The sequence below is a fragment of the Columba livia genome, chromosome 14 (assembly GCF_036013475.1).
Source record: "Columba livia isolate bColLiv1 breed racing homer chromosome 14, bColLiv1.pat.W.v2, whole genome shotgun sequence".
NCBI classification, from domain to species: Eukaryota; Metazoa; Chordata; class Aves; order Columbiformes; family Columbidae; genus Columba; species Columba livia.
Window position 1 is genome coordinate 9,260,279 of NC_088615.1, and position 106,969 is coordinate 9,367,247.

The following is a 106,969-nucleotide window of genomic DNA, read 5'->3' on the forward strand; positions in this document are numbered from 1 at the left end:
TTTTAATTAGTTTGTTATGGTGACACAAGAGTATTGAATGGCAGAAAATAAAACCCTGAAGGAGGAAGTTGGAGGGCTATTTTTTTGCTTAGAAAAAGTTGTCCAAAAGCAAAAGAGAGGTTGCTCTAACCCGCTATCTGTGTTAGCTACCTAAAGCAGAGATTTGTGTGTTTGCAGCAATATATCATTTCAAGTTTATTTTAACACCACGAGTGAGTATACAACTGTCGAGTCTGCACTGACTGATTATTTTGCATGTTGGCTTCATTTCCCCCCCACCTCCACTCCCACCATATACGCTCACCCCTCCACAGCCACCCCCTAAGAGACGGTCTCTCCTTGCGAAGGCAGAGAACGATCTCAACCTGGGCACTGCAGCCGAGGAGAAGCGGCACTAACCACACCCAGTGGAGGGGCGGCACAGACGGATGGGGAAAACGTGCGTCGTGTCAGAGGGAAAGCCCCCGACGGAGCCCCCCGCCCACCAGGGCAGCCTACAGGCAGCCCTGCCCTCCCCAGGAGCGCTCTCTCTCCACGCCTGCTCTGGAGCAGCCCTGGGGAGGGCGCAGGGGCACTCGCCCAGCTCCGGCCGAGAAGGGGGCGCACCGAAAGAAACATCAAATCCACACCTACAGGAGGACGACGGCGTGGAAAGAGGGGGAGGGAAGACGGGGAGGACAACGCAACTCACATGCCAACCTCGCAGCAGGCTCTTCCTCCAGGAAGCGAAGCCCCGGTGCTGCCGGGGAGCTCTGCCCCAGCGGCACCGAGGGGATGAGGATGAGGCGCCGCCTCGACCGAACCGGCGGCGGCTGCAGCATCGCGGACAGCGCCCGCTCCGACCGGCCGCGCTGAACGGCGTTTCAGCACCGCGGACAGCGGCAGCGCCATGGGGGGCCGCGCCCGCCCCGCGTCCCGGCACTGAAGCGGAGCCGGCCCCGCCGCGCACATGTAAGCTGGTGGGCAGCCCTTGGGGCTCTGCCTCTTCCAGAGCCGGCTCTCAGCTCCTCCGAGAAGCGCCCTGGCTCTAATGCTGATCCCCCGTTATGCACTGGGAAGTTTTGTTGTGGTTAAAGGTCTCTCGGTGCGACTCGGTCTCCTAGAAGCCTGAGTATGGGCTGGCGTGAGTGAGGTGGGTGGTCGTGTGTGAAATTGGTTTGGCTTTCTGCGCTTTCAGTTCGTGCAAACGTGCTTGGTCTCGGCGTACCTCAAAGGGCTTGTTGTTTATTACCACCCACATGGTACAAAGTCACGCTGTTGTCTTCTGTTGTAGCGGGGTGAATTTTTTAAGGGTTTGTTTTTCCTGGAAACAGTGCGGCCAAATGCAAAATTAGGAAAAATTAGAGATGTGAATAAGGAAAACTATATAATGCCTGTTGCAGCTTGTTGAGTCTAGTGGCTGTCAGGAGTCTTTCTCTCCACGTTTTTTCTTGTCCTGAAATAAGTATGAAGTAAGCAATGAAAAGGGTGCAGCAATAGGGAAAAATGAAATACAGACAGAACCGAGGTCAGTTCTTTTCAGAGCTTTTTCTTCCTCTTTTTAATAGAACTGTTTGTTGAAAATCGGCATTGCACTGCCCCCTGCTTGCACAATTAGAAAATTTTTTTGCTGCTCTCGTCAGTAGTAAAAATTTATGAATGAACAGTTATTCCTCTCTTGTGTTTTTGGTATGATCTGAGCCTGGGTTTTGAAGTGCTTCAACAGTGAAGGGTGAATTATTCCTAGTTCCCAAAGCCAGAGTGGGGAAAAAAATGATAATAATAATAATAAAAAGTAGGACTGATTATTGTCATGGCAGTTCATTTGATGGCCAAATATGTTAACGAATGATAATGGGAGAGAATGTAAGAATAGTCTTGATCTTAGTATATCTATCTCAAATGTGTTCTATGATGCCTTTGCAATCATCAGTCATCTTCACAACTATATATTAAGGGAAACCAAAGAAGGAAGGAAAAACCCCAACCCAGTACATACATTACAAAACAAAAAGAAATGGAATACTAGAACCAAGGCGATTATCTTACAATCTCTCCTGCTGTAATGTCTTGTATTGATGCATTACATTGCTTTGGAATGGGAAAGAAAATGCTGATGTTTAGGTTGTAAGAAGGGGAAGGGTGAGATGACTGAGAAGCAGTGGATGGGATTTTGTGAAAGATAGCTGGTAGAAAGCTAAATTCTATTCCCTTTTTTCAAACCACAGGGCAGAGCTGCCTCCTTTCTAACAGGGATCAGGGAGGGTGTGAAAATGTAGATGCTGATAAAGATTTGGTGGTCTGCCTTCAATGTTTCTGGGTTATTGACCTCAGATCTCATGCTTCATGACAAGAAGACCATGGGAGTGTCAGTGCGTATTATTCATCAGCATCCTCTAATGACATGAGAACCCTAAGATACATTCCTGAATGTATCTCACCTACCATTACTTAAAGAGATTTGAGAAGGTGTGGCTTTGCTGTCTGCACCTGCACTTTGACAAGGAGAGAGGCGTCTCTTCAAATTCTGACCTTGAAATATCATTTTCTCTTATGAGCAGTGGGAATGATGGGGAGGGGATATTGCTTCCTGCAACTGCTTTGTCAGAATACTCTGTGAATGAAAGAGTATCTGCCTGAATATAACTAAAAATTGTATTAATTATCCATAGATATGTATGCAACTATTCATGTAGGAGAAGGACCATGTTGCTAATGGTACTGAATTAGTGTTTTGGACATCCCAAGATTAAACAAAATGCCACTTAAAAATTTCAAAGCATAGGAAACTTTGGAATAAGCTGCTGTTAGTCAACAGCAATGCTCAAAATGATACTGAGTTTGTATACATAGCAAGTCAATAATATGTGAAAAATTATACTTAAAACTTCTGTCTTAAAGGATACCATCTTAAGGTAAGATTTAGAAGGCTATTTAAGATACTGGAGAAAAAAAGAGTATCAGAGATCTCTGGTGATATGTGCCTATGCAGCATTGGGAACACCAGAGTAGCCTATTGCATATAGCGTAGTAGATGTGTCCAGTTGCATTCAGTGTTCTTGACCTGACATTTTGAGTCTGCTACAAAATACGTTATAAATTTTTAAACTAAAAGATGCAACATCCTATTATTTTTGCTGTGAACAATTTGACATACTCTTTTAAATGGATTCTTTTCTGTCTTAATTGTTTCTGGCTATAGAATTTAATTTTCTTAATTTATATTAATGTTTATAGCATGTCTTGGATCATCAGGTTTCCTCTGTGGAAGCAAGAGTTAACAGAGGAAAATGGCCTATTTGATATATAGGAGCGGTGGCAATTCCAAAGAGGCCTCAGGGAGTCTGCAGCCTTTGTGTGCCTTGATTCTTTTTAGAAATACTGGTGTAAGTAGAAGGAAAAATAAGTGAAGTGTCAATCTGACATTTTCTGAGGCTCTGCAGGAACTGAGAGAAATGCTTTCAAAATGGCTTTCAGAAACTTAAATTTCCTTTTTAACAAGACAGAGCCAATGTCTCTTCAAAGCCTATTCTGATGGTTGCTTTACACAACGTGGGGCATAGTAACGGTTACTTCTCCTAAGTTTCTGCTGTAGTTTCTGGACAAAGGGGACTGTTGAAAGGACACAGGGAGGCTGCTGCCAAACTCTCTCTGCTGTGTGTAAGCAAACCCAAAGAGTAGGCAGAGACTATAAGTTCTTAAAACTTCCTTTGTAAATGTTCTGCTCAATGTTTAGGTTTTAAGACAAGTAACGGTTGACATCACCTGGGAACTCAAGAATTCTCACAGTACCCAATACCTACTGATTTCAATACCTATTCAGACTTCAGATGTTTTAAAAACTGAAGTAGATACTATTCAGCCTGTTCTGCATGCTTTTAAAGTTCTGCTTGAAAGCCATGTGTAAAAACTACAATTTAGCCTCCAAGCCTTAGCTCTGTGTGGTAGCCCTGCCCCCCAATAGGTTCTTGTGTGGAAGTAGAGAGGCAGCAGAAGGTCCTGTGTGGCGTAGTCAGAAGCACTGCAGAAAGGAGGATCAAGAAGAAAGGACATTTTCTGGGATAGGCTCAATCTGAAGCAGGACAGTTTTCTTCCTATGTCTACCTTGTCCTACATATCTGACACTCAGACCAGAAAAGAGAGTATGGCTGCAAAACCAGAGAACTTTGTTTTCAAGTGTTTTCAGTTACACCACATTAAAACCAAATCTTAAGTTACACCATGTTCCCCTTTCAGATGCTGAGTGTTTCAGTGCCTAATACTATCAGTGCAAGTTGCCAGGCCCTACTCTTAGCCACTTTAATTAGAAGCTGAGATGCTCCCAGAGGGTGATTTGTTAAGAGCTAAATCACCTTTTAGAAATTGCTATTCTTCTGCACTCACCACAGGAGTCCAGACATCTTTTGGCTTCCTCAGCTGTGTAAAGCTAGATGCGCTTTGTTGGTTTTCTTTTCACAGAACATTTTCTTGCCAACGACATTTAATACATTGGCGGGCTTTTCTAGAAAAACACAATATTTAATTGCAGTGCCTGATGATCACTAGCTATCTCAATAAAATATGCAAATACAAAGTAATTTCAATGCAAAGCACCTTCAAACTGAAAAGCAGAATAGAAAAAGGTGCCGAGTACAGTCACGATGTTACAGTAGGGTTCAGTTTCCAAGATCTTCAACTATTGTGCATATTACTTGTTGCACTACCACTTCTCTATCACGCATCAGTGCTCAGGTCAAACATACTAAAACTTTCTTTTCAGAACAAGAGTCGATAGCTGAGAATTTCTCATGAAATCATTCAAAGTTGAAAGTATAACTTTTAATTCCTCTCCAGTTCTCTATAAAGATGACAAAGTGCAATAGCTGAGATATTGATCTTCCCCGCTCATGAGCAAGACTGGGGGTCATAATTCGTCAAAGGTGAAGACCTCTGAATTATGGTATTCTTGCCCTTACCTGCAGGCAGTGGAGATCAACTCTTTGCTGCAGGGATATCTCTGGAGAACATTTATTTTAAGGTAAATGTTATGTAGCAATTATCCTTCTGGAGGGCAGATATGACTTCTGTTTCCTCTTTTTCTGATGTAATTTCTGTTGGTAGAAACAGTGTATGAAACCAGTGCTCACTTTGAACTTAAATTAAGGTCCTTTTTTGGCATGCTATTGCATATACAACAAATCAGTGTTAATTATCTCTAGGCCAAACTCTAAACTCCTTTATCAGGCAAAAATCTTAGAACTGGGTAAATGGTAATATTTTATGTAGTTTTATGTTTACTTTGAGTGTGACTACAAGCTTATCTGTTCTACCTATCTGGGTTCTCCTTTAGAGGTAATAAAACTTCCTCAACACATCTCACGAGAGAGAAACTTTCTAAGAAAAAAAGAGCAAAGTGTCAAGAATTATACTTGGACATCAGGCAAAATATCTCATAGAATCCTCATTGCTGGAAGCAATCCATATTTCTGAGTTGCTTCCAGTACTGACCATTAAATATAACAACAAACATAAAGTTGCCAAATATCTTACCATATATGGTTTCTGAACATCAGAAAAGCCCAGTGGAATTCCTTCACCTTGAAGCAGCTATTGCAATTAACTGCCCTAAAATATTTAGGTATTTGCAATCCTGGCACACTCACAGGTCATCACTGAGTAGCTCCAGGAGCTGGACTGGTTTTCATTTGATCCCATCAACACTTGCTTAAGCTATCACCAGCTCATCATTTTGAGTTACTTAACATTTTAAGAGGCTTCATTTAACATTCAGGAAATCCCAAGCCTGCAAATGTGTAAAGTGCTTTCTGTTACTATATTTCCCCGTTTAACAAAGTCACAGTTCAGAAGTATTAATTTGTATATGTAGTCCTTATTTGTACTCAATAAGACTTCAGCACAAGTTTAAAACTTAAATGCTGTCCTAAATAATTAAGGACATGGGCTCCATTTTAGGTAAGCACTTTGGCATATGGTTAAATACTTCATTTTAGGCATGTGTTAGTCTTCTTGGCCTCACTGGGACTGCTTCTGAGATGAAAGTTAATTGCTAGGGACATTGAGCGTGTGTGCGTGTACCTGCATATGTGTGTGCAAAATTTGGACTCCACTGAAATCAATGGAACTTGTACTGTTGAGTTCAAAGGGGCCCTGATTTTCCTCCAGGCATTTTGCTGCTTTAGAGACCTCTGTCTCCATGTCAGTATTAGCTATGCTAGTGGTATATTTTTTTAGCTGTTTTTGTTTTCTCTTGCAGAAAACTTCATGCAGTCTTAGGAATTCATTTACTTAACCGTATCTCCTTCCTTATTCTTACATACCTCATCTGTGTGCTTCTTCAACTTTCAGTCAAGCAGGAAGGAATTAGATTTAAGATTGATATAGCACTTCACCTCAGTGGAGAATGGGATGATATGTTCAGTTTCTTCCAGCTTTTATTACCTTGTTATACTGATGCATCAAAGCTTAGGGGGGCAGATTCTTAATTGTGAACCGCTCTTCCAACTGTATATGATCAGAAAATTGCTTTCTTAGGATTTGTTCAAATTTTAATGTAGCTGCTAAAATTTTGCTGTGAAGTTTTTTGCAGCTCTTCAGTACTAGCTTTCTGTTCTAGACCAGTAAGAAAGTGATGAATTAAAATGATAGGTGCATATATATATATATATATTAGTTCCATAAGTATAGCTACCCTGAAAATTTCTTTGTCCTGGCACTTTAGGTATTTTGGGTGTTTCATATACCCTCTGTTTTCCCGGGTTTTTGCTTTATTGCCTTACTCTTGTATTGTCCTGAAGAACACATTATTGAAGGCAATGTATCTACTCTGCTTTGTGTCCTGGCACCTTTCCCTCTTGTCATTCATGACAGCACTTTCAAACTCCAGTAGTATTTTTTCAGAGCAACACACGAACTTTTCATTGACTGAAGGTCAAAACTGACTTGGAGAACAGATGGAGCATGGAAAGATGAACTTTTGCCACCTGCTGAGCATTAACACCTGCTTATTTGTTACATCTGCCCACTGCAGCTTAGAGGCTCCTGAAAATTTTACCCAAGTGATTTAGGACTTGCTGCTGGACTGAGTGCAAATGCTTTTTGTGAAAGAGGTGTTGTTATTACCTTTTCACTCAGGCTGAACATTCTGTGGGCCTAGGATGACAATTAACTCCATGTGCTCAAACTCTAGATGTGGGGCTATGATTTCATTGGGATGTTACTGCAATAAAATGAAAAAAGAAGATCAACATCAAGATGGTACTTGTGTGAATGTTTCAAAAAGACAGATTTAGGACTTCAGTTCATACACTGGAGTGTTTCTTTCCCCATTGAGCCCAGTTCACATAGCCAAGCTTTCTTTGGGGGTTCCAGAGAAGGTAGAAAAATAATAGTTTTTCCCCATCCCACCAACTTCAAGTGAAGACAACCACATAATCAACTGGGAAACTAATGATCCTTTCTGATCTGCCTTCTGCTTGTGCTCAGATACCTGTGTTCTTGTTGTTCTGCAGTAGCTGTCTGAGAGGTGCTTACTGGGGAGGGATGTGATACTGAATCAGGCATTATTGTTGTGTTTTACAAGACTAGCCTCTGGATTTGGTTACTTGTATTTAGAGTATCTACCAACTGTATTTTCCTAAGAAAACTAGACAGTCATTCATTAAACTGCTCTAGATCAGAAAAATGTCATTATGTAGCATGAAAAAAGCAGTGAATAAATATGTGTCTTGCTTGTAATAGGTGAATCTTAGCAGAATATGCAATGTATTTAACCTTGTTACTGTCTGTTTAAAATTAGAAGCATGCTTTTAACTTTATGGAACATAGTTTATTGGCCTGATCCAAGGCCTATTGGCATGGGGACTCCTGCTGACTTTCTTTGGCTTGCCTTGTACCATCAAGTATAAAACTCAAGAAGAGTAATTACGAGAACCATTATATTGAGGATATCATTCCTAAATACTGTGTAATGAATTTCTAAATTATGAAAATGGAAAACTGTGTGTTCATGATTTTTTTTTCTAAAATTAAGAATGTACTGCATATCCTTGTTGAAATGCAGAAAGACGTACAAGTCAGAGGAGAGCTTGTCTGTTGTTCAGATACATGTTTCACATATATCTTAAATTATTTTAAATGACTGACCCAAATATAAAAAGGTAGCAAGATCTGATCTAATGAGACATTTCTAGCTTTATTTCAGGTTGTGTGAGGTTATGACTCTCTGAGGGTATAACCAAACTTTCTTTCTGGTTTTCTGCAGGTTGAGAAACAGCAATTACAAAACCATGCATCGAAGGCACACAACCCTTCGGGAGAAGGGCCGGAGGCAGGCCATCCGGGGCCCAGCCTACATGTTCAATGAGAAAGGCACCAGCCTGACTGCAGAAGAGGAACGTTTTCTCGATTCTGCAGAATATGGCAACATTCCCGTGGTGCGAAAAATGCTGGAGGAATCCAAAACCTTGAACTTTAATTGTGTCGATTATATGGGACAAAATGCCTTACAGTTAGCTGTAGGTAATGAGCATCTGGAAGTGACGGAGCTCCTTCTCAAAAAGGAGAATCTCGCTCGAGTTGGAGATGCGCTTTTGTTAGCCATCAGCAAGGGATACGTGCGCATTGTAGAAGCAATATTGAACCATCCAGCCTTTGCACAGGGACAGCGTCTCACACTCAGCCCCCTCGAGCAGGAACTGAGAGATGATGATTTTTATGCCTACGATGAAGATGGAACTCGGTTCTCCCATGACATTACCCCTATCATACTTGCTGCCCACTGCCAGGAGTACGAAATTGTTCACATCTTACTTCTAAAAGGCGCACGAATTGAAAGGCCACATGACTATTTTTGCAAATGCAATGAATGCATTGAGAAGCAGAGGAAAGATTCCTTTAGTCACTCTCGATCGAGAATGAATGCCTACAAAGGATTAGCCAGTGCTGCTTATTTGTCTCTTTCCAGTGAAGACCCTGTCCTTACCGCTCTAGAGCTAAGCAATGAACTGGCCAGACTAGCCAACATTGAAACTGAATTTAAGGTAATTCACCACTGTGCCTTTTCCTTGGGCTGAATGTGTTCAGGGTACTGTATTTTTTACATGTTTGATCAAGTCTTGGTTTGCCATTTGAGGGGGTGGGGGAGGAAACAGGGGCTACAGAAACTGTCAGATGTGTTAACTACACATAGACCACTGTGCATTCTCCACTTAATAAATATTTGGAACTAAATGTTGTGTATTATAGCAGACCCATCCTTACTCAGAGTTCTATGTTGCATACTGTGTTTGCTTAGAATTTCTAGTTTGCAGTAGGAATAAAAATCAGATTATTACGAAAATGGGGACTCATTTCTTTTGTAAGGAAGGTAAGTCTTTTTATTTGAGCAATCTATTCCAGAGGCTGAGCTCTAGAGGCTGGTTTAATGACTCAAGAATCCAGTGCTTCTAGGTCTGTTACAGTGATAAAAACTACAAATTGAACAATTTTGGTTCTCTGTTTAATGATTTAAATTGCATTGCATCTTAATGGTTTAGTACTGCATCTGTATATGATGAATTTAATGAAAAAGGAGATAAATGATCAAGCGATTTTTACAAAGTTCATCATCATGCCAAACAAAATATTGGAACTTGCAGAACTCTCTTACAAGTTATTCAAGATTTCTATTATCACAATGAGTTTGTAAGTGTCCGATGTCATTTGCATTATTTTTCTAAGTCATTTGCATGACATAAATAGCATTGTCTCCCTTTCTAAAATAAATTAGTCATGAAAAAACTCATTTGCAGTGGCTCAGTTATCAACATAACACTGTTTTCTGACTTATGACTATTGTGCAGCCGCAACCATGATCAGTGATTCTAGAGTAATAAAATCTATGTAAACTGGGGTAGGATGCCCACCAGGAATCCATTATTTTTAATTTAGAAAACTATTCAAGTGTTGAAGTATCTGTTTCAGGACTTGTAGCTATACTCTCTCCAATTTAAAAGTGACAAGAAAGCACGTTCTCAAGTTATTGCCTTTGAAACTCTGCAATAAGTCTCTTAACAAGGAAAAAAATAGCCAAACCACTGACCACCTTTGGCAATAAATTTAGGGCAAAACCTTGCAAAATCTTTTTGCCCATGTGAATCAGAATTGGAAGGACACAACAATTTAAAAGGGAGTTTTTATGTACATGGCATTCAGTCCTATTGAAGCAACCTCATTGGGTTCAATGAATGTCTTGCTCATTTGAGGGTTATTCTAGTGCAAAAGCACTGTGGGCTCACACCTACAATTAACAATATTAATGTCTCATTAATCTCCCAGCTTCTTTTCAGTAGAAACATATATATTGTGTGCAGCATGAGCTGCCTCAGTATTGCATGCCTGTCAGTTCTGATAAGTGTCTTGCTGCAGAGAAGTGAATCTGTTTCTACTGGAATCCCTTCTTTTGTTCCTAGAGCTGCCAGCATGGTCTAGACTGGCACTGGCACATACATGAATCCTCCAGGATCAAACAAGCAATCAAATGTTAAATAACTTCATGGTGGTTATATCTCCCCAACATTGGCAAATATATGCATGTAAATCAATACTGGAAAAAATGTTAGAAACCCTTTGCCAAACTACTGTATTTCCAGGAAGGCTTTCCAATTTCATTGCCTTATTGGAAGGTTCTGTGCAAACCACATTTACCTGTGTTAGTGAAGTACCTCAAAAGTACACATACCAGTAGTTTACTTCAAATTTGTAACATTTTTTATATTAATGCTTGCAGAAATATGAAACATCTCAAGATTATAATGTATTCTTACTGTAGAAAAAAATGAGATGTATGTATAAATGCAAAAATATTTATTCTTATTAACATAATCAGTGTGATGTAGAACAGGGTATTAGTAAGAATAGGGTTGTTTCACAGAACATGACATTTTGAGAATGTATTTCTAGAAAAGAATGCAGTTGTTGAAAATGCATGTAAGTAATCCACAAATGATGAAAATTTATGAAATCAAACAGGCTTCACAGGACTTTTTTTGCTGCCTTCAAATAATACTTTCCCAGACTTTAAAAATTTTTATTGCAAAAGTTCTGTAATTACAATTACTGCTCAACAGATTTACAAAATTATTATTTGGGGTTATACCAAAATAGTTATTTATATACAGTCTTAGCAGTACAGTTTTCAGAAGGTACAAAAGGTCCTTGAAACGGAAGGACACAAGTAATATTTTTATGATGTAGGTGGATGAAGAGTAATTGAGGGTTAGATAACCTGCTTCTGAAGAAACTCCTAGCAAGAGCTAATTAAAATATAAATGTAGCGCCTCTCACCTGCTGCTTGCTGCCCTAAAACTTACGCAATAGCACTGTTTGACCCCTGTGACTGAGGAGCCAGCACATGCACTATGTTTTTAGAGAACATGAAAGTTTTTTAGGAGAGTTGCCTCTTTGTACAGATATGAAAGGTGAAACAAAACAGCCACATGAACCACTTTATAGAAAAGTTGCATTAGCTGTGGTTGGCCACGGTTTGAGAGAGACTCCAATGATGATTAGTAGGTGAAAATAATTTTAGCAATTTTTTTTACAGCTGCAGAAGCTGAATAGATTGTTCTCACCCTAAATTACTAAGATTCTGTCATACACTGTAGTTCTTATAAAATGCCTTTGCGCAAGCATTGCATGTTGCAATAGTATGCGATTGTTCTTAAGGTGAAGATGGGAGCCTGGACATATGTTTGATCACATTGCTGGCCTTCAGCAGCCTTTTTGTTGACTGATCAATAGGTCTTTAATAGCAAGAGTAGATGTTCTGGCTGCCAGCCTTGAGTGGATATACTGCCTGGTTGAACTCCTTTCTTGATGTGTTGACTTTGGCTCAAAAGCAAGGTCAAGATAGTCAGCTAGTATATGGCTTCCCGCATGCTGAAAAGAATAATAACAGGGAGACTTGGAGCTGGAAGAAAGAGGGAAGCTGTCAGAGCCAATCAATGCCCACAGTTTTACTGGAGCACATACTCCGTCGGGTGCTTTTTCACTAGAGCTTAGATGAGGCCACAGAATATGAGGATCTGTCCCAGTATTCAGAACAGATATATAGTGTGGAACAATGTTACTGTGCTATGATTTCAAGTAAATGTCAGCTTTTGCAATGCTTATTGAAGAAAAAAAAAAAAAGTGGAATAATGTTACATTCACATAGAAATTATTTCATTTTTTTCACTTAAATTCTCTAGTGTCAAGGTCTTGCAAAAAAAAAAAAAAAGTTTTCTTATTAATGGGAGAAAACAAATTGTTTTAAAAGATGTAGTCCATGAGTCTAGAATTAATCAGTCCTCCTTCCCCAAAATAAGATGAAAAATATTGAACTAGTTGTTTCTACTGAAAATACTAGCGATGTGATTGCATTAAATGTTCTGGCAATCAGCCTAGAAATGGAGCGCATAGGAAACCCCTCAGAGGTGGATTTTTGAAATTTCAGAAAAGAAGTAAATGCCAGAGTCACTGTGCATGTTTGCAGGTCTTTATGCAATGATATTGTTCTGTGGTGGGGGCAGCCCAAGTTGAAAAAACAACCATGATTTGGTCCTTTGCTGTTTGAAAAATCAAAATTAAGAACCAGTTTATGACTTTCCTATTCTTTTCAGTTTTCATCTTATGTTTAGAAAAAAGGGCAACACAGATTGGAGAAAGGGAAGTGCAGATTGAGAGCCTAATTTAGTCCACTGGAGTGGGCCATTGGTCTGTATGACCCTTGGAAAGAGAGGGGAACTATCCTCCCTGTGTAGGCTAGAGAGATTCTAGCTCTGCTAGGCTGACATTATATGTTTTATTCCTCCAAACAGCTTCATATTTTAGTCACTGGCCTAATACTGTTTTCCACCCTCCATGAAAAACTACAAGGCACACTTACTTTGTCTTATATTTGTTTAAATTTTACTTTGGATTTTTAATAGAAATAAACTCAGTTTCCGCAGAAGCATGGTCGCTAATGAAATGCCATCTTGCAATTTAAGGAAATTATAGCTTAATACCTCCCAATCAGTTTGTGTATAGAATCATATTCTGTTAAGATATTTTACAGCTTTTAAGAAGAATTGAGTGCTAAACACAGCTGACTATAGAAGGTGATGTTAAGCATATGAAGCTGCTGCCCATGCTGTGCTTTTACTCAAGCTGAAAAAATCTGTGTATGCTTCACTTTATTTCAAGGTTGGCAGACTTTGAGCCTGAGTCATAAGGCAAATAATCCTTCTCTCATTTGCCAGTGTATTGTGTGTGTTTTGCTTATGCAAGTAAGCTTGAATTCACTTCCAGAGCAAATAACATGGGCAGGAATTTTTCACATGAAGAAGTCATCAACCCTGAGCCAGACCAATGAGAGCTGCCCTCCTGCTTTTGAGTGCAGGTGAGCATCATCTCCAGGCTCAGTTTGCTGATGGGCCACAACTGGCTATTTGTGGGAAGTGATGGCTTGTGTGGAGATGCCTACAGAGATATGTCTGCTAGGAACTGCTGCTTGTTTCACTGGGGCTGCAGTAATGTAAAGCAGCTGATGCTCAAATCCCTAAATTCTCATGATGCTGCAAGAGTGGCAAAACAGCCCTGGAGACTCCACGACTCCTGTTAGGGATGATCTGTCATTTCTGCAGTACAGCTCTTACTCCAGTAAGTCAGCTCCATCTTTTTCCTACCTGTATATAAATAGTTAACTTCACAGGACATGCTTGCCCTAAACTTCTTAAGAGAAATGACCTTGTACATTTTCTCAATATTTCTAGCTTTATCTCTGTAAATAAGAAATTGGGACCAGATCCTACACTTTGAGGATGACGTTGTACTGCTCTTGCAAAGTAACAAGCACTAGCAGATCTGGTTATATCTTGCTGAGAAGCTGAAGCTTTTTAGAGTTTGTTGCTCTGCAGCATTGAAGATGATCTCCTAACCTTTTCATTTCTCAGGCCACCTGCAAACCATGGGTATTGCTGAGGATAAACACATCAGAGATTCTGAACTGCTCACTTAACCCGTATTGACGGTTAAACTTGGTAAAATTTGATATAATGAATAAAGTATAACACTTTGAATACAAAATAAATAGGGGGGGGTATTTTAAAATATGTAAGAAAATAACAGGCGATGGTAACAAATATAGATGAAATAAGATATAAAAAATATGTGAAGGTCTAAGAAAACTTGGAAAGATGAGACGATTGCGAAAGTTGAACTATCTGGGAAACACTTTGGCATGAGAAATACATGCTGCATGGAGTTAAACATACAAAACATTATCCTTAATTAGTCTCAAGAACACTCTTGTAAATCAATCCCTTAATTTTTCTTCTCTGACTTAGTCTTCCTTGAGTGATCCTTTTATCCCTTCATAGTCTCTTGCCTCAACATCCTCTCTGGCAGACTTATTACTTCTGGTATGTATGGGAACACCTTTTATGAGCCATATTTATTATTTCAGCAAGATGCTCTTTGAGACTTTAGTGTTTTTATCTGGCCTTGCTTTAGATTTTAATTTAAATTTACAGATTTTCTGCTCTTTTCTATCATTCTCTTCCAGACAGGACTTGTGCTTTTTTTAAAAAGTTGTCTTTTTGCTTGTATAGCCTCCTTTTATTCTGCTGTTTCACTTTGCTGAATTTTAGGAAGAGAAGTCAGAAGAGAACTTCATAAATCTGGCCTGGTAGCAGAATATATTAGCTCCATTTTACTACCGTTTTTATTTTCTTCTGCACATGTACCATCAGTCTTACCTAATTCCACTTCTGAAAACTAAGCCTCAGCATTATAGATATTTTTTAGTATATGGATGGTCATTATTTCCAAGTGATTGTCTCTCGTACCAGGATCTGTCCCATTGTGAAGCAACTGCTTTTCCTTCTCCTGTGAGATTTTTTGACAGTCACTGCAAAAAGGAGCTGCTTGGGAGTGAAAACCACCTCTTCCCACTGCATCCCTTTCCCCTGCTACTTCCTGTGACCCTCACTGCTGAATTCCTAATAACGAGACCAGGCCAGTGGGTTACTCATATTTATTCCAAATCAATGCCTGATGACACTGGGCTTTGATATGGCTGGGCCAGAACATCCCTTTTGGACCTTTCTGTGTTGCAGTCGATGTTCTGATTAGCTTATTCGCTTTTTCTCCTGCTGGCTCTATGCTACTCCGGTACTTTTGGCTTCTCTAAGGGAAATCTTTGCTGCTTTTGAAGCCATGTTGAAACTCAAAGTCAAAAGGATGACTCACTTTACAATATGTAAAATTACAGATTTAATTAAATATGCATGATACCTGAGAAAGAACAAAGATGTATACATTGCTAAATGCATTTACACTGTTAGTCCACAGCCAAAAGAGATGTGCGTTTATTTAGAAGATGATGAAAACTAAAATTCTAATATTTCTAAAAATATGCTGTAATTAATATTTTTTTTTTTCAGGTTTTTTTTGGATATGAGCTTCCCAGGTCAGTCTTTAATGAGAACATTATTTTTTCTAATAGGTGGTGTCAGTTATGTAGTTTAAGATTTTTAGCCATAAAAAAAGAACTCTTTGTTCTTTTTTTTAGCTCCCTCTTGGCTGAAAGTCAGTTTTCTTTACTGCCTTGAAAATGTGTGTTTAAAAAGCTGGGTTTTTTTCCTTTTTCTTTTTTAATTTTCACTTATGTGAAGCAAATGCACAAGAAGGTACAATCAAATCTCCAACTCATAATACAGGAAAGAGTCAAGTGCCAGTAAACTAAGAAAACTAATTTCTTATTATTAAAATTTTTACTTATTTTTGGAAAAAAATGTGTGTTAAAATAGGAGAGGAAATTAAAAATTACCACAGAAATAGCCTGGGAGAAGGAGAATATATTCAAACCTTGTAGTGAAATTTGTGTTTAGCTGAGTGAGATCAGTCTGTACATGAGGAACTCATTCCCCATTGTTTTCTTTTTCAGAGACAAATCCACTAATATTAGATGCTACATTGGGTTTGCCTTATGAGTTAAATGAAATGCAGATATGTTTTGCATGGATATGTTGTAGAGACTGTGAAAAATGGATATAGAGAACCCTTCCAAGCTAAAAATAATCCCAACTTTGTGACTCTTGTATTGTTCTCTCTAATACTTAGAAATTAAGAAATATCCTCTATATTTTGATAGCTATTAATATTATTGCAAGTGCTCTTTCTATGTCTGTTCTGTGATTAAATCATTTTCTGCCTGGCACATTGCCCAAGAAAAAATGGTTTTAAAATGTTGCACAAGAAGAAAATCTCCAAAGCTTTTTAGAGTGGTTTAGAACTGATGCCAAAGCTGTGATCCCTGCAGCTGTATTGAAAATAATATATTTGTATCTGTGAAGGCATGTTAACATCTGTCCATGTTTATTCAGAGTAAAGTAGAGTAGTAGATGCCATGATTCATAGTGAAGGGTATAACTCAGCCATCTACAACCCACATCTGCACCTGGAAAAAATGAGACCATTATTCATGGAAGTTGTAACTCCAGTGACAGTACCAGCTGCCGAAGAGTCACATAAAACTGGATCCTGGGAACTGCCTACAAGGACATTTAACCTACTTTATGGATGATTGAGTGACATTGTTATTAAAATGTCCCAACTAACTTTGGTTAAAAAAGAAAAAGAAAACTTCTTTAAAAGTTGCCTAAATACTTTCTGCAGGAAAATGTTCACTTTGCTTTCCCAGAGGAACAAGCCCAAGTCTCTCTTTTGAAAGACTGGAGGGGAAAAAAGGATTATTTCGACACATCAAAACAGAGACAACATGTCAATATAAGAAAATTTAATATTTTAATTAATGCCTCAATAGTTTTGCTCCCCTCAAAAATTGCTTGGAGAAAACTTTGGCATTTGGCATGGCAAAATAAAAGCAAACCTGGAAATATTTGGATGTCCCAGAGAGTGCAGCTGTGATGCTTTTGCCTCCCTTGGTGCTACTGCAAGTGAGGCTTTTGGCAGTGCCTGTTTGCACACCATCAGTGCAAGGTTTATTAGCCTTTATAGCTCCTTGGGAAGTACTTTCTAGTCCTAATCAGTTAAGGATGAACAGCATTGCCACTGTGGCACTTACAGCTTGCTGCTTCCCGTTTGATTGCACATAAGAGCCCTAATATTAAAGCAGGATTCCAGTTTAGGAGAGCAACAGATATGATCATTAAAAAAATCAAATAACATGGAATCCCCTTAGAATCATTAGTGGGAGACACAAGGTTGACTCACAAGCTGGGAGGGAAAGGGAGAGCGATAGAAATGGTTCACATAACTAAGCAGCACAGCAGCTGCTCACCACTGTCCAGCGTTTCAGAAGCATTTTTGTGTCGTTTTAAGATGACCAATGTGACATTTTAGCCAGGTAGAAAGATAAGTGCAAAATCTGGAACCAGTTGGAATTATGCATATTTCAGTTGTTGTAAGGTCACTTTGCTCCTGGGATTTCAGTGTTTCCTTACAAATGAAGGAAGTGCACTCCATCAAGAGTGCATTTCTGTCAATTTGCAAAATGCTTATTAATGGACAGGTTTTTAAGGCACCTAAAGGGCAGGAGTGGTAAGGGTGGTGAGGAGAGTTAATTCCCTTACACATAAATAATCCTGGGAGGAATCTGTGGCAAAAGAGGGAAAACCCAAGCAATATTAATGTGTTTGTTCCCCCCCTGCCAGAAACGTCTGATATTAAATTTCTGAATCTGAAGCTTCAACACTCCAGCAAATGGGTTGCACTTGGGCTGTCAGTCTGTGTAAATGGCTGGTGATTCTTATTTTAATTCATCTTGCAGCCTGCTGTAGTGAAGTTCAGACTTTTCATGTAGTTCTTAAACCCCAGATATGATGGAGGAATTGAGAAATTATTTTTCGTTGTGTAAGGTGACTTTTAGAAATTATTCTGAACTGCCAAGGCCTATTGGCAACTAATATTACCAAGCCATGATTTTCAGGAAATGTGTGTGTATGTGTGTGTGACAACTTACATAGAGTATCTTGGATAATATTTAGAAAAAAAAAGAGTTTACAGTTGAGGGATCTCCTTTTCATCCTTCTTGAACCTCAACTTTTTATAGTGAATGTAAATGGATTTTTTTTTTTGTCTTATCATTTACCTTTGATGCAAACAGTCTCTGGATATCTTGTAGTCAGGATAAAGCATAATAAAACTTGTAACATGTTAATCAGGAATGTGAGGTATCTTGACTAAGTAGAAGAAAAAACAACTGACATTTTGAGATAATTTGTTGCGTATGGAAGGGATTTGTATGAAAGCAAGGTTAAATACAGGGTTGTATTAAGTTAAAGTTACTGTGATGTAAAAGCAAGTGAAGTAAGATTACATTTTATTAATATTGTGCTCACATGTGTTGTGGAGTCATATACACCTCATATAGCTGAGAAAAGGTCTGTAGTTAGCTGGTGTGAAGATTTAAGTGATATTTAACTGTCATTTAACTGGCTTTTAGGAGCTCTTTCAGTGAAAGTGGTGCTGTGATACCTGTTCCTTACCCTGTTTCTGCTTCTTGGAGACAAGGAGTTAAGAAAATTGTTTGGTTTTAGAGATTACTTTGATTTTAGGAATGAAGATGATTTGCCTGCATTGTGTTAGTCTTTTGTGTGCAAGCACTGCTCCTCTACAACAGCTTTTTGACTACAGATGCTCAGAAGGATGAACCTAACAGAGAGAATGACTGTCACAAACCCAGCAGACAACAAATGGTTTAGAAATAGTTTCAAAATGTAGCTAAACATAAACACTTCAGCTTTCACATTTTGTATTTTCTAGCAGCTTTAACATGGGATAAAAGCCTCAGCAGACAGCAAAATCATGGCTCACTTGACCATCACATCATCTTCTGATTTGTTGAAACCATGATTTCATCCTCACCCCTTGAAAGAAATATGTACAGTGAAGCTGGTGGACTAACTAGTGGATCTGATCCGAGGCTCACCCCTGCTCATGAGTTCCTCTCTTTATACAAATGAAGGACAACTAATCAGATGTTGGATTAAGAGATCCATCGCAGCAAACTAATCCATCAGCAGTTGTGTTGGTAGGTAGGATTTATGCTCTACCACAACCTTTCCCAACAATCTGGTCAATCCCACAGAAATGTACCTTTGTCTCTGCAGCGTCTAAGCAATAAAGAGCAGACAAACTCCTCTGTGCCACCTCTTGCTGTGCTGCCAGTGTCCCAGCCCAGGTGACAGGAGACTTTTGGTGTGTGCGGGCAGGCAGAGGCTGCTGCTGCAGAGCTGAACCGCCCGGGACTGGGCTCAGCCATGGTTCTCGCTGCTGCGCCAGAGAGAAGCAGCTCACGTTTCTCTGCTGGGTTTGCTGCCAGCTGCTGGTAGCACTGTGATAAATAGGGGAAGTGATCTGGCCAGTTGCCTGTGTTTAGCTAGCAATGACAGTTTTCCTTTCTTACCCACTTAGCATACAAGACAAAATGAGTCCAGGTATTCAGAGTGGTGCACCTCCTCGATGGGAAGGCAGGGAGGGCTCCTGCCACCTGCAGCTGGCCGCTTTGGAAGGAAAGACGTGTTGGCCCTTTCCATCCTGATCACTGGATCCTCTGAAAGTACAGAGTTTGTGTGACGTTGAGCTTGCCCTTACTAGCACACTCACCTTTCATCTTAGAGAGTTTTCTCAGAGCACTTAGTGATATAAAATTACACGGTAATATAATTATCAAGAGGGGGTATACGTTAGAGCACCAAAGATGAAGACTTTTCAGAAAGATGAAATAAATTATTGGTGAGGAAAACAGATGGAAAACGATGCTATTGCAATATCAGTCAAATACAATATTGGTAAGCTTTTTGTTTAATTAGTAACACCAAGTGCCCAAGCACTCAGCTAATCCCAGCATTGTTTATTAGGGAATAGTTAGGAGCGAGGCAGTTTATTAGGAGCAAGATGACTGGTTTCCAAAGACTGCTGCTCACTATTCACATTGGGCAAGGATATCTACTGGAACTATAAACGAGCATAATTAGGACTATTGCTCTGAATAGAAAAATAATACTAGATCAGCAGATGGGAGAATGAAATCAGGTACATTTATCCAAGGCACTGTAGGGAATTAATATCATAATAATGAATGTAAATGAAGTAATACATTCTGAGGAGCTCAAGTCCAACATTAAAAAGGATGCAGATGGGAAGTGATTTAGTTTATCCCTCATTGTGTTGTTAATTGTTGTTATTGTAGATAATTATAATGAACCCATCCTCACTGTGTCTAGGCAGACTATACACTGGATTGTGGATAAACAGGAATGATATACAAACAATTTTACATTGCCACAAAATGGTGCTAGGTGCTTTAGTGTTTCTAGTTTTTGGCATTTACATGGTAAAAAATGGCAATTTCCTGGAATATAATATGTTGCAGAGAACTTGATGTCAGTGTAGCATTGAAATTGCTCGTTGCCAAGTGTGTCATTTCATTGTCAGTATCCAAGCCCCAGGATCTGGACTCATTTCAGAACAGAGAAATGTAATGATACGGTTTTAATATGCATATTTCTGCTTAAGAAAGTGCTACAGTATCACTTCTAAGTCTGTTCTTAGAGAGTGGGTGATGTCCATCTGATCAAGAGTGCTCAGTGCCAGGACTCTGCAAGTGGGATCACATTTTTCTGAAGTGCTCAGTTGCTGCTTGGGTGCTGTGGGGACAGGAATTTCATCCCCTCTGGTGCTTGTGACTAGTATTCCAAGGAGCTGTTTTTGCTGGACATTGAGAAGTTGGCTGTGGTAGTTGGCTGTTTGAGACCTGGAAGATATATGGGCTTTTTTAGTTGTCAATGTAGTTGTATCATGGCTCTCAGTTAAACCAGCAGTCATTCGCAGGTTGGATTTAGAAGGAATCTTTCCTGATATACAGGTGCAGTTTGTAGCCAACAGAGATAGGACTCATAGCACCTTTGAACATATAAATGTCTTCCTCAGGCAAGCTGAAAGTGCCCAATTTAGTTCAGCTTTAGGGGGAAAATGTAGCTGTGTTAAGCAAACAATTGCCCTACATTTAAATCCATTATTTTCTCCCTGTTTTTCACATCTGGTTTTCAGGTTTCAAGCAGCTGAGCTGCTGAAAAAAGCCACACAGTTGAAGGACAGTAGTTAGTGCATTTAGCACAAGGAAACTATCTATTCAGCTGCAAATTGTGTAGGAAATGTGGCTCTTTCCCAGTGGAGCTTCTAACAGGTCAGGAGTATAATAAACATGGGAAGATGCCAGAGAAAAAAAAGTATGGGTGACATGTAAAATGAAAAACTTGGCCCAGAGATGACTTCTGTGCTTTGATACATCTAGCACATCAGAGCTGCAGATTTGCTGTCTGTTGTCTTGTAAGTGCTCTATTGTAAACAGAATGGGTGACAAACAAAAAGAATTTGCCCCAACATTGCATTTGCCTTGTGAAATGCATTTGGGGGTAAAAGAGGAATTCTTTCTGCATGACAGTAAAAGTAAGGTTGAAATAAAGGCTCCTCTAATGCAAGGAGCATTTTCATTTTCAACAATAAGAAAAACAGTTTCTCAGTGTCACATTCCCACACAAGGAGCAAGCCAATATTTGAAAATAATCAAGAGAGATTGGGAGCTTTGTACTGCATCCACATGGGCTTGATTTTACTGCTGAAACTAACAGATCTTAAACTCTTCTTCATCAAGAGAACTACCAGAGTATTATTTTGATATGCGTAGTTTGTATTTTATAAAGAGAAGCTGTTGACAAGACAAAGGAATACAGACGTTCTCCTTCACTGAAGGTGTGTTCCCTGCATTTTGCATGCCAAAGCATTTAGTTAATACCTCTGTCCCTGTTAATACCTGTCCTGTTTATGTGACATCCAGGGACTTGACAGTTTATCTTCTGAAAACAGGTGTTTCAGCATAAACATTCAAATGAGCTTGGGAAAATCTGCAAGAAGGCAAAAAAACACCTTTTAATTAGTTGAGGAATGAAAAGCATGTGGCTTATTTGTGACATGAGTTTGAAAACCAGCTGAGATTATATGAAAGAGAAGTACCTCAAGTATCAAATGCCATCTTACGCTGAAAAGCTGCTATGCCAACCTTGATATTTAAATACGCTATTTTAAAAAACTTACTGTCAAACAACATAATTTCTGTTCTATGTATATTTAAATGACTTCAGAGACTTGGAATAGGGTGATAGTTATACATTGAATAGCACTGGTGTTCCTGCACACAAGTGTGCTACGCAGATGCTCAGTAATGGTACTTGTCAGGAAGAAGGTGACATTGTGGGAAAGGAGTAGAAGAGATGGAGATGTTCTTATGGCAACTTCTTAGACCCATATTTAGAAAGAGATTGTACTCTGTTCTGGGTGAGAACTTTAAATAAGTCAAGTGATCCGCTAATTTCAGTGTAGAGAGAATTCGCATCTACAGGAAACTTTTTAAAAGTTTCAAACAAAAAAAATATCAATATATGTAATAAAATAATTGAGAGTGGACTGATTCTGAAGTTTCTTGTGCTAGGGAATCTAAAACTTTGGATAAAGAGTCAGGAATGGTGTTAAATCTCAGTCCCTAGCTTTCTCTTAGGATTATGTGAATGGATTCCTGGCTTAACTTCCCCAAATAATCCATCCATTAATTTTAGATCAAAAAATAAAAAAAACCCCACATTTTAAAGAATTGTTTCAAGAGGATATCAAAGTGAAGTATTTTGCATTTTTCGAAGTTTTTATTGATGGAAAGCATTTGCAAAATTTACTCTTTGGTTTTGGTCCCACAGAAGTTGTGTTTATCACAAAACCAAACAATTTCCCAGAAGCAATTATTGGTAGATACATAACAACTAGAGTGCAAAAGAGTAGAAACAAAACAGGGAGGTGCAAGCCTATCCTTTCTGCTGCTTTTGACTGTTCCCACTTTAAAGCTCTTAGAACTTTAGTACTGAAGGTTACACATATGACTGGGCCTGTGAAGGATGCTATAAAAGTACAGCAACAAATGTTAAGGGCTTTTCTAACTCCACCATAGATCATTAACACCATCTTGGCTAGCTTCTTTAATGATTTGATATATCTCCTAGAGAACAGATATAAGGTGAGATCCAAAGTCAAGGGTTTGATTGATATCTTGCTGTTCTATCCTGTTGTTGAAGGATATGCTGTCTCAGAGATCAGCTTCTGCAGTGCATATGAATTGCAGCTAGAAAGCTCAACCTATTGAACAGAAAAAAGGTACACAGAAAAATTCTTATGGTAAATTAGTCAGTGTAACTGCTATTGAAATCTCTGTAATGAGGCAAGGGATGTTATTTTCAGGGCTCATTGGAAGCCACACAATATTTGGTCCTCAGTCAAAGCATATGGCTGTTTTCTGGACTTCTTTGGCCAAAAGTAATGTAAGCACAGGCAGTACTGTCTGCTTTGTCCTTGGGCTCTTTCATTGGATGCATCTCTTGGTGTCTCTGGACAAAACACCCTTTGCCTGCAGGCATTGCCCCTCTGCACCACCACACTGCAGCCTGGCACTCTTCAGAGAGCAAATGCCATGTTTATCCTGGCTTCATTTAGAAGGGTCCAAATTGCTTGGGAAGCAGGACAGACACACTTCTGAAATGTCAGACTCTTGTATTTTAACCAGTTGCTTATATTATGCTTGCTGGCGGTGAAAAAGTCAAGGTCTGGATCATTGAAAAAATGAACCAGCAGCATCTGTTGTGACCTCCAGACATACTTAGCAACATGCACCTGAGCATGGAAATGTTTTAAATGAGCACTTGGCTTTATTTCAGAGACATGCCCACTGAATATGACACAGTACACCTAGAGTTCCAAAAAAAATCACTGATGTGCTGCCACTTAAGAAGCAAGAGAACATAAACTGACTGGATGATGTGCTTTCTGGAAAATTAACTGTACAGGCTTGACATAGTCTATGCACGCAGGCATTTAGTCTGGAAACAATAAAAATGCACTCAGCTGTGTTCAAACTTGTCAGCAGTTATAGGCAGAGTTGACAGAGCTGTTTGGAAGGGGTGTTCAGTGCACTTCAGATGATAATGTGGTTACAAGACCAGGATCAGTGCAGGGCCCTTTCTCAGCAACTTCTCTCATCGTATTCACTCCCACAGGCCTTGTGCTTTTTGTCATTCCTAAACATATGGCCAGTCACAGACAGTGTAAATACCCAGAAGGAAATCTGTCCTACAACTTCAAAACTGGCTTGTGCATATTTCATGTGAAATCTAATTGGTAAATATTTATAAGCACTTTGAATATTTGTCATGATGGTTTATTTAAAAAATTAATTTCAAATCTAGCATGTAATATCACTGGCTTTCTGCCCCTCTCCTTTCTCTCACCTTTGTTTTCTTCCTACAAACATTTTTATTTGGGGGAGTTTCCATATTTATAGAATTACTTCTCTGTTTTCTTTCTTTTTTGCTGCTTCTCTTCAAATCATAAACTAATCTATGCAATATTTCTCTCCATGATATGGGTATGTGTGATGTAGAGTTGTATACAAAGAGCCAAGAACTTCAAGGAAACATAAAGGGGGGCTCTGTGCAACATGCCTGCAGCTTTCATTTGCACAGCAAATATAATGCTGCCCAGAAAAGCCAGATTTTCTGCTGAATACACAGCTCCTACATTACTCAGAGACAGGAGGTTGGATGCAGCAGATTGTGCCCTGCAGTTTATCTGTGAACACTCTGAGAGCACACAGAGGCTTTCTGGTGCTGTGATAGCCCCACTCACAGATACAGGACATTCAGGTCCATTAGTTCCAGAAGTCTTGGATTGGTGTGAAAGCCCTCAAATTCCAGTGGAGCAGATTTATAAGACAATATACAATGGACAGAACTACTGAAAAATGGTGGCTTTAATACCTAGTTCAAGCATCCCATTTCTGCTTCTCTTTTCCAAAATGCATGTGTAGTGCTTGCATTTCAGAGCTAGGCTCCCATGGCTGACACTCAATTTAAATTCTTGACTCTGATTGTTTTTTGAATAGTTTCTTGCCTGTTTGGTTGGGTTGTTCTGTTTTCTTTCATTATCTAGCCAAGATAGGTTGCTGGTCTTACTTCTTCTCATTTTACTTCTTACTCAGACTGCATCCCTCTGGCCTTAAACAGCTCTTTTCTGAAGAAATCTGGGTGGTTGTGAACAGATGTGGAGACATGACAGAGTTCATTTAGAACATAATCAACAGATAATAATAGGGTACTCAGAGAAATTGCAGTGAATGACAAGTACCATCAGCCTTTTCAAAACAGCAAAATTAGACATTTTTAACTCCATATGTGCAACAGTGTTAGAAGAAGCAGGAAATGACTAATTTGGAATCCTTTTATTATGTTTTAGTTTTTAAAAAATGATATTGTAACATTCTCAAGCATTTTCCTGATCCATCTCTACTTGCTGTCTCTAAAGGAAATAAAATACTGTTCCATGTGTGATTTGAAACAGACTAACTCTCTTGTGTAATTAGTTGTATCCTTCATCTTCCTCCCTGAGGCCTGATGATGCTCAGCTTGTAAGGATGAGGCCCTGGCAACCCTCATGTATGATTTGCAGTTTTCATTACTGTAAAGATCCATCTGTTTTATGAAACTCATACTCCTCAGACTTGTGTAATGCAGTAGCTGATCAGAACATTCAGGAACGTGTGGGTTATTGTTACTGCCTGTGCCTGTTTCTGTGACTCTGCCAAGAGGACTGAGCTGGATTTCATGTCTCCAGACATGAGTTTCTGGTGGGAGGCAGGACCTCCGCCTGGCCCACCTGTAGCCCACTGCCTGGCCAGGCTTGCAACTAGGATGGTTGCCCAGAAACATGTTTAGACAGGGAAGGCCATGGAGTGCCTGGTTTGAGGGTCAAACCCGGCTGGCAAAGGCCATGGGGAATTGGGGCCTAGCCCTTTGCATCCCAAGACACAGCAGCCAACTACGCCTGTCAGAGTTACCAGGAGTCTTCAGGGCTCTGATCTTCAAAAACCTTGACGTACCAAAAAAATAACTGGAAATGTGTTCTGGCTCTTCACCTCTTCCTCCTGACTCTTCCACCTCTCAGTAACACTTGCCCTGGGGCTGCAGCCTTCTGTCCTACGCAAGAACAAGCCCCACCACTGTCACAGCGCTCCTTTCTGCAGGCTCTGCAGGGTCTCAGGTGCTTCCAAATGTGTGAAATCCAGGCAGTTTATACCATATTGGCACGTACACCAATATAGTTTGCATGCCACTTGCAAATCGTGGCTTCCTTGAGTGTTTTACTGTGCGTCATGACTTGCAATTCAGTATTTTATATGCAGGTAGATCATTTCTGCGTGCATCACCAAAGCTACACGGTGCTAAGCCTAGGTCAGGAGAAGCTTGGCTGTCAGTATCCTGATAATCTCAAGTTTTAGTAAAGATGCCTTCAGTTACTTGTGTACGCAAAGAGAGAGACACTGACATCAGGACAGTCAATGAGTGGCTGTGTTCTCACCATCAGACTGAACACGATTATCTATGTTGAATATGAGCATTAAGTAAGCCAGAAAAAAGATGACAAATGCTTTTGTAAAAGGGATCATCAGAAGATACAGCAGGTTCACTGATCACTGACACTTGTCTTAACACATGAGCAATATCTCCTGAGAGCAGTAAGCAGCTCTCCTGTCTGGATGAAGACTGGCAGGAACCTATTTTATTTTGTTTATTTTATTTAATACAGCCTGTGTCTTGGGTAGATTGTGTTGCTGCTTGTGTCTACTTGAAAACTGGAGTAAATGATTTTGAACAGAAAAATCATTCATAGGCTCTGCAAATGTACAGAACCAGTAAAAACTTTAGGCTTGAAGATGTGAATAAAGTTGGATCTTGAAGGAGTTTGCCAGCTGGGAGCCTGCCATTTGCATTTGCTTTAGAAATACTTTCTTAGTTGCTAAATAAACTGCTTTCTTTGAGGAAAGTTGAAGAGGGAAAGTAGTCGGAGCTAATGTATACTAGTTGTTCAGATGATGTGGAAATGGTGATGAGAATTACCTAAAATGTGCTGGCTAAGAGATAAGCTTTCAAACTCTGCAAACCCTACATGGAGACTGGTATTAAAGCTTAACAGAGTTCTCATCCTTGTTGGTTTTTTTGGTGTGTGTGTGTGCTTGTTGTTGTTGGCTTTTTGTTGTTTTTTGTTGGTTATTTTGTTTGTTTGTTTGTTTTTTAAACCTGATGGGCTAATTAAGTGTCTCCATTACCTGTGGCAGATCAGCATTTCATTCCTAGCCTACATCTATTTTCAGATCTATCTATATTTGCTTCACAGGTCCTGTAGTTAGTTCCAGGCTATTTTTGTTTGGGCATCTATTCTCTCAGTGAACAGACAAGCTTTCTATTTATTGAAATTCTTCTTGGTACAGAGAAGATTGAAGCATAGAATTGATTAAAGAGGAGCACTTTGAACCTGTAAAATACAAACCCTCTTTCATTTACATTTCAGACTACACTTCACCCCATATTTGACAACATTCACTCTACAAATCCTGTCTCCGCAAAGTACTTAGATACTAGATTTAGATGCAGACGTATGATCATTTTCTGCCTGAACCTTGAGGACAGCTTAAATCTCAGTGCACTAAATTGGCACATTTATAAAAGCTCCAGTTTCTGCAATGAAACTGGTGCCTCACTTTCTGCAATAGGGCATAAAACTGCTCCACCAGAGATAAACACCACTTTGCTGTTATATTATATATTTTGATGAAGATTTGAATTTCTTGCTGACCTCTGCTCATGAACACCCCAATTAGAACATGAGGTCTGATTACAGCTCTTGAGGAAGATAAGGGAAACACAGATTTCAAAATTTTTTTTGGAAGATATAAGAGGGTGTAAACATAGAAACTTCACCTTGCAGAAGGTCTCACCACTAAAACACAAGCTATTTCCCAGCTTTCCTCCTCAACCCCTTCTCATGAACACCTACCAGAAATGGCATCTTCCCATTACTGCAAGAACAGTCAATCCCAGCCCTGAAGGGCTTTCTGATTCCCTGCGACTATTGAATTTTTCTGTGCTCAGCAAAACAGCTCCTCATAGCTCTCAGCATGCGGGACAGCACAGTAAGCAAAGTTGAGACACACACATATTAGTAGCAACCTCAAATCTGTGCCCAAGTCATTAAACCAACTTAATTAAAAAAAAAAAAAAAAAAAAAGTAATTATCAAGAGCATCTCAGTTCTGAAGGGGAAAAACTGTCCAAAGTAATTCAGCCACCTCTAATACACTGTATTTTATACAGTGCTGTTCTGCCTAATTAATGAATGTTTGCACAGTGCTTTGAGATCTTTGCCTAACAAGGAAGGCTAATATGTTGCTATGTGTAAATGTTAGAATTAAAAATTTAGAAAATATAGGAGTAGAAAAACAGGTTGCTCTTATCATTTCATCAAAGCCAGGTTTAACCATCATCTTTTTTTGGCTGCTTGCTTAATTAGATAAGCTGCTGAATTTAATTAACTCATCAAACCTAATTTGAAAAGATCTCTCAAGTCAGTAAGAGCTTGTCTTATTATTTCTATTCATTGCATTGAGTCTTTAATATCACCATTTTATTAGGATATTAATGGTAGACTTAATTGTGTTCTAATTTACTGCATTTACTCAGGTGGTGGCATTTTCCTCATTTTTTTGTGTCTGCATGTGAAAATCAATCAATTTAATTTAGGGCAGTGGAATTGCTCTTCTAGACCTCTATCAACTCAGCTACATGCTATCTCTTTTCCCATAAGTGTAATTTGGGTTTGTAAGGTGAAATTATTTCATAGGAAATCATCTTGAGTTTCTGAAGTCCCATTTACTGAAAAAGTGTTATGACAAAAATTATGTTCTGGGTGCTCTTTTGGGACTGTTTAACCAAATTGTTAGGTAATAAATTTGAAACTGAAATTGGTATTACAACTTTATAATTAATTTGAACACATCTGTGTGTGGTGCTCCAGACTGAAATTCCTTGAAAGTTACTAAAGAAGGAATTGCTAGCAAAGACTCTACATTGTAAAATTTCCTGTAAATTCTAAACCATTATCAGGATCTTTTTTTGGCCATCTTTTCACATTCCTTCAAGATTTGTCATAGAGAGAGAGAGAAAAGGTCAAGCAATTGCTTAAAATGAAAATTTATCGGTAAATTATTATTCTTCTGTAAAATATGTTCTACTGTAATATTAACTATGTATCTGATAGGAAGATTGCTATGAATTCTGGAGGAGTTAATGTCTATTTGTGGAAAGCTAGCTACATCCTTGGTGAAATCAAATGCTTTTCTACTACTCTAGCCAGTAGTTTTGCACCAGTAACCTTGCTCATGATTCTCTCCCTTGCTTTTTTTTTGTCTGTTTGAGATGTGCTTTCAAGTGCATAATTAAATAACTCATATTTCTCTGTTTTCCCTTAGAACGACTATCGGAAGCTATCTATGCAATGCAAGGACTTTGTCGTGGGTGTGCTGGACTTGTGCAGAGACACCGAAGAAGTAGAAGCAATTCTCAACGGAGATGTGAACATCCATCTGTGCCCTGAGCACCACCGGCCAAGTCTGAGCAGGATTAAACTTGCTATTAAATATGAGGTCAAAAAGGTAAGCTATTTCTTTTGTTTCCTGGTGGATACATCTTCACATCTAAATTATGCTTCCTTGATGTCACCTGGAAAATAATCAATGAGAGATTTCAATGGGACGAGGACTATCCCTAGAATTTCAACATTTCATGGTCTGATTTACATTTTCTCACATACTTCAATGTGGAGAAGGATATTTGCAAAGGACATGTTACAAAAGGTGTGGCATTTATTTTGAAGTTACAGACTTGAATGTACAGATGGCCCAAGGAACTGGCCATAGTGCATGGTGCTTCTTGTGCAGGTCATGACTACAAATCTCTGAAAACTTCAGCAGGGGTGAAAAGTTGTTACTATACCAAACTGAGGGTCTTCCACCTTTCACTTATGATTCACATGAAGTTGAGGGATGAACCTAGCAGATACTGTGGGATCTTTGGCCACAAATTATAAAAGCAGATAATTCAGTCCAGATCTTCAGCATTCCCAGATCATCTGTCTTTCCTTCAAACTTGATTTCTGCTTAGGCTGAGAAAAGAGCTGGGTGCTGCAGCCTAAGCTGAAGTCAGCAGACCAAGTGTCCAGTCTTACCTGTGTGCTCTCAAATGCTGCCTGACCACTTAGCTCAGACCACATCTTGTGTTGGTCTCCGGAAACACTTGCAACCATCAAAAATGTTACATTTTCTGTAATGTTATAGAAATAACCTATAAAAAGTAGCAATTCTGTTGTAGCCAAGAGCTTTTACTGCAGTGCAATGGAAAGTGGAATTCAAAATTTAAAAAATAAAAAAAAAATCATTCAGAGTGAGATCAAGACCTCAAAAAATCAACTTCTGATAAACTTGGAATTTTTTTTATAGCATATGTAAATAGAAGAACATTTATAAATATGTTTATCCTACATTCCCAGCTTCCAGTCTCCTAAAGCCCCAGATCAATTTTCTAAGAATTCAGATTTCTTCCAAATCTATAAAACAGAAGGAATATACATATTTTAAGGAAAAACATGAAGACTGAATTACTTTTGGAAGTATCTGAAACAAACATTCAGCTTTATGGAAGTATGTTCTGTGAATGGAAAATTTGATTCTGGCAAATCCTAGGCCTGGGTGGTCACAATTAATTGTTCCTACAATATGCATTGATAGAAACTGGGCTCATGCTACGAGATTTGAAGAGCGTTCTAAATTTTCAAGCTAACATCTGCTCTCTTTCCCCTCCCATTTCCACCACCTGCTTCAGTTTACCTCTTGACTGTGCTGCTGTGCTGGCCAGAGAAGGTCTTTTCCTGTTATGAAAGCCATTAATTAAATCAAATCTTAAAACTATTATATGAAATGAATTGCTTTCATGCAGGAGCACTTGGTACGGAGCCAAATATTTCCTCCTAGGATATCATGTCTCTGCATTGTTTTGTCACCAAAACTAAGGATAACATCTCAGTTTGCTCTTATTTAGATGCCTTTCAACAAGCTGGATCAAGTTTATTTATTGAAGCTGTTGCTTTAGTAACAGGAGGCTGAACTTGCTGTGGTGCTCTTTCAGAAAATGAACTCCTCTAAAAGATATTGACAGCACATAATCAAGGAATAGTCCTCAATGACCCATGGTCTGAGAATTACCTTTAAGTTGGTCAGAACATCAAGCCTTTTTAATGTATGAAGCCTTCTGCACTATTTTGTGTGTTTATTCTTCTAAATATTTGTGTCATACTTTAGATACCAGGACCATTAACCAGAGCTGAATTGCTGTTATTGTGCTTTTTCAAGCTCATTCATCCTAGCTTAGTTGGTTGCAGAGGAAATTTTCCTCCATTTCTTATGTTTTATATATATTACTTCATAATGCATGAACGCTGACCTAAAGCATCCGTGGCAGGTCATATACAGTTGATCTTTTTCTGTATAAATATCTTCCTGTGCCCAGGAAAGCTGAGTACCCTATCTGGAGCAACCTGTTGCTCACTGATGGTAACTGTTTAATTACAGAGCATAAATATGAGCATTTGTCAGCCTCATGTTGACTCTCAGGTTAGCACTTTTCAGAATATTCTTTTCAGTAGACCATATATGTCTATGTGTAAGATGAGGATTTAACTGCTAACTGGAAAGTAAGATAGTTTCATTTGTGCGAGACAGAGATACATTCAGATAAATGGCTTTGGTTATTGGCAGTGGCTTATGATAATAGACTGATATTTATCACACTGGCTGAACAAAGAGATTGTGTTATGGTAACACAGTAATGATTTCCTTAAGAGGTAATAGATCTCAGGTACAAGGTGTTTTTTATCCAGATGAGAGGTGTTTAGGCTTGTGTATACAAACCCTGTGCTTAGAAATCAATTTTCATTTTAATAAAATACTATCATAGGGAGGGGTGAGATGGAGGTTGAATTATTTTACATACTTAATAAGTCAATTCTTGGGCAGAATCTGTAAATTTCAAGGCACTTTTTCAAAGCTGGTGCAATGGCTTACACGAGATCACATGTGGTGCTCCAAGTGTGAAAGCCAGATGAGTCAGGTGCCCAAAGTGACTTCCCACCCACGGCACCCAAAACCCCATCACTTGGTCTGACAGTGCTGTCTTCCCAGGCCAAGTCTGAGTGCTGAGACACGGTGGCTCCAACTCACCCAGAAGCAGCTCCAGTGATGTGGAGACCTTTCCAGCTTTTTAACTGCACTCTGGAACTGGAATAACACAGAAATAGTTGTGTTTGACACTTCTTTTTGTCCTGGAAGTTCAGTTGGCAGGGTAGGACTAACGAAGGGACTACAGCTGTGCCTTCCAGCCCTGCTACCAGAACCTCCCCATCTTTATCATTAGCATCAGTGTTCAGATGTTTAATTTTGTATTATTGGCAAGCTCTAGATGAACCAAAGAAATAAAGGCATGCTTCCTTAAATAAGTATGGAGCTCCTAAAGTATTTTATACTTGTTCTTCCCCGTGAACTGCAAGAAGAATCCTAGACAAGACAACTTTAGGGACTTCATAATGGTGTGAGAAAAACAAAAAACAAAACAAAAGAGGTGTTAGTTTTTATGTCATTTTGTTTTGGCTTTTAATTAACTTAGTATTCAGATTAAATATTTACATTTGCACCTGATATTTTAGGAAATACTTGATTTTTTTTAAATATCAAGTTATATTGTTAGCTTCTTCTGTATTAGTACTTTAAGTGTATATGGTAGGCTTTTTTGATGAAAATTTGCAGAGAACAATTTATACTGTGTTCCACACAGTAAATCTGCAACTGGTACCTACAACAGGATTTTTCCCAGGACCTAAATGATCTTTCTCTGCACTTTTTCATTTGTGCTTCCCATTAGGATTCTCTGTTACCTTGTCCATTCACTACTCCAAAAAAGCAGTTCAACTGAAAGGCCATTGCTTCGTTGATCACTACCTTTTTTTCTAATTTACAAAACTTGAGATGAATCTTGGAAAGTCATTCAAGAACGCATCCAAAGTTGCAGACTTCACTTGCCTCTTTTTCCTTTTTTTTTTCCTGCAAAGTGTGCTACAAGCACATATGAGATGCCGATGAAAAAGCAAGTTTAAAGCTCTAACATAACTGAAGATTAGAGAAGGTCATAGAGAAGGTCACTGAAGAATTAAGAAACTCTGTTTGTACATATTTCACAGCAAGGAGAAAGCTAAAATTACAGTAGTTTACAAAGTGGTCTTTAAAAACACCTTATTACTATAATTCTCTACCATTCTTGAAAAAACTAAATAATCACTCTGTACCCTAGGATTCTTGGAAAACGGTACTCAAATGTCCTCCACTCAAGTTTTCCAGAGTAATTTCTCACCTCAAATTAACCATCTTAATGATTCACATTTCTTTGAAAATTATTATAGTAGGAACAGTTTGTCAAAAGCAAAACAATTTGCAAACATTTGAGCATTTACGAAGTCCTGGATGCCTTCCAAGAAATGGACTTTTAGCCCTTGTTATGGGATGGTTACAAATTTACTATTGTCTCCTGTGATATTATTTAGCTATGGTTCACACTTGCATATTCGAGTCAAGAACTGATTTCTCTCTTCTCCAGACATGCAGAGTCTTGAGCAAAGGAAGGAGAAAGGTTGGGTGCAGGAAGAGCATCAGAGCACCCTGCTGATGCTGGAGCAAGGCTGTTCAGGGGGTTTCTTCAGAGACTATAGGAGAGTGCAGGGGAAATTTGCAGAATTTTTTTTTTATTTTCTTGAAATATTTCTTAATTTTGTTTTCTATCAGATACTGGAAATACAGGGATAGTATAAGTTTTCCCTGTGTGTGAACTCATTTCTAATTAAGCCAGGGTGTGATTTCTAGCTGTGACAGGCATAGGCACAGAGTCTGGGACAGCTCTGTCCTGGATTCTTCCTTTGGACAACCAACAGTGAGAAAATGCAAGTTTTGATGTACCACAACAAAATGATTTACTGGTGTATATTTGTTTTACATTTTCGTCTATACTACTATGCTCCTTTATTGTCACTCTTTAATGCTGGCAGGGGATTTATATGTCAACATTAACCTTTAGATCTAAAGCTGTTGCTTCTCTGTGGGAGGTGACATTCATTCTCCTTTCACGATATCAGAATTACAGTTGCTATACTCTTTTAATTGCAAATGTTGAGTGTCCACCTCTGTTTTCTCAGCAGCTCAGTTCATAGAGATCACAAAGGCACCTTTCTCTTTCACGAGTTTTAATTTAATTAACAGTAAAACACACAAATTGGGTTTGAAAAAAAAAATTAATAAGAATTAAACAGAACACCAGATGGCTGTGTAAATCCTATTTAATAGAGAGCTGGAACAGGAACTTTTCTCATAACTGTATTATTAATAATTAACATATGGAGGATGCTCTGGACAGAATACTCATGGCTGCATTAGATTAGAATTTTTCACTACATTGGCCGCATGACTTAGGCGCTCAAGGGCATGAGAAGTCCCAGCTCCCATCAACTGCTGCAACAACCTGTGCTCCCCATTCGTTTGCTCAAAGGATGTGGTTTTACCCTGTACAATAGCTCATGCATGAAATGCCTTCCAGGGTGCTTCTCACCATTGAATGGGGCTCCAGCTGCAGCATTTCCACCCCTCACGGGAGCTAGAGAGGTTAGTCCTTGGATGGGCAAAAGAACCAGCCCTGCTCCTGTTGAGGAGACAGCTCTGCCCTTCAAAATGTGCAGTAGCAGACACTGCCCTGAACACAGGCTGGGGCAGAGCTCAGCTAACACACCTCTAGGAAGGCTAAGTGGAAAAGCTTGGCATTTGCAAGAGAAGCGTGAGAAAATAAGCTGGATAACAGAGGGCAGGAGAAGATGACAAGAAGTTGTGAATTCCTCCCTTCAGAGAGCAAGGTGTGTATTTGTGCCACATGCCATGTGGGTAGCTATGGCTCTGCAAGCTCTCCGTGCTCTCAGTTTGCAGTTATTCTGCCAATTCCAGCAATGCCATGCCCTACGGAGGTACTGCTGCAGAGGTCTCACTGGGACACACCACCCACTGCCTCACACATAATCTGCACTGGAGCCTTTGCACAAATGGAAAACTGCATTTCAGTAACCCAAATGAAATGTTGGAACTCCTCAGCTTTCAGAGCTACCTAGATCACAAAAAGTCTCTCTTGTGGCTGTTTGTCGTTCTCTGGAACAAAATTAAGTTTAGGAATTTCCCACAAACACTGACCTTTCTGTATTCCAGTGGTTGTAACATGCACAGATATGGTTTGAAGCAGGACAGGGTCATGTTTCACCATCTAAACATGAAGGCTCAAGGAGGTGAACACCTCAGGAAAAAAGGCTTTCAAGAAGTTGGCTTTTTGGTTTTGTTTCCATAATCTCTGTTGGGTTTTTTTTCTGCTCTTTAGCTTCAGGAATATTTAACTGAGTTCTGGTCAAATCATTGATGGCTTGGACTGTGGTGGTGGGATGAAAAGTGTCTCTTGTGTCCATCTCTGGAGACCTGGTTGATACTGTACAAATGTAGCTAAATTTCTGTGTAAACAGTAGAAACTCTGTAGTCATTCTGGACTCTTAAGCTTACCCATGTAATTTTTCTTTTACATTTTTAATTGCATATACAGACATTTTGTCAGAGGTTGGAAAGGAAAGGAATTACTTCTCTTCCTCACAGAAAGTGTTCCTAAGTTTCTAAGTATTTCATTAGCAAGGTTCCTTCCTCCCACTAAAATCTGTGGTTCTGATGATTTCCTTCTGCCCAGATGTTTTAATTTATTTTCCAAGTTGAATCTAATTTTGCTGTTTCCTGCCCATACCTCCATCCTCTCAAGGCTTGAATGAATCATATGTCCATCCTGAGTGGTGTTTGTAATATTCCCAATTTACTGTAATAGGCAGACTTAATTATTTTCATTTGCAAAGTGCCACAGGGTCTTAGATGTCCATCAAGATGCTGACAAGAGAGCACAGGAACATATCAAATCCATTGCATGCATGCCCATTACAGATGAAAGGACTTAAAATTACCTTTATTAATAATAAAATTCTCTTAGAAAGAGCGATTAATATGTCCTGCTATAAAACTGACCTTAGTTGCCTTCAGTTTTGGCTTCAGCTATTTTCCCCATAGGCACTTAACCTGCTAATGTGCAGTTTGGGTGGAAAGTCAGATGGGGATTGGTACAACCCTTCAAAAAAAAAATAATAAGATTCAGTATTTCAAGTTACTGGTGTTCAAATTTGGGTGTCTGTGTGGGTAGTGATTCAGGGTGCAGCTCTCCTACATGGGGTTCTTATCAGACACCTGTAGATGTCTGTGTTTGAGTACATTTTTGGGACTCGATACCTCATGGTGAGAGTCTCATCCTATGAGGGAGTATTTCTACCCACCAACTCTGCTGGAAGTGAAGCCATCTATAGAAGAGGCCTCTGAGTCTGAGCACCAGCCCAGCCTTTGCTCACCATGTAGCCAAAGAGAAAATAGTCTACTGATTCTCCTGTGTCCACTGTGGTTATTTTTTTATAGATATCAAAGGCAGCTTTCTATATGGTAACTTTTTTGTGGTATATTTTCAGATGAATAATTAAATAAAACGGACTTACACATGGTTCTGATCACGGAATGTTAGAGGCTGGGACTTCCAATTCATTTGCTTTTTGTCAGATAAATAATTCAGTGATAAGATTTATTCATATATGTAAAAAGAGGAGAAGACAAACATTAGCAACAAATCTCTTCAGAAACCATGCAGCTCACTGGAATATGAAACCGAAGTTTGCTCAAGAGCCAATCACCTCGTTTACTACACTATAGGAGAATGCTGAGCACAAAAAAGAGCCTCTGTCCTTGTCTCAGAGAAGTAAAATTATAAAGAAACTTTAGGCAGAACAAGGTTTAAACTGAACCAATTTTAGAATTTGTGTGAACTCTACATTTTCTAATTATACACCTCCAATATATCAGATTTAATTTTACATAACATGAATTGAAAATGTAACAGAGCAACAAAAAAATCCCCTTCCATTCCCTCTACTACTAAAAGGATTATTAATTTTGTGTTTTCGCTCAGCAGTGGAGAGCATTTCTGCCAACAGGTGAATTGCATTTGAAATGGTCGTGGCAGTTTTATTCATCCCATTACTTTTGTTTTGTATTAGGCTAATTTGTTTTTATTTGGTTTTATTTTGAGCCTGTTCACCATTCTAGTGCCTGATCAAATTATATTTCCATCCACGCTGCTTATTCTGATGGGACCACACCATCTCCTTACAGAGCTGTACCACACGGGTGGTTTGAGGCAATTACACAGGAACTGGGACACTGGGATGACCTTCACTGCCTTGGTTCTGTCTCCTCATCACTCTGCAAAGTGACATTTTGATCCTGTTAATGTTCTCACAGATTCAGCAGGGAGCAGAAGAACTATCCCAAACACCACACTTACTTTTGTAGGGCAGACTGAGTCACAGGAAAGAGATGTGATTGTAAAATGTAGCGATGATAAGGTTTTAAGTGTTCTAAATCAGATTTTAGATAACTCAGGCCAGCCAGCAAGTGGATCCAGATATTGGATTTCCATAAAATTGGGGAATATGTGAGTATCTTTGGATTTGGTGCAAGCATTTCCCCACTGCCAAATGGCTCTAAGATGAAAGATATTTTGGTTTAGAAACGTGCACGTGCAAGATTTTACAAAAGATGTAATTTATTATTAAAACCATAATAAATACTTCTGGGTTTGTGCCTTAAAAGTAACTCAGTGACTGAGGTTGCACAATTTTGTTTAGTTTTGTTTTTTCTTCCCCTAATAATTACAGCTAATCTGGGCTCTACCTACAAATACAAACATTTTGCCTTTGCTACCAGGTTTATAAAGGCTGAAGTTAGACTCCAGATATCAGGTCTGAATATTCACCATGACTGTCACAAAACTCATCTACAGGATGAGCAAGAACCTCATGAATATGTGTGTGATTCCATTAGACAGTCAAATGAGCCCCAGGGATGGGGAAAATCTGCAGAAATCCCCAGGGCAGGAATGTTTCCTTGATTCATGTTATCTGTGTGTGTCTGCAGCAACACAAATATGAAGTAGTGTTTGTTTTTATGTAATGGTCAGATAATATTGAAATTAGTCTTGAGCAGTAAAATTCTATTTCATGTAAGTTGAACAGGGTTCCATGAAATTACTTTTTTTTGCCTCCAGATGAAGGAATTTGGACCTGTTGATTTATTCTCCTTTGTAAGGTTACTCTGGTGCAAAGTGTTTTAAAAACTGGGCTGTAGCCATGCATAGAATTTAACTATAATATACTAGGTCTATTTTGTGAAAAGGTCAGAGTCTCAAAACATGGATATTTGGATTGGAACTTCACTTATTATTTTTAATGCATAAATAGTAGGGCAAGTAGTTTTCTATTTCTTACTGAGACTTTCTACAGTTTTATGTGCACCCCTTATCAGGCACAACAGCAAATAGTGAGCCACGTTCAAGCTATATTTATTCTCTGACAACCTCATTTGTCATGCTTTAATGGCACAAGAACTTGTGAAAGGCAATTTTTTCCTCACTCCGGATCATGAAATAAATGTATTATATCCCATCTGCTTCTGTTAAGGTCTCTCAGAATAGTTTCTTCAAAAAAAGGGCCCTTTTTTCACTTGAAGGTTCACAGAATAGAGTACAAGGTGAAGATAAGAACAGTCATACGCATATATTGGCCTTTTCTTATACTTTGTATTTCCTAGCAAGCTTCAGTAACTTCCACTGAGCTTTGTCATCTCCTGCATCAGGTGAAACAATTCTGTAGGTAGAAGGGTCTTTCATGGGATCAAAAAATTATTCTGATATATTTTTAATTTTTTTTAGGTTTTTGTTTTGTTTTTCAAAAAAAGGTATGTTTTGGTTCAAGCAAATTATTTTATTTAGATTCTCTGTTTGGGTTTCGAGATTTTAAAATACTTAAAATATCAAAGGAATCTTCAAAAATAAGAAGTGGTTTGAAAGCAAAGTAGTTACGTTTCGGTTTAATATTTTCATTGCCTTTTTCTTCTGTCTTGTCCATGTGGGCATGTTTTTACCCTTTAATTCATCTGAACCTCTTTGGTGAAATGGCAGTATAGCTTTTACTCTTTCGGGGCACAGCAGTAATATCCCGCTTCCACATTTCCCTGCATTTCTTCCACCCCATCAATGTTGGCTGGTATTCCCAAAGCATCTTCAGCAACCCGCTAAAAAGGGATAATTTCATATCTCCTTTGATGAGGATTTTACTGGCAGAAACACGACACTGGTTTTGCACAAGCGCAGCACCGCTGCCCAGCAAATTCCAGCGCACCTTCCCAACCAGGGATGACTTTGGTCCTGCTGGAAACACCCGCACAGAGAGCTCAGCTCTGCCTTTGTTTGTCCAGGAGGTGTGTCATGAAGTCTTCTTAATCATACTTAGGTACTTCCATCTTTTCAGAGGACAAATGTGTGATTCAGATGCCACTATGTATGGCTCTTTACAGAAGCACTGCTCATATGCTGCTTGGAGACATCCTTGGCAAAATGGGAAAAGCCACACATCCAATCCCTTTAACTCCCCACACATTTTCCCATGTAATTCAGCAGCACAGGGTGACAATTGACTCAAAAGTGTCATTAAAACAGTTTCAGCTTTTTCACTACGATCTCCGGCATTTAATGCATTATGCACCCAACCAGGGGTTCCTGTGAGCAGGTGCTGCATCTTATTAATAGAATGTGTTAATCAATATAGGCTTGCAGAAGCAATGAGCTACATCAAAAGACAAATGTTTAATAATGAACCCAGAAAGGTTGTTCAAAGGGCACGAACACAGCTACATGATGGAAAGAAAGGTGGCTCATCCCTGCCCCACCAGTGTGTCTTGACATTACCAATGTTCTCCTGAAAATTTATTTATGTAGCTCCTTTTCTAGCTCTCACTCACTGATTAAACACACTGCTGCTCATCTGAATTGCAGCTTTTGTTTGCTGAGTTTTGACAGTGTTATAAGGATTACAGTGAAGGGACATGCTGGAAAGGACCCAACGGGAGTATCTCCGTGAAAGCAGGGAAGTTAAAGTCACAAGTTTGTGTTGTTAGTTCTGACATGCAAGTTTTCAAAGCGTTTTTCACTGGTTTACTGATAAGTTTTTCCTTCCTACCTCAGCCTCTGGTTATTTTGCGTAGGGTGCATTAGCAAAGCAAGATGATCCTGTCTGAGTGATTCTTTTGCCTTGATGGTAGATTTCTGCACTAACAAGAGAATTAGAATTATTTCAGTAATAAAAAGGATACTGCTTTTTTCTGCATGATTAATTCCAGCCCTCTGAGGCTGACTTCGGCCTTTTACCTGTCTTGCAGTCAGTTTCCTTTTTTCTGCTGAGACCATTTTTCTGTCCAAGATAGATTTTTTTTTTTTTATTTATTTTTTTTTCCTGTTTGATATCTTTGCATCGTCTGATACTCTAAGGAATTTTCTGGATTTCTTCATCTGTCTATAGCCTATCTTTCATGTGCCACAGGATAAGAGAGATGCCCTTCAAATGGGGTGTTTTGCACAGGGGATTTAAACAGTGCTTTACCACTGACAACTTAGGCAACCACAGTGCTAATGCTGAACAGCACCAGTAACCAGGTGCTCATCACAGACTTTCTCTGTCTGATATAACAGAAACTAAATAATGAAAGTCTCTCTATTAGTGTTTTCTATCAGAAGTAAATTCCTATACAGTTATAGAGCTATAAAGGTACTTTATTGTATGTATAGTGAAACTCATGCATTTTTGAACAAGTATTCTAAGGAAAAAATCTCACTCTGTCATGAGAGCTGTAAAGTGCTTTCCCACAATGCGTATACATGATAAGCTACAAGGAAGAGCTGCCATACATCAAATTAGATAGCAATGTGGAAAAGTTATTGTTCAATGCGGTATCCACAGTGGTCTTTAAAACGTTCTCTTTATTTCTATGTGTAAAACAATTCACTTGGGCCCTTTGAATTATGACTGAAGGCTTTGAAAGATCTTTTCCATGTTCTGGGGAAATATTCACCTCATTTATTTAATTCTCTGTAGCACAGAACAGTGGCTTTCGGAGGTGTTAATGCTTTCCTGTGTCTTTTGGTGGCTCTCAAAAATGCCACTTTGGCAGCTTCTTTATTTGACCCGGCTCTTCAGATCCGTGACTGATTTAATTCTTTTTTTTTTTAGACTTTTTTAACTTATTAAAAAAGTGTGTAACTGATAGGCTGAAAGTGCAATTTTCTTCCTAAATCACAGAGGTATATGCATGGTATAAGGAAAACCCACAGCCATTTATTGGAGTCCCTGTGCCATGGGACCAGAAAAGCTGCCACTGTGGTTTCTGAATGCAGAAGCATCACAAAGAATTTTTCTTGAGCTCCCAGATTCTGATATATTTACCTTTATCAGCTTGGAAAGGGGTCACTGTGAATGAGATAAAGAACTTAATGCTTTTAAATTGCTCTTTTTGGACCCACGCCATTCCCTCCACTGCCAGTACTTCCATTTCAATTAGTGATATCTTGCCCTTCTGCACAGCCCCAGCCACACCGATCTTGTTGTAACGCTGCCTTTCTCTTCTGGGATGCAGCACAGGAGCAGCCACATTTGCCCATAAAAGCCTCCCAGCCTCCTTTTCCAGCACTGTAGAAAAGGAAAATAACATCTAATCGGAACTTTGAGAACACATTGCAACGTTTAGGCCTCTGAAATTCAATATGCCACACCACCATTTTTCATTACACTTTGAAGTATTCTGCCTTGAAGCTTTTATCTCAAACTCTGTTCTCTTCAGTGTCTACAACACTAAGCAAAACATTAGTGTAATCTTTAACTTGCTGTCGGTGTCCATTCCCAGAGAAGAGAGAAAGTTAAGTGGTTCTGTAACATCTCTGATGAGATCTAAGACTGATTACTGAAATATTGGTGGAGAGAGGGTTGGCGTTGTCCAAGGGTCACTGTGTATTTCATTAATATCTGATGGAGCAAACATAATGAAAAACTGCGCTGCTTGCTGTAAGCAAATAACAGATCAAAACTCATTCATGCTCTTAATTTTCTTATCCTGATCTTATTTTCCCCTTATTTTTGTAATAATCAGAGTAAGATGAACACTATCAAGGCTCTATGGCATGCTGCCAATCTTTATTGCCTTAAACAAAATAAATTGTTCCAATGAACTGGGTTTTATGGCGATTCCTTCTCAATTTTCCTATATTTGTATTTTTATTGTAGCTGTTTCCAGACCGAGTGAAACAATGAACAGATTAAAATGTCCGATGAATTCTCTGAAATGCCAACCAGCAAAAGTCTTTGTCAGTCTCATTGCCAAGGACAACTGAATTTCTTTGTCTTAACTGATTCCCATAATGCAGTGAACAATTACAAGAGCAGGAGGAGGCCTGGCTGTAGCTTTTGCCCTTCATCTCAGAAGTCTGCACATCTACCAGTGTAATTTTCCTTTCCAATAATTGCTACAATTGCTGTTGAATTCATATCTGAAAGTAAAATTTACAAAGGGAATCAATTCTCTGTCTAGCTTCCTTCCATTTCATCCTTCTGTCTCTTTGCCACAAAGATAATAAGCCCTGGAAACATTAACACAAACATAAACACTGAGCATTAGGAAATGCCTCCTTGCAATACTGCTGTCATCACCTTAACCCTAAACTTCAAATGCTCAGAATAACTAGGACTGACAATTTATAGATTATCATTTTTGAAAGCAGTGTAAAAGAAAGATTATTAAAATGTTAATATTTCCAGGAAAAAAAAAAAAAAAAAACTATATAGACAAAAGAGGTTAAAAGTACTAATCAAAGTTCTTCACTGTGATTGATTTATTCAGTGGAAGGGGTAAAGTCTTATTTTCTATTTTTCCTTTTTGAGAAATGCAGTCCCCAAAGCCTAATTCATCTGAAGAAACACAGTTTAAATAGCTGCTAATGTGCTGTTAAAGAAGAAAATGCACTATTCCACAGCAATCCTAATTACTGTGCAACTGTATTTCATTCTGCCCTAGCAATAAACTGATCATTGAAACTCACAGTAACGGCTTTGTTATTATGCAAACATCTAGAAAAGAGTCTATTAAATTCCCAATTTGACCATCGTTTCATAGACAGTGAAGACGAAAGAAGAGTTTGAGTTTTCTCTACTTTTCAGTCCCAGTAAAACTCCAGATGACAGCTGGAATTCCCCCAGTTGCTGAAGCTGAAGCAGGGACATGGGGCAGCTGCCAGATGTGGTCCATGTCCACCCTGCCAGGCCAGGCCCACTGCGGCCACCAAAACCCCCAGTAAGCTCTGCTTTCCTCCTCTTCACCTTCTCCATCCTCCCCCTCGCCTCCAGAAAGTTCTGCTTTTTGTAATAGTGGAGGGTTTTACATTTCCCTCCTAAGAATATTTATTCAGCCACAGAACTAATAAATGAAACACTCAGTTCTGCTAATGCAATCAGCTACATTAGCAACATATTTATTTTTCATCTTTTCTTTCAGTTATTTTACCTATTAATTATCTTCCTTTGTGATTAAAGATAGTCACATGCTAAATTCAATCACCCTGAAGAACAATATGAAATAAAGAAGTTTGAGCTTTTATTATAAATCTCTTCTGTGGGATCCAGTGGTGCTGTAATTTTACCATTAAGAAATTGCCCTTTTCAGTTGTCTGCTGCTCACCTTTTTTTTTTTGTTCTGAACAATAAACTGCAGAAGACTCTCAGTTACAGGATACAAAACATGTACTTTCTGTACCGGAGAACCAGAGCTTTTCCTACTGCTTTTAGATTTGTCTTTTTGTCCGATCAGTAAAGAATGAGCTGTCATTTTTGAAAGGTACTCTGAGATAAAGCATTCAAAGTAGCAAAATACCAGCCAGACCTCTTATAGTTTACAGGAGGAGAACCATGAAGAACGGTTCACTTTGGCTCCATATGCAGTGAATAGAGCAATATAATACTAGTGCTGTGGTGAGCTACCATTTCAGTGGCCTATCACTTTAGGAAGTTATCAGAGTTTTGGGGTTTTTTTTCAGCTTGATGTCAAAGTGTCTCTCTGTTTCTTTTCTGAATCTTAGTGTAGATTGTCTTACCTTAGGAGGTAACTTGCCCACAGAGGCTCTTTGTCAGTGCTGGCCACTGATGGATGTTGGGTTTGGCCTGGATGGTCTGCTGTCTAATAAAACTTCTTTCTAGAGAAGATGAGAAGCAGAACACATTCTGCCAGTACCTGGGGATTTGAGGTGACTAGGTTGTAGTTTTCTGTTTGTGACACCATAAGCTACGTTGGACAACAAAGACGAGCTCTGTCTTGTTTCACTGGCAAATTCAACAGGTTATTCACTGAAATCTCATCCTCATCAGAAAATGCTACTGATACTTCTATTTCTTTTTCTCTTTCAGTTTGTTGCTCACCCCAACTGCCAGCAGCAATTGCTCACCATGTGGTATGAAAACCTCTCAGGCTTACGGCAGCAATCTATAGCTGTGAAGTTCTTGGCTGTCTTCGGGGTCTCTATTGGCCTGCCCTTCCTTGCCATAGCCTACTGGATCGCTCCCTGCAGCAAGGTACAAACTCATGAAGTTTTTTATGGTCATTTTTATCCAAGGCCTGGAATGAAGTCACAGGCTTTTCTGTAATGTTGTTGAGAAGTGATTCATGCTTTCCTCTAAGATTGCCCCAGAGGATAGCAAGCTTGAGGTGTTGCTTGATATACACAAACGGAGTTACTAGGCATGATTTGAGATTCATCTTTACAAGCAAAAAAGGAAGGGAGGCAGAAGAGGGTGAGACAGTGGGTGACAAGAAAATAATAGGAACAGGAAATGGATTGGAAATAACAACATGGGAGTGGGGTGAAGAAAGAAGGATGAGCAAAATGGGAAATAGCCAAAGTTATTAGTTAACTTTAGTTAACTTTTAGTTAACTCTGATGTTTAAACTCTCATTCATTTTAGGTAGATTTTGTTGCAGGTCTCTCCCTTCTTCAGGGCTCCTTTCTTCCTTTTCCTTCTTCTTTTTGATCTTGTATTTTTAGTCAGTGGAGCATTATTATTGCACATGTGCCTGAAACTCTGGCAAACCCCAGCTTAGTGCTGCAGAGAAGACTAGACTTAATCATACAATCTTTATGGTTTTGAGGGAAAAGATTATGAAACTTGGAAAAAGGCCATGTACCTGAATACGGCTGTGTTGTGTCTCACAGCCTCAGATAGAGCAGGAGAGTTTTTACGAGACCTAGAGGTCAAAGGACCAGAGCCAACCATTAGCTTAGGTAAATGCTTGAATCCTCTGTGGTATGAAATCTATAGTGAGGTTTCCATCCTGAAAGAGTCTGCTCAATCAAGGGGAAATAAATAGGTGTGTGGCTGAGTGATAAATAGCTTTTTCACTACTCTTGCCACAGAAGAAAAGGGTGGCAGGGGAGGAGATCATTTCACATTCAGCAATAGCCAGCAACATCATCCATTACATGGTAGAGATCTTCAGCAAGAGGCTTCTTAGAGGTACTTAAATTTGATAAAAATGACCCCTGGCACTGGTAACATATTCAGTCTTGAAAGCATCTTCTCCCGCTTCCTTTAAAAGCCAGTGAGGAATCCTTTCTAAATTTGTCAAGTCCAGGAAATTATAGATCCATGGATGGGTATTAAGGAAAGACTATAATTTGAAAATATTTATGTTAGTGCAATCAGACAAACCATTTGAAAACAGTCTTCCAGATCATCTGAGATAATAAAACATGTTTAATGCTTGATGTTCTCCAAAATACCTTTGAGAAAAGTACTTTCTCTTGGAGCAATTGAGAATGTAACTTCATTTTCTCAAGGTTCACATCAACACAAAAACCCAGAGCTTTTATGAATCCTGGACAGGACTCTGGAGTTCCACACAGAGGAGTCCATGTGAAAACTGGGCTGTGTTGCAGGTGGTTTTGCTTAGGTCATAGTGGGAATTCGTGTGTGGAATTACCACATTGACTGTGTTATGTCAGACTGCAGCCTAGCAGGAATTTATGAAGCTGTTTAACTTCCTTGACCTCTGTTGAATGTATGGGGAGTTGGCACATCAGCAAACAGCAATATTTGTGGGGTATTCTCAGATTTACAGAGGTTGCATTTGAATATAGCCCTAGGTGGGGAGAACAATTAGATGAGAAATAAGTGGAGAAACTAACTGAGAAGCCCCAAAATAAAGGGGAAGAAAACTGAGACAAAAAAAATCAAAATAAAGCTGTTTTAAAGCAGAAATTAGAAATTATTGAGAAAATTATTTGGTTTTAATTTAATTAAAAAAAATGAGGGAAGGCGACTTGGCTTTTCATGGACTGTGATTTCATTACCCTAAAGCTTTCATGCATTCTCATTTTTCAGTGTCCCTTTCTTTCCATCCCACTTTAGTCTGTGAAAAACCACATATAACCTTCTATCACAAAGTCAAATGGAAAGTTATTTCAGACAGGAATTGTCTTTTAATGCATGAGTTTGCATTGATCAGAACAATGTAGTCTTGATTTTTGATTGGGGCCTGTGACAGAAATAACTGAATCATGAATGCATTTTTCCTCCATAAATTGGTACCTCACCCAAAATCATCATTATTAGGTTCAAGGGCTGAGGGCTGATGCATGTATCCTCTCATAGTGTTACTGCAGACAATTTTACACAGGCAGCAGGATGGTGATGTTAACAGAAGACTTGTGTGTGATGCTCTGAGCAGCCCGGGTTTGTTCTGGTCAATTTTACAAGTGTTTTGTTTGGGTTTAAGTCACAGAAACAATCTTGATGCTACACAACTGGCTAATGAAGTAATTTTACTGTAGTAATAATCAGCTAAGATATTTAACTTAAATCAAATCAGGCCTTACCTAAAAGACACACGGGTGTCCAGGCATGAATTGGGGACTCATTTCTGGGCAAAGACAGTGGGAAAAATTAAGGAAATCTCTGTAATGTGGAATACTGCTTATAGGAGTTGTTCTGGCCAATAGTATTATGTATCACATTCTTAAGATGTGTTGGTCAAATTTTGCAGTTTCACAAAGGGTAATAGAGTAATTCATATCTCAAAATAATTCCATCATTTAGCCTTTGTTTCCTAACAATCAAGCTCTGTGGGGTTAGAATGTACCATACCAAATACCATCATTGAAAATTTAGTAAATATTATAACTAGTGTTTACAACTGAATGCTTAATCAGTTGCACAGAGCCATCTTTATTAAACGCAGTTTTAGTGTCAGTCGTTCATTCACCTCTTGATGCACAAACTGTCGATAAGACCCATGGAGTGTAAGTCCATCCTATTCTGAAATATCTCTGTTGACTCATCCATCTCATGGAGGCTGTGAGTCTGAAATGAAATATTGGTGCCCAAAATTATTTTGTCAGTGATCAAAAGAGAAGATACGAGATAGAATGGAAGAACTGCATAGTCTGCTGCCCAAAAATATAATGACAGGAGCAAGCAGGACTGTTTGGACTGTCTGCAGAACTCCTAAAAGTAATTTCTTTCTTCTCTGGGAGGCTGAAGTGCACATTCAAATGCTGCATCACTAACAGAGATCATTTATACCCAGCTCTCATCACCTGGGTTGTTCTCTGGCTTTCGTGTAGCCATGCTGGGGATTTATGGACCATAGCTCCCACTGGGACAGAGCCGGCATCATTTAAGCACTGGAACTTTGATGGTTCAATCCACCTAAAGCTGCACCTGTACCTTTTTACTCTGGGTATATTCCTTCCTATTAAAGCTACATACAATTTCTACAACAATATTTTTCATGCTTTCTACCGTGAGCATTGTACTGAAAATAGTAGTTTATATTTCTAAATTCATTTGTTCCTATCTCTTACAGTTGAGATTAATCTGCATTTAGAAACTTTCACTATCACATTTTATATATTTTCCTTTTGACATGTCTGTATGCTTCATTAAGTTCCTATAATACAGATAAGATACTAAGTCATGAAATGAGCTATTGTCTTAAGAATAAACCTTTGTGTTCACACTCTATCAAGGTTTCTGTTTTAACAGGGACAGTCAGGCACTTCCCTGTAATCCTGGTTTGATGAAACACAATATTTTGATTTGAAAAAGTAATTGAGAAATTGATACATCCAAGTAGTTACACATGTTGAGTTTAACTGTACCATGTTGCTTGAAAAAATATATCTTATTTTCATAAAGCATTAGGGTGATTGGAGGAACTGAGGCTTTATTTAATTTTTACAGAATGTTCTTGTCAACACTTTCACCTCCTGTAGCTCTTAGCTAAAAATCAAATTTCTGAGAAGATATGAAAAGTATCAGCTCAAGAAGGTTTTCCACAGTAATAAAAAGGATAAAATACTGATGTAACACTGACTAAATGCAGATTTTTGTTAAATCAGTGGAGAGTTAAGTGAAATTACCCACAGAATTTATTTGGTTCTGTAATGCATGGGATTATTTCTCTGATAACCAAGGCTGTGCTACTTTAATCTCAGATCTCTTTTAATTTCTGTAGACAGGAGAAAAGGTCTAATTATTTGGAGAGAATTCATGGTTCAATAAAAAGTACTTTTTCTCTTTTAGTGAATTCAGGTTAGAAATTAGTCTTGTACAGACTGCAAATGCACTTTCTTAAAACTTTGTTGTTAAGGTCCCATATGGCAATAGTTTTTGTTATAATTTGCTCTTGCTCTTTGAGCTCCCTTAGGTCAAATGAGGAAAATATCTGAGATTATTCCTGTATGGGATATTGTTCAAACATATTCCATCGCCCCATCAGCTCTGTACTGGAAATATAAGTTCTGCTACAAAATGTAAATCTACCCAACACCAGCCATAAAAAGCTGTTGAGAACTAACACTACACCAAGGTTTGCAGCAAAGGAGTGAACCAGCATCCCAAGTGTTGGGATTGATTCACTCCTTTGTTAGACCTAAAGACCCCTGCTTTTAAAATATTTTCTGCCCTGCAATAACCAGAGTCCTGGGCTCTGAACAAAGCTGCTATTGGAGATAAGCAAGAAAACAGAAGATTTCCTTTTTCAGTCCCTTTTCATAATTCTTATGAAGCTTTATGATCAAGTAGGTTGATATTAAGACAATTTTGAGGATACCTTGTCATCAAGGTAAGTTAATCAGTGAGTAACATGCTGCAAAAAAAACCAAAATACCAATTACCTGTAATTACAGGAAGGGCACATGCGGGATGCTCTTTCATTGCTATCTGCTGTATCCAATGCAAGTGGCATTGGTCCTTGCACTCCTAAAAATACTTCTACTCTGAGACCTTTCTGTACTAATGTTTTCTTAAATCACAGAAAATGTAAAAGGAAAATAGTGTTATTTTAACTAATTAACAAACAGAGATATCAAGAAGAATGGAACAAATATTAGCTCTAGTGAAGAGACCTGCTGCTCTGATTCTTGGCTTAATGTATTGAAATAAATCCTTGTGTTCTAGGGAGTGAATCTCCAGCTTTTGTAGTAATTTTGAGAGAAGACTATCATACTAAAGCACATTAAAGGCATTACTAAAGAAACTTTAAGCAGGCTGTTTCCTACACAGCGTTAATGAACCAAGAATGCAACATTAATAAAATATTCTAATATATAATGATGGTGTAAGGAAGAGAAGTAAGCCCATCTTCAGGATTTATATTGACACACATGAGTACATTCATAAAACACATACACACACAAACATGTCTCTTATATAAATGTCCTGTCTCTTCATTTTCCACTTACCATATGGCCAGAACAAGTAGATATTATATGTGGCTAGAAAGGAGAAATATAAGATACTGTCATGCATAGAAAATTATCCAAAGGGCATAATTTGAACTGTAAAGCATAATGTCTAGTAAATAGCAAAAAACAACTTGAACAAATCCAAGCCCCATTTATTTCATGATCTAGAATTCTTTTCTGAATCCTTTTCACCTTGGCAAATGGTTCAAACTTTTATAGGAAAAAAACATCCAGGAGATGAATGAGGGGAAAAATTCTTACTTCTCATGTATGTTCTGTTGCAGTTGGGACGGACCCTTCGAAGTCCTTTCATGAAGTTTGTGGCACATGCAGTTTCTTTCACAATCTTCCTTGGACTGCTAGTAGTGAATGCTTCAGATCGGTTTGAAGGAGTAAAAAATCTCCCCAACGAGACCATCACGGATCATCCAAAACAAATATTTCGAGTCAAAACAACTCAGTTCTCATGGACAGAATTGCTGATCATGAAGTGGGTATTGGGTAAGCAAAAACAAATTGTCTACAAGTCCTCCAGGGAAATTCAACATGACTAGGAATAGTATGACAGGCCGTTACAAGACAAATTAAAAAACAAACAAACACAATAAATCCCAAATGAGGCACAAACAAAACCCACCATGAAGCCAAATCAGAAGTTGATGGAAGTAGTTTGATTAATACAGGATCAAAGAAGACTTTGATCTTTGTCACTGCTTTTGAAAATATGGAATAATGCTTAGCACATTCTCACTTTCCTGATTTTCCACTTTCCATGGTGAATGCTATAGACTTTGTTTGTTTGCCTCTGTTTAATCATTGCATCTTAAAGAAGCAAATATAATCATAGAAACTTATAGCTTCACTAGAGGACATTGCTCCATCTAATGTAAACAGAAAGAAGTGTGTCCCTTGGGATATGGGTGACCTGTATTATTATCCTGCCATGAGATCCTATTGTAATTCACTGAAACTCAGTTTCTTCAGATGCCAAAAGACTATATTGTTATTTGCTTTTTTGTAACGCATTCTAAGATCTAGTGATGAAAACTGCTAGATAAATACAAATTGGATTCTATTAAATTTATAGTATGAATTTATACTGGTGAGAGGATAGCACAGCAATCAAATCTTTTAAAAGGAATGAAGCTATCCAACAATTATAAAGTAGGGATTCATGTGGATGAACACTTCAAGTTGAAAAGTATATTACATGTACAAGAGCTTTAGGCAAATTCAGATGTATTATTTTTCTTATAGGCACAATTTATTCCTGTCAGGTCAGCTACCTTGAACCACTAATCTCAACAAGCTCAGAAGGATTTAATGGGAAATGGAGCTTATCAATTCTTCAGAATCTTTGTCTACCTCTTCTGTATCTATTTTTACTCACCACCATGATTTTGATTCTTTTCTTGCAGCGAATAATTTCACTGTTCCATAAGAACGGATGGCATTAAACCACCCTGAAAATAGAACAGGGCTGCTCTATCTGATGACTTCCTGGCCACCATTTCTTTGTTCCCTGTCCTCTTAATAATCAGGATCCCATACAGGATATTAGGCTAGAAAATACTGAATAAATGCCAGACTGGATAGAGTAAGTCTGTAAGATATATTTTTAAAATTATATTAAAGCAGTTGGACAAGATTATTAGATTTTAGACTAGGTATTATTTTCTTATAGGCAGTAGGTATCTGTCTGCCCGGTGAGTTCCTGAGAGATGAAGAAAACACTCCATTTAAAGCGAAGGTTTTAACTTTTCTGGGAGAAGAAAGGTGATTCATTATACAGACTTCTGAATATAATGAGATTTTCTAATGACTGCCTACATCAGCACTGACAATCTTCTCTGGCCATTTTACCTGTCTGCCTACATAAAGCTTCGCACAATGTTTTGGCAATGCTAAGGTGAAAGTTTGGTGCGTGTGGCCTGCAGGCAACTGGCAATTTCCTGAGCCCTATATGTGACCCTGAACTTTAAAGACTCTAACGGGACTAAGGGTGGTGGTCTGCTCAGCCTTTTGGTGCAAAAATCTTATAAGTATTATAAATATGTATACATAAGTAGAAACATAATTACATAAAAGTAAATGCTATAGACAAATATCACAGGTAAAGTTGCTAAGACATGCTTCTCCAAAGAGGTAAATGTAAGTAGACAGTAAGTGTGTGTTGAAGGATAATAAATCTAGCTCTCGTGTACTAAATATACATAGCTATATTTAATCCTACTTGGCAATACCTGCAGTTGCTGTCTTCAGACTCAACAGTGTAGGTGTGCTACCTACATTTCTATTCGTAGTACAATCAAAAAGTGTTATTCTATTTATTCTCAGCTTGTAAACCCATTCCTTCTCTTTCTGTTCTTTCTCCTTTCTCCTTCATACCATGGCAGTAATGATGGATGCTGATGACACATTACTTGTTCCAACCATAGCACATCATTTTTGAGAAATTAGTTTACAGGTCCTTGATCTTAGTTCTTTTTTTGGGGGAGAAAATTGGCTGTCTGAGTTATCTGGCTGTCAACCATAAAATTATGACGCATATTCAGAATAGCATTATTTGAGGATAATGTGCTCCATTAGCATAGCATAGTGAAGCAATGAGTGAGCACAACCTGTAATAGCACTCTCTGCAATTAATCTTGCTGGAGATATGAAAATTGACCCACCTTTATATGTTTTTATGAGAAAACTACTAGCAGGAGAATTTCAGACTGGAATTGTGCAAAAAAACACCTTTGTCATCTCCTGCTCTCAACTGTTTGTAATGCATGCAGGTAATGGAGTTAACCAAGCAGAGGTAATGACCTTCATCCAGGCAAGCACTTCATTCTGCTCCAAGAATCCATATCAGATGCTTTATTCTCCACTGGTCTGCACCTCTGGAAAGGCTGTAGACCATCTCTGTATCAGCCAGGTAGAGCTGATAGCCCATTTAACAACCCCATGAACAGCCAGATAAATGTTAGCATTTTAGGTGGGAGAATGACTCTTTGTTATGAATGAGCATCCAAGGCCTGCAGATGATAAATCTGTCAGCAGAGAGAAATACTGCAATGCTCTGAAAGGAAAACTTGCCCCTTTCACGTGGGGCGTGGTGATTTTGGCTCATGCATCTCTGGCTCATTGTATGCCTTGGGTACCTCTCTCCCAGCAGCAGGGTCTTCCCACCTCTTGCCTTCAAATGGGGAAGGCTGGGATTCTCCTGATGAGCAATATGGACAGAATTGTGCACTGGAAGCAAGGAGGTTTCATTTAGAAAGACAAAATCCCCACTGAAAAAGCAGATGAGGTAGCAGTTAAGCCCTGGGTAGACGCAATCTGAGCACAACCCTCATTCTTAATCCAACAGTCTTTGGTGGATCAAGAAAGGTTCAAAGGCAGATCTGCGGCATCAGGTGCTCATGATTTATGTACCATGCCAGTGGATATTAAAATCTGACAAACTGTTCCTTTTTGTGCACAGGTGGTGAACAGCACTTCTTGCACACTTCCATTTTTCTTCCAGATGGGCTGTGTCTGTAGTTTGATTCTCCTTCCCCTGCTGAAACCAGAAATGCCCATCAGGGTGACATTTCTAATGATCCTTGCTGTGAGAGAACAGGCACAAGAGACCTGCAGAAGCTTGAGAGTAGAAACTGCTCATGTCCCACCTCTCTGTGTGTCAAACTCAGGAAAACAATCTCTCTCAGACCTGTCGGGGGCCTCAGAAACACTATAATGAAATGCGGTCACATCCTGGCAAATCTGCTTTGCCTATTTCTCTTCCCTTATTTCTGTTCTTACACCTCATCTTATGTCCCATCCCCTGAATTTAGCTGCTTTTTTTCTTCTCAGGATTTTTACCTAAGGAGAAGCTTTGAATTACTCCCTCACAATGTATATACAATTACTCAACAGTACTGTCCAAATAACTACTCTGACTTTTCTTCTTGTCCTGAATAGACATTTTTCCATATGTATGGATAAAAAATGATTGCCACACAGTTGGCACAAAGAATGATGTAAATTATAGGCCAACAGTGTGATACTTTCACAGAGCTATTCTAATTTTAGTCAGTCTACTCAGTTTTAGACACTCCTTACTTCATTAATCTGTGACTTAGGTATATTAAGTGACCAAGATTAGAAATAAATTTGGATAGGACAGTTAATATTTAAACCAGAAAAGACATTTCTGGGTGTCAGTGAACAAGTACTCTGGTCGGCAGTGTTACCACGCATGTGATATTTCTTGAAGTGCTTTAGTACCTTCATATGACACACACGCACAAGGCGTACAGCTAATGTCTCCTATCTATCACTTCTGGGATACCTTTTTTTTTAGCTAGAAATGTTTCTTTAATATTTCATCCTCTCTCTGGGACAGTTCCTGAGAAACTAATTCTTCTACTTTCTGCCTTAGACAATTTATTATTAAATCTCAGTCATGGTGAATGACGGCTTGGGATGATGTTCCTGCTTTTACTCCGCCAAGCACCCAAAGTCAAGGAGAAAAGCTGGGAGTGCTGAGCACTCAGCAGACTTCAGGCTCCCTCCCAAGTCAGATCTAAATGGGGCAGAACCTATGTCAGGGTACAGCTTCAAGGACCTTCCTGAAGATTCCAGGGATGTGGAGGTCACAGGCCAGCGGTGCCTCAGTCGCCAGTGGTATCGATAACTTAGCTTTCCTTTTTCTATCAAATCCTTCCCAGTGCACAAGGACTGGCAGCAGCAGCTCCTCATTCCTCCAGCCTCTGGCTAAATTCACACTGGCTTGTTTCCTTCCCTGTAACCCAGCCTTTGACTGCACCTCTTGGGATACCATGAGCTTTCAGGAATATCTGGAGCAGCTGTGCAAATGCATTTACATGTCACACCAAGAGAGCTTCCAGCAAAGAGGATGAAGAAGTCACAGAAAGGACAAGGTTGTAGGAGGCCACAAGGAAATCAGCAAACACTGCTCCAATTTTATTAACTGTGAAGGTTGCTGCTGCTATGGAAACAGGATTGGGTAAAGCAGGAAATATTCATCAGTGGGTTAAATATTCCAATATTTTAGCTATTCAGAAGCAAGATTTTGGCCCTGGAGCCCTGCTGTGATTGAAAGTTGAGCAAGTTGGTGAATCTGACTTGTGCTCTTCACTCCAGTTTGCCTGTTGAATTCACCTGTCCTCCCCAGCACTCCCCAGTAGAACATGGATGTAAAAACATTTGAATTTGATGGGCATGGCATTTAGGTTTATCTGTAAGTCTGTTGTCAGAAAGATCCTAAATTCAGACTAAACTCAGGGTTTTCAAAGTGGTAAATCAGACCTTAATGTGTGGAAATTCGTTATTACTTAATGTAAGGGCAGAACTGTCTTACCTTTTCTCTGATCATACTATATTTACTCATGGGTCAGATTTTCTCTTGCAGACATCTGCTTCTGTTCTCAAAATGGACCGACACACTGGTTTAGGGAAGGAGGAAAACATAAGTAAAGCAGGTGATATCATTTTCAGTGGCACAGTTTAGCAAAGAGATTTTGAGGACAAGGGAGGAAATCTATATATTTTCCAAACAGATCAGCAGTAACATTTTCTAATGGCTTCAGTATTTCTGAACCATGCTTTCTCTGACATCACCAGAAATCTACTTTATCCTTGATTCATGTAGTGAAATTTTGGAATTTCTACCTCCTATGCACTGAAGGACACATAAGCTTCAAGTTTTTAATATTTTTTTAAGATGACATGAAACATCTTCAAGAAATTCAGCTTAGTTGAAGATTCATTTGCTTTAGTCTTAGAATCTACTATAGGTCAGGGAAAGGGTCCATCTGATTATAAAAACACCTTCTGTGTTTGACGGTGAAACATGCTCTGGCCTTTCTGCAGGCATGATATGGTCAGAGTGTAAGGAGATCTGGGAAGAGGGGCCACGCGAATATGTGTTACATCTCTGGAACCTGCTGGACTTTGGGATGCTGTCCATCTTCGTGGCATCGTTCACCGCCAGGTTCATGGCTTTTCTCAAAGCGACTGAAGCACAACAGTACGTAGATCAGTACGTTCAAGATGATGACCTCAATAATGTCACCCTTCCCCCTGAAGTTGCTTACTTTACTTATGGTAAGATGCTTTTTGCTTTCTAATGCTTCCTGTTCTTCTAAGCTAATGTGTGGCATGCCGAAAGCAGCTTGCTTTTTGTGATATTAATTAAGGGTTTTTTTCTAATTAAACTAACGTATTCTTCTCAGATATACCCATTCCAGCCATCTTCCTAAACAGTCAGAAAGGAATTAAGATCTGAGGCTCACTCAGTCTCTGATCTTGTGCTAAGGCTACATTCAGGTCAATCACATCCTGACAAAATAGCTTGAGCAACAAATAATCAGGAGCTAGCAGTGACCAGAATATAATTTAAATTACAGGTGAATGCAGCTATGTGAATATAGGATCATGAGCTGCATTTGTAACTGGTGGTGTGTTCTGCACGTCTATTGCATCCAACACCTGTATAATGGGAATACAAACAGCAATTACACACATAAGCTGCTGCTCCTCCACAAGGAAAACCTTTATTTGTCATTTCTAAATGATAACATTTCAAAATGCAAGCAGTAGCATAGCCTTGACAACATTATTTTTGATGGCTGAAATGGTTTTTCTTTGATATTCACAAATTAATAGGGTTTTGCACCCCAGTATGGGGACTGGATTCATTGCATATCTCTTCAAACTTTAGATGTAACCCTGAGCAAAATCCATGGGGATCACATGCCCTGACCCCACACCAGGATGCACAACCACAGGCTCACTGGTGGGTCCATAAGTTGGTCACACCGGCTCAGCCTCTTGTTTGGTGTGTTCCCTCTGAAAGGGATGGGAAGACCTTCCCATCCCTGCCCAGGCAAGCAAGAGGCTGCTGAGATGAATTTGTGGTTTTCATCTCTGGTTTGCTGCTGACCCATTTAAAGCGAGTTCATGATACAAAGGGGTAAAGGGTCCAGAACAGAATGTCACAACCAGATCCTGTGAATTCCTTCATCTGCTGCTTTTCCTTTGGTTGAGATTACTGCAAATAATATCTAAGTTTACTGCTGTGTCCTTAAAGATGTCATGTTTTAGCTTCGAGTCACAATATTTTGACCAAGAAGCTCAGTTGATGCTCTGACACTTATAAGCTATATTAATATAAATGTTCAAATTTTCAGTATATTAGATAAATGAGGCATATCTAATATCAACAAGAAGCTTTTTTAAAGTAAAAAATATTAGACTGACTAGACTGCAATAATTAGTCTTAATTTAAAGATAACATTAATATGATACACTTGATTTTTTTATCTGCTTTATCAAAAAAAATCCTAACTTTCTTGTCTAATGGTAAGGATAGAGATCTCAGTCTCTTTAATGCTTCCTTTCCAAATATTGACACGGTGTCATATATCCAAATCTATAGCCAAACTCCACTGCCTTGTAGTTTTTATTCTTCGTCTCGAGGATTTCAGATGGAAAAGGCACAGCACAGTTGATGTTCAACTAGGAAACAGAACATGTCAAATTTGTTTAAAGCCATGCTATTTATTTGCAGGGTGACTTTGGTAAATCCCAGTGTCTTGTTCTTTTCTCATCTTTGCCATGTGAAAAATACAACTAGTTCTTTTCACCCCTATTCGTACAGTATGCTGACAACTTCCATGACGAGTTGTTCCAAACACTCTTTTTCCTTTAACTCCTGGCCAAATCCAAGATTCAGTCTCAAAAACGGGTCATTTATCATCATAACTTCCATCTAACACTTTTCATTACTAATACCTAATGTACATGTATTGTTTTAGCCAGGAACAAGTGGCTTCCCTCGGATCCTCAGATCATTTCAGAAGGACTGTATGCAATAGCTGTGGTACTCAGCTTCTCCCGCATTGCTTACATTCTTCCAGCCAACGAAAGCTTCGGCCCCCTGCAGATCTCTTTGGGGAGGACTGTGAAGGATATCTTCAAGTTCATGGTCATCTTCATCATGGTGTTCCTGGCCTTCATGATTGGAATGTTCAACCTTTACTCTTACTACCTTGGTGCAAAATACAACCCCGCGTTTACAACGTAAGTACCTAAGCTAAAGTGGCTGCTCTTGCAGGGCTCTATCCATTCTGCTTCATCACTGCTGCAAGTTCTGCTCAGATAGTTTCCACTCCAGCTGTGTGGGGAAGCAACATCCAGATTTTGTCAGGGAAACTTGTACCACAGGCTCCAGCCCTGGCAGACAGCCCAAGGACTGAGCATAGGAAGGTAAAAATGGTTATTTCTGGAAATGAAAATGACAGATCAGGAAAATGTTTTGTGAGATGTTGAGTTTAATGAGTCAAGAGAAGCAGTGGAGGAGTGGTTAGACCTAAGATTATTGTTCTTAAAACTGCAAGCCAAAATGTATGTAAGAGAAAAGAGGATTTTGTTTATGTGAGGTCTGTTTTAGGATACCACCCAAGCAGAGCTGTGATTATAAGGTGCACATCTGCAAAGCCAGCTGCTAGTCATGATGCAAAACAAACCAGGATATCTTGGCTGTGTATCTTAAATCCTGGCTAGGAACTTTTCAGTAGAGGCCATGTGAAATCTGCACAGGGCATCATGCTAGGTGACTGACCAGGCAGATCAGTGGTTCTGCTTGGGTCAGGCTTACCCACCAGAGCCCCTATGGAGGGTGGCCATGCTGGATGTCCTGCCTTCCCCTTGACAAGGATGTTGGGAAAAGAAAGAGGTTGGCAAATGCTTCTGGAAAGAGGTTCAGACTGAGACTACTTTTGAAAAAGGAAAGTCTACAACCCTGTGGAGGTAGCACCTTGGTTCTCTTGGAGCACAGGAACCCAAGCCCCAACCCTGTGGGGAACAAGTGGGGTCCTGAAGAAGCTTTCATAGGAGGGGACATCTTAGTGCCCTGCTGTGTCTGAGGGACATGTCCCATGTAGCCGCAGGAAAGCCCCTTCCCTTACAATGCGATGTGGCACCAGCATAGCATCCTGGCAGTCAGGTTTGTGTCTCACAAAATCACCACGACTTACCTTAGGGACACAGTGGGGACTTTTGTTCCCATACACCCATCTGTGAGGGAAAAGGAAAGCCTGGCAGAATGTTTTCCCCTTGCTGTGATCTGACTTCCAGGCAGACACACTTGTAATGTCTGAGCCCACAGCATTTGCCAGATGCAGAGCAGAGAGCAGCTGGCATTTCATGTGTCATTTCTTTGATGTGTCACGAGGTGAGCTGGGGGCTTAGCTCTCAGCTCCTCTAGGAGAAATGACCTTTTCAGCATCATTTTTGTCCTGCGAGTAGCTGTTTCCTTCCAAATGCACAGGAGACGGTTTTACCACACCAGCCTCTTGTGAGACATGTATCTTGTAACATAATGTTTATTTTCTCTAATTGAGGGAAATATGCCTTCTAGACCTCTCCTCTAACCTCGGGATGTATTTTAATGGAAGGATTTATGAGGCCAGATGCAATTACATTTATCTGTGCTTGGTAGCAAGGCAGAAGAAATTGAGTGTGTGAGATGTAAGTTGTTTCTTATTTGAAGAGAAGGAGATGCCCTTGAAGCATAAGACAATGAGAAGTTGAGTCAATACCCTCCTGATTGCCTGGTGGCACAGTAACCCTCAGTTATGGTATCCCCCAGACATATAGCTAGAGCATATCACTGACAAATTCCAATCTCTGATGCAGTGCCATGTGGTAACTCTCTCATTAGTGCTCATTATCTAAGTGGATCTTCCAGTATTTACTATCTTTTGATGGAAATAATGAGCAAGCATTGATTAAATGCTCACTGGAGTAAATATTGCCTAAATGCCAAAGGGATGTCTAGACTGAGGAGAGCCTTGTCAAAATCTTTCTCCTAAACTTCAGCCTGGTGACTACTTATCCCACAGAGACTTCATGTTGCTATGAAGTAAATTTTCCACGAGCATAAGTTTTCCTTTTAAGAATTCAAAAGAGATTTAAAATAGACTTACTTTCTTCTGATTATTTAAACACACAGGAATATCAAATGATGATCTGTGAAAATTAGCCCTTTCATCAAATGAAACAAAGAGAATAGATTAACATTCATCCCCAAAACCCTTCTCAGATGTCTCATTCAACAAGCTCGACACCCCAAGGTACACAGTTTCAAACAATTTTAATAAGCTAATGACAAGGTTATATTGGCAGATGGACAGCTACCAATTCTAGCAGCGTTTCCTTCTTTAGTTTTTGTGTGCTGCCTGTGGGCCTTGCTGAAGGTGATGGGCTCCTGTTGCCCTTAACTTATTCATGAAAAGAAGAAGATTTAAGTATTAGAGCTAAGTAACTGAGCTGTTGTGAAAATTCAGTGGAGCAAAGAATAGCACCTACTTTGGTGTCCTCATAACCATTCTGTGACTTAAATGACTTCACTGAAAGCATTTCCTTCTAATGAGGATGGGTCAAATTTTACAGAAAACGAATTTTATATTCAGAATTGTGACTATTTGACTATGGGACCTGATTCTCACAGATCATTTGGCTGGTCAGGACAGAAAAAATACCCACTGGATTTGTGCACTGTTTGGTTGTGGCCAGGTTCAAAGGGCTCACTGGATAGTCCCAGTGAGAAACCTCACAGTCAAAGACCTAGTCACTGACATAACTTTGAATTACACGTTTAAGAAAACCATGGCTTCCTGGGATAGTACGTAGGCAGAAAAAGGAGTGTACATTTGTCCACATAACAGTGGGAGGGAACTGCTTGCTTAATTGTAATGATAATAATGAGTGAATGTTTGGTGTAACTTGCCTTTCACCTTCCCTTGCTATCATACTTTTGAAATCCTGCACTCTATTTTGCTTGTGTTGCCATCTACAGAGCAAGCAAGTAGCACCCCAGTGGCCTCTGAAGCAAGTTAGCACGCAAAGTTTCTGTCGTTTCTTTCATTTTAATGTTCTGGATGCAAATGAAATAAAAAAGCAGTGAACTTCACATGACACTGTTAAATACAGAAATAATTTAGCTAACCATGGTAGCTTTCAAAGTTTTTTTTTTTAAGTTCTTGAATGCTGAAAAGTAGATCATTTTCAGGACTGCTGCAACCGACCTCAGCTATGTTTATCTGTTTATTGTATGCTGTGTACAGAACGCAGCTCTTGAAACAGCCTGTAATTAAGAACATGCTATGCAAACAAAATCAAAATGGAGGCAAGACTGATTGCGTTCATCTTGCTTTCCGCATCACAAATCAGGCTGCAGGCTACAACGTGAGGTTTGCTGTCTCCCTCTCCCCAAAGGGAAATGTGACTCACTGTTTAGTGCCAGTGTTGCTTCAAGGTTTGAAGGCGTTTTTCTTCCCATTTTGCTTTGCCAAAATGTGATATTCTTGTAGATTATATTGACTGCACTGCTTTTTTGGCAGTGTTAAGCCTCAACCAATCAATTTAAGGAAACAACGCAGTCTGAAAGGATGCCTTAAGCTTTCTTAAAGAGGAGGACACAAGACTGACATGAAATCATAGCCTCGCCATGATCTTTTTTTGAGGAAGAACACACTGTTTACAAAAGCGAGAAAAATCTGCAATGACATGATTGCCCCTGGTCTGTTTTCTTCCTTGATGCAAAATCTTCATTTAACTTTCACAGGACTGTATCTATTGAAACAAACAAACCAACTCTCTGCTCTCTTCCCACTGCAACAGTCAGTTTTTCCACAGTGGAGAAAGAGAGCTCAGTGTAATCATCTCCACTAGGAGCATTGGTCAATCTGCCACTGCCAGATCCTCCTGCTGCCAGGGGCTGTCAGTCTAGGCAGGACTCCTGACTTTCTTCATTCCTTCATTTGTCTGCCTTTGAGAAGGATAAAACACCCGCTGACCTCGCAGGAAGGGGGTAAATTGCTTAGCTGGCAATGATGAGACACATCAGCATCTTGGAATCTCTGAAAGCTTGGCTGCAAACACCTTTGTTTTGTGTTTTAGTGAGTTGTTCTCAAAAAAAAAAGAAAAGACAACTGATGTTCCCTGTGACCTGTGCCAAATCTCGTACAGTTTGGCAGTAATCGAAATGGGAAAGAGAAAGAACAGTTCAGTGTTTTTGGAGGGTAGATCTAGACCAGTAGGTCTCCTTAAAAGTTTCCTCTGTGAGAAGGAGACCTGTGTCTGCCTGGAGGCATTGCTAAGCACAGTTTTGAGGTGCTAGAGGTCAGGTCCATCTCTCATACCACCCTCCCAGTCCCACCAGCACAGCAACTGGTCCCTCACCTGAGGCTGGGAATAAGGACTATGGACATTTTTGCTGGAGCACAGTGCCCTGTTCCTCGCCTGTCTCCTCTGCAGTGCTTGGGGAAGTCAGGGCCACTTGCAGTCCTTAATTAACTTTTTAAGGAGAATCTGTCACCACTGCAGATCAAAGGTTAATGCTTAAGCTGTGGAAAAGAAGCAGAGTTGACATGTTGTATTAAAATCTGCTGGCAGGGTGGAAAACTAAGGGAACCTTTCCAAATTAAAGAAGGAAGGTTAATAGCAGGGTGCAGCTGGGATCAAGGCTGGGGGATTACTGTTTGTATTAGTTTGATAAGTGACTTAGGTGGTTAGTTTCAAAACCAGAGACCTTTAGTGTTATATGTGATCTTTAACTAGAAAGCACAACCTTGAACAGAATAAGCACATGACTCAGGGTTAATCCTCACCAGTCAATTCAGTTATACTGACTGAGACTGATACCTAAATATTTACCTCAGTCTTACAACTACTTGTAAACGGAATATGGACTACCGTAAGTTATGATGGGAGATAAATACCAGTTTGCTGTGGCAGAAAGGAATTGCCCAGTCCTCTGTAACAGCCTTTCAAAGGGTTGAAATTAGTTTCTCTTGCTTTTATGCATGGTGTTATTGACACTGGAGTTGATATAAAGCTTATCATTCCCTTAGGATATGTTGCAGTTTGTTTTTATAAACAGATTTAGCAGGATTAGGATGCCACCCTTGTAAAAACCATTTCATCAAAATAGTTTGTAAACGGCATTTTTTTCTTAGAAGGCAGGGGGAGAGAGAGGTAATTAACTGTAAGAGTGCTAAGGATTGTTCAGTGAAGGCACAATTGCTCTTAAATTAAAAATTAAGCAAATTGCTTCCAAAAGGTAGGTAGGTTGGCTGGTTGGTTCCTTCCTTCAGCTGTTCCACTTCTGCCTGTTATGGCTTTGACTACTCTGCATCAGACTCTCCCTTTGACCTGTCGGTCCAGTCGCATCCTTTCCAGCCCCACTTCTCTTTGCCATTGGCTTAGTGCCCTCTTTTTTCCTATCTTTCAAACCTTTTGTAGTCCTCTGGTTCCTTTTATTTTCAATCATTCCATTAAAAAGTCTTTCTGCAACAACTTCTGCCACTCTTAAATTCAAACTTTTGCTGCAAATCCTGGGGTGTCTGACTTGTTTGCAGTCCCAGAACAGAATGGGAGGAAAAATCAGACTATGGACTTGACTAAATCTGCACTGTGTGCTCTTTTTATATTAATGCCACAAATCAGAACCTTTCAGTTACTTCTCCTGGGTAAAAAGTAATGCTTTTCTTCAGCTCTGGAAACAACATATAAGATCAAACTAAGTTCCTTCTTCCCTTTCCCTGATAACCTCTATCAGTCCTTTCTGAATGAGAAAAGGCTGAGTGAGTACAAATAAAAAGCCCTACATAAAAAGTTTCAAACTGCACGTTGCCCGTGGAGAAATCCTGACCAGGGACACAAAATCCCAGTGACAAATAATACAACAAATGGAGCAAATAAGGGGACACTGTAACTTTATAGTATTAATCAGAAATCATATTTCTTTATCAAATCAGGAAATATGTTTGGGCACATCCCTGGGTGATGGATAATGGCTTACAAAGCCTGTGCCAAGGCACCATGTTTAGTTTGGTGGATTGTCACTTTTATTATTAGCATTTGACCTGGCTAACCTGATGTCAACTCTATAAAGTGATTGTTTGCTTTATTTTTAGGGTAGAAGAAAGTTTTAAAACCTTATTCTGGTCAATATTTGGCTTATCTGAAGTGATATCTGTGGTGCTGAAGTATGATCACAAATTCATTGAGAATATTGGATATGTACTCTATGGAGTATATAATGTGACTATGGTGGTGGTGCTGCTTAATATGCTAATAGCCATGATCAACAACTCCTATCAGGAAATTGAGGTAAGATAAGAAATTAGATTACAAACTCAGTGTACTTAATCATCACTGATAAAGAAAATGTTAAAAAAATAAGGAAGCTGTAATTTATTCCATATGCAAGATGAGTGCTGTTGAAACACAGATCTTACACTGAGTAAGACTTAAGGCTGTGTCTGTCCCCAAATTGCAATTTAGTTAATAATTAAAATGAATCATTTCTAGAACAACTTCAACTTCCTTGTTTTTAATGACCATCTGTGAGTAAATCAAATTTTCTTTACATATATTTAATGACAGTAGTTTGTGATATTTTTACTCCTTGTCTTGGTTATGATGATTTATTCATGTGTGTTACCTTAGCTGTGTTGTTTGCTTATAACAGACCAAGTAATATTTCATCTGGCTTTTTGCCCTGTTCTCTACTGGTTAAACATTCAAGCCAATCTAGGTCTGAAACTCATGTATTCATATTCAAAAATTCCTTATTTTCCAACTACCACGTATATAACCTTGCTATATGTCTTTTTGAGGAGTGTCTAGGTCTGCAAAACATGATTGCATGAACATTCACAAAAGCAACTTTTAAAGGATATGAACACAGCCCTCAAGGGCTATGAATAGGTTTGTGCAAAAAAAGCATTTGCAGCATTTACCCAACCTTGTTCAGTAGTATTGCTATTAATATTGTCAGACTGGATTTCCTAATGTTTTGGACATAAACAACTCTCTTCCAATGTAAATAAAAACAGAAAAAAACCACAAATATTTGGATAACGTTAGGGCTGAGTCATCTCTTCTGATTTGTTAAATGTCAAGTTTCTGTAAGTGGGTTTGTATTAATTATTTGTTCTAATCTCCCCTCAGAACCTGGTACTGCAAAAGGCCAGAACCAAAAATGTTTTCTCACTGTAATGTCTGATTAATCCATGTACTGTAGTGCAAATATAGCTCTATTGTGTGTGTGCTGTAACTAAATGTCAGAGAGACCTTACATGTGTTCTCTGCCCCAGCAGCTTTCCTGCATGCAGAAGGCAGAGTCATTGCCCCAAAAGTTAAGATCAAGCATCTTCCTGAATCCTCTTCTACTGAAACAAGGTTTACTTCTGAAGGGGTCTCAGCCTCATGCTGCCTTTTCTAGTTATTGTAGGAGGTGGAAATGCTCTTGAAAGTTTCCAAAGAAAAACCTCTAAAAATACTTGAATAGGTGGCCTATATTACAATAACTTTCTAGTTTAAACTTTGTGATGATCATTTTCCTGGAAAAACGCTTTATCATCCTTCCTGATGGCATAGAAATTTCCAAAACTACTTGTAACTATCAGCAAATTAAACAAGTGTGAGCAATTTGGCTCAGATCCTTCTACTTGAGGACTAGGAAAAAACTAGTAAATCCCATACTAATTAATTCGTTTCAATCCTCAGCAGTAGGGAGATTAAAGACAGTCATCCTACTGAGTGAAGAGAAAGTCCAGGCTTCTGTGAGGTACAACCCCAATGAGAAGACCAAATGGCAGAAGTGAATGCTGCTCCATTGGCGGAGACACGTTGCTGTAACTGCAACAGAATTAAGCTCTGTTGTGTTATGCCAGTTTTTGACTGGGTTTCAGAGGTAGGGGGTAATCAGAGGTTATTAATTTCAGCAGAACACAGATGTACATGAGTACAGGGTGTTGGCAGAGCCACGCTTCTGTTGATGCTGCTGGCCTCTATATAAACTGCTATGAAACAGCTGCAGAGCAGCTATGGTTCACCCTGGCTTTTGCCTGATAAATGGTCCTGATAAACGGCCCTGACCATCCTTCTGTAAAAATTCTAAGCATATCCATAAAGTGTGTGCTAACCTTACCCTTGTACTTGGAAGTGATCCTTGCCCACCTTGATAGTTCAGAAAGGAGATTCACAGGCACTGAGTGGTGGATTTCTCTCCACCCTCATCAGTGGCAGGAGGTGAATAGTAAGAGAGTTAAGGTGTGTTGACCTAGAGATATGTGACAGTGAATGCAAACAGGAATTCAGCTAATGACAGAAGAAATCAGTGACCTGGCCTCTTCTATGGGGGGTTCCTGGCCAATGCAGTGCAAACAGGTAGCTGGCAGTTAGATAGCATTGCAGTTAATCAGAGACAGTCTTTGTTGTTGTCACGCACATAACAATTTATTCTGCTTTCCATTACTCTGTACGTGTACCCACACAAGCACTTGGTTTTTACTGAAAGACAACACCTTTGCCATCCCAGGAAACATAAAATAGTCTAGTATTTGGAGGACTTATATTCTCCATTATATTCATTGCTTTTTTCAATTTTTTCTTATTTTAAGATCACTACAGAGAAGCCTACAAATACGTGTTATGTGCAGAGGTCTTGGTTTTGCAAACAGAAATCTGATTCTAATTAAATCCTACCTGTATATTTGTCTTTATCATTGCTAAATTCCTTCCTATTCATTATGTATTTGGGTGTTGTATTTTTATCTTTCTTCCCTTCCCAAGGAGGATGCGGATGTGGAATGGAAGTTTGCACGAGCCAAGCTCTGGCTATCCTACTTTGACGAAGGAAGGACTTTACCTGCTCCTTTTAATCTAGTGCCAAGCCCTAAATCATTTTATTATCTCATACTGAGAATAAAAATGTGCCTCATAAAACTCTGCAAATCTAAGGCCAAAAACTGTGAGAATGATCTGGAGATGGGGATGCTGAATTCCAAACAACGGGTATGTTGTATCTTCACTTTTCAACTTCTTTGTAGAAAGGATTCATGCCAAGGACTTTCTGGAGGGTGCTGCATGATACACAGGTAGATCAGAGACATGACAGCCTCTTGTTTAGCCTCATTGGTGTGTATTAGTTGTATTACATTGCACCTAGAGGGTCCTCCCAGACCTGAGACCTCATTATATTAGGCACTGTCTGGACAGAAGGGCAAAAGCAATTTTATAAAAGCAGGCAATCTTATAAGGGAGTTTCCCAAGGCCAAATAAGCAAGGCCAAAGAGCAGGGGAAGAAGCAGAGGCACAAATAGGATCCCAGCTTGTCTGGCTCCTTATCTACCCAGCACGCCTTTATGCCTCATCAAAACGTCCGCTTTCCTTTAAGTGATTCCCAAATTAATTTTACTGTCATTACAACACTTACTGCCACTCCAGGTTTGGGAACAAGTTTCTAAGCAGAGCTTAATAACACCTCCTGAATACCTAAAGGTATAATTAACAGCCTCTCTACTTACATCTGCCTAGTGATGTGTAGCCACCAATGGGTACATCCCGCCTCAGCCGCTGTCCTTTCGGTCATTTGAAATAGAAATTCACTTTGGAAATACTGACTGCACAGCATCACACTTTCCTCAGTACAGTGAGCGTCTGCATGGCAAAGCAGGAGAAATGCAATAATATGGTTAGTGCCAAACCCTTCCAACAGAAGTAACTTTGCTCCCCTTGGGAAAATGCCAGAGAAATTAGAGAAAACGATGTTGCCTATGGAAATTATTATCTGTAACACAGTGCAGAGCATCACTGGGATGAAGTGTTCTTAGGACATAAACTTGTAACAACCACAATCCCACTCATGTGGCAAATCCACCTGCTTTACCTTGGAGAAGAAAACACCCAAAACATTCACAGGAACTCAACCAAAGCTACTCAGCTTCTGTCAACAAATGCAGTGAAGTCAAAGATGCAAGGATTCAGCTTTGCTTAAAAGATTCCTGGCCTTTATTTAATTTTCTCAGCTCAGGCTGGTTTTGAAACAAGAGAACAACACCGGGAACCCATTCCTAGGGGAAAATAAAAGCCCTCTAAAATGTGTTGTCTCTTACTACTTACAGTCACTACATGTGAGAGACTGGTACGGCTCCTTGGCAGGCTGACCAGCTTTTCTAGGGCACGTGCTCTTCCCTCAGCCTGCTCTCAGACACATCCATCCAGGCTTTAAAACCACAGCTGGACAGGAGAGGGAAGAACTGGGTGACACTGCGACTCTCCAGCTGAGATATGGGCAGCCAACCCCCACTTTTAGGCTTGCAAAAGAAAAGAGTTGTAATACGAGAGACCGAGGAGAAGGAAAGGAAGGTTGGAGTAGGCTTTGCAGAGTTTGCCTTTGTAAAGCACAGCCTGCTTCGAGGCTTTGTCTGGATGTCTTGGTTCTCCTTGAAGGAGCAAACAGCTGAGCAATACAACTCATGGTGATTCATCTGGCTCCAGGCGAAGCCCATGGCTTTGGAAGAGATCATGCTCCCATGAATTTAAGAGAACTGCTCAGGTCTGATGTTCATTCAGTCTCTGCTGGCATCTAAATGAAAGGGAGAAGTATGTCTGTGGACTCTTCTCCATGTTATCAAATAATTTAACTACCCAACATAGTAAGCATTGCCAAGATAAACAAGCATTTGGAGGAATTTTAGTCTATAAATTCATTTAACACTGCTATTGATTACTCTTTCCCCAAGCCACATGAGTGAAAGTGTCTGGATTACCCTTTTCCATGAAACTCATGCAATATTCATAGTTTCCATGGCTTTAACATAAACAATTAAGAGTATCAATCATTTCTTGCTTACCTGTTGATTTTACTTACAGATCATCCTCAAACTGTCTCTGTAAGACCATGGCACACCTGATGTGTAAAAAAGAAACTTAAAAAAATACATTATTATTTGAGACTTTAAAAGCAATCATTATCAGCATCCTGATTAAAAAAAATATAATAATAATAAAAAATAAATCAACTATTTCTCAGCATCTTTTGTCCAGCCAGGGAAGAAAATCCCTTAATCAGGGCCTTCTCTGTAATACACTTGCATAGAGGTGCAGAAGTCTATGATATTAATTGGCTTCTCTGGTTCTATTATATGAATTAATTCCTTTCAGTAAGTGATTTTTTTTTGTTAGAATTTGGACCAACATTTCAGACGTAGATAACAGAGTCAAGGAAACTTCTTACAAATATTGTGTGTAGTCTCCAGAAAATTCTCCTTGGAAGCTTCTAGAGTAATAAATAGGAGATGTGAAGTCCTCTGATTTAAAAAGAAAAAAAAAAAAAGAAAAAAAAAAATAGTCTTCTGTTTTTTAAAAGTACATATTTTGTTGAGCTAAAAACGTAGAAAATGGTACTGATATTTTAAAAGGACCAGTGAAAATCAATTGTTTCAGAATTTGTTTTTGTACCACATTGATTTGTTCTCTCTAAACGTAACTATTTGTTTTTCTTCTTTTCTTAAACTGTGTTCTAAATTGATAATCATCAATTTAACACCTTCTTGTCTAACATTTGTGTGAGAATAGCATTTTTTCTAGATAATTTAGAATCCATTTTTTTCCAGTAATTTGGGGTTTTTGTTACCTTTTCCCATCTTTCAGAAGTTTACTTTTTAGGTCTAAATGTGCTGGCTTTTATTCTGTTCATACAGCAAACCATTTCCTACTGTTTTTATAAAGCTCTGCTTAGTTTGGGCTGTCTGGGTATGAGAAGCTATCATTGATTTAACTATATCATGGTGTTTTATAATTTCAGAAAGTTCGTTTTCACTCTAGCACTCGAAATACAGAAAATTTTTCTGTGAAGAATGCTTATAACAAGCCCACAAGATATCAGGTAATCACAGCACGAAAGCAAGAGCCAGGGGTCATGTTTGCCTCTTCCAGTCGATGCCATCCTGGGACTTGCCAGGCTGGGGTTTGGCATGGGACTGGCCTGGGACACTTCACCAAGACAAACGCAGCCTATCACTCATGGTGTTAGCATTTGTCATGCTAATTAATTCCACTCTAGGATTTTTAATATAATACAAGAAACATCATTCAAGCTTTAATTCTCCAGTGTTTCATTGACAGCGCTTCATTTGTCATGACACAGCATCATCTCTCCAGCCTTTGCATTAACATCTGCATGTGCTTTCTCTGGCAGTGACTTGTCCTACTGAGCAAACCCTGCAATGTGGTGTGGTTCAAAAATACCTGTGGCTGCAGCAGTGGCATGGGATCCCCCCGCCATCATGACAACACAGACAGCTGTCTCAGCTGGAGTGTTTGTGCCAGAAGATGTATTATTTATTGTGCAAATATATGCAGTAGGGTCACACAATAAGCAAAATGTGCCCCACAGGACTGTTAACATATTTTTTAACATAAAAGAAATCTAATTGTAAGTGATATCTCTGAAGGAGCCAACATAGAAGAGAGTTGAGGAAAGTAAAATTTAGGTTGGATGCAATGGTGATTCTTGAATTGGTTCTGTCCTGTGTTGGTAAAGTATCCAGCACAATGGACTACTAGGCTGTACAGCATACCAGTAATAAATTTCCACTGGTTTTAAAAATAGTCCGGATTTCTGTGTGAGGATAGAAGATGTGTCTAAAAGTCTGCTTTTGAGATGGGATATGTTCACTCTGGCATCTGGTGTTAATTGGATTGATACCATCAAAGGCAAAGGGAAGAGATGATTCTGTCCCACTCAAAATGACATTTCAGCATTTCTGACATTTTCTTGCCCATTCAAACCCCCAGGTAATGAAAAGATGTGTCAGCCTCTGCTGGACTCATTCTCCTCCTGTAGCTATTATTTCTAAATGAGATTGTCTAATGTAAATTATACCCTTATTTCCAAGGTTGAAAAAGCCAAAGACAGCTGTGAAAAATAGATAGAAAATGATAACTACTCGTTATTTTGCTTTAATAATGCACTTACCAGGCTTGTCTTCAAATGATCTTAGAAAGTTTTTGTTGCTGTAGGAAGAAACTCCCCAAATAATAAAAGGAGGACGGTAACAGTTTTCATTATCTAAAGATAAAGAAGAACAAAGAGTTAGATAGTCTGGGCAGCAAGGTTTCTTCTACAACTGGGAAAACCTTTGAAGCTGTAGCTTCTTGCTGAACTGTTTTCTTTAGTTGCATTTCTCAAGTGATGTATCTGCAGTCTGTGTACTTGAAGCGTTATGTAGATACAGACAGTGCTCTTGAGGGATAATAAAAGTATGCATAATCTAAACATGCAATAATTTTAAAAGTAGGAGGAACAAGTCGTCACACAGCTGCCATGATCTGAGAATAAGCTAGTCTAGGCAAAACTATGCCTGTATCAAATCCTCTTGAGCTGAGATTTTAAGAGGGAGAATTGCTAGAATGTTGTGCTAGGCTTACAGGTTTTTCCCACTTTCATCACTGCAGACTGTCATACTATCAACAACATGTTCATCTACAAAACTCAGGAAAGGATTTGTCAGGAAAAAAACCCGAAGCAATAGTTTGTACTGTTAAAGGCTCAGAAGTATATTTCTTTGCTGTTTGGAGAGACAAAATAGCAAAGAGGCGAGAAATGAGCAAATTCCTTTGCTCACTTCACTCTTGAACTCTTCTGCTGTCTAACTGATAACATTTGCATTTGAGTCCACCAGGTGTGAGATATGATGCCCCAGTGCGTGGTTGTCCCCTCTGATCACTGCTGACTTGCATCTCATTTTGACAAGGAACATGAAGGTGCAAAGAAATTCCTCCCATTAGTGCTGCCCCAGGAACTCCCACACTCATGCCAAACAACATCTGCAGTGTCCACAGATGTGCAGCATCGGGAAGAAACCTGTCAATTAAATAGCAGTACTAATGCCTGCAACAATGTCATCTTCAAAGGCACATATAAATGAAGTCGAGAATAAAATGCTATAAATAGTGAAGTGCAAAGAAAACATGGCCTCTAAATTAAAGACAAGGAACTAGCAGTATTTATCAGACCCAAAAAGCCAGCGGTTGAACCAGATATTGAGCTCCAAATCTCACAAGTCCCAATTCAGTGCATTGGCCACAGATCTGTCCTTTTCTTCTCATTTCCCTCTGTGCCAGAAGTTATGGAAGGTGTTCAGATAGCTGATGGCAAATGCAGAGCTTGAAGTTTGTGCCAATGAATACATTAAAAAGATTGAATTCAGTGAAGAGTTATAATTTACAAATGCCTGACCTGTTCCTAGAACCTATTGTCTTAAGACTATTTTAAGACCAACATTCAGTAACTAAGTGTTGCATGGTATGAAAGATCTCTAAGACCTGAAGAATTTCAATTAAATTTTAGAGAATGAGGGAACAGTATTTTTATAGAAATCAGATGTAATTTAATCGTTTCGAGTTTAGCATTCATTACAAAGAGGCTGTCTGTAAATTTTGTTCAGCATTTCCCTGCAGTAACAAGGATTATTTTGCCAAGAGGCTTTTTCATTCATTGTAGCTAAAAGGAGCAGTACTGGGGAGAAGGGGAGAAGCAAGGCTTAGAAGCCACAGAGCAATATGGAGGCAAAAAATAATCACTTTCCTAAACCTATTGGCAGAAATATCTACTAAATGGCTAGGCAGACTCATTAAAAGTGGTCACTTTTTTAATATTTTGTTTCTGTAGACAAATCTGACTACAATACGCATTTGATAGACAAGGCAGCCTTAAGCTTGCAACTTCTGTCACACATACTGCATAATGTAGGATGGCATTTGAGTAGTGTCCATCAAAAATACAAGCTGTATGGGAACTAGAGAAGATAGATGTTATTGTATTTTCCAGGTAATAAGAGCATTCATAGTGTGCTGATTCTTTGTTTAAGTCTAAATTCCCTCTGTCATCCATTCTGAAAAAAAGAACTTTTTGGGGATCCAGGATTTCCCTACTTCCCCCAAACATTACTTCATTTATGTTTTCTCAGGTGACAACCCTACCTCCCTCTGGATTCTACTACCTTGGCCATCTTCAACACACCGTACGTGCATTGTACCTCATCTCTGTTGCTTTAGTGACTCACACGGTTAGCCAGATGACTCTGTTACAAGGACAGTGTTAAACATCCCATACTCCATGACTGCATGACCTATACAAATTACTGGATCCTTCTTTGATATTCACGTGCCTTTTGCACTGCTATAATCTGTATTTGGATACTGAGAAAAAAGAGCAGGTGTACTGATTTCTTAATTCATATTTCATACTCTTTGCAGCATTTTTCAGTGGTATTCAGAGACATGTGGTTGCTACAGAGCAATAATGTAAGTGATCCCATGCTGGCAGAGGCTTTTCCCTCAACACTGGCCATCTGGTCAATGAAAGACATTTGTGTATCTGTTCTTAGATGCTCATAGAGCTCTCCTCTGTTTGCAGAGGATGCACCTAATTCGTTGTTTCTGATAGAGCAACCCTTTTTTATGTTTATCATGGTTGAGATTTATTTTTCCCCATTGACGAGTGCCTTTTCTGCAGGGAAGAACTGGCAATGACACAGGCCTTCAGTTGTAACCTAGTGTGTAGCCCAAGACTGACAATCTTACTTTCCTACTAGATAAATGTAACTTATGTATTTTTGGAACAATATCACATTGCAAGCTCATATCCATAACCATCTTCTGCTGTTTCCATATATGCTGTTCCTTACTAACAATCTTCTCCCATTTTATAATTCTACATGGCTCTTTTTTTCCCTGTTCCTCAAAATCTGCCATTTCCCTAAGAAACTTCTCTCACTTAAGCCAAATTCTCCACATCTGTTCAAACTCTCACTTCTTTCACTTAAGCAAAATTCTCCACATCTGTTCAAACTCTCTTTTCTCTGTCCTTCACTAAATTGATATTTTTCTTCTAAAACCACAATTGCAAGGCAGAGTCTTTCTGTTAACCTCAAGTCAGATGTTTAGTTCACCATCATGAGTGAATTTGCTAACATCATTAATTAACCACTTATTTCTTCCTGTAAAGTATGTTTTAATTGACACATTAAACATCAACATGCTAAAGGAAGCCTCTGGATCCCATTTCTTAGCTTGCTATTGGATCATCTGTGTCTTCTTTCTGTCTGTGGGACATACTCTGTATTCATGTGCATCCCACAACGTACCCCAAAGAGCCTTGTATGAGGGCTCATTATGGAATGGCTGTCAATCAACTATTGTAGTACAGAGTTCAATAAAAAATATCTTTGCATCCTCTGAAGCCAAGTTTCATCCATAGTGAAACTGGGTATTTGAATTGCTCATTAGAAGTCAAGAATTAAGGCAATGAGGATAAGCTCATGTTAAGTGTTTCTGTTCTCTTTTTAGAAAATAATGAAACGTCTGATTAAGCGGTATGTACTGAAGGCTCAGGTTGACCGAGAAAATGATGAGGTCAATGAAGGCAAGTGAATTTTTATAATTGACACAGATAAGAGCATATAATATTATTGCTATTGATTTGGCCAGTAAGAGGGTTGAGCTTAGATAACATCCTCTGTAGACACAGAGGATGCCCGTGCTCACACTATGGTGAGCAGTGGTGACTCCAAGCCACACTTATGTGCTTGAAACCCTAGGTCCTTAATTTTCCTTAGCAGGGCACATATAAAATAGGATCTGTCTTCACATAATCCTGATCTGCCCTATAGTTCTATCTCTCCTTGCTTTACAGCATCCATTATATTGCAAGAACATAATCTCGTCTTGGGTTTTAAGCAAAGTAATTTATTATTGTCCTGTCTGTCCCAAGAACTTTTTTTGAATTGGACCAAGATTTGTATGGCCATGGTATATTATATGCAGATGGAAAAGAACCTCCTTCTAGCACCTCTTAACTACTACTCTCCTGCAAATGTCCTGTGTAGGTGGAGATCAACACATGGAGAGAGAACAGGCTTGAGAAAAAAATATTAACTTTCCATACATACTTGCTATTGCTGTCAGTACCACTACTGCAAGTATAGGTTATTTCTTATAAGTCAGTCAAATATTAAGTGCACAAATGCAGGGACACTATATGGAGCTCCACAAACAGTTATGACCAAGGACACTGGAATTAATTCTTTCTCAGGTCTTAAAACTACAGAGTTTAATTATTTGATTCAATATTGCTAACAAAAAAATTTTCCTCCTTTTAGGAGAACTTAAAGAGATTAAGCAAGATATTTCCAGCCTTCGCTATGAACTCTTAGAGGAAAAGTCTCAAGCTACTGGTGAGCTGGCAAGACTAATACAACAACTGAGCGACAAATTTGGGAAGAACTTAAATAAGGACATTTGACGGTGAACACAGAGAAAGGCACCATGTTTTCTAAACATTATTCAGTCTCAACCAGCATCTTAGGAGGGCAAAAAACAGCCAAAGGATGGGTACTGCACACTTAGCTTCTGCTAACTAGCAAGTATTGATAGGAGCACTTTGCATTACTCCTGTGCTTGGTGAGTTACCAGTTAAATATTTATGATGCAAAAGTAATTTACTGGTAAAGATATATGCCCTTTGACATCAGAAATAGATGTATCATAGGGAAGGCACCTTCTAGTTAAAGGCAAAAGAAAGACAGATCTTCATCTGTCTGACTCTGTTGACGACAATGCAACTGTACTCATTTATACCAATGGAGACTGAACTAATCAGAATTGGCTGAAGTCTGAAGAAAAAAATGTGCCAAGCATATTCCTTAAAAAATTCAAGAGATTCCTATCCTTGGGTATGTATTCTCCTTTTATGTTTACACGGGCATCCACGAAGACAACTTTGAACAGCACTGTGGTTAATAAGTAAATGAGAAATCATCTACTGAGATGACCAAGGCAAAGTGTGGCACGTAAAGGTCATCTACCTTCTAGACTGGATGACAACACTGGAAAAAATGGACCAAGCTTGTTGGGTAAAGCATCCTTTCACCACTTTGCTAGAACTGGATGAAGGGATTCACAGCTAAAAAACTCTCCACTTTTTCTAGCTATATTAGCTAGTCCACTAATGGATACAGTCTCTTTGTACACACCTGGCCTCTCTTTTATCCCTAGATGATCCCAGCTTCAACAACAGTGTACTGAAATATTCATAATGATGTGGAACTCACTTCCCAGGATTACCCAGAAACAATTTATACTGTGCTAATGTGTTCAGTTCAAGGAACAACATTAATCCAGTGACAGAGATGCAACTGAGCTCAGCTTCTGGATTCCGGAGGTGTCAGACAGCAAGCCATAGGGTAGAGATAAATTTTTGAAACTACTGGGCTAAGTTCCTCATGATTTAAATCAATATGAAAAGGCTTCAATTCCACTGAGAACATTCTGACAAAAAAAAAAAAAAAAAAAACACCCTTGTAGAAATTATTATGTGTTTGGCTCTTTCAGAGGATGTAGAAGGGATTAAAACTGTTTTAAAGGCTGCAGTAATACAAGTACTTGGATTGCGCTTTCACAGCTGGAAAATGATGAGTCTGCTCAATACAACTGCAAACTTGGACTGCTTGGGTTTTTACATTTAGCTACGTGATTTCAACTCTTAAAGCACACCTTATTACTTGGGAACCACTGAACTGCACTGTTTGTTTACAAGAGACAACTATAAGACGAAAGCTACATTTAGGTGTCAGATGAGAAAAACAAGCAGAACCAGAAGGTGACCTGTGATCAGTTCTTAAGTGCCAGATGAGAACACAGATAGCCTAATAGAATAATAGTTATATTTATTAAAAAAAAAAAAAATAAAATAAAAAAAAGTGTACTGTATGTAGATCTGTTTAGAGAAAAATACTGTATTTTTACCTTTAATAATATTATCTTGTATACTGTAATATTTTTACCAAAAAATGGGGAAAAAATAAAATTACCTCATAATATTTTGCTGTACATTGAGTGAAATATTTGCCTGATCTTTTGATTAACCAATACATGGATTTTTTTTTTTCTTTTCTGTGATGTGTGAACAATGAAATCATTATATGAAGCAATTTTGTCATCGGAATTCTGAAGCCTGAAAGAGTAAAAAAGCAAAACTTAAACTAAAATATATTTTAAAGAACAAAACTAAGATTCTGTGTCTGAGTACAGTCTGCACAAATTACTCCTACAAAGAGCATAATTTTTCTAGGACTTCAAAAATAGACTAAAATATGTATTAAAAAAATACTGTTAAAACAACCTGCTTCCTCCCCCTTTGCATTTACATTCCAGGATCTATCAAGGCACAGAGACTTCTTGTATAAATATTAATGACAAGCAAAGTCCCACTTATCAGAGTGTTTTTCTCATCTAGCCTCAAGAACACACACAAGAAAGTTGTGCACTATGTATTAATGTACTATCACCAGAAACTATGTTACATTCATGGCTTATTTTCCAAACTCTGTTTAGAATAAATTAAAATTAAGAAACCTTACTAAAGAAACCCTGAGATAACTCAGTTTGAAGAGGAAAAAACAAAGTCAGTGGGTCCCAGATTGGATTAGACCTGAGACATGCAGGTCCCTGTCCCACCTCGCATCGCTGGTGGCACCTCATAGCAGGCCAGTGTCACACCAACCCACCTGTTGAGTTATTTAGATTTGATCCAGTCTACAGCAGCTCTTTTGGCTTTGAAATATAGGATTTAATATTCCTTGGACAAATTCATGCTGCAAAGGAATGGAACTTCGCCCAAACTATTTGTAGATACAGAATTATATATTTTTGTGGGAAATATGTTAGAGAAAGGTCAGACAAAGATGAAGCTAAGCTGAAGTCATCCCCACAAGGGTGAATATGCTCCAAGAGATTGTCCTAATCCTGCAAATCCTGCAGATGAATCAAACTAGAATTTAAATAGACACCCTGAGGAAGATCAGAACAAAGCCATCGACCAGCCAATATTGATTTATTGACTGGCCAAGTCTTCACATAATTGTTTCACCCCTTGCAAAGACCAAACCACTCAGCTCCTTCTAACAGAAAGGCAGCAAACAGCAGAAAGCATTAATGTGACCTGAAACAGCTGAACCGAGGTGCAAATCCTCAAATAAAGGAGCTGCCCGAGGGCATCTGGCATCATGCCACTGCTTTCAGCAGCATGGGATGGGATTTGCAGCCCACAGGGCAGAGGTGATGTTTCATACCCAGCTTTGTTCTCACAGCTGGACTAATTCTGCCTGCAACTTTACTGGGAACAACTAACAACTGCTGTCCCCAGGTCCCACAAAGACAGGTCTAAAAGTAAATAAGAAGCAAGAACAGTGTCATGAAAAATAGCTTAGAAGACTGCCTGCATCCTGAGCAGAGCTCAAAGCAGATTAAATTGTCAGAGCTAGGCTTTATTTTTAATTAATCTACATGAGAAAAGCATTTCCAGCAAGTCAAAAGAAATTACCCTAATTAAAAGATGTAAGAGATTAAGGATCACTCAACAAGGACAAGCCAGGACACAGTCCATCACCAGTAACATAGGAGACCTGAGCAGTGTGGACAGGGTTTCAAACACATATCCAGCAGATCTTTGCTGTCCCAGACCCAGGTCTGTGCTGCAGCCCCGGGCTGCGTGTGGGGCGGGAGGAGGCAGCATCAGTCCCACATCGTGTGGCAAAACACCTCTGTTGCCTCTCACATCCCAAGCAGGAACCTGGCAAACATGTCTTTTCATTCCTCAGTTCATTTGTATTTGCCTCCCTGACCAACCAACAGCCAGGGAAATGACAGCCATGACTTCATAGCCAAGGCTCCCAGGACTGTCCTGCAAGATGGTTTTCAGGTGGGGAGGGTAGACGTTTCCTCTATCCAGACATTATATACACTTCCCTTTTGACCCGGCCTGACCCCCAAAAGTAGATCTGCCCTTGCTTTGGCCACAAGTTTCTCACCACTACAGAGTTAGAGATGCTACAATCAGTAGGTCTCATTGCTCCAGTCTTCACACACTTGGTTCACGGCCATGGTTTCACCTGGCAGTGACCAGCTTGTAAACCCTGCAGGTGGGAGATCTGATGCTGGACATGGGCTGCACAAACTACTGCTTATAAGAACTTACATTTTTAGTAAAAAAAGGGTAGAAAGGGCACAGGAGAAATAGCCCTAGCTTCCAGTGAGGGAATGGAGGTGCAGAGAAATTCAGGCATTGGCTCTAATGAGCTGGAAGTCAGGGGCCAAAAAAGGATCTGTGATTTTCTGAATCTTATTTGGGGCTACACACACCCGTTAGCTTCAACTTCTCTTGGTCCCTGTCCTGCATCTTGGTAGGCCACATACCCTGGTGTGAGGGATAAAATCTCCCAATGCCCAGTGCAAGCAGCACATGAGCAGCAGTAGGAAAAAAGAATCACTGCCTCAGTTATCATCTATCATTTTGAGAAGCGATTCCCTTTAATCTCTGGGAGGTTTTAATGGCTCCATATCAATAATGAGATAAGTCTTCACTATAGTTTAATTTAAATAAGCCCAAATAGAAAGGGAGATAATAACCTAAGGGGCAAAATAACTAAACTGGTTCTGTAATCTATAATACCTTTAATAGTAAGGAAAAGGGCACTTGCTTAAGGTCATTTGAGACAGATATTTAACACAAACCTGCAGTGTGCTAAAGAGGGCTTGGAAGGGCTTAAAAGGTTAATGAATAGCAAACAAGCTTGTTAATAGATAACTAATGTTTACTATAATACAGACTAATATTTAATTCCCCTACTAATGATTAATTATTCTGCTGCAAGGGCTTAATTAGGGCTTACTCAGCAGGAGCGCAGGGGGATCTGGTGCTGAGATGAATTTCCACACTGCAGTCGCTGGCCCTGACTCTGGGATCTGCTCCAGCAGCTGCCCCTGCGATGGGCACAGCTTTTGATGGCACAGGGTACATGGGTGTCGAGGAAGCAGGAGACCAACAGTGGAGATGAAGTTTAGGATGAAGGTCGTTCTCCTGTACCTCCAAACGGGTGGCACATGGACTCCATAGCAAGTTTATTTTGAAAACAAGCAAACAAATCCCAAAGGAAACCTCTGCCTGTATCCAGGGGCTGACAGCATCATGCACTACAGCCGTGCCCTCCTCTCTGAGCAGGTCTCCCAGTCTTCTTATACTGGTACCCAGCACCACTTCTGATCACAAATACTGTGGAACTGGGATTGTGATAACTCACTCCAAGGTTTTTATCTGAAAATGAGAGCTTCTACCAAATTAAAAAGGTGATTTTGTGCAAAAGTGTTTTCTGTATGAAAACATGCTTCGGGCCAAATTTGCATGATGATTCCCAAACACAAATAACAGAAGTGCATGTATCCTACAAAGTTAGTTGTTGGGCACATGCAGCCTGTTGAAGTAACACTTAGGCAAAGCTTTACCTAAAGAGTCGTCAACAGTTTCATTCAAGGGACAGTCACTAAGAACATCTAAGGGCAGTTCTCCAGCTCACGGCTTTCTGGTAGTATCTGACTTCTTGATAACAAAGCAGTGTTATTGAGATTAAAACATGACAGTGAACAAGCAACAGATACCTCATCAGAAACAATACTCGCTTCTGAGTAAAAAGACACAACCTGAGGGAGATTTTTGTACTTATTAAACACTCTTAACCATGTGTTGTGTACCTAATAACACCTAACTTGGTCCCTGCTACTATCTAGCCATTACACCAGAACACATTTTTCGTGATAGTCACAGCCACCTTTTCTGCTGTGATAGGTATTGTCATGGGAAATCCTGTGCAGGTGACAGCAGAGGTAGCTCATCCCAGGCACACGAGCTGCAGAGAGGAATGTGGTAGTGGTGGCAAACCAGCTACCACTCTCCTAAAGGGCAGGATGGAGGAGATGGTGTTGTGGACCTGAACCACAAACTTTTAGCAGGTTTTGCTTTCAGGGTGGGAGCAGAAGTCTGCAGGCACAAAGCCAGCGGAGTGAGGGCAGGAGATGTGCACCCACAGCAGCTGAGCTGTAGCATGGAGACTGCGGTGTCCATCACCTGGCTGTGCCTCATCACCCTTTTGCAGAAAACACAGTCTGTGCATTCTGGGTTTTGGTGATTTGGGTTTTTTTTTTTTTAACCCCTAAGAAAATATTTGTGTGGTTCACATTCTGCAGCCTCCCAAAGGAGAAAATTATGAGAAAGAAAAGGTGTAACTAAAACTACAATGAAATTAGAGGAAAAAGTGTCACAGATGGGTGTCAGCAGGCAAAATTTTAAAAATAACCCTTCCTTGACTGAAGTTACAGTCACACAGAATGAACAGCTGTCTCCAAACATCTTTTTGCACAAGCTGTGCAGACACACTAGCTGGCTCAGAGATAACTCAGGGGTTTAAAGGTGGCATAGACATACCTATATAGTCTGCTAAAAGCCAACCCTGAACCTAAATGCTAGGTATAGCCCAGAGGTAGCATCATCAGGTAACAGGGATAATTGTGCCTGGTAATTTCAAGTGATGCTACAGCCTGCAATAACCTCACAAACCCTATTACACCCAGGCAGTCTGAGAGGGGAGCAACTAGTTATTTTCCCTTAATTAAGGAGGCCTTTTTTCTGGCTTTTTAACTGTAAAAGCTCAAATCTCTTGTCCCTGCAGAAATCTGCAAGGTGTTTTTCTGTATATTCTCCATGCTTTGGGATAAAGGCTGTGGGTGTCTCACAGATATTTTAGTGGACATGCCCGTTCCTCAGGGGAAAACACAAACCATAGGCTTCCCAAACTGGGAATGGAGGACCCGTGGTTGCTGGTTGCAGTCGGAGCCAGCAGGCTGTGCTCATGAACAAGTAATCCACAGCCCTGCCTCTGGGATGCTCTGAAGCCAAAGCTACAGGAGGAAAAATACAATCCTCTTCCTACCGCGTTTTTCTTGAGCTCATTACAGCAACCTGCCTACATGCTTTAACAACGCATAAAGACACAAGAATCTGGCTCTTATTAAGCTGTATTATTACACCAAAGAAATGCTGAGATACTGCTTTCTTGTTAGAAGGAAATACAATACTTCTTCAGCTGACTGATACACTCAGATAGGCTTTCTTTGTACTGCCTTACTCTTTTATTGGTAAATATTTACCTAACTCTGAGGGCACCGCATCTTTCCATATCTCACACTCATTCATACCTGCACAAAATAAAGACAGAAATCTTAATAAGCAATTTCTTTTTCCTTCAGCTGAATTTTGTGTTTAAGATGAACTGTGGCCAAATCACCATCTGCTTTTACCCCAAACTGGAGATTCAGCTATTTATATTTATTTTAAAAATATGAAGATTAGGTTCTCCTCCAATCTGTACCAAAATCTGTAAGCCAAAACCAAACTGCTTTAAACTTGAAAACAAAATAACATTTCTGCTATCACCTAGCATTAATAATCAGGGTTTTCTTCATCCATGCTTCAAATTTTAGTAGTATTTCTAACAAAATGTGGAAAATACCTACGTCTGAGGTGCCAAGGCACTTGTGATAGCAAAGTGACAGTTCTTTTCAAATTCTGATGAATCTTCAGCATGAATCTTTCTTGGAACTGGGACTCAGCCTTTAGCCTTTACTCTTTCTAGGCATAAAGTCTGTCCTTGATTAAAGACAGCACTTTGGCCATAACCTAAACTTCCGTAAGTACAGGAGATTATTTCTTGCTATTCTTCTTGCAGTGGTGAGTCAGAAATCTTTGTGTTGTGACAGCTTAAACCAACAAACTTGTTGCTCCCAAATGCAACTGAGAGACAGGCAAAAGCTCAAGAGCCAAGCGCACCTCTCCTGTGCCACAGCCAACATAACCTCCTTCCTGACATTTAGGTCTCCAGTGACACCAAGATGCACTGTCAGCAACTCCTCTGAGGGCTGAGTGAGAGACAGGAGCGACACAGAATTACTAGGATGACACATCCACCACGCTTTTCAGCATTAATTGGGATTTCACAGTAAAAAAGCTGACTCGTCTCAGGTACGGAAGTTCAACTGCTTCTTGAAAAGACAATAAAGCAAAGACACGTAGAAAGCATGCCGTAAGTGAATTAGTGAATATCAGGAAAATATAAACTGATCTACCAACAGCTCTGTGTGTCAGTCCCGTTGCTTCACACCCTCCCCACAGCCCTTCTGCTCTGCAGTGCCAGGACTGCAAGGACCTGCAACCACCCCCACGACACGGGCACGACCATGTATCGATGACATACACAGCACAAACCACAGCCTGCATCTTGTTCAGGCGGAGAACTGCAGTTCAGAAACACATTGTTATCATCTAAGCAAACCAATTCCAGCAACTCACTTTGAAAATACCACCCACATTCCATAAAAAAAATCAGATTTGAGATGCAGCCCACAGAGATTAATGAGAGTTTCAAGTTATGCCTCAAGAGCTTCTAATGGTTTCATTTTTCTGCTATACCACTATAATCTTCCTATACCTGAGGGTTGTTCAAATACTTGCAGCTAGGGAAAGGGCTTGATTTCATAGTTAATAAAAATTGCATTCAGAAAAATAAATAAATAAATAAAGCAATTGCTTTTACTCAGACTGTATTTTAACACAAAGTTTAGTAACGTAAATTGGCATGTAGCGGACAAACTGAGTTCCAGGAGGTGTTTTTCCTCAGTTAAAGCTCCTGTGATGTGCAGGTGGGCTCGGTGTGAGGCAGACACAGGGCAGCATGGATGTGCATCGCCCCCGGTTGTCCTGGCACCTATGGGGTTCCTTACTGAAATATTTTTGCTTGAGGTTTGAGGATGGAAGTCTGGAGACATAAAGCAGCAGCCAACAAGACCCTTTCAGCATTGCTCAGCTGCACAGGCTTTGTGACGATTCCTCACCACTCAGGCAGTAAATACTGCTGAAAGCCACCCCACTGAGTGTGCCGGTTAAAAGCAATCAAGCACAGCTCTGTGCTTACCAGGCACTTCAGTATGAGAACTAAACAAGCACGTTAGTTTGGGCAGAGCAAGCTGGAAAACATCTCTGTGACTGTATATTTTACTCTATTGCATTATGGACACAAGCAGGCCAAGCAGAGCACCTGGGTTTCACCTTCACCTCTCATAGTGACACTTTTCAGATTTCATTTTTTCCAAGTTTTAATTAGACATGCTAGGGGAAAGAAGGGGATAGAACACCATGCATTGCCTGAAAAAGCCAAATAACCTTGTTCTCCCAGACTATAAGAAAATCACTCTGTCCTTTCCAACTCCTCTCAAAAAGAGGGAACATTTATCTTCACTTAGCACTGAGTATGTCCTGTTATGTATTATATTTCTGAGTGATTCCAGTACCTAGAAAGCTGTAGGAGAAAAAAGGATATTCTTCCTCTCTGTACCTTACATTAGACACCCTTAAATACCAATACCTCTCAAGACTGTTTCATAGACCAGGACCAGAATGACACTGTGAACCACCCCGTCTGAGGCGTGCGATATTCCTACTTCTGCATGTACAGCTGTTTGCGTTGCATTGTGCACAATTCAGCACAATTGTACACATTTCTTGGTTAATGTACTCAAAATAAGCATTACTCAGCTTGATGACTAGGTCTTCGCTTACAGCCATCTGGATGGTTTATTTTAGAAAGTGATTTGGAAGAACAGCACTTTATTCATAATTATTACGAGGGCTCTGTGGGAACACAAGGGCTGCAGGGATCCAGCTCCAGAACATGTTTTACCTTTCATTAACCTTCAGGTTTACCTTAGTAGTTCCTACATCTTTTGAAGGAGGATGATAACATTTATCATTAACCACAACACGCTCTTATCATTAACCTTTGAACAGCAACACCATAAAGGCCACCTGGCTCGGGAGATGACTCACCATACACCCTTACACATCACCAGCATGTGTCAACCTGCACTGGGCTGCAGCCAGATAACAGAACTGTGCTTAACATTAATGCCAATTAATATTCAAATGACTCACTCACACCTTTTCTGGACCTGTCTTCTTTTGGCGTAACACTTGCTGCGGCTGGAGCTGTGCCCAGCAATGGCAGGAGGAAAAAGTGCAGCTGATGATAAACGAAGATAAATATCTTCCTGCATTTGAAGGCAGCTTCTGAGACCCTGCACTAGCAGCTCAGGACCGAAGATGGCTGGCGGACATCACGTGACACTGAAAACACTGTTGCTAATGAATGCACCTGAGATACTTCAGTAAATTACCTCAATTCAGCTGAGCTCAAAGGATGTCAGGTGGAGCACTGAGAAGGGTCGTGCTGCCTCACCCTGGTTAGGAAAGGTGATTAGATACCATTGACATAGGTCTGAGAGGCTGCAAACCTCCTACAACACAAAAAAGGAGAGATACTGCAAAATCAGAAGGGGTTCTTATGTATTTCAGCCAAGCCTTATAGCACCTAAATGATTTACTGTGCATTTGTTGCATTATTTATTGTGTCCTTTTTACCTACACATGAAAGAAACATGCATCATCCTAAATCCAATGGTTTCTTCCAATTTTCTTCCAAAAGATCACATTATTTTCAAGGCGTATATGTTTTCCCTTGGATGAAGAAGTCCCCTTGGGTGAAAAGGTCCTAATCAGCCTCTGGAGAGGCAAGAACATGCCTAGAAACCATGGCAGAATGAGCTGAAATTATCACAAAATGTCACTGAAAGAGTCGTTATTATAAACTTTGTCTGATCACTGTGGATAAGCAGCTGTCTTGCAAACCACAGGGTATTTACATGCCCCAGAGCTTGATGCTGGACCCTCCTGCAGGTTCTTTCTCCTTGGAATAGCCTATAGTGGTTTTGGAGCGTTTCTGATCTCTGAACCAACAAAGTCTTTGGGAACTGGCTCTGTTTTCCTATGCTGGCTCCTGTCACGTGGGGCAAAGCTTCTGCTTGTTTCCCCCCAGCCAACGCTACTGTTTAGAAAATGTTTCCCATCTGTAATTACTGCACAACGGGACAAAGTGAAGGTGCTTCTATCACATATTCATTATATCACCCCTCCTTTGAAGATAACTGCAGAGTGACAGCATCTGTTTTAATCCCCAGGTAGTGCAAATGAATACAGGAACTAGTAGTTTAACACAACACTATCTGTGGTCTCATATTCCTTTAATAGCTAATAATAGAACAAAACTACAAAATACAGCAATGATCCCACAGCTGCAAACTACCCATTAAACCAACGCAAGACATGTAAAGGATCGCTGTTAGCACCCTCAAAGCCAATGAATCATCTAATGCCCTCCCATCTGCACAAAGGATCGCAGATTTCATTTATTTCTCCAATACCTACCAGAGCAAGAAAAAGGTAGCGCATTTTAAAAGGGTATCAAATATCGTCACTGTCAGGACCAGGATGGAACCTCTTAAATTGTCAGATTTCACTGCAGAGACTGCACGACATTTCTGCAGGTCTTTCCTAATCCTGCCATATCAGAAAGTTTTAGGGCTGCTTGCAATTCTAAAGGAATCGTTAGGTGGGAAAAGTAACCAAGGCCACTCATTATATTTCATAAAGAACAAAACAAAACAAAAAATAACAAGATAGAGGATAGATGTGGCTTGCTAAAACAGATGGTTAATCCCTCAACTACATTGCAGGCATCAGGAAGACACATCAATTTCTTTCCCACTGTGGATTTCTAAAAAAGAAACAGAAGCAAATAAGAAGCACTGATATCACGAGTCTGCAAAGGTGTCTGTAATCTCAAGGGCGACATTTTTACCTGTGGTTCTCACTGTGTGGCCTCTAGGGATGCATTTTTCGCTGGCATTAGTGGGAACGGAAAATAAATCCAGCCATGTGTATAAACCAGGGTTGTTGCCTGGGTCTCTCTTTTCCTTCCTCTTCTCTTGCATAGAGGTGTTGTAGACTGACAATTTGCTTCTTGGGATGATATGTGCTAACTCTATGGTCCCTCCAGTAAAATCTCTTTTTGTTAATCCTCTCTGGTGCAAAGGTTTATGAAGGCACTTTTGATTGCTGGATCTCTGCCTTTGGCTACACCTGTGATTATTACCATTCCCTCAGGCATACAGACTTAGGATTTTAAGAATAAGGTGGGAGAAAGCTTGAATTTGTCAGACCCCAGAAGTCTAAAGTATTTTCAGTGCCGCATCTTTCCTATGTGGCATGAGATTATCCTCATAGATAATGCATTATTTTATCCAGACTTTACGTTTCAAATAACAATCTTTTAGGGGTCCCTTGTATCAAATTTTTGTTAAACATGGGGAAACACACTCACATTTTTTCACTGCTCTTTCTCTTGACACTCCATCCTTTTTTGACTGTATCCTCCTCCTTATTTTTCTCTTATTTAAACCTGGATACTTTACTTTTCTTTTTTACTTCTATTCATTTTTTCACTCATTTCTTTCTGTTCTTTGCAATTCTCTGGTGCTGGTGAAAGCATCCCAAAGAGGACAGGTCCCCTCTTGCAAGACATGCAGGCTGAGTACTGTTCCTTGTTCTTTATTAGACATCCATTAAAGGCTGAAATGTGACTTCAAACATGCTGATGGGTAACACACATTCAAAAAACCCCTGGAGGAGTAAGGCTGGTAGGAAACATAGGCAGAGGAATGTCAAGTCAGCAAGTCCCAGTGTGGCTCAGCCAAGGGCCAGACACCCATCGGCTCACCCTGTCCCTGCCATGGGCTCGACAGCAGTGAGAATCATTCCTTTCTTTGGAAACCTGAGGAGTACAATGAGCACTGGGTTAGAATATTCCATGCAGAAATCATTTTACTCTCTGTACTCTGCAGGACTTTGTGTGCTGAGAACTGACCATTACCACTGCAGAATGAAAAGGAAGGAAGACAGCTTTCACAAACAAATAGACACTCAACAGCAGACATCAGGTAAATCTCCTAGAAGGCACTTTACACGGATCCCAGCAAATCCACAGCACAAATCAGGATTGTAGTAATTGTGTATATAGTTAAAAAAGAGCTAACCTGACATTTGTCTTCTCTCCCAGTGGTGTCTTCTCCAGTCCAACATGAGACAGATTTGCTTGACAGTAGCAGAAACAAATAGGAATCTACAGTTCAGATTAACAATATAAACAGTGAAACAATAAAATCATTACATGGATTGTAACGCAGTGTGCCCAGGTAGCCAAGAAGGCCACCAGTATCCTGGCTTGTACTAGCAATAGTGTGGCCAGCAGGATCAGCGTAGTGACAATCCCCTGGACTGGGCACCAGTGAAGCCAAACCTTGAATCCTGGGGTCAGATTTGAGCCCCTCACAACATGAACAACCTTGAGGTGCTGGAGCAATTTCAGAGAAGGGAACGGAGCTGGGGAAGGGGCTGGAGCACAAGTGTGATGGGAGCGGCCGAGGGACCTGGGGAGTTCAGCCTGGAGAACAGGAGCTGAGGGGAGACCTTCTGATCTCTGAACTGCCTGAAAGGAGCTTGGAGCATGGAGGGTGTTGGTCTCCTCTTCCAAGTAACAAGCAATAGGACAAGAAGAAATGGCCTCAAGCTGCACTAGGAGAGGTTTAAATAGGATATTAGGAACAATTGCTTCACCAAAAAGGTTGTCAGGCATTGGAATAGGCTTCTCAGGGAAGTGGTGAATTAAGCATCCCTGGAGGTATTTAAAAGATGTGTAGATGTGGCGCTTGGGATCATAGTTTAGTGGTGGACTTTGCGGTGTTTGGTTAATTGTTAGACTTGATCTTAAAGATCCTTTCCAACCTAAATGATTCTATGATTCTGTGACAGCACTTACCAGGGTAAGTGCAGTAAGAGCAGTAGCAGTGGTGTAGCCAAGATGGTGCAACTCCACAAGCAAGAGTTTGTAAGTGTCCCAAGGAAGGGACTTCCTACCCAAAACCTTGTGTTTTCCTAGAATTATCATCTGGTCTAGTGAAAGGCTCCACCTTTCCCTACAGATTTGATATCAGTCATGGGTGACACTTGATGCTGGCTTAAGCAAGTGTTAATCCTCAACTCTTGCCACATGAAGAGGTGTCCTGGTTGGACGCTGCTGCAGGCATGAGGCAGAGGAGGAACACATCCAGCCTTGGCTCTTTGACACTGCAAAACAAAATGAACCTGACTTAATGACACTATCCAAAAAAGAAAATGCTTGTATGTCTGAGGATTTAAATTATTCTATCAGATGTTGCTCCTGGCATGAACTGTTGGCATGGAGACTGATGCAAAATGTAATACCACATAAATAAAATATTAATGACATAGGGGAAACCAATAGTGATTTAAAGAGATACTGAGCTGCCAACAAAGCTACGGTTTGGAGCTCTTCGTACAAAGAGCAAGGAAAACTATGATTACAGCTATAAAGGTCAGTAGGGAACAGTCCCATTCTGTGTAAGTCTTCTGGCCATCAAAAACACTCAGAAAAGTCTGTTTTGGCAGAGGGATGAAGTGAAAAAAATTCCTAAAACTGTTTTTCCTTTTTCCAAAACAGAATTCAAGGGAAGGCTTGTGCATCACAAGCAGCAGGGCCAGGCCAGCAGGCTGCGGGACCTAGCGTAGAAGTGCACCAGACACATCACACTGAGATCAGAAAAATGCTGTCACAGCTCTTGCCTCACAGCCCTGGTTTGTCTTTGCAAGAAAATCAATAGACAGAGGGGAGGAGAAAGGACTCTGCTGAGGTGGGGTGCTCAAAGCCAGGTTGCTGGTTTATTAGCATGGATATAGACTGGGAGATTCAGGATCATGTCCCTACTCCAATAAGACAATTGTTCCAACAGGTTCAGCTGAGTGAGAAACTAACCCCAGACTAGCAAAAGCAGAGTTGGAGTGTTCACTGGCAGGAGGAAAAAGCAGCATGAAAAATGTATCCCAGTCTCCCACATCCTGAGAAATCACCTTTCCTAGTACATATGTTGCTAGTGGTGCACTCCCAGGTTGAGAAAATGACATTTTTCTTCTGCAAAGCTATTTTGTTTAAAAATTCCCAACAATCCCCGATTCTGAATTCTTACACGAAATTATATTTGAACACACACTTCCAAAACATGCAAAGATAATGAGCATGATGGAAAATACTAAGCAAAATCTGATCCTTACATGAGCTTTTCACAGGCTCAATTGCAAAGCTGTTGATAAACTGTCAGCAGAGGGGCAGAAATTATCAGAACAGTTCCTGAGCTGGTACAACCACAAAATATCTCATAGCCAGACCAACTTTATTGAAATAGTTGGCTTAGGTGGATTGACATCATTGGACATGCAGGCAGAAATTAATCCCAAATCAGCAAATTTCATATTCATTAATGTCTAAAATAATGGGACTTAAGTCTTCTCTACTTACATCCCTTTTTCTCTTTGCAAGACTTTGTAATCCACATCTCTTGCTCCAGATCATCTTACCGGTTGTCTGTAAACAATATTAAAAAATAAATACATTTTCTGAAACTTGATAACTTGCCATTTACATAAATCATAAAAATTTCTCTTGCATGAATTGGAAGAGAAAGAGTGAGTGATTTGGGAATAACTTAAGTCTATCTGAACTAAATATCTGAGAGCGAGCTGGAGATGAAAGACTCACAGACTCAGTGCAAAGAATTAGTCATGATTTAAAAACCCTGTCTCCAGGAGATAAAATTTTCCCAAGTAACTAATATAAATGCTGAATTTGTGATACAGAACTTACAGCATTTCTTATTAAATGTCCTGTGCATCACAGAGCAACATCACAAATACCACTGGCAGAGGACACTATGTTGGGTGACAATGGAAACCAAAGCATAATCACTGGCAATTTGCGTATGTTCATCAAATTGCTATTCAAAATGTAATGGAGACAGCTGAGAGAAACACACCCTCCAGAGCCACAGGGAACAAATTCAATAGCATTTTTGTGTTTGTAGGTACAAACAAATCAACTGTATATCTGTATATGTGCAAAACTGGTCACAGTGCCTTTTGCACAAACTTGTATAACTGTATCTAAAATATTTAAAGCACAATCTTATTGTAGAAAGATTACACAGGCAAAAAAAAATACTAGGAACATTATATTTAGACAGCATACATGGAACAAAATAAGTTCATTTTTCTATCAGTTATTCAGTGAATGAGAGGTAATGTTTGGGCTGGTCCACAGCTGTATCAGTTTATTACGCACTATCTAGAATGATGCATGAGGTGCTTATTGACTCATGAGGATGTGGGGAAATGCAGGAGAATGGTGTGGAAGTGCTCCTTAAAGTGTTTAGCACATGCACCCATTGTGCTTGTTTTCCTTCTATTGTCTCTTGGGCAAGCCAGGAGGCTGGGCCGTTCTCCGAGAGAGGATGTCTGAAGTCAACATCAGAAATATTTTCCTGGGAAGTGGATGCTGAGTCTATAAACAAAAGAACTCTCAGCCAGGGCCCAAGTGTCCTCATTGCCTGGTTAACATCACCTCTGCACCTTCCATGGTCCCTCTGAAATCACCCCACAGAGAATAAGCCTCCTGCCTCAGCTGTTGTGGATGGGCATCTGCAAAGGGCTGTGCTTTGCAGTAATGATGCTGAATACCTGTTCCTCTACACCTTCTCCATACAAATGCCTGCTAAGGACTCTATATTTTAGACCGGAACTGTCTTTATTCAGAAATATCTACTGTGTTATTCTCATGTCATCACAGAAGAAAAAGACAAAGAAAACCACCAGGATGTCATATTCAGAGCACCTGTCACTGTTAAAAAAACAAAGAAAAAAAAAAAAAGGAATATAGAAAACCTATCCAGTGGAAACAAATACCCGCTTATGGTTTCTTTCTGACTGTGCCCGTGACCCTTAGTCTGACTCTAAAATTGGTCCCTATCTCCTTGTGCCTTGCATTCTTCTCTTTTCTACAATGCTTCTACAATCTTACTTCTCCTACACTCTTTCCAGCAGTTCCTTGCACTGCAAACTCCTCTCTGTCCTACCTGCCCACCACGGCTGGGTTATTGAGACACTAATCCCCCCCAGATCAGTCTTGCTGGTGTTATTATCACACTATCACGTTGCATTGTATTTCCATCACTATAGCTTCAGATGTTACCTTATTCCCATTAAGTGCTAGCAAGCTCATTTGTGAAGGCACTTGCAATTAGGTAAATAATTATAAACACATTTATAATAATTGACCTAAGACGAAGAGCATGAGGCTGCTCAGGAAAAGCTCCTTTCCAGGCAGGTGGGTCTCAACAGCACTAGGTGCATTCTCACTGCAGAAGGTGAGGGTGGTTAGAGATGGATACATGGGAGGAATGATCCCAGCTCTACTCCCAGCCTGACCCATTTTCCTACAACCTCATTGAACACTGAAAATGGTCAGCACAGAGGGCAGCCCCTCCACCGCTGACCCTGGGGACTTGTACATCCCTGTGATGTATTTTTCTGGAGCAGGGCCCCACAGGAGTGTATTTTCCTAGCTACCATCTGCTGTACTGGGCAGAGCATCAACAGCATCCATTGTGGGGGCTGTTGATTAAAATAAGGTACATGGCAGCACTAAGACATAAACACTGGAAGAGAAAACCGGCAAATATTCAGTTGTGAATAGCAAGAGCAAAGCAAGAGTGTATGAGAAGTGCAAACTAACAGTCTCAGCACCATTTCCTATTTTTCTTAACTGCTTTGTAACACCATATAAAAGCAGGATCTTTCAACAAACAGAAACTATTCCCTAAGCTGCCTGCTGAGCAAACCGGAGGCACTCACCAGCGCCAGGAAACCCACAGTTCTCTGCTGTCAGCTTCCTAAACAGCATCTCTACTGATCTCTTCAGGCATTGCAGTAGTGTGCCATTTTTAAACAGTGGTTCAAACACCTTATAAGCACCCATGTTTTGTCAGACATCTCCAAAGGAGACTTGCCTGGAGGAATTTAAGAATTTATTTGCATATATTCCTTCCACCCCAGCCCTAGCGCTGTTTGCTGTCACTTGGAGATGGGGACAACACCAGCACACCTCCCTCACCCTCCATGCTAGCTCAGCTCACAGGGTATCAGTCACTAACTGTACTAATGAAGGTTGTTAGAATAAGCTGGCTGATTCTGTGCAGAAATAGTAGCCCTTATGTAGACAACTTTGGCTATGACAGCAGTTACATCAGCCAAGGAGTCATAACAAGCACCAAGTGAAGACGGTTTCCGCAGGTGTTTCAGCAAGATCACAGGAGATATCCTGGCTATGCCCTTTAAATATTCCTCTCATTGAACATTCAAAAGCTGAGGGCTCAGACATTCTTTACCCCTCAGCTGACCCAATAACACACTAAGAGAGCTGATCTGCTTTTTGCATGCCAAATTTTGCAACTGTGGCAACATGCAAATGTGTTTCATTTCCCCTTTCTCGAGGAAACAAACTGAAATACAAAACCACAAGAAGAAAAGTTTACATGTCCAGTGAATCTGGTCATGAGGAAGCAATATCAGCTGGGGAGGACTCATCAGAAGTGCCTAACAAAAATTCTCTGTAAGGGATTGACAGCTTTGAAGATTTATACATGTTAATCTGCTTAGCTGAATTGCTATAAGCTTGGCTCAGCTTTTGAGACTTGCTATAAGCTACCAAACAACACCGCCTGATTAGTTTTAGTCATTCCAGCACAACTTTCTGAGTCAGAAGAATTTAGTCTTTCTACTGCTGAAAATGATGGTTCCACTTCATAGGACTAATGCTCGTACACAAGGAAAAGTCAGAACCTGAGATGGACCTCAATGTATTTTAACCTCATACACCTTCTGAGCTACACTGGTTTGGTTTCTTTAATGATCAGACACCAATACTGTAATAGATACAAGCTTTATCACAGCAGAAGAAAATGTTCACCTCTTGAACTGATTATACTTGTATAGTCTATGTTCATTTCACTGGGGATTCCTACCCCAGTCTTTTCACACACCATTTCCCTGGACGATTGCAACCCATTTTCCAAAGGAAATGTAAACATTTCCTTGATTCATGCAATAAAATTCCTCCAGGTAAATAGGAAAAAACTTTCCCGACTGCTCTGTGGCTGCTCTCCAGTGAAAGCCATACCTCTCCTTCCTGCTGCTCTGCTTGCATTGCAGACAAAAGCACAGAGCTTCTGCTGAAGCTGCTCTTGCTCTGCAGCATTTCACCCTCCCACATCCAGCCCCTCCTCAGTGTGTATGTCCTTGCTCCAGACTCAGCCGACGTGCGGGTACCTGCGAAGGCAGAGCAGACACGGCGCTTCATCCCCCAGCCCACCGGAGCGAATGAGCGGTTTGGCTTCAGATCCATTCCAACCCACCTGCAAACTTTGGGCCTGGCACTTTTGACAGTGGAAGATAAGGACAGCAACTCTACATTTACTGCTTTGGTCACCATGGCATAAATCATTTCTGTGTCCGTGTACCTACTGGGAATAGCTACAGGAACATACTGGCAGCATCCTGTCATTTCCGAAAGAGAACTGCCCCACAAGAGCTTTCCCATGTTATCTCACTCCTTTGCTATCCAAAGTGTCCATGTGTCCTTGCTGGCTGCAAGACGTATTCTGGACATATAGAAGGGCCCTGGACTTTCCTGGAGGCAGCCCCCAAACTTGCAAAAACACACAAAAAAAACATAATTCAATAATGAAGAGCTTAAATGCACTAACACACACTTAAATGCAGAAGCTGTGTTGCTAATAGAAACAGATGCTCCATTTCTAAAGAGCAAGGTCCTCTGGTAGCTGATGCCAACACGGCCTCATCCTGCGTGGTGCTGACTGCTCAATGGGAGAACAGAAGCACTTAGGGGGTGCTGAGCGCCTTTCCATAAACACTATATTAAAAATAGGCAGTATCTGTTTTGAAAGCAGATTTTGATTTGCCTATAGTGTGAAATGGTTACAGGAGGGAGAAAACATTCCCCCAACAGGGCATGTGTGCGTATTCTCTGATGTGAGAACAGTCACTAGTTTGCAGCACACAAGCAATGTCACACCTTCAGTCTCACATCTAAATATATCACGGTGACTCTTTGGCACTGTTGTCCATTAGCTTCAACATCAAAGAGTAGAAACCCCATGGGAGTTAAATAATATTAAGGAATTTATGTAAGCCTTTATCAAACGGCATGTGAGCCGCACAGCTCAGGCTGTCCCTGTGTCTGTACTCACCTGGGAATCCCAAGGGATCCCTGAGGGCTTTTCTGCAGCGCTGGAAAATTATGGAAACTCATTCTGATGTGACATGGAAAGCTGCTATTCCTATTCGCAAGTTCCTGGATGCTGAAAGTTATCCTAATTTTCTAGTAATACCAGATCATCTGAAAAAAAAATATTTTATCTCTTTCTACAGACCTTGTAGTGCCTGGATATGGTTTAGTCTTGATGACACTTGACGGGTTATTGGAAAATATAAAATCCGAAATGATTATATCAGCACTAAGTCTGGTTTGAATGAATGGTAGATTCTCATCCGATTTCTACAAGTGTAGCAACAAGCAACAAGAAAAAGTCTGATTTTACTGAGTTGGTTTTGCTTTGTTTCTTTATTTGTTTTTCTCTCTATAGAGATGGTGTGAAGAGCTACCACATTTTTCTTCCTCTGCCCTTAGATCTGCCTGACACCTCTCATAAAATAACATCTGTTCTTTATTCTGCTGGGAACTAAACAGAGAACAGAAGCCCTGGCTAAATGCAGGCTCACCTTCTCTGTAGCTATGGGGTAAGACACAAGGTCCCTGCAGGACAAAGAGCCACCACGAAGGCTCATCTGCTTGGCCAGGGAAGCCCCTGAGGGCTGTGGGTTCGGGTCAGAGCACTCCTCTGATGTCCCCGTCACACTGATGCTTTATGGACAGCTGTTTTACTGTGAATTGTATTCACCATGGAGGTACTGAGGAGTTCCTCCCAGTTGCCAGAGGAAAGATGTGTTTACCTTTTGTTTGTCACGGAACAAACACAGTGGGACAAGGGCAATGAGCATATGTCCTCAGGACATACCTGCTGCTGGTGGCCAGTTTGCTGGCAGGGCAGAAGTCTCCAAGCCCGCACCTCAGCTGGCCACCTACTGTGATGACTGGCAAGAAACCTGGGAGGAGATCTTACCTTTGAGGTCCTTCTAGGGTGAAGGCAGCTGTGGGACACAGGCAGACAAAGGACACAGGACACCTGACCACAACCAGGACTGGACCAGATCTCCAGGGTCATCTTCCCCATCTCCACCTCCAAAAGCAACAACGACACCAATGTCACTCCCGGCAAATGCTTATCCAGCCTACCCAGTGACAGTCTCTACAGACTCACCCCCACCAGTCACTCAGCTGACTTTTGCCACCCTCCTTTCCGATCAATCATGTTTTGTCTGTCTTCTTTGGTTTTGTTCTGCTTCTTTTTCTGTTCCCTCCCTGCCTGTTGTTTCTATAATTCCTGACACTGATTTGTTTCACTTCCAGCTTTGAGACTCATCTGAGCTTTTCAACACCTTTTGTTCCTCCTTACCCTCCTTTTCTCCCTCCCAGATCCTTCTCACGTCAGTCTCAAGCACAGATCAGGCTGTGGAAGGCAATCAGCTCTGAAACCCTTTCCAAACTATATTTTCCTTCTTGGAAATAATCCCAAAACCAAATAAAAAAAATGTTTATTTTAATTAGTAAGAGTCCACTGGCCTAGTATTAAAATCACCTTCTGCTGACAGGATGTACTTAACTGACTGGTGATTTGCTCAGTCAATCGGGCTGCTGGATTCTTTCATTACGTCCAGCCAAGAAAAGAAGTCCCACAACAGACTTGACTCTGCACGTAAGCAGTGCCTGTAATTATGGCAGCACAACTGTAGTTAAGGTTAAGCCAGTTTGCTTCTGCAAGTCGTGATTTTCCAGGCTTCTAACCTGGCAAAAACGGGACCTGGTGGTGCAGGAATGCACTCTAAAGCCAAATGAATTGGCAATTAAGGTAACATCCCACCTATTGTGTTAGTCTTCCTTTTAGATAACTGCCATGAAGCAGGGAGCTTGACTCCCCCAGTGGGGGGTGCAGATACATCACTGGGACTGCTGGAAGTACTTCTCCAATCTCTGGGTGTCATGTCCACCTCAGACTTCCTTAATGGACAAAAATGAACTATGACCCAACCTGTAGTTTTTCTGACTCCCTGAGGCAGGATAATTCACTTGTTTAACCTTTGCAAGAATCTTCTGTTAGTATCAGTAATTCCTTAGCTTCCCTATAAAAGTTTTTAGATTGTTTGGAAGCTGATTTTCTTCTTTCTTTCTTTCTTTCTTTTTTTTTTTTTGTTTGGTTAAAGATGGAAGCAATCTCTTACAATGAGAATTCAGTTAACGTCTGTAAATGTCAGCACATTGCATTTCCCCACTGGCTGGACGAATACACCAATACAATCTCCCAGTGGCTGATAAGTAGTTGGGGTGTCTCACTTTTACCATCGTCATGTAGCATACCCACTGGTGACCTTTATCATGTCACAGTACTTGTGTCTTTGTGTCCTCCAAGCATTGGGAAGGCTTCCAGGAGATGTGCTGAGTAATTATTAATGCAAGTTCCATGTGTTCATCAGGAGATATCCATCCAGCCCTCTGATGCATCTGTCTCTGAGGGGATGGGGGAAACAGTATTCATTACCTGCATCTGATCCAAGAGGAGACACAGCCCTGAGCTTGGGAAAGCAGACAGACTTGTTTCACTGCAAGGCACCATGTGGTGCAGCTGCCAAAATCCCCCAGGCAAGATGGTCCCTGGGGACTTACCTTCAAGCCTGGCACATCCCAGACCCGGGGAGGTGCTGGGGGGAGGGCTGGTGACAGGGCCAAACCCCCCCAAGCAGTGGAGGCTCATCTCTTCCTTGCAGTCACCTCTGTGATGAACCCAGCAAATGAGATGGGTTGCTTTGTGATTTGTCTTTAAATCTGCACCGTGTTGCCCCAGGTGGTCATCCTGGCCAAAACACCTCCAAATGATACCCCTCAGAACAGTTTTTCCAGACAGTGTTTGCAATACACCCACTCATAAAACAGGTGATGCTGCTTTTGGTGGAACTGCTGCAAGTTTGCATCATGCACCATCAAATCTGCTCAAAGGTAGGAAAGTTTCTAACCTGTCTACTAAATTGTTGGTGGCAGACTTAAACAAATACCTCTTGTTTTTTCTTTTCAAAGTTTCTTTTAAAGCTTCTGGATTCAACATTAATATTAATCCTTGTTTAAGAAAAGAAGCCTGGATCTGAGACATCACTCAGCCTTTCACTGACTGACACATCCCTATGGACTGAGATAGGCTCACTTGCTAAAGTCCTACTGCCACACAACAGCAAATACGGTTTTGTTTGTTGTTCAGAAGTTATATCTGAGTAACAAGGCTACAGAAAGCAAGCAAGAGCCTTTAGCAGAATAATTATTGTAAAATGTGTGCAGGTTGGTCACAATGGACTGTTCTCAAAATCAGCATGATGGCAAATTTCTTTTAAAAATTAATCCTTTAAAACAAACCCCAATAATGTCCCATCTATTTGCCAGCCAGGGCATCAATAATCACACACTCAAAAGAAACAGCCATTCTGTCACTCTCAAGCATCAACGGAGAAAAGATTGTAGCCACTTTGCTACATGCGCCCACAATAAGGAGGAGGATTTCCAAGGGCTGTGTTTGCAGCTTGCCTTTCTCCCAGCGAGGCACCAGGTACCATCTCGGAGCCAGCAACCATCAGGCTGAAACCCCTGTTTCTGACAAGCAGCTCAGTAAAGGTCAGCCACTTAGGAATGAAGCCACATATATCACCGACACAAAGAGAATACAAATGACAGGCAGTTCTGGGACACAGCAGTCCCTGTGCTGCACATGCCACAGGATCTGTCAGCAACGGCCCCATTTTTAATTTGCCTTGTGTCCTCAGTGAAGAGAAAAAGAATAAATCAGGGAGTCAGGATGGGAGGTCATCCGTCCACATTCTTTCTGCTCCATATCAGACCAGAAGCATATTTGAGGCTTTCTAGGAAAAGGTTCGAACAGGAATTCACTTGTTTCATGTGTCACATTGAACACTGAGCATGCAGCCTCATGTGCAGCTAATGCCACACTGACACTGCACAGGCTGAGCTGCCACCTGGCCCTGGAAACAGGGACACGCATCCAGGGCTGTCCCCTTCCCTTTCCACACTGGTGTCTCTGATGTCAAATTTCAGTCACTTTTTGTCTGTCACTTGTCAGGAAGAAAGCATCTCTTCATTTCTTACGAGCCAGAGGAAGTTCTCTAAGAAGAAAATGTCGTGATGACACATTCCCAAAGATGTCACACACTGTCCCACAGGGATGGTGCCATGTGTCACCTTGCAGTGGGTACAGCTGTGATGACTCTCCATGGCTCTGATGGAGCTGTGAAGTTCGTAACTGGGTCAAGCATCACTCCATCAATTACCTTTCTCCTGATAAACACACAGATATGCATACACACAGAGATATGCATACACACAGAGATATGCATACACATATTTTACAAAAATACATATATATTGTAAAAAACAAATGACATTATTGGGCCTGAGGATGCATTACTGATTACCTGGAATAATGAAAGAGGGTAGCAATTTATTTTTTCCTACAGGACAAGGGTATTTAACAAAATAACAATTTAAACATTATTTATAGGGTAACTTTGTCTCCAAAACCTCTTACAGCAGAAATAAATTAAGGCTCATCCATCATGAGCAAATGCTGCTGTTCCAGTCTCCTCTGGCACAGTTTTGTACCAGACTAGGCAATTTCCCAGGATTTCAACCAGCACCTGGAGCTGATCCGATCTCAGCTGCCTTCGGCCATGCTCGGCTGCCTGGTTAATGCACCTTTCCTGCACAAGCGGTGCAGATGAAGACAGAACAACATTAAGGTAATCTGGAGCTGCTTGATTCAGATAATCAAAGTCAGATCCCCAGGGCTTGTCTCCACTTAGAAGTCAGTGCAAAACATCCAGGATGTGAATTGTCAGTGCCACAAGCATTTGCATTAAGTCCTCCTGCTCCCCACTAAAATTAATTTCTCCCTGTTCAGCCTAACCCAGTTCCTGAACTGAACTGAATTCAGCAACACAAAGGTAATTTTGGAGAGCAGCGAAAGTGTTGTGGTGGAAATCACCGCAAAAAGCTCTAACCAGTACTGGCTCTACCTGCTCTCTCAGACATTCCAGATGGGTCTTTGGACATATTTCTATTTGAAGGTAGGAGAGTCATCTTCCCTCACTTCCCTCACTTCCCTCACTACCCACTGTCGTATTTTAAGTAATGAATCACAGGTTTTAAATTTTTATCTTTTTCCTTACAAAGGTGAAAATGGAGACCAAGTTTTTCTAGTCCATCAAAGCTCCAGACTTCTGCAATGTCAGCAGCAAATAACCTCCTCTGCTATGAAATATTATTTTACCAAGTGTCATTTGTCATAGAAAAATGACACTTCTGATTTCTTAAAATTATCCCCATGGTGATAGACCTTGTTTTTTCCCTAATCAGCAAATTCCTTTCTGACATTCAGAAATAAGGGAAATAATCCACTCTGAAATTTCAGGATTAACTGGAGGTCATATCCAGGATGTCTGTGAACCTGCTGTACCATGAAGGAGGTGAGAAGACCATTCATTGCGTTGGTGTTGGGTCAGAGAAAGATAATTTTATATACATTTATCAAACAACATGAGACCTTGTAAATTATTTCTATTTCAAAAATGACAGAGAAAAGCAAAGCAGCAAACAAAACTGCCCCAGAGCTGATGGCATGTCACCAGTGCAGCATGCACCATGTCCTTCAGTTGACAGCAGTTCCATTAGCAGCCAAGTGTGTTATATTTGCTCCAAGGTGCCTAGAACACATCAGACTGACAGCTCTTCAATTGCTTTATTGGTCCTGTTAGAGTTAGTAGCAGGGAATCAATTAGCAGTCAGAATATTTAAGTGATATGTAACCATGTGGACAAACACCCCAAAGCAACTCTCAGCCCCCTGCAGGGCCTCCACCCGTGTTTTATCACTCCAAGGCTGGAAGCGCTTTAAGCAAGGAGTCAGAGACAACAACAAATAAGGACAATTTGGGCAACTTGTGTGAGAAGTTGCTCTGTCTCGTAGATGGAGCCATTAAATCTGGTCTGTCCTGACGAGGGATTTGCTGTGGGGCAGCTTGACCCTCACCCAGCCACGTTACCCCCCAGATTTCACATTTTTTGAAGTTCTCACCTCATGTGAAAAACCTTTCTGGACTTGGGAGGAGAGAGATTTCTGGGTCAATCCTGTCAGTCAAGGGCCTTTTACAGGCAGCAAATTAATTTCCAACATAAACGCAGAAAATATGAAAAGCCAAGAGGACACAGAAGGTAGGAAACCCAGGAAATAATTGCCCACTTGGCCAGATTGCTGGCAGCAGGTTGCTTTGCGAGCTTATTCAGACTGTACATGGTTATTCAAGACTTTTCTCTTGTAACTGATAAAATAATCAATACCTACCCACTTGTGAAGTTTACTGAAAAGGATGAACTGGCAAATATTTATAGCAAAAGCCATGGCACATTAGGTATTCCAAAGGACTTATGTAAGTGCCACTTCCTTTAATGCAGCTTTAGAGGAAACGCTTTAAGAAGCTTTATCAGCATAAAACATATTCTGAAATGCATGAAAATGAATAACTGGCATAGCAAAGTCAAAGCCATCTGAATGGAATGACTTAACCCTGCTGGACAGTATTCTTCACTAACTATAATGGTTAATCTGTCAGTTGAGAGAGGCAAATTCTCTTCTATTGTCAAGTGCAATGAAACGAAGGAGGAAACTTCTCCAGCTGGTGGGGACTTCATGAAAATAAAAGAAATATGGCAAGTTTTATGGAATAAAGCCCATTCTTCAAAATAAAATTAATTAGCCCCAACTAAGCTGAGGAAACTGAGTCAGAAAAGTTTCCTTGTGACTGAACTAAGTGCTGGGTTTTAGCCTCGCCTCAGCCTCCATCTCCTGAGTGGGTATTTTCTTTGGACCAGGCCCTATGGGACTGGCATGAATTTCCCATCAAAGTCCTTCACTATGAAATGTTCGCACTGTTTTCATGCTCATTCAGTGGATGACTCCAACATATATTTTTAGCATACAAATGGCAGAGCCTAAGGCGTGAATTTTCTTCCAGTGGTCCCTGCAGGGGCTAGGACAGCAGAGTCCCACCCTGCTCTGCATTCCTGAATTTGCTCAGTTAAACGTATGAATTAAACACACATTTATGTATGGAGATGTGTGACAAGGCTTTGTGCAATTTAATTTATACCCTAAAGTTTGTTTAGGTTCATATCTTACACTGCCATTCTTGCAAAGAGTAGCCAAACCCCACTTACAACAGTAGATTAATTTAGAAGAAACTCCCTCTCTCTTGGGTCTTCAGGATAATTTTGTGCTTTAAAGAGTTGTTTGGGGTAGTTAAGGGCACCTAAGGCTTGGGATGCATCCCTCTGTAGCTACAAGCCAGCTCCTGGTAGCAATCATTCCTTCATGGAGAATTCACTTTCCTGCTATCATCAAACACAACTCTATTAGTAACCAGCAAATTATTCCCCCTGCCAGCCAAACCAAACAATTTTTGCTTGAAAACAACTACGCCTTTAAGTTTCCTCCTACCAAGGGCTGCAAACAAAAGTCTCTTATCTATCCTAAATTGTGGCCAGTTTCTTATACATTCTCTAATATTTGCTGAGACCAGGGACATCAGCTGTTTATCCTGTTACATTAAATGAGTCTTTCTCAATTCACAGTTTAGAGGAATCTACAAGTGCCACTTGTGGATACCCCTGGGCTGACCATAGGCTCCCCCCAGCCACCGCTTCTTGTTAACTTCTGCTCCTCCCTTATCTCGGGCTGTCATTGTATCATGCAGACTTCCCAGAGCTCATTTTGGATCACAAGACTTTACCTGAATCCTTTTGTTTTGTTTTGTTTTCTGGCATTTATCACCTGCTGAATTTTGGGGCTCTACATCATAAGAAACCACAATGTCAAAGCAAAAGTGGTTGCCAAGGCTTTTTGAGTTTCAAATGAAAGCTACAAAGACAAAAAAACAATGCAGGATTTGACTCTTCTGAGTTAGAACAGGTGAAGATTTGTAGCCTACTAAAATCTAAGATTAAATGAAACTTCCAGCCTTTTTACATGAGAACGAATCCTTCCCCCTCAATAGATTGAAACCACTATAACTCCCAAATTCTCTTTGTAATCTACTTAGCCAACAGTCATTTCTACTTTATAGATACAATTTGCTTTCATTACAAAACTGTGAACACTGAGAAACATGGTGTCCACCTGTCACTGTCTTCCACACCCTCCAACACAGAACTGATGATGTAATTTTTCATAGAAATATTCCTTACTATCCGTCATGAACTCCTTGAGGCTTTTTTCTCTTTTTGTATGTTGTGCCTGACATACCAGGGGCCAGATTTGCATTAAGAAGCATCTAATAGGATCTACAGCATAATGTAATATAATAAGTGATAACAAGCAGAGTGGTAAATGCTGTCATTTAGGGCATACTATCCTTGTAGTTCCCTGTCATCAGCTTTTTATTGAACAGGCTTGTCCTCACAGTTTCTTGCAGATCTAAAAGTTTACATCTATCATTATGCCCATCTGGGTGTCTATTTAATGCTTTTCTTCTGCAATTCCTCTTCTCCTGTCCATCTTTCTCAGCCTGTTCCAGGTAGCTGGGAACTGCATTCCTGTTTATCCTTTTTCTTTTTTTCCTTCTTCTTTCCTTTGTTTGATATTTACTTTGCTGCTTCACTTCCCAACTTGGTAAGCAACATGGACAGCCAAGTGCTTCTGAAGGCCAACACACAATATGCAATGGCAGAGAGGCAGATTGGCCCCCAAACCAGAAATGATGCTCACAGAAACTGTTCTGCTTCCTCCACTGTTTAAGTATCTAAAACCCAACACTTTTCAGAGCATGTCACTGCCAGCTCTTCCTCAGCTCTCATCAGCATCTAGTCAGGCCCCATCTGCGATTCTCCTTCTACGCCAAAACACACAAAATGATAAAGCAGCTTTGCTCTGACCTGCACCCTCCTGTTAAAGCCTCTCCCATAGACCTGCCTCCCACCAGGCCTGACAGCGAAGGGGCTGAGGACTTTCACATCCCAAGATCGTCATCTCAGGTTTTAGCTCACATCACTCTCGGTCCTCTTCCCATCTGCGCTACCTCCTGCCATTTCCATCTTCAGTCCACACATTTCAAAACACACAGCAGGAGCTAATATAAGGCTGCTCGCCTGTATTTCCATTAATCATCTTCCCCTCGTCCCATCTGCGACCTCTCTTCTTCAACCTGGCCCACCCAGCTCCCAAATTTATAGTACTCACAATGCAGAAGAGTTAATCAAATCCAATCTCTCAGCAAAATCTCCAGCATCTGCTGTTCCGTATTTGGTTCCCAGCACGGGCTGCTCAGTCCCAGCCTCATCTCTGTTGTTTGTACCACAGTTCCCATTAGACCAAATGAAGAGCGTAATTAATTAATTGGCACCCAAACTTGAGAGTTCCACATGCATCATTAGAAATAATCAAAATAGCTCTGCTGTATGTGTAAATATCTTTTGACTATGTCTTCTCGTTACAGTTATTATTTGCCTGGCAGCAGCAGCGTGGAGCCCCAGCTCACCCCAGGATCTCATCACTGTATGTCAGGAATAGGTAAGAGCTGCAGGCAAGTAAATGGAAGGAAGGGAGAGCAAAATAGGGAAAAACAGGCAAATTTCTCCTTGGTCTATACCATGCATACACATGTAACATGCATATGAGTGTTGTTTTTCTAAAAGAAGATATTAAAATTATATACATTAATAAATCAGAAGCAGTGTGGTCACCTCTACCAGGCTTACCTATTTTTTTTTAAACAGAATTTTTCAACAGTTACTAGATTTCAGAGAAGATATTTTAAAAAGTATGACCACAATGTTTGGTCTATCACTGATACTGGGGCCAGAGTTTTCTGGCATGATAACCAGGGGCAGGGCTGAGGCCAGGCAGCTCTGGGCACTGTAAGATGCAGAGGGCAAAGACTCAACAGCTCAAAAGTGCCCTTTCATACCACACCCAGTTGTGTTTCCTGAGTTTCTTCCATGTGTCCCCCCCTTAGGGAATACCTTGTCCTGCATGGCATCTGTTTGCATTTACCACCCTGGATTTCAGCGGGTATCGGTGCACAGAGACGCATCAGCCCTTTTTATACCAACGTCACTGCTCTGCCAACAGCAGCTCAGTGAAGCACTGAGCCTGGGGACACTAATGGAAAACCAATTACCCACGGATCCCACTGCTGCTTCCTTTTGGAGGATGGTACCTCAGGTGTCTACTTATTTGACATTCATTATTTTTTTGGAGCCCAGCTGCTTTAGCTCTGCCCGTCATTTCTTTCCCTTGCAGCGCAAATCAGTCAGACGTGTGTGTAGCTCTGGAACAAAGCAGCCATTTCTTCCTGCGCAGCAAAGCCTTGTGCCTCCTGCTGAAGATAATTCATGTACCTACTGTTCTCAGCAGCTGGGATGTAAAGGGAGAGGGTTGGGGTATGTTTAATCAAAATACGTCTTATACTGTTTACTGACCAAAGAGTTGTTCAGCAGATGCTCTATCCTTAACTATGTTTGAATTATTCCCTAAGCAAACAATACAAACTGCACACTTCAACTTACCCAATATGAAAAATAAACAAAACATGCAAAATATATGATCCTGGTGTAAGATTCCATACAAAGAACACTGATTTCTCTGTTGCTTAAATATTTTCTGCCCAATGTTTGCTTAGTAATTCATTCTTCCACTGGCTACAACAAATTAAATGTCAAAATCTGTTTATCATATTATGAATTTCCAAGAGTAATAGTGAGGCTTCTATTTTAGTTTAAGGAATGTGGTAATGTTGTCGGTGAGATACCTCTTGATGGATTGTATAATTCAAGCCAAATACAGAGATTTTAAGGAAAAAAAAAAAAAAAGAAAGAAAGAAAGAAAGAGCTGCTTTTTTCCCCTTTTTTCTTGATTTACCAAAGAGGCACGTGAATACTATCAGCACTATTGTCCCTAAAATCAGAGCAGTGCAGATGCTGCCATAAAGGCCAATAAAAATCACTTTTTGCCTTAACCTTTGAAACCCGGAGCTATGTCAGACATAGCAGAGAGCAGACCAGGAGATCAGGGAGCAGGAGCCAACATATCTGAGGAAGGATCAGACCCATTGCCCACCATGGTCCTTCATCACATATCAGCCCAAGCTGGGCTCTCCACGGCTGCCACAGAGCCTGGAATGAGATCCTACCCTGTTTCCCCAAAAACAAGAGCTACCATGAAACGATTTTTCCTACCTAGCTACCTAGCATGATTTTTCGGGATTTTTTGAGGATGCTCGAAATATAAGCCCTACTCCAAAAATAAGCCCTAGTTACAGTTCATTAAAAAGTCAATTTAAATAGTGTCCAGGCAGCTATACATGTGAAAAAGTAATATGCTTTGGAGCAAAAATTAATATAAGATCCTGTCTTATTTTGGGGGAAACAGGATAGCTAACAGTCTTCATGTGTACTTAGTATAAATGTTTCCCACTAATTAAATGATTTGCTCACAAGCTGTAAATGGACTAAGCTTGGCAAAGGCTTTTCATATCTCCATAGCCACCTTATGTTAACTCACAAACAAATTATACCAACTTATTTCTCATGAGACTTAAAAGGCAGAGGAAGGAAGAATCAATTTAGAAACATCCTGGCACGGCTGCCAGGAGCTTCCTATCATTTTCACTGCAGAAGCAGAAGTTGAGCTGTTCTCTTGCTTTCTTGAAGCTCAAAAACAAGCAACACTTAATGTCACCCTCCAAAGCCCGAGAGCCACCATCCCCTGCTGCCAGCAGTATCAGCTGATTGCCGCATGCTTGCAGCTCACCCGGGACAAAACCATGAATTTTTGTATTGAGACTTTTGTAACAGGTCCAGTGACAAGTTCCTGCCTTGCTTTCACCCCTGGCAGACTTAAAATCATCAGCAGCAATGAACGGAGAGGCTAACAGGAGCCTGTTGCCTAGTGTGTGTAACTCACATGCTGCACCAAGGCTTGAGCTGGGGAAGCTTCGATATTGACATTTTGGATCTGCCTCACCATGTCACTTCCCACTAAATATATTTAAAGAGAAGTTGAACAAAAGAATAAAACATGAGGGAGGTAATGAGGCTGATTCATGGTAGTGTTTCTCCAAATTTAGGTAATTCCTCTCAAAACTCCACTGCAGAAAATACAGAAAAACTGAATGCAGAGACTAGCAGCAGAGCAATTTCTGTGAATAGTGATTCAGGAACAGCCATGCAGTCCTTGAGGGAAGAAAGGAGATGACCTCAATTTATCAATTACTAATTCAATGAAAAAATTAGCAAAATGGGGAGGGCCCAGGGGTAAATAAATAATGCAC

General features: G+C 40.1%; 1 protein-coding gene across 3 annotated transcripts; it reads left to right on the forward strand.

The window, feature by feature from the left end:
• Positions 1–353: 353 nt before the first annotated feature.
• On the forward strand, positions 354–76,742 carry TRPC7 (transient receptor potential cation channel subfamily C member 7). 3 transcript variants are annotated; one of them, XM_065029942.1, is made up of 13 exons: positions 354–951; positions 8,240–9,017; positions 29,401–29,583; positions 44,469–44,633; positions 50,089–50,305; positions 55,670–55,903; positions 57,616–57,880; positions 63,781–63,976; positions 66,446–66,667; positions 69,462–69,542; positions 72,628–72,681; positions 74,009–74,084; positions 74,821–76,742. In XM_065029942.1, coding segments are annotated over exons 1-13 (2,616 nt in total). In that variant the 5' UTR covers positions 354–949; the 3' UTR covers positions 74,964–76,742. The 3 variants fall into 3 exon arrangements, with proteins under 3 accessions (XP_064886014.1, XP_064886013.1, XP_064886012.1); XM_065029941.1 differs by lacking the exon at positions 72,628–72,681 and having other exon boundaries at positions 357–1,132; positions 74,821–76,741; XM_065029940.1 differs by lacking the exon at positions 72,628–72,681 and having other exon boundaries at positions 358–951; positions 74,821–76,741.
• The last annotated feature ends 30,227 nt before the right edge of the window (positions 76,743–106,969 follow it).

What these genes read in the sequence shown, in the direction of transcription:
- TRPC7 (XM_065029942.1), top strand. An exon ending in GATCATGAAGTGGGTATTGG is followed by an intron (nt 50,306 to 55,669) that starts GTAAGCAAAAAC and finishes GCCTTTCTGCAG; the next exon opens with GCATGATATGGTCAGAGTGT. An exon ending in ACTCCTATCAGGAAATTGAG is followed by an intron (nt 63,977 to 66,445) that starts GTAAGATAAGAA and finishes TCCCTTCCCAAG; the next exon opens with GAGGATGCGGATGTGGAATG.